The sequence below is a fragment of the Adiantum capillus-veneris genome, chromosome 4 (genome assembly GCF_014529385.1).
Source record: "Adiantum capillus-veneris isolate H3 chromosome 4, ASM1452938v2, whole genome shotgun sequence".
In the NCBI taxonomy this organism is placed as follows: domain Eukaryota; kingdom Viridiplantae; phylum Streptophyta; class Polypodiopsida; order Polypodiales; family Pteridaceae; genus Adiantum; species Adiantum capillus-veneris.
In genome coordinates, this window is record NC_140934.1 from 9,583,802 (window position 1) to 9,714,992 (window position 131,191).

Below are 131,191 nucleotides of genomic sequence, written 5' to 3' on the forward strand. Positions count from 1 at the left end.
AGCTTTCTCTCGATGCTGTCGTCTCCTTACGGTACGGCTCAACTTTGGTTTCTCTGTAGCCTCTAGTTGTGCAATATCAATGGGTTGTGGACTACACCACATAACGCTTTGAAGGTATTCACCCCAATTATCTACCAACTTCCGATGAGCATCACATGCCCCTATATAATTAATCCATTCCGCGATAGATTTCTTTTCATTTATTCTAGCACGCACATTTGCTCGATATCGTCGCCTCTTATATCTCTTACTCTTCTTGTCTTATTTTTTATTGCGGTTGATATCTAGTGAAGAGTCAGTAGATGAATCGTTACTTGTGTCTTCTGCTCTCCTAGATAGATTGTCATCTAGGGTACCACTGGGCCTTGAATGGTTTGTCCCCACATTTGCACTAAGATTTAACTGAGATTCTTCGCCCTCAGAGTCAATTTCAATTGATGATTCTGACTCCAAATCATGTGGGATATAGTCTTTTGAGACGCTACTGGTTCCAAATGTCAGTCAAGCCTTCATCCTGTAGGTCATCAGAAGCTATATGCATTGCTTCTATTATATTTAAGGCTACGAGTGGTGGCATTTCATCCCCCTCATGTGTTACCCAGGTCATTCCCCTATTGCCCCAAGTGTCTATGGCTGATGTTAAGTGGACCCAATCCACATTGTCAGACTCATTCATCCCAGGTAGAACATCCATACAACGAGAATCTTCCCCAACATCAATGTCCATTTTACATGTGTAACAATACTGCAATGGGGTTGAGTGAACTGTGGTGTCAGATCTATGATCAATTATAAATCTGTTTCCTAGAGGATGTGCTCGACCAGTTACAAGATCCACTCGAATGACAGAATCTTGGAACTGTAAGTAGACATGGTTTTTAGACCAGTCATGCACCATTTTTTCTTCCCTCATGGAAGGATGTCCTAAGATCATCTCAGATGACCTACTGTGCTTGGAGAAATCCATAACAATGAAGGTATTCCTTATTTTGTGTCCAACGACCTTGATCTTGAGATCTTCTAGCATCCCAATAGGTTTAACAATAGTACCATTGGCCATCTTTATTACTATGTTTGAGGTCCCAAGGTGAGGTCTTCCCATAGTTTCCCAGCAATTATTAGTCACAATGCTAATCCCAGAGCCACCATCAAGGATTCCCTTCACAGTTAATCCCTTGGTAGTGATTGGTATGGTCGCATTGGGTTCATCGCCCTCGAAGTATCGTCCCAACTTGTTAACATGTATTTCTACAATAGAGTTCTCATCTAGGTTGTGGATCTAAGTGTTCCTCCTCTATTGGAACCTCCCTAGATCCATTCATCTGTGCAAATTGGGGTAGCCCGACTTTCAATTCTCCATTTAGGAAAGTTTGAAGAGCTAAGAATAGCTCGGGGTCTCCATATAGTTTGGACATGGGTGGTGGTTCTAACTTCTGAAGCCATGAAATCCCTGAATTTGGCAATATTTAACGGCACCTTTTGGGCTTCAATCCTTGGATGTGGGGAAGATGGGATCTCCATTTCTTTGATAGGGTCATGTAGTCCCTATGTAAACATTCTCTCCAACGAGAAGTGAGTAAGTCCACTTTTCCATGACTTCTTCTTGGATGACACTAGGTATGGCTAGGGGTCTATGGACTTTGTGAGGTTGTTGTTGCATAGGAAACACTGTGTCTATAATCTGGATGTGCCTAGGTGCTGGCTCTAGATCCCTTTGGGTCTCTTCTACCAAACTCCTTAATTTCTTGACTCACTCAATCTCCTCTGTAGGGTTTGGGTAAGTTCTTATCTTCTTCTTGGGTCCTAGCCATTGTGGCTCATGACGATCTTCCTTGTTGGTTTCATTCCTAGTGGTCGTTTTGGTCTCCATGGTTTCACCTGATTCAGAATCCTCTTTAGTGTTGTTCATATATACGGGGTCGTCACCAGTCCCTATGTTGATCTTTGAACTGGGGTCTGACTTCGCTACTTTTTGCGATCTCTTTCTTCGTGTTTTGTTGTTCTTCTGAGATTGGGCAATTGATGTCGTGTCTCTTTCCTCAAGAATATAATTTTGCTTTTGGAGCATCAATCGTGTGAGTAAATTTACTGGTACCATAGGTGTACTTTTTGATGGCTCCTTGGTAACCTCAATCAATTTTAATGGCATGATCTTTGGTGCATTTGGAGTATTCAGACATTGTGCAATCAAATGATCTATGCCACATCGATCACACATGAGTATCAACATTCTAGACGTGCTCGCTTGATTGATTTGCATTAGTGTAGCATTATTTTGTGGCCTAATAGGACATTAGGCTACACAATGTGGACCCCCACACTCATAGAATTGAAGACGTGGTCTCTTGGCATTGTAATTGATATTTTGGCCTCTTGCCACAAGAGTAGCTACTTGATAGACAGGTTTGACTTGTCCCCAATGGTTCTCCATGTAGTATTGTGGACTTTCTTCAAGTGCATCAATCCCATAGACAAAATTAGGGTCTATATCTTCCTCACAGCCTTCTAAACAAGCACTAGATGACTCACAACCCACTTGATTCACACAAGTGATTCTCGTATGTGGTGGTTGCGGTCCTAGCACTGGAGGTGGTAAGGGTGTTGTTTGAACAACATTTTGGGCCCTAGGGATCATGTGTTGTGACCTTTGTTCAAGAGGTGTGGGCCAACATCAATGCAGGCACTCGAGGTGTGTCTGTACATGCTAAGGTTGGTCTAATGGCCATCACGCACTTAAATATTATGCAATCCTTAGCTTGATGACCATACCTCCCACAGACATTGCAATTTCCATTAAATTTTACTCTAAAAGTAGGGCATTCACTGGTACTATGCGGACCATAGCAAACTGAGCACCATTATTGCTCCCTTCTTGGATACATATGGTTGTTTTGTGGAGCACTATTGTCTCTAAGACTCTCTTGAATGGCCTTGGTGAGATCTGCTAAAAGTCATCTCATATATCTTTGGCTCTTTAGCAATAGGCTTTATGGTCATTGGCTCATGCCCCGATGCTTGCGAGCTAGTAGAGTTAGGCTCAACAAACACTCTTTTGTTGGAATTAGGGTTGCAGAGAAACACACACAGCTTGGAGAAGACGAAGGAAGCACAAAATAGAGTGTGTTACTTAGTGTGCAATGGAAAGATAGATAGCCCTAGAGTGATGGGTGTATATACAATGCACGGGGGGAAAAACCTCCTAAAGAGGGAAAAAATTCCCCGACGGTCCTAGTGTGTTCACACACATCACTACCACATGTATATGGTAACAAATCCCCCCTGGAGTGATGCGGTGAAAGAGAGCTGGCACATGAGTAAAGGGAAGTGCCATGCCCTGAGGACAGGATCAGTCCACAAAGGGGAGTAAGCCCAAAGCTTTGCGGAAAGCTTCAAGCTTCTCACGAGACAATGCCTTTGTGAAAAGATCTGCAAGGTTGTCCTGTGTTGGCACATAAGCCAAGCTGATCTCTCCTGCTGAGAGCCTCTCCCTGACATAGTGGTAATGCACCTCAATGTGCTTTGTGCGAGCATGAAAAACTGGGTTCCTCGCAACTGCCAATGCGCTCTAACTGTCAGTGTAGATAGTGTTGGCAGTGTCCTGTCCAACACCCAAATCAGCCATAAGGCGTCTGAGCCATACACACTCAACCGTAGCTGTGAAGACTGCCCTGTACTCAGCCTCACAACTCGAAGTGGCCACTGTAGGTTGCTTCTTGCTCAACCATGATATACATGAACTGCCAAGCACGAAACAAAAACCACTTGTGGACACTCGCGTGTCAAAACAAACAGCCCAATTTGAGTCCGGAAAAGCATGTAAGTTTGGCGGCAATGATCCCCCCTTGGGATAAAACAAGCCAAGATGTAAAGTGCCACTAAGGTAGCGAAAAATCCTCTTGACAGCCTACCAATGCTTAGACCTTGGGCTATGCATAAATCTGCTGACCTGTGAGACTGCAAACTGAATATCCAGCCTCGTGTTGCATACATAAATGAGGCAGCCAACAGCAGTTTGGTAAAGAGTGACATCAGCAAGATCGCCAGCATCATGTAGACTCAACTTCAAACCTGTTCCCATGGGAGTGGCAATAGGTTTGCAATCCTTAAGTCCAAACTTACATAGCAATGTCTCTATGTAACTTTTCTAACACAAGGCAATACCACCATCACACTGCTTAAATTGTATACCCAAGTAATGATGCAACAGCCCCAAATCTTTCATCTTGAAAGTAGCATTCAAATCAGCCTTAAATTCAGCAATATGTCTCTCATTTGGTCCAGTGATCAGCAAATCATCAACATAAAGAACCACAATGAGAAGTACATCACCCTCACACTTTACATACAATGTGCTTTCTGCTGGACTATTACGAAAGCCTCGTTTAACAAAATGAGTGTCAACTTTCTCATACCAAGAACAAGGAGATTGCTTCAACCCATACAAAGCCTTCTTACATCTGTACACTTTGTCCTCTTGTCCTTTTATGACAAAACTGCGAGGCTGCGTTACATAAACTTCCTCAAATATGTCACCATTCAAGAAACCACTAACAATGTCTGATTGATGTACATCCCAACCAAAATGAGCTGCCTATGCACATAGAAAACGTACAGTAGTCATACGACAAGTGGGAGCAAAAGTCTCTTCATAATCTATGTCTTTTTGTTGTGCATAACCTTTTGCAACAAGTCAAGCCTTAAGGTGATCGATCTCACCATCCGGCTTGTGTTTCAACTTGTAAACCCACTTTGTACCAATGGCCTTTTTTCCAAGAGGCAAATCACATAAAGTCCATGTGTCATTTTCTATAAGTGCATCATATTCTGACTGCATGGCAGCCATCCAATTTTCTAAATTCTGTGCTTCATCAAAAGACAAAGGCTCCTCAACATCATGTAAGCTAGACACGGCCAAAGCATAACAATCTGATGCATAAGATGCATGGCGAGAGCCTGAACGAGTACAACTAGACAAAGGTGCATCCAATTTACTGACACGCAAAGTGTGCACCAGCCATTTTGGCATACCTCTAGGCTGCTCATTTTCAGCCCTTTCCTCATCAAGTACATCATGTACATATGCATCATTAATAGGCTGATCTAAAACATTTTCAGAAACCCCCATAGGCTGTACATTTGCCTCATTGGAATTTACATTCGTATTTCCACCACTGACAAGAGGCAACAAAGTGTCATAAATGTCCTGTGAGCTTATATTATTGTCTCTAGTACATGACAGCAAGGGCTGAACAGAATCTTCCACAAACACTACATCCCGTGAAACCAGAATACGTTTTGTTTGTGGATGATACAACCTGTAACCTTTGCTTTCAGCACTATAACCAACAAAAATACATTTGACAGCCTTATCATCCAATTTTTGGCGCTGCACTTGTGGCACCAAAGCATATGCCAAACAGCCAAAAACACGCATGTGCTCAATAGAAGGCTTTCTATCATGCCAGGCTTCATATGGAGTAATAGACTGCAAAGATTTCGTAGGACACCTGTTAAGTACATAAGTGGCACACATGATGGCCTCAAGCCAAAATGAATGCGGCACAGCTTGACTTTTGACCATACATCGTGCCATTTCCGTCAGTGACCTATTTTTCCTCTCAGCAACACCATTTTGTTGAGGTGTATAAGGCATTGTACATTGGTGTTTTATCCCACGACTAGCCAGAAATGCATTAAATTCATGAGACATATACTCCCCCCCTCGATCTGAACGGAGGGTGCCCATAGTACATTTCGAGACATTTTCAGTCATAGCCAGAAATTGTTTGAAGCACATAAAAACTTTGGACTTCGCTTTAAGCGAAAATACCCATGCATGCCTAGAGTAATCATCAATGAAAGTCACGAAGTACAGGTAATTGGCCGAGGACGGAGTTTGCATGGGCCCACAAACATCATTGTGCACAAGCTGCAACCTGCATGTGGCCCGAACTCAACCATCCTTTGGAAACTTAGAACGTTGCATCTTACCCAAAATACAACCTTCACAAACATGTTTGACAAGTGCTTCAAGAGGCGGCAAAGAAGCAACCATGTCAGATTTTTGCAAACGCAGCAAACTGGCAAATTTGAGATGACCAAAACGTGCATGCCAAAGTTTTGCATCTGAAATAGCCCTTGAATCTGCAACAACAGCATTTGCAAAATTTTGTCCACACTTGTCATACAAAGTGAGCTTATACAGCCCACGGCACAAAAGGCCAGATGCAACAATTTCATCACCAAAACTGAGATCATGAACTGTACATCTGTCATCCACAAATTTGACTACAAGTCCAAGTCTAGCAAGTGCGAATACAAACAAGAGATTCTTCTTGATCCCAGGTACATAAAGTGCATCAACAAGTGTGAAGGAACTTCCATTAGCAGCAGTGAGCACAATCTTTCCAACTCCCTGAACTGGATAAGAGGCGTTGTTGGCACAAGTGACTGAATTCCCATGAGGGACAGACTCGAGAGAGGTAAACAATTAACGATGTGAGGTAATGTGCTTTGTAGAACCACTGTCGAAATACCACACATGTGAATCTGCAGGAACTGACAAGCATGCATCATGGACAGCTGGATTGTAAGTGCACTCTGCGCTAAAAGCCCATTCTGCATCAACATCAGCAACACAGTCTCCTTTCATAGAAGACTCAACAATGGCTGCATTTGTAGTGGAACGAGCATTTGCAGTGGAACCACCCTCTTTCTTCTTAGCGTCTTTGGCCTTCAACTTAGGACATGACTTGATCAAGTGATCATTGGCTTTACAATAATGGCAACGCATCTTCTTTTTGCCCTTATCACCAGAATTTCCAGACGAAGTGCTGCCAGCAGAAGCATTAGGAACAGAATTTTTGCCACTCGCAGCAAAACCATAAGAAGTGGCTGCATTACTGTTACCACCCTTTCTTTGAGAAGCAATAAAAGCCTGTTCAACTGCACGCTGCCTAGTCCTATTTTTTCTAGAAAGTGACTCTTGCAATAGCAATGTGCATAATGCATCAAACTTGACAACTTCAGGATTTCCTTGGGTCATCAGTCTCCAAGTACTAGCAAAAGTCTGGTAGGAATCTGGTAAGGCATCAAGAACAGTCTGCACAAGGGAACTTCCTGAAATGACTTCACCAGCAGAAATAAGTTGCTCATTGATATCCTTGACACTAGCAAGGAAAGTGTCCATATCATCTTCCTCATGCATAATCTTTGAGTCCAGCTCTTTACATAGCAAAGCAATTTTAGCCTCATTGAGGCTTGCATAAAGACCTGCTAGAATATCCCAAGCCTGCTTTGTAGATTTTGCTGAACGGATGTGAGGAACAATGGTGCGCTTCAAAGACAACGCAATCAATGCATGAGCCTACGCATCCTTAACATCCCAACAAGCTTGTTCTGCCATAGACAAAACAACTCTAACAGCAGCAATCCTTGCAGCAAGACCTGCAACATCCTCAACATCGCCTACATCCTCAGAACCAGGGCGTACATCAATGCCCTGCACAATGTTCCAGACGCCCTTTGACACAAGAACATGTTGCATTATATAAACCCACATAGGGTAGTTGTCCCCATCCAACCTGTCCTCAGCAGCAAACATCTTGAACACATCTGTGTTGTTGTTGTCAGCCATGGTAAATGTTGCACCTGATGTGAAAACTGCCCGAAAATAGGAGAAATGGAGCGAGAACAACCTGTGCTATATAGCACAAACCGTAGAAGACTATAAGGCACCTGTTATGCAGAAAACGACACTGACAGAAATTCTGCACAAAATGACGAAGTAGCCTGTGCAGTACTGCCTGTAGTGGTAACGGAGGCCGAAATGAGCCCAAATCAAAAATCTGAGCAGACCAGGCTCTACGAGTTCTCCCGAAGTATTTGTCGACCTGCAAACGCTCGCCAAAGCTCACTGAAATCAGGAAAAGTGAGCAGGCGTGTACTGGAGCAGCTGGCGACTAAGCCTGGGAGGATGTGACCTGCTCTGATACCAATTGTTGGAATTAGGGTTGCAGAGAAACACACACAGCTTGAAGAAGATGAAGGAAGCTCAAGGCACACAATAGAGAGTGTGTTACTTAGTGTGCAATGGAAAGATAGATAGCCCTAGAGTGATGGGCGTATATACAATGCACGAGGAAAAAACCTCCTAAAGAGGGAAAAAATGCCCCGGCGGTCCTAGTGTGTTCACACACATCACTACCACATGTATATGGTAACATCTTTCTCCTTGAATTTATTAAATTATCCTCCAACTCGATCGCATTGGTGGTGAATGCTTCCCAAGTGGTGATACCGCTAATGACTAGGCCATTGTAGATATCCTCATGTCGTAATCCCCAGATGAATCTATCAAGAAATTGGTTATTATTGAAACGCTCATTTGGATTACAACGATAATTCAAATGCTTCAAGCAACTAATAAAGTCTCTCAGTGACTCTCCTTTCTCTCATTGAGCTTTCTGGAGCTAAGACGCTACACCCCAAAGTACTCCCTCTCGTATATATTCTTTCAAGAACAGACTCCTCAGAGTAGGGTAAATCATTTTTTCTTCCACCCTTAGGGTTCTATACCAATCCCTAGCCTATCCACTTAAGGTTAGGCTTAAAGAATTACTCTTATGCAGGTCATTGTGTTCTCCTAGGGAATCGCATATTTGTTCAAGCACTTAGATATGCTTTCTCACATCTCCATCTCCACTAAATTTTTGTGTGAGCTTGGTTATTTGTACTGCCTTACTTCGAGGCTCTCTATCAGGTGTGTTATACATATTCTCAGCAATAGATCGACCAATAGCTTGAGCAAATGTTGCCAAGTCACCTAAGTGAGTAGGCACCGTGGGTGAAGGCGCTCCAGAGACTACATGTGGAGTAGGTATTGGCATTGGGCTTGGCACATAGGAAGCCCTTGGGTTCCAAGTTTGGTACGGTGTTGTGCCCTGTGGCGGGCCAAAGTTCATATGTGTGTCCCTAGGCATAGCAGATGTCGGATGTGACATGCTAATGCTAGCCGATATAGCCCGATTAAAATAAGAGCTTGGGTATTGTGGTTGTGGAGCATAAGTTGTTGAAACAATGGGAGGGGTAGGAGCTACATGAGTACGAGAACCCATAGGTGTATATGATTGGTACACACTTGTAGGTACTATCGCAAGCATTGAGCTACCATGTAGCGGTGCTTTACTAACAAATTTGGTCCATGGCGTGTTCCTTGGCATGCCCATCACTCGGGTAGGCATGGTAGCCGTGGTGTCATCAAGTAAAAGATGAGCTAGACTTGGAAAGGTAAAGCTATCACTTGTGGGCTCAGATTGCACTGAGACCCCTGGCGAAGCAACATATGGAGGATCCATCGGACTTACCGAGGGAGTCTCCATTTGCGATCAGGTTGGTTGTTTGGCCTTCCCTGTATCCAGAAATCTCATGAGACCCGTTGAAGGCATGTAGATCCCCTTGTTCTGTCTCTGTAGGTCAATAACCTTATGGATGACCTCACAAACTCTTTGTTGTTGATTCTCTACACTAGTAGCACCCATTGTGGATTGTAGGACATCTAATCAAATCATGTGATAGGTGTGACTGTGCGCGAAAATGGATAGTTGCCTGACTAATTAGGTCCACCCGTCCATGATTGACAACCTTAGTCAGTCCCCACTTACCACCCTGCACTCACACATGATCCTTTTGTTTCCTAATTACTACCACATGTGTTTTAACACTTAAAATAATGGATTCCTTTTTAACTTCTCATCACATTTATTCATTAAGACAAGTCATTGAAAATAGCGTTGAAAACAGTCTTTTAGAAAACAAACATCTTTAGACTTAAGACAAGGTACGGTCACTTATAATATATCTTGAAAAATCTAGACACGTACTCCACTTGTCTCAAGCACACCTATACATGGGTGAACAAACAACACCCTTCCTTATTTATAAACAAGGTGGAAATCCATCACCCAAAAGTTTGGAATGTCCATACGCCAATACAAGTTGCCCATACACCCGGGCGGTTCCCCTATGATAAAAACGGTATCCTAAGTAGTATCCACAAACATAACATGTAGGAGGTACAGTCTCCACGTACATGGGGGAAACCGACTCATCAGTGGATGACAGCCATCATTACTCATCACCTAAAGTGAAAATATTCTAAGGAATCAGAGGTGTCTTGAAAGAAGTTGTCTTAAGGATGACCAATCATTCTTTCCTAAGTCAACCAGCCTTATCCCAAACATTTCCTTTCTAATTTACAAACAAGTGCTCATGGGTTTCTTGGAAGATGTCTTCCGTTTCAATTGGTTTTACTTTTCCTAATTCCGTACTCCCTCTTTACGTATGCAATGTTAACAATTAAAGAAAATTGAATTAACTAAACTTAATTATAACGAAGACCCAATTTGGACTGATCGGGCATTGGTTGTAGCACCGGAGCCTATACACTCTCATCAATCGGCCTACTATTGGCCCGCCTTCGTTGTTGTACGACACTCTAGTTCTTTTTGGAGCTCCGGCCTCATCATCAGATGTAGGATTGGCTCGGGTCCTTTTAGGTGCCATAACTTCTTATCCTTAAAAAAGGATGTCTAATCATTAGGTAAATTATCCAAAAGTTAAACTTAACCTTTGTAATCAACCTTAACCCAATCAAGGTTAAATTTGTCGTCTTAATTTGTAAATTTTTGACCTATTAATTTCTTATTTACCTATATAGATATGATAACTTTTTTCAAGGCTTCCCTAAGGGTTTTCTAAGCTCTTCTAATTTTCTTATAATTTTCTATGTCTTTTTCCTAATTTCCCCATCAAATTTTAAGCTTGGAATATACTTATTTTGAGCTTAATATTTATTCTATTTATTTTCTCCTAAAGATTTCATTTCCTCAAATTTATATTATTGGTTTACACTTACTCTAATTTTCTTAAAAACTTTTGACTGCAAAGTCTATTTATTTTAATTAATCTTTAATTATAAATAAAGCTTTTGGTTAATTATAATTTCCTAAACTAGCTAATTAACTTTGGTATAATTTTCACAAGTAGATAATGATATTTATGGCCTTTGGTAATTATCTTGCAATCTTCCAGCTTGATTATCTAATTTCTTTCTTTAATTTTCAGCTAGAATTAGTTTAATTTGACTTAGATAAATAGATATAATGATTTTCTAACCTTTAAATAATTATCACCTCTTTTTTATCATGTAGATTAACTCTGATAAATAGCACCTAATTATCTCACACGATTTAATAATTTCTCCCTTCAATTTTTAGCTAAAATTAGTCTAATTTGACTTAGATAAATGGCTATATTAATTTTCTAACCTTAAGATAATTATCACTACTTTTCTATCATGTAAACTAACTCTCATAAATAGCACCTTATTATCTAACATGATTTACTAGTTTTCCCCTTTAATTTTTAGCTAGAATTAGTCTAATTTGACTTAGATAAATAGCTATATTAATTTTCTAACATGAAGATAATTATCACTAATTTACTATCATGTAAAATAACTTTGATAAATAGCACCTAATTATTTAAGATAATTTACTAATTTCTCCCTTTAATTTTTAGCTAAAAATACCTAATTTCAGCTTAATTAAATACTTAATAAATATCTATTAATGAGGAAATTACCTCATGTTTCTAACAGTGTTTTCTAGCTGTGATAATTAACTTAAGAATTTTTGAGCTAATTAAGTAGGTTTTCCATCAGTTTTTTGATTAAAAATAGTTAATTTTTGCCTAATTAATTACAAAAACTAATCAAAAAATTAAGATATAATTTTTCTAGCTTCTTTATAGTCTAATCCAGCTTTGATAATTATCTTATACTAATCTAAGTTTAATTAGTATAATTATTTTTAATTTAAGACCAAAATGACTAATTTCAGTCCTAATTTGATTTAATAAATAATTAGAATAATATCCTTAATCTTAGTCTAATTAATCAACAAAATATTAAGAATTAGAAATTAATTTATATTATAAATAAGTTTCATCCATTAATTAATTTTATTAATTAAGAAAATAGAGATAAATTAGCATAATTTTGCTAATTAAAAAGAGATTAGGCTAATTACGGTGGATAATAAGCTATAGTTTTTTCTCTCTAGTGATTTTTGAGTAGAGTTGTCTCTATGTGATAGAGAAATGGCTAGGACTTCGAGTCTGAAAGAAAATGTGAAGCAAGGGTCCTATTTATACTTTTTCTGGGCCTTCTAGACCTTCCCTGGCTGGAACAGGCAACTGCTTGCATCTCAAGCAGTCCCCAAGCTGAAAAATGTGCCATCTATTGCTATTCATGTCTGTGGCAGGTCCTGCAACCTCCTCCCACATCCTACCTGATTTAAAAATCAACCCTACAACCATCAAGTCTATGCTTAAATGATTACTGCAACCATCCAATTTTTCTTAACAGTTTAATTTACATTGAACCTTCCGGTGGAACTAGCAGGGTCAGTTTTTGTCTGATTTGAATTCCGAAAATTCCTAGCCCGGAGTTTAATGTGCTTAATATTCCAAAAATAACATTTTTTATTGCTTTTGAAATAGTGTTTTTACCTGATTGCCTGACCGATGCTTTCTCCTAAAGCTTGCGTTCATTCCTCGTTGCTAGAAAGGTGGAGACCTTACAATCACCCCGACTTAAGAATTTGAGATGCCCTCATCTCAAGCGAAATTGGGAAAGTCTTTGAGAAGAGAGGTTTCATCTTCCCAAGTGGCATCTTCAGTGGGATAATTCTTTCCATTTTACCAAATGTTCCCTAATTACTATATTTCTAAGAGTTCTTTCTCTAGTTTCCAGGATACAATCTAGCTGAAGCTCCAACACTCCTTGCTGATGCAGTATAATCTGTTCATCCTCCAATGCATGGTTGGGATTTGGGATGTAGGGTTTTAATAGGCTGACGTGAAATACATCCTGAACTTTGATTTGTTCTGGCAACTTTAATTTGTAGGCTTGATCACTGATGACCTTAATTATTTCATAAGGACCGCAATACCTGGGACTAAGCTTTTTGAATTTTTCGAGAGATAGGTTGCTTCTTTTTTGACGTACTCGAACCTTGTCTCCTTGTTTGAAGATCCGATCGGATCGCTTTTGGTCTGCATAATGCTTTTGACAATCCTTAGCCGCCTGAATATCTTGTCGTATGGCTTTGGTTTGGGTTTCCATTTCTTCCAACATTTTCTTTAAGGCTTCCACTCTTATAGTAGGGTCAGAAAAATTCAATGGTGATATGCATTCATGCCCAAATAGATCATTGAAAGGTGACATCCCAATGCTTTTATGAAAAGAGGAGTTATAGGAAAATTCTACCAAGGGAAGAAATTGAATTCACTTACAAGGTTCTTTGCTACAATAAGCTCGTAGGATATCTTCAATTACTTGGTTTACCCATTCTGTTTGTCCATCTTTCTGAGGATGATATGCCAAGTTGAAGCATAGTTGTGTTACTAAGGCTTCAAATAGAGCCTTCCAAAATTTGGAAGTGAACTTTGCATCCCTGTCCTGATAATTCCTTTGGAAGCCCATGTAGTCTGAAGATTTCCTTAACAAAGATCCTGCTTATATATGAGGCTGTATAAGTGGTTTTTACTGGTATTAGATGGGAGACTTTAGTAAGCATATCCACAACTACCATTAGGGAGTCATACCCTCCTTGAACTGTGGGGAGGCCTGTGATGAAATCCATGCTAATGAATTCCCACTTCATTTAAGGTATGTCTAAGGGTTGCAGCTTTCCTGGCATCATTATTCATTCAATCTTGATTCTCTGACAAGAGAGGCATTTTCTAATGTATCGAAGTACATCCCTCTTCATTCCTATCCAGAAGTAGCTTTTCCTCAAGGTATTAAGAGTTTTTGCATACCCCAGGTGTCCTGATACTGGAATATCATGACCTTCATGAAGAATTAACTGCTTTAGGGAGGTATCCTTAGAATGTAAAGTCGATGTCTGTAGTAAAGAAGGCCATCCTCCATAGAATGGTCCTTTACTAGGGCTTTTTCTTTTTCTGTTGCATCTTCCTGGTTGAGAATTTTAATGAGTTGAAGATAGGCTTTGTCTTTCCGCGAACATTCCCTCACCTTATCCAATATTGGGTTGTTGGCCATGGAGATGGCTCCAAGGAAGGCTTTTCTGCTAAGGGTATCGTCAACCACATTTTCCTTTTTGGGTCTGTATTTTATTTGGAAATAGTATTCCTAAAGAAGTTCTATCCAGTGTCTTTGTCTCATGTTAAGGGTTGGTTGGGAGAAAATCCATTTTAAACTCTGGTGATCAGTTAAGGGTATCGTCAACCACATTTTCCTTTCTGGGTCTGTATTTTATTTGGAAATCGTATTCCTAAAGAAGTTCTATCCAGCGTCTTTGTCTCATGTTAAGGGTTGGTTGGGAGAAAATCCTTTTTAAACTCTGGTGATCAGTAATTAGCTGAAATTGGCATCCCAATAGATAATTTCTTCATAACTTGAGGGCATGTATAACAGCTAATAATTCTAAGTCATGAGTTGGATAGTTTAATTCATGAAGCCTTAATTTTTTGGAAGTGTAGGCAACTGGTCGGCCTTCCTGTGTTAAGAATTCTCCTACCGTGAACTTGCATTTGTTACTACCTCAAAATCTTGAGTAAAATCGGGTAACTTGAGTACAAGAGCGGAGGTGAGGTATTGTTTCAGTTGCTAGAAACAATCTTCTTGTTCTTTCTCCCATGTGAGCTTAGAGGATTTCTTGAGTAGCTGAGTCAAGGGTGCAGCAATGAGTGCATAATATTTGACGAATATTCTATACCATCCTGTAATACCTAAAACCCCTCTAATTTCACTTATAGTTTTGGGTTGTGTCCATTTTATAATGTCCTTAACCTTTGCAAGGTCCACTGAGATTCCTTTAGGAGATATGATAAATCCAAGATAGCTAATTTTAGGAGTGCAAAAGACACATTTTCTCATCTTGGCATACAACTGATGTTGTCGAAGAATACTCAAGACCTTGCATACATGTTTCTCATGATCCTTAGCATCTTTAGAATAGACCAATATATCAGCGAAGAATACCGTAACAAAATTATCCAAGTATTCTCAAAATATATCTTGCATGAGCCGATTAAAAGTTGCTAGTGCATTTGTAAGACCAAAGGGCATGACTATGAACTCATAGTGCCCGTAGCGAGTGTTGAATGCAGTTTTGTATATGTCTACTTTTTTGATCCGGATTTGGTGATACCCTGATCTGAGATCAATTTTTGTGAACATTTAAACCCTGTGTAATCTATCTAGAAGTTCATCTATGCATGGGATAGGATACTTGTTCTTTATGGATACCTGATTAAGGCCTTGATAATCTATGCAAAGGCACAAGGATCCATCCTTCTTTTTCTGAAATAAAACAGGGCTCCCCATGGAGATATACTTTGGACGGATGAAACCTTGCTCGATTAGTTGTCGAAGTTGTTCTTTGAGCTCTATGGCTTCGAGTAGAGACATTTTGTAACGTCTTTTGGAAATAGGTTCACTACCTGGAAACGTTTCTATCTCATGGTCTATGTCCCTTGGGGGAGGTAAATTTGAGAGGTCCTCTGGAAACACATTTGAAATTTTCGTAAGCCACTTCGAAAGTTGTTTGGCCCCTAAATCTTTGGCTTTGTTTATTTTAACCATGAAGATTTGTTTTCCCTTATGTAGACCTTTAATAATTCTACTGGCCTTACCTAGATGGGATTTTGGCCTCCCATTACGTCCTTGAACTAAAATCTCCTCCCCTAGTTCATTCCTAAAGGATAGGCTACCTTCGGCGTAGTGAATGTGCGCTTGATTTTTTATTAGCCAATCCATTCCCAAGATACCATGGTAGATTCCAACAGGTAGGGTGCGAAAGTAAGATGAGGTAGAAACTACTCCTAATTCAAATTCTACTTTTCTGGTTGAATGTTGAGAAAGTACTTCTTTCCCATTTGCTAATTCCACTACCATTCTTTTGACTTGGTACTGATTCAACTTAAGCTTCCTTAAACATTTTGGGACAGAAAAGAATGGGTGCTACCACAATCTATAACATTTCACCTTGTCGGTTTGCCGTAGTTTGAATGACCGCATATTGTTGGCGTGCTCCAAGATTGTCAATTGCGACAAACAAGGTTGCTCTTTCATCTTCCTCATTCAATAGAGTAGGCTCCCCTACTGCTGCATAAGCTTGGGATCCTCTTTTACTTACTCTTCCTCTTCCACTACCACATCCTCCATCTCTTCCTCCTCTCTGAAAGCTACCCTGGTTGGCTTGAGGTTGGCGGTTAGGCCTAGTGGTAGCTCTCGGGTTTAATTCTTGGGGACAACTGCGCTTGTAGTGTCCCATCTGACCACATCCATAACATCTTATATCAAGGAAGGTTTGATTCAGAGTTGCTGCAATAGTTACTGTACTTCATTGACTTCCTTGGTTAAAATTTCCTCTTGCTCTTCTTGTATAATTGCTATAGTTGGGATAGTTTCTAGTGGGGTTGTTTCCTTCAGCTGCAAGAGGTTTGGCCCTAAAAAGGGCATCCTGAATTGATGTAGGCCTCATGGCTTCAAGACGTGTACTCAAGGGTTTATTGAGGCCTTGACAGAATCGGGCAATTTGTTGCTCCATGGTCATCTGAGGAGCATAGAGTCGTAAGGACACAAATTTTGTGTAGTACTCCTCCAGAGAGATTCCTAGTTGGCATAGTCCAAAGAGTTCGTTCATCTTGATAGCCTGATGTGTATGAGGGAGATAGCGTTCTTTAATTGCATGCTTCATTTTCTCCCAAGACGGTGGGGTCATCTCTACAGTGTTGCTTCCACCAAAGTTTTGGCATCTCCGTTGAGACGGAACATACCCAGCATTGTTTGGTTTTGCTTAGCAGTTCCTGCGGCTTTCAAAATAGTCATCCATAGCATCTAACCATGCTTCGGGATCTCGCTTAAAGACAGGGAGTTGGACCTGCTTTAGTAGTAGTTTCTTTTCTTGCGTAACAGTGTAGAGGCTATTTGTGCGAGGGTTACCCTGTGATTAACTTAGGGAGTTTAGTGTTTATTTAATTTCTCTATACTCTACTTATTACCAAAACATTTAGCACTTCATTCACATTGCAATGATAAAATAGTAAATCCACTAATCTTTATTCCAATAACAAGACATACAGTGTTCCAAAAAACTTATGGTATCTATAATGAATGATACAAGAAAACTAATGTATACAAGGACATCAACCCTCCTATAACAAAAGCCTATGCACCATGGGCGGTCGGATATAGGATCACAAAATACAACATCTCTAGGTCCTCTAAAGGTAGGACCTACCCTCATAGGACTAATTCTTCCTGGGTAGACTATGGTAGTTACTTGATCAAATACCCATTAGTTTTGTGACACTAAAACACCACCATGTATTGCTATCTTCTCATTTGGATCTTCTGTTCATGTGAATAGGTATACTTCAATTACTCGAAGCTCCTCTACCCATTTGAGTCTTTTGAGATTTAAACCAAATCCTTCCAGCTCCCCCGCATCTATGAGGAAAACTCCACCAAACCTTCCCCAGCTAATTCCCCAAGTGGGTGGGGAAAACATGTAATCCAATGGCTTCATTACACTCTTCCTTCTTGTGTATTTTTGGGATGTGCATGCTCCCATAAACATGATATTGAAGACCAAAAACTTGCGAAAGGCTTGATGGAATTATTCATGCACACATGGGGACAATGTTTCTCTTTTCTCTTTCTCTTTCTTATTTCAATCACACTCTTTTAATCACTTTTTATGAAAACCCAGTTTTTTTTCCTAGTACCTTAATGTTTTTTCTCTAAGTCCAAGACCTTAATTAACCTTGCTCTGATACCACTTGTGAGATCCCCGACCCATCAAGACCAAGATTGGGATGGGGTCCTTGACAGTTCTCTAGGCCTATTGAAAGTCAAAGTCTCTAAACAAGAAAAATTTAGGGAATAGACCTTTACCATTGACAATGGCTTGGGTCTATAGCCCTAGAAAAAAGACCTAGTCCTGTCTCACAACGGAAACAGGACAATATTTAAAAATCTAAGACTATTTCAGCTCTATAGCTTCAACAATTTGGCTAAGGTATCTTCAACGAACGTTTTTTTCCCCCTAACAAATGTGAGGGCACAGCCGTTGGTGAACTCCTCTTCCAATTGGAGAAGTTTACTAAATGTTTTTAGTGTGCGAGAATGGATAGTTACCTTACTAATCAGGTCCACTTGTCCATGATTGACAACCTTAGTCAATCCCCACTTACCACCCCACACTCATGCATGATCCTTTTGTTTCCTAATTACTACCACATGTGTTTTAACACTTAAAATAATGGATTCCTTTTTAACTTCTCATCACAATTATTCGTTAAGACAAGTCATTGGAATCAGCATTGAAAACAATCTTTTAGAAAACAACCATCTTTAGACTTAAGACAAGGTACGGTCACTTATAATATATATTGAAAATTCTAGACACGTACTCCACTTATCTCAAGCACACCTATACATGGGTGAACAAACAACACCCTTCCTTATTTATAAACAGGGTGGAAATACATCACCCAAAAGTTCGGGGCGCCCATACACCAGTACCAGTTGCCCATACAACCGAGCGGTTCCCCTAGGATAAAAACGCTATCCTAAGTAGTATCCGCAAACATACACATGTAGGAGTCTCCACATACATGGGGGAAACCGACTCATCAGTGGTGGCTGACCAGCCATAATTACTCATCACCTGAAGTGAAAATATTTCAAGGAATCAAAGGTGTCTTAAGACAAGTTGTCTTAAGGATGACCAATCATTCTTTCCTAAGTCAACCAGTCTTATCCCAAACATTTCCTTCCTAATGTACAAACAAGTGCTCGTGGGTTTCTTGGAAGATGTCTTCCATTTTGGTCCGTTTTACTTTTTCTAATTACGTACTCCCTCTTTACATATACAATGTTAACAATTAAAGAAAAACTTGAATTAACTAAACTTAATTATAACAAAGACCCACCTGGGACTAATCGGGCATCTGTTGTAGCACTGAGGCCTGTACACTCTCATCAGTTAGCCTACTACTAGGCCCAGCTTCCTCGTCGTACGACGCTCTAGTTCTTTTTGGAGCTCCGCCTCATCATCAGATGTAGGATTGGCTCGGGTCCTTTTAGGTGCCATAACTTCTTATCCTTTAAAAAGGACGTTTAATCATTAGGTAAATTATTCAAAAGCTGAACTTAACCTTTGTATTCAATCTTAATCCAATCAAGATTAAATTTGTCGTCTTAATTGATAAATTCTTAACCTATTAATTTCTTATTTGGCTATATAGGTATGATAACTTTTTTCAAGGGTTTTCTAAGCTCTTATAATTTTCTATATCTTTTTCCTAATTTCCTCATCGAATTTTAAGCTTGGAGTATATTTTGAGCTTAATATTTATTCTATTTATTTTTTCGTAAAGATTTCATCTCCTTAACTTTATATTACTATTTACACTTACTATAATTTTCCTAGAAACTTTTGACTACAAAGTCTATTTATTTATATTAATCTTTAACTGCAAATAGAGCTTTTGGTTAATTATAATTTTCACAAGTAGATTATGATATTATTTACCTCTGATAATTATCTTTCAATTTTTCAACTTAATTGTCTAATTTTATCTTTTAATTTTCAATTATAATTAGTTTAATTTGACTTAGATAAATAGATATATTAATTTTTTAACCTTAAGATAATTATCACATTTTTATTATCATGTAAACTAACTCTTGTAAATAGCACCTAATTATCTAACATGATTTACTAATTTCTTCCTTTAATTTTTAGCTAGAATTAGTTTAATTTGACTTAGATAAATAGATATATTAATTTTTTTATCTTAAGATAATTATCATGGTTTTTTTATCATGTAAACTAACTCTGATAAGTAGCACCTAATTATCTAGCATGGTTTACTAGTTTTTCCCTTTGATTTTTAGTTAAAATTAGTTTAATTTAACTTAGATATATAGTTATATTAATTTTCTAACATGAAGATAATTATCATGGATTTTTTACTTGTAAAATAACTCTAATAAATAGGACTTAATTATCTAACATGATTTACTAATTTCTCCCTTTATCTTTTAGCTAAAATTAGTTAATTTCACCCTAATTAAATACTTAGATTAATTATCTATTAATGAGGTAATTACTCCGTGTTGCTTACAGTATTTTATAACTATGATAATTAACTTAATAATTTTTGAGCTAATTAAGTAGGTTTCCCATCAGTTTTTTGATGACAAATAGCTAATTTCTATCTAATTAAATACAAAAACTAATCAAAAAATCAAGAGATATTTTTTCTAGCTTCTTGACAGTCTAATCAAACTTTGATAATTATCTTATACTAATCTAAGTTTAATTAGTGTAATTATCCTTAATTTGAGCCAAAAAGATTAATTTCAGTCCTAATCTGGCTTAATAAATAATTAAATTAATATCCCTAATCTTAATCTAAGTAATCAACAAAATATTAAGAACTAAGAGAGTAATTTAGATTATAATTATGTGTAATCTTCTTAATTAATTCGATTAATTAAGAAAATAGAGGTAAATTAGCATAATTTTTTCTAATTAAAAAGAGACTAAGCCAATTACCATGGATAATAAGCTAGAGTTTTTTCTCTCTAGTGATTTTTTAGTAGAGTTCTCTCTATGTGAGAGAGAAATGGCCAGACTCCGTGTCTGACAGAAAATGTGACGCAATGGGCCCTATTTATACTTTTTCTAGGCCTTTTGGACCTTCCCTGGTTGGAACAGGCAACTGTTTGCAGCTCAAGCAGTCCCCAACCTGAAAAATGTGCCATCTATTGCTATTCCTATCCCTGATAGGTCTTGCAACCTCCTCCCACAACCTGCCTGATTTAAAAATCAACCCTACTAAATTTTTATTATTTTTTTTCTGCTATTTTCATAAATATCTGGGAAGCCTTAATAAAAGTCTATGCTTAATGATTTCTATAACCATCAAGTCTATGATTGAATGATTATTGCAACCATCCAATTTTTCTTAACAGTTTAATTCACATTGAACCTTCCAGGGGAACTAGCGGGGTCAGTTTTTGTTTGATTTTATTTCTGAAAATTCCTAACCCCGGGTTTGTGGTGCTTAAGATTCCAAAAATACCATTTTTTATTGCTTTTGAGATAGTGTTTTTACCTGATTTCCTGACCGATGCTTTCTCCTAAAGCTTGAATTCATTCCTCGCTGCTAGAAAGGTGACCTCACACACACACACACACACACACACACACACACACACACACACATTTACATGCATAAATGAAGAAACAAAGAGAGAGAGAGAGAGAGAGAGAGAGAGAGAGAGAGAGAGAGAGAGAGACATACCTCATTTATTTGACGTAGATTGCTTAGTGACGTAGATGCAATCTTCTTGCGTGTTGTTGTAATATATAAGCTTTGTTTGCAAATGAATGTGCGTGGTAGATTTGTTAGGAGGTGGATTATGAGATAAAGAGGGAGAGAGATAATATATATATATATATATATATATATATATATATATATATATATAGAGAGAGAGAGAGAGAGAGAGAGAGAGAGAGAGAGAGAGAGAGAGAGAGAGAGAGTGAGAGAGGGGGGGGGGGGGAGAGAGAGATAGAGATAGATAGAAGGAGGGAAAGAGGGAGAGACATAGAGAGAGAGGGAAAGAGGGAGATAGATAGATAGAGAGGGAAAGAGGGAGAGAAAGAGAGGGAGGGAAAGATGGAGATAGATAGAGAGAGGGAAAGAGGGAGAGAGAGAGGTAGAAGGATAGATAGAGAGAGGAAGAGAGGTAGATAGAGAGAGAGGAAGAGAGATAGATAGAGGGAGGGAGATAGATAGAGAGAGAGGAAGAGATAGAGAGAGGGAAAGAGAAAGAGAGAGAGAGGGAAAGATAGGGAAAGTGAGAGAGAGGAAGATAAAGAGCAATGGTTGTAGGAGGAGCAATCATTTTGTGATGTGCGCAGTACGGGTATGCTTTCGCTTCTGTAGAGTGCTTTGAAAAAGACTTTCTTTCTATGAAGCCGATGGAATTCAAAAATTACTTTCTACTCTCTTCTTCTTACCTTCTCTATCTTTCTCTCTCTCTCTTCCTATCTCTTTCTCCCCACGAACGCGGCATTAGGTTGGACTGCTTTCAATAGTACCGTACCTTATAATGGAGGCAGGCATGCAATGTGCACATAAATCCCTTGAATAAGGAGTTGTTGTGAAGAGATGCTGCGCAAGAAGCATAATAAAGGAGCTCTTCTTCAAAGCACTCTACAGAAGCGCACAACACAAAAAGATGGCTACATTTACAACCATAGCTCTTTATCTCTACTCAAAACAATGGCTACATTTACATAATTGTATATATATTTGTGTGTACATATATATTTGTTTATGCATGTATGTAGGCACTAAGTACGGGAACATAGCACCCGAAGGTTAGACGCTTCTCTTGGACATAGTCCTTTTTTAATCGTGGCATTGCGATCATTGATCCACTCATGCATGGATTACCACAACGTACATTTGGTTTTACCACAATTGAAACTGTGATGATATCTAAAGAGGTACCACTTGATCGTTAGCGCTACTAGCCCCTACTTAGGTCTACTAGTATGTATATGTATCTACGTGCTTGTGTGCATATATACTTGTGTACGTATGTATAGATAAGTGAATGGGGGGGAAGCTAAATCTCATATTGCTCTTTGTAATGTAGATGTCAGACAAGAGAGCACCTGGTGGGGAGCAGTCATCTGGCTCTTCTTTTGGTTGGTTCACATCCAAGTGGGCTCCCACCCGGGGTGAACATCGCCTCCAGTGGACCCAAGTCTTGAGGCGGTGAGAATAAGCAAAGAAATAAAGATTATTTGTGGCTGATTAACCCTAAACCATGAGTATTATAGGTTTATTTTTTTAAATTGCAGCATGGCCATCTTACACCTACTCTACTCAAGTTCCTCCACCGATCGTAGATCCAGACCTACAGCGGGCTATCTCTTTATGAAACCAGTACCTTCGTTCGACAGAGGCATTGTTTGGTCGCTACACTCCGCAGCAGCTTGCCACTATAAGAGGAGTTTTCTATAACCGCCATCATTGCCGCGGAAAAATAAACGAAAAAGGAGAGAGAAAAACATGAATTTACTTTACCTTGACAATTTAATATGCAAAAAATTAACTATTTTAAAAAGTTATAATAAAAAGTAAATAGTTGTATATACATTGTGTCACATTGGGACTTTACAAAAGTTTGGACAAAATATTTTTATATCTAATCCTCCTCTATATCGTCGTCGTCCAAAGGCACGTATGTTTGATCACTTTGACTCTACATAAACCCAAACCCAATTAAGCAATTATCAACAGCTCAAAACAATTGATACAAAATTACTTGTTTAAACTTACCGCTTGTAGTGATGCAACCGCCACGCCGAATTGCTCGCGAGAAATGTGGTTGTTTTTGAACAACCATCGCCAAGGATCAAATTCTGTATGTCGCTCCCGATACTTGACCATCTCTCTGGTTGATCGAGTAAGAGTGATATTTTCCTAAGTGAGCAATAACAATACCAAATCATCAACTACAATCTTTATAATCATCGATCGACGTTATAATTTAATCAATCTTACATATTTGTCCTTCAAGCTCCCTTGCCTCCTGAGCCATAGTGCGTGGGAGTTTGTCTGGCGCAAGCCTCGCGTTGTTGTCTGTATGATGAGCCCGTCATCGCAGCTTAATCGCTCTTTTCTTGAATTTCCCACTCCCACTCCGCGTCTACCATGTTGCCACCGCAGTAGCTCTTGTCTGGATCTCTGACCTGGTTGGCTGTTGCGCACCGCACACTATACTACTTGTTTTCATAAATGTCTTTATGTAGCCCTCCAACCACTGTTGTGAAAAACATTGATCGGGGGCATTTGAAAATCTAGCTAACAGCGCGTCCTCAATGTACCGCGCATGATCGAACAGTTGGTCTCTAAACTTTATAAAACAGTTCTTATACGTTGAATGTATAAGAATTTGTAGATGACATCAAAATGCCCTACCCTGTGCTGTGTCGAAGTCCACCTCCCCGCCATATTTAACCCTGTAGTAGCGCCCATGCGTGTCTGGCATGGGTGCGTCAGTATCCTTGTCCTCTGCGTCAGGGGTGGCATGCTCTAAAAGTGGGGACTCCGTTCCCCTGCCACTACCAAAACAAGCGAAACCACAAGATCCACCGCCGCTCCGTCTCTCACGCCACTCGCTGCCCTGAGACGAGCATCGACGCACGCTGCTAGAGGAAGTTCGTCAACGGTGTTCTGGTGAAGCAGGAGTGGAATGGAGTGGTGTAGGACCCTGTGATGCGATAGGAGTGGGACCCTGCGATGGAAGGGGAGTAGGACGATAAGAAGGGGCTGTAGACCGAGGTGCCGTCGGTGCGAGGCTCTGTAGGTAAGGAGTCCCTCCCTGACTCCCCCATGGTGTAATTTGTGGAGAAAGACCGTAGCTCGCAAGTTGTTGTGGAGTGTAGCAACCAAAAAAATTCTCTGTCTCTCGAAGGTACTGGTCTCGTAAAGAGAGAGCCCGCTGTAGGTCTGGATCTACGACCAGTGGAGGAACCTGAGAAGGTTAGTTGTAGGATGGCCATGCCCGCAAATAACAAAAATAAACTTATGACACTCATGGTTTAGGGTTTAGCCAGAAACATTCTTTATTTCTTTGCTTGTTCTCACCGACTCGAGACTCGGGTCCACTAGAGGCGATGTCCAAACCCAGGTGGGAGCCCACCTGGATGTGAACCAACCAAAAGAAGAGCCAGCTGGCTGCTCCCTACCAGGTGGTCTCTCGTCTGACATCTACATTACAAAGAGCAATATAAGATTTTAGCTTTCCCCCCTACTCACTCATCTATAAATACGTACACAAGTATATTAGCACACAAACACGTAGATACATATACATAATAGTAGACCTAAGTAGAAGCTAATAGTGCCAAAGGTCAAGTGGCACCTCTTTAGATATCATCACAGTCTCAACCGTGGTAAAACCAAAGGTACGTTGCGGTAATCCATGCAGGAGTGGACCAATGACTGCAAGGCCACAATAAAAAAGGGACTATACTCAAGCGGAAGCGTCTAACCTTCGGGTGCTATGCTCCCATAGTGCATACATACATGCATAAATAAATAAATATGTACACACAAATATATATACAATTACATACTGTAGCCATCGTTTTGAGTATAGATAAATAGTTATGGTTGTAAATGTAGCCATCTTTTGATTATAGATAAATAATTATGGTTGTAAATGTAGCCATATTTTTGTGTTGTGTGCAGTGAAAGAGTGCTCTTGCTTCTGTAGAGTGCTATCTAGTTGCGTGGCGTTAGGGTCTCAACAAGATCTATCGCAATCAGTTTGAGATACGCCAGTCTTGAGATGGGTGACTAATCTCATGATTACGGCTCGTCCATCGCTCGCAGAGACGAGATCGAGCCTTGAGAGAGGGATAGTAGTTCATTCTATCTAGTCTTGTGAATCGTGATGCAGCAGCGCAGCTTGCCATTTTGTCAAAAATTAGTATGACCATTGGGACTGCCATCTGTCTTTGCATGTCTACACACTAAGAGCGCCTTCCCACTCATACTATCTATTTCTCTCCCTTTCTATCTATCTCTCTCCTTCCCTCTCTATTTCTCCCTCTCCCTCTCTCTCCCTCTCTCTCTCTCTCTCTCTCTTTCTCCCTCTTTCTATTCTCTCTCTCTCTCTCTCTCTCTCTCTCTCTCTCTCTCTCTCTCTCTCTCTCTCTCTCTCTCTATCATAACTTCTTCATTTGCACTCCGATTTAGGTGTTCAATAGCCTCAATCAAAGAGCACAAAGCCCTCTACGCGTTGATGTAAAGACATAATTTTTCTGAGCAATGGAAGGCTTTGTTGTAACAGCATCTCAAAATTGAAAAACTGTCAAAACATTGCATTTTTGTTGCCGACTTGAGGGCAATGTCGGACAAAACTCACAAGGGTGGAAAATCCACACCCTCCATGGAGAATGATGCAAAATCTCCAAGGAATTTGGATGCTAATCCAACCATATTGTCTACAACAACGGAAGCAATGATCATGGCTTACTTGATCTCATTACAAGAAACCGTCAACAAGCAAGGTGAAGAGCTGCGTGCACTTGCAATGGAGAATGGCACTTTAAGAGTTCTTGTTGTGGAGAATGAGCAACTCAAGAAGGTTCTTGAAATGCAAACAACACGCTTGATGCATCTTGAGAATGAAGTTCAAGAATGTAAGTTCTCTCTTGTTGACATGAATGTATTGAAAGAGCGCTTGAGCAAAGTTGAGAGTACTGATCATGTCTTGAAAGAGGAAACGATAGATACAATACGACACGATGTATGTGAGATAAGAAATGCATCCAAATCATGGACTGATATATGTAAGGATAATGTGTTTTCTACATCTCCTATCATGCAAGCCGTTGTCCAAGCAAAGAATGTAGAGAATGTGGACACTCAAGAATTGTAAGAACGGCAAAAACGCTCAAAGAACATCGTTATTCGTGAAATCAAGGAGGAAAGCATGGAAACACCTCAATCTCTTGCGGTTGCTATTGAAGAGTTTTTTGCTACATACTTTGGTATGTCTGGAATCATGGCTTATGGTGCACATCAAGTTGGAAAACAAGGAGTCCCTCGCTTGGGAGAAAGACTTATTGTATGTACCATGGCTGATGAGTTAAAGAGAAAGATCATCCTTGACAATAGTTGGATCTACCTCAAAGGAACGGGTTATAATGTATATGAGGATCGCACTCTTATGCAACAAAATGTACATCACAAAGCATATGAGGAAAGAACCAAGAAGGTCAAGGTGTCATCTCAAGAAGAAAAGTTACTCGAGGAGGATGCAAGTGCACCCAGCAAATAGGGACACATGATCTATGAGACCAACTCATGCTTTCGAATAAGTTTTTGGAATTGTAATGGCTATCCATGGAATGCGGGAATTGGAATTGATGAGCTTACCAATGACTCCGATGTGATACTTCTTGTCGAAACATGGGAGCATGATGCACAACGAATTCTTGGATTTGACAAATATGATGTGCATTCTTTGATGTGGGTGAAAAATGCAAAGCAACGTAGAGGCCAAGGAGATTTAGCATGTATGATCAAAAAGGTTTTGAAAGATGTTTCCATTGTCAAAGAAGATAAGTATAAACGCTACTTATGGTTGACAATCAGCCCACAAAATGGTCAAGTCACGTTTGTGGTTGGTTGCTACATTCCTCACTATGACTCCAACTTTTATGCTCGCTTGGATATGGATAGAGATCAGTCCTTTGTTGAACTAGAGGAAGACATTGCTTATTACAAGGACCGTGGTGAAGTCATTGTCTTCGGAGACATGAATGCTCACACAAATACGTTACAACACGACACACAACAAGTCGACATGCCACATGTCTCAAGAAGAATGGATGACTCATACATGTATAATTAAAGTTCTAATGATGTAAAAGAATTGCATCAGTATGGAAAGTCACTTCTACATATGTGTAATAGTACCAGAATGCTCATTGCAAATGGTGTACCTTTATGGCAAGGCACCAATGACTTTACATGTAGAAAGCACAATGGTGATAGCGTGATTGACTATTTGTTGTTTTCGGAAGCCACTCTAGAATGCATACAAAGCTTTACACTTGGTGAATGGGAGTTGGAATCGGATCATAGGATGCTATGTATCGATCTTAAGTGTGTTAAAAGACCCAAGCATGTAGCCTCCAAGCATAATGTGAATCATTTGTACCTACGTCTAGACTTCAAATGAGCACCTATATATGTTGCTATGGTGGACCAAATGTTAAGCATGATAGAGTATCAAGAGAGCCCAACATTAGAATGCAATTGGAAAGTTTTCAAACAAGTAATTTGCTCTTGTGCGAAGGAATGCTTTTCAGTGAAACATGTGTCTTGCAAAAGGTCTAAAAAGGGTAGCACCAAGAAGGAATGGTTTGACATGGAATGTATTCAAGCCCGAAAACACTTGCTAAGGTTGGATGCAAGCAAAGACAAGGAAGTTTACTGGGAATGTTCACACACATACAAAGCACTTGTTCAAAAAAAGAGGAGAAGGTGGGAAGTCAAAAAACAACTTCTTTTAGCGCAAGAGAAAGCACATGCATGTCGCAAGTTTTGGTAGAATCTAAAAGGCAAGCGTGTTGAGAGCTTTGGTGACTTGACTCTTGAGGATATGTATACGCATTACAAGAACCTCTATGAGCAACCCAATGTTGATATGATGGAGTGTTGTAGCTCCCTTCCGCTTATGCCTCCCTTCTTTACCATTGAAGATGTATGTTGCGCGCTTGAGAAACTTGCTACTCGCAAGGCAGGGGACCTTCAAGGTGTCAAAGCTGAAATGATTAAATGTACAAGCAAGAAAACACGATATTGGATACGCGATATGTTTAACCTCACACTTCAGCATGGCATGCCTCATGATTGGAGTGTAAATTGGATCAAACCTTTGCATAAAGGAGGAGATGTAAAAAATGTGAACAACTATCGCACTATAATGGTTGGTTCTTTGATGGCAAAGTTATTTGGATGTATCATGGAGATGAAGATAAGTGAATGGACTGAAAAAAATGGCAAACATGTGCTAGGCCAAGCAGGTTTTCGAAAGCATCATAGTACTATCAATCACCTTGTCACTCTTCGAGTTCTTATGGAAGCATCTCGATTGAAAGGAAAAAAGTTCTATTGTTGCTTTGTGGATTTCAAGAAATCTTTTGACATGGTACCGCGAGGAAATCTTTGGAGACGTATGCAAAGCCTTCAAGTGCCGAGAGAATTTATGCATACAGTCTTTCGCATCTACCAAAAAGTGATATGTCGACTATGTATGGGAGATGGAATTTCAGAATTTTTTGCAAGCACCATTGGTATCAAACAAGGATGCCCACTTTCCCCAACCCTCTTTGGGCTACTCATTGATGAATTGGAATACATGGTTCTTGATTTTATGCAACAAGAAGGCATAGAAGAGGTTAAGATCGAAAAGGCGGTGAGCATGCTTTTGCTTTATGCCAATGATGTAGTGCTCTTGGCACATACCTTAGAAGATGCACAAAAGCTTATGAGTGTCTTGGAACGCTTTTGCCTACATAACAAGTTGATCGTGAATGGATCCAAAACCAAGGTTATGCTTGTAAAGAACCTCAATGATGAAAATCCATGCATTGTATACAACAATGAGCAACTTGAAGTGGTAGATAGCTTCAAGAACCTTGGCCTTGAGGTTCCTTCCAATCATAAATGGAAGGATTGCGCAATGTGTCACTTGGAAGCCGGAAAGAGGTCTTATTATGCATTTGAGAATATGTGCAATGTTGGAGAGATCAAGTGTTGGGCTCTCAAAAAGTACCTCTTTGACACATTGGTGACACCGGTGCTTCTTTATGGAGTGGAGGTGTGGGGTGGTAGCATTGGGAAGTCTACTTGGAAGGAGTTTGAGAATGTCCAAGAGTGTTTTCTCACCAACTTTCTCCAAGTCAAGACACAAACACCCTACATGCTCTTACTTGTTGAGTCCAGATCGCTTCCCATTGAGGTATTGGGCATGCAAAGGGTTGTGGAGTATATGCTTAAGACATGACATAGCCCTTTGTATCGACTTCCTAGATCGCATATGAAGCAAGTCAAAAGGTCCAAAAGACATGCAAGGCAAAATACTAAGTTCGGGGTGGATGCTTGACATCAGGAAATGGTTTGGAAGATGGGATGCATGTCACTTGGTCAAGGATGCATCGATTGACTCCCCAAGTTAATGAGGCCTTCTTACAACGCCAATGTATCACGGCTTGGGAGAAATCCGGAGGTTCTCGCTTCAGCCATTACACCACACACATTGCCCCAAACTACAAATCTCTCTTCTTCTCCGAATGCGGTAACCGAACCCATCCCTACATCTTTGAGCCCATCCCATTGAGTGCGATCCACACCATTGCCTCCATTCGTCTTAGCTCTCATTCTCCATGCTGCGAAACAGGATGTTAGGGTAGTGGCGAGGAGTCTCATCGACTTTGAACCTTATGCCCTCATCAAGTGCGAGAGAGTGAGTACCACACACTACTTGAGTGCTCAGCTTTTGACCACATTAGGTCCTCTTTTCCCCATATATTCAGCCATGAGCTCTCCCTACATACCTTTCTCTCCCAACCACGATGTGGACTCTTTATTGCGATGCTCATTTCAGCCATTTTTGAGCATCGAGTCACTTATGACCTCCACTCACACCACGTGACATGTTCATTTGGTCCCATAGGTCATATTTGACCTCCGAGGACGATAATAGAACTATCTATTTACCTCTCTATTTCTCTCTTCCTCTCCCTCTCTATCTATGTCTCTTTCCTTCTCCCTCTCTCTCTCTATCTCTCTCTTTCCTTCTCCCTCTCTCTCTCTCTATCTATCCCTATTTCCCTCTCTCTCTCTCTCTCTAACTCTCTACCTCTCTCTCTCTCTCTCTCTCTCTCTCTCTCTCTCTCTCTTTCTCCCCTCACTCTCTCTCTCTCTCTCTCTCTCTCTCTCTCTCTCTTTCTCTCCCTCTTTCACTTTCTCTCCCTCTCTAACTCTCTACCTCTCTCTTTTTTTCTCTTTCTCCCTCCCTCCCTCTCTCTCTCTTCCTCTCTTTCTTTCTCTCTATCTCTCTTTCTCTCCCTCTCTCTCTATCTATCCCTCTTTCCCTCTCTCTCTCTCTCTCTCTCTCTCTCTCTCTATCTATCTATCTATCTATTTCCCTTCCCCTCTCCATTTATCTCTCTCTCTCTATTTATCCCTCTCCAAATCTCTCTCTCTCTCTCTCTCTCTCTCTCTCTCTCTCTATATATATATATATATATATATATCCCTCTCCATTTATCTCTCCCTCCCTTCTCTCTCTCTCTCTCTCTCTCTCTCTCTCTCTCTCTCTCTCCGTCTCTCCGTCCCTTCTCTCTCTCTCTCTCTATTCCTCTTTCTCTTTCTCTTTCCCTCTTTCTATCTATCTCTCTCTCTCTCTCTCTCTCTCTCTCTCTCTCTCTCTCTATTTCCCTTCCCCTCTCCATTTATCTCTCTCTCTCTCTCTCTCTCTCTCTCTATTTATATGTAACATTTCTATTTAACAAACTTAACACTTCTATCTAACATTCACTATCTCTATCTCTATTTAGCATTCACTATCTCTAACAAACCTTCTATTTTTAACATTTGCAAATCTAACAAGCTGAGCAACGCAACCATTTCCAAACAAGCGTTTCTTCTCTACCACGCACGAAGAGACATTTCAACAACGTAACCATTTCAGAAATGAATGAGGTATGTCATGATATCTCTACTTTTTTTATTTTTTTAAGGGTTTGTGTGTGTGTGTGTGTGTGTGTGTGTGTGTAGTAGTAGTAGTAGTAGAAAACAATAGGGAAAGAGGGGGGAGGAGGGTTATTTTGTGTTTACCTTTCGTTGTAGCACGGTTGCCAGCTAGGTTGAGCTTCCAATGAGCCTTTTGGGTTTTTTAATGAAGATTTTTAATTTTTTATAGATACTTTATTTTGTAGTATTTTTAAATGTTTATTAATTGCATTTTTAAAGTTCTTTTTTAGTTAAAAATAAATTTAGCATGTCATTTATTCTCTTTGAAATGATTTTATGTAATTTTTTAAATGGAATTAGGGCTTTTCTAATTATTTATTTTTTAGGACACATGACTAAATAAATAACATTTCACGTGTGCAAAATCGATTGGGATGATCGTGGTCCCCTTGGAGACCCTGAGCACGATCACTGGCTCAAGGAAAAACTCCCTTGCCATTGTGCCAAGTGCAAAAGGACAATCCCTAGCTTGAAGTGCATTGCCTTGGAGCACGTGAAGAACGAAGGGCTTTGGTATCCTCAAAAAAGCGTTCAGAGAGACGAGAGCGCGACTCACCCGTCGCTTGAGGAGGTGCCCCATTGGTCTGTGTTCAATGGTGGTGCATCAGCGCGCAAGGCCGAATGGTAGAGGCAAGAGCAACTGGGCGATTTGGGTGCACCGCATGGTGATCCTCTTATTGGCTCTACTTTGACAGCTCCTATGGTGTCTCCATCGCACTTTGAGACAGAGGATGAACACATGTTCGACATGTGTGATGAGTTACTAGCTCATGAGCGCGACGTGTGCGAGGAGGATTGTCAGTCCTGCACTAAACGGGTTGCCAAAACAGATGATAGATTGATGCGAGTGCCCGAACACCTCTTTACGATGGTGCACGATACTCGGTGCTCCGAGCATCGTTGGAAGTCTCAACTTGCAAGCAAAATTCAGTTGGAGTAATGCAAGTGTCGATGCACTACTTATGTACGTATGGAATGTGGATTTTATATACTTTCCACTCGCTTTTTGGTGCCGTCTTCTAGCAATTATACTAATACGCTTGTTTGTTGTAGTTTGATGAGCAAAACGTTGTCAGAAGATCACCACATGCCTCAAGATCATCGACGAGCTAGATCGTATGTCACTGCACTTGGAATGGAGTATGAGCGCATCCATGCGTGCGTCAAAGATTGCATGCTATACCGCAATGAGCACGCACATGCTACCTCATGTCCCATGTGCGGGGAGGCATGATACAAGACTGGAGTGAGCGGAGCGTCTCTACCTCGCAAGGTATTGAGATATTTTTCATTAATTCCTCGCATCCAACACATGTTTAAAAGCAGGTCTATCGTGGAGCTTCTCGTGTGGCATGCCAACCACCGCTCAAATGATGGAATGATGCGTGTCCTTGCCGATTCACCTGCATGGAGGCACATCGAAACTCAATGGCTAGAGTTTGGGCTGGAGCCTTGACACTTAAGGCTTGGGTTAGCAAGTGACGGTGTCAACCCCTTCGGCACTAAGTCTACTTCATGGAACACTTGTCCTGTGGTGATTGTCAACTACAATATTCCACCATTGGGAGACAACCAAGAAGAGAAATATACTTCTTTCCTTGCTTGTGCCAGGGAAGTACAAAGTGTCAAATATTGACTTCTACCTCGAGCCCCTCATTGAGGAGTTGGAGGAGTTATGGAGAGGCATTCCTGTTGTCGATGTCTCACTTGCAAAGGGGGGGAGAGAGGCCATTGTGAGGGGAATCTTTATGTGGACTATGCATGACTATCTTGGGCTTGGAGAGATTTCTAGTAAACCCCTTTCCTCTATCTTTCTCTCTATCTTTCCCTCTCTCCCTTTCGTTCTCTCTCTATCTAACGATATGATATGTATGCAGGGTTGTCCACATCGGGGCACAATGCATGTCCTACTTGCGGGCCATCATTGGTGACGGAGAGGCCCGATTCCTTGCGCAAGGTAATCTATCCAAACAATCATCGTTTCTTACTCCAAAGGCATAACAAGCACAAGGCTCCAACAAATGGGAAGACCCCTCTAAAGCTCATGATGGCATATTGGGCAACCATTTGGGAAGAACACCACAACAACAATCCGGCTCCGTGTCCTCCACCAAAAAGTATGTCGACGTATTCCATATTTTTAAGGCTTCCATATTGGAAGGACTTAAAAATACAACACCTCTGGGATCCCATGCACATATTCAAGAATGTAGCCCATACACTATGGGGCCACATTATTGGCAAGAAGGACTCTTTGGGTGCGAGGGAGGATTTGAGGCTTTAAAAATGTCTTTCCGCCTTTGCTACTCCACGTAGTGCCCCAAATGAAGATTGTGCTTCCTAAAGCATCATGGATGCTAGCCAAAGAAGAATTAGACAAGGTGAAGGGTACCATTGCCTCTATTGGCACACCAACAGGATACATGAGATCGTTAAAGGGAGCTTTCACAAAAGTGAAGAAGGGTGGAAGCGTTCAATTGTATGGGTTGAAGTCCCATGATTGGCACAATATGCTTCAGGTAATCTTCATACTCCCTATTCTATCTATAGTTTGTGTGTATGACTTTCACTCACTTTTCCTTCCCGTGATTTCTATTGTAGTTCATTCTACCGATGAGTATGTGTATATGTCAGGACAAGAAAGTCAGGGATGCTATTTTCAAACTAGGAGAGCTAGTAAGGTACACCACAAGACTCCACTCAACTCACCTTTTTTATGTACACAATAATTCCAACTAGCACTTAGTATATCCTTGTGTGTTTTCTTGCAGATTTGTGAGCTCCAAGGAAATCGAAATAGATGCTATCTCTGCTGCTTAAACACTTGCAATAGAAACTGTGTGTGCCATTGAAGATGCATTTCCTCAATCGGTCCTTCTTGGTCAAATTCATCTCTTGGTTCACGTGGTGGAGGAGATTGCTATATGTAGAGTAGTGCACGCACGATGGATGTTCTTCTTAGAGCGGTTTTTAAAGACTCAAAGATTTTGTGCGGCTAGGTCTCAACCAAAGGCATGTATGGCCGAAGGGTGGATCGTTCAAGAGGCATTTGTTTACATATCAGAGTATTTGGCACAAGTTGATCCTTCAATGCCTCGCATGTGGTCAGACGAGGAAGATGCAAGGATGACTTCACATTTGCCAAGTGGAAAGGGAAAACTACTTAACATGGATATGAATCTACCCCAAGTGGTCAATAACTTTTGTATTCTCAATGCAAAGATTATGACCAAGTGGGTGGACTTGTGGACAGTGGCAAAGGCAAGGCATTTGCAAGAGAGAGAAGCATGGAAACACGCACATGAAGGAAGGAGGAAACCCCTAGTGCCTAGACACCTTGCATGTTTCCCAGATCTCATTAGTAAAGAGTGGATTCATGAGAGAATGACCGAGGCAAAAGTGCACGGAGAAGACATCGCCAACAAAGAATGGGAGTATGCACGAGGCTGCGTACTAAAGGTAGAGTACTCATATACCTAAACCATATTGTAAAATTTTTTTTGAAATTATCTTTAATGTTGGTTGATAAAAGATATTTTTCTATTTTGTAGTGCCTTTTCTTTAACTCTATGTGGTCAAAGGGTCGTTACTTTCGTACGCACCACATTCACGAGCGTAGAACCACCATGGATTGTGCCATCATGGGCAACTTTGACACAGATGGTGATGAAGCCAGGTATTGCGAAACTATTGAAAGGATACTAAAGGTTAATTTTAGAACCTTTCATACCTTCATCTTTGAGTGCAAGTGGTTTGCAAATGTGTCTAGACGACATGAGAATGGCCTCTACATGGTGGACTCTAGTGTGTATCACAAAGGGGGGTATGACAATTTAGTTTTACCACGCAATTGTGAGCAGGTGAGTGACAGGTACCTTTTTTACTCTTATTTTCTTGTAGCATTAATTATACCAATGTTACTCACTGTGAGCTTCTCTTTTATAGGTCATCTATATCCCAGCAATCCACCAACCAAAACTTTGGTTTGTAATTCTCGTAACACTTCGGGGAAGAACCATTTTTTCCACTAATGAAGTGGAGACCATCTTTGACCCTCTTCCACCTCCGACTTTGGATGAGGTGGAAACAGAGGAGAGGGAGGTCGATGAATCAAGTCCGGCCGGCAGCAAGTCTTAGCGAGGATGATTGTCATGATGACAAAGATGATGAGATGGAGGATGACGAGCTCGAAGACGATGAAGCCAATGCATCCACAAACGACACTTCCGTTTCTCTCTTTATTGATTTAGGAGCCATGGGCTTAGAATTGGATGATGCCTCATGTAGAGATCTTTTCGAAGATGATTCATAAACATTTTGTAGTTATGAAGTTTTTTGATCGTGTAATCCATTCATCTCTCTCTCTCTCCCCCTCTTCCTCTCTCTAGATTTGAGAACATGCTCAATTATGTTAATCAATTGACAGTGATTATTTTAGTTGTAACCAAGTGTAATCTTATTATTCCCCCCCTCTTTCTTTTTTCCTCTCTCTCTCTCTCTCTCTCTCTCTCTCTCTCTCTCTCTCTCTCTCTCTCTCTTCTTTTTTAAATTCGAAAATTTTATACAATATTCTTTAATTTTTATTGAGAGGAGAGAAACAACAAAATCTGGAAGGGGGGGGAGGGCGATGTTTATTTTAAGCCAAAATTTGAAAGTTTATGCGCTAAATTTTGTAGTAAAAAATAAACACAATAATATACGTGGTAATAACTACAGTAATAAACACGATAATAAACGTGAAAACTGTCGCGGTAATATTTTAAACATTTAAAAAAAAACTCCACCCTCCTTTCTCTTCTTTCTCTACCTGAGTTTACACCTCTCTCTATAAAACGCGGTAAACACTTGAAAATTTTCATAGTGTGCGACCTACTATCTTTCTTCGCAGTCCACATAATGGGGGAGTCATGGATCGAGACCTTACATCTAGAGCCTCGCACCGACGACACCTCAATCTCTACGGCCCCTTCTTATCGTCCTACTCCCCTTCCATCGGTCCCACTCCCATGACATTGGAGGGTCACACTCCCATGGCATCACAAGGTCCCACGCCACTCCATTCCACTCCTGCTTCGCCAGAACACCATCAACACAGTTCTTCTAGCGGCACGTGTCGACGCTCGTCTCAAGACAGCGAGCGCCACACCGCCGAGAGAGACGAAGCGACGGGGGATCTTGTGGCTTCGCTTGTTTTGGTAGTGGTAGGGGAATAGAATACTCTATCTCAGAGCATGCCACCTTTGACACAGAGGACGAGGATACTGACGCACCCGTGCCAAATACGCATGGATGCTACTATAGAATAAAATATGGCGAGAGGTGGACTTCAATACAACACAAGGAAGGATGTTTCGATGCCATCAGCTATAGATTCTTTTACATTTGACATATAAGAATTGTTTTGTAAAGTTTAGAGACCAACTGTCCAATCATGCACGCTACATTGAGCACGCATTGTATGCTAGATTTCCAAATGCCCCCGGTCAACGTTTTTCACAATAGTGGTTGGAGAGCTACATATAAACATTTTTGAAAAATAAGCAATCCATTGTACGGCACGCAACAGCCAACCAGGTTAGAGATCCAGACAAGAGCTATTGCGGTGGTAACATGGCAAATGCGGAGTGGGAGTGGACAATGCAAGAAAAGAGCGATCAGGCTGCAAATGGGCTCATCCTACAGACAACAACGTGAAGCTCGTGCCAAACAAACTCCCATAGACTATGGCTCAGGAGGCAAAGCAACATGGAAGGACAAATATGTAAGATTGATTAAATTACAATCTAAATCAATGACTATAAAGATTATCATAGTTGATGATTTGTTATTTTTATTGCTAACTTAGGAAAAAATCACTCTTAGTCGACCAACCAGAGAGACGGTCAAATATCGGGAGTGACATACAGAATTTGATACTTGGTGATGGTTGTTCAAGAACAACTATATCTCTCGCAAGAAATTCGATGCAACGGTTGGATCACTACAAGTGGTAAGTTTAAACAAATAATTTTGTATTAATTGTTTTGAGTTGTTGATATTTGTTTAATTTGGTTTGGGTTTATGTAGAGTCAAGGTGATCAAACATACGTGTCTCTGGACGAGGAGGAGGAGGAGGAGGATTAGATAGAAAAATATTTGTCCAAACTTTCATAAAGACCCAATGTGGCACAGTGTATGTACAACAATTTTCATTTTATTTGTAACTTTTTTTAAAAGTTGATCTTCTGCACATGAAATTGTCAAGGTAAAGTAAATTGAATTTCAATTTTTTGTTTTTTTTTATACTCTTTCAAAAAAAAAAAGATGTTTCATTGTTTTATGCAGGTAAAAAATAAAGGTGCTTATTTGGGCCACCCAATTTTGGGTGGCCCAAATAAACACCTTTAGTTTTGAATAGGCGTTTAGAGCTAATTAGAGCGGTAATATGAGCGACAATTGACGTGATAATAACTGCGGGTATATTTAGCCGCGGTTATTGTTGCGTAGTAATATTTTCTCTTTCTATTTTTCTTTGTTTTTTTGCGGCAATGCTAACGGTTATAGATTACTTTTGTTATAGTGTACAGGAGGGTGGAGAGTATGGGCATTCTCAGTTTTGGGCATCCTCATCTCAAAAAATTAAAGAACTAATTTTTTGGATGAACTAAGCGCTTGACATTGCATGTCCAATCGAAACTCTAGTAAAAAATTGTCCTTCTATGGGAGGGTGGGGAGTATGAGCATTTGGGATTGCCCTATTGTGATTGCCCTATTGTGATTGTTGGAGGTCTTAAGTTTCAACCATTTCAATGATCCTCTTTGTACAATGTAGTTGAGATTTGCTAAAAATGGTGTCATAAAATATAATATCTAACTTTACCAAATGATTTTCTCATATTAAACTAATTATTTAAAGTGGGAGAATAAACGGGAACAAGAGTTACAATAGAGACATGTGCTTCTACACCTATCTCAACACGGGACCAAAAAGAGAGATGGTTGCATTTCAATAGGGGTTTAAAAGGAGATGGTCTATCAAAGAGCAATGTGCAATAAGTGCTTTTAGACTTACCTCAGTAGGGGATCAAGAGGAGAGATGGTTACATCTCAATAGGGGTCCAAAAGGAGATAGTCTATCAAAGAGCAATGTGCATCTAATAGAGCTTAAAAGACCTTAGGGTTAGCTTCATTAAAGACCTCCAATGGTTAGTGTTAAAAGTCCTTTGACCTTAAGCAAGCTAGGGCTGAGCTTGAGGTGGGAGCCCGCCGACCTAAACTTGTCTTTGACCTTACGTAAGCTAGGGCTGTGCTTGAGGTGGGAACCCGACTTAAACTTGCCTTTAACCTTAGGCAAGCTAGGGCTGAGCTTGAGGTGGGAACTCTACCTAAGGTGCTTGTCATGCTTGATGACTAAGGTACTTGAGGTACTTGTCATACTTAATGAGGAAGTTGCTCGAGAAACTTCCTATGCATGGGGGTAAGATGCTTGAGTCAAAAAGAGACCCTACACACTTAATGATGAGAAAGTTTCTTGAGAAGCTTCCTATGCATGGGGGGTAAGATGCTTGAGTCAAAAAGAGACCCTACACACTTAATGAGGAAGTTGCTTGAGAAGCTTCCTATGCATGGGGGGTAAGATGCTTGAGTAAAAAAGAGACCCTACACACTTAATGAGGAAGTTGTTTGAGAAGCTTCCTATGCATAAAAGCTTCAAAGTTAGGGAAATCTTTGACCTAACCTTCCACTCACCCAAGGGGCACCCCTTTTCTAAAAGGGCACATGGGACACATGTCAGACTCTCACTAAGCTTAACCACATGGTGTGCTTGAATGCTATTGGTTGGGCTAAAGAAGGGTCTAATGAGCTTCTAGTTCCATCCAACAAATATTTAGATATTTTCAAGCTCTCTCTCTCTCTAAGGGGTACGGAGGACACTTGTCAAAAGACTACCCATATACTTGACTGCATGCTGCATGTGATTGGCTAGGGGGAGAGGGGTCCAATGAGCTTGCAGCATGTGGAAAATTTGCAACTCGCCCCAAGCAAGCAAGGGGGGTGCTAGGGGGATATACACCACACATACACTCATTTTGTGGATGCATTTCTTACTTGGTGAAAGTTGAGGAACTCCACTTCCTTCTCCAAGCTTGTGAGAAGTAAGAGCCTACACCAACACTCTTGGCTATGGAATGCAAATCCAAGCAAGAGCCATGCTTCAATGCTTAAGCTTGCCATCTTCTCCATCTTCATTACTATGCTATTATGTATGCTAGCAAGAAGAGTGATGATAAGTGAGGAACTATTTTTTTCTCCTATGGAATGTTTCTTCTTCCTCTTCCCTGCCCTCATTCCCCGCTAGCTCTCTCCACCTTCGAAGGTGTTTGAGGCCTTCGGACTGAGGCTTGGGATAGTTAATGCTTTCTACAAAGTTTATGTTATGCTTGTGATGCATGAAGCTTTCCATCTTCATTGCATCACGTAAGTCACAAGGAACACAAAGATTGTATTGTACCAAGTCTCTCTTGATGGGAGAAACTATAATACAAATGCCTATAGGAGGGGTCCATATGAATCGGGTTCTCAACTATTGTTATGTTCTCTAAACTCTCTCTCTCTTGCAAAAGTATTGTTCATGCCAAGTTAACTAAGTACCATGTTTATGTTGCTACCATCAATTAAGTTCACCCGCTATGCTCACAAAATAATCTCACAAAAGTGCTTTAATTAATTTTCTAATTCCGTTACTCTCAAAGTTCATAGGCCATTTCCATTACAAATGACAACTTCTTGGCTCTTTCGCGACAATCTTAAGTTGGCGTCCCAATATTTTGTCTATCTACGAAACGTTGCCCCAAGAGCCAACTTTGCTAATTTGGGTTGAGTTAGCTCTAACTCAGCCCACTCTCTCTCACCATTCAAATGCAAGGACGCATTTGCTTGCGCCAACTGCTTCATGCGAAACCTCCCTAATAAGTTGGCATAGCCATAATCCTTTCTAGTTCTATTGTATAGGATAGAGGGGCCAGTAAAAAGCACGGGTCTGTTAAGGGACAAGTTGCCCCCAATAAAAGACGTATAGTGTTTACCAAAAGCGAGACCGTTAAGCATGAGTAACCGGCACTTTATTGGTTACATGGCTACTTCTTATTCGCCATGGGATGGGTTCGAACCTTGTTGTTGCATGTTGCTTTTTTCTCCCCCCACTACGGCTTCTGAGTGGTGCCCTTTTTTAGTACACACGATTTTGAAGATCGCTATCGCACTTCGTCGTCAGGTCATCGATTGTGTGCCCGTCTTTTGCCATCAACAATCCATGCCGAGAGCTTTCACTTGCACCACTGAGCGCCGAAAAAAGTGAACCACACTGGATGCTTGGTGTACACGAATTTAGCTTGCTCTATAGTGGCCTACATGAAATATTCAATCGCCTTTGCTTGTGAGTTGCACGGTTGCAAATGCAAGGATTTGGTAAGGACAAGGTTAGGGGTGTCCGCTTATTATAAGGTCTCGTACTTGGTCACTTGACATTGCTGTTGGCAAGGACGACTGACACAAGAAAATTTAGAAATTTTCTCATGTAGGAAAAGGGAGCCTTTTTCGATGTTTTTCATACAATACATAACCTCATGAGCTTCTGTGCGGGAGGCACCGCATATCTAGCTAGGTACGATTAGGGACAGGGGACCGCCGCCTCCCCTCCCCCACCGAGCCGGCGGCCCCCTGCCCCCTGCCCCCAATCGTACCTAGCTAGGTCTGCTGTGCCTCCCTCATAGAAGCTCATGATGTTGAGGTAAGTCATAATTGGGAATTATTGTGAGAATCTATCCAAAACTTCTTGTGCACGAGGTGAATTGTGTTGAACATGGAGAGAGAGAGAGAGAGAGAGAGAGAGACGGGGGCAGTTAGGCCTCAACACTATAAGTGCGAGGGGCCAGGGGGCACCCGGCACACTCTTGTGGGAGGAGGCCCCAAGGCGAGGGATAAGAGCATTGTCGCTAAGAGCGTTGTCGCTTCTGGAACAGGTGGGCACGCCAAACGGGGTCCACACTGTACCCCACATTAAAGTTGCCCCGTTTGAGTACTGCCCTGAAGGCTGAGCCCCTCCGTATAAACACATGCGAGGACCACAGCGTCAACTTTTTCTGCTCTCCTCTCTCTTCAGCCACAGAACTTAGAAGTTAGAACTTACAAGCTTGTAGACAGTCCTTTTCTGAGTGGAGTATCTCCAGCCGTGCGTGTAGGCGCATATAGACGTAGCCAGCCAAGTTGTTTTGCGCGCTCATGTTCGACTGCGTGCTTCTGTCGGTGCTCCAAGTCAGCTGCCCCTCTGATAGCAGTTTGCTGCAGGTCTCTCTCTCTCTCTCTCTCTCTCTCTCTCTCTCTCTCTGTGTGTAAGATGATCGTTCCGTGTACTATCACGCCTCTCTCTCTCTCTCTCTGTGCCAGCGTCATCGCTGACGAATTGAGGATAACCATTTTGCAGCGGCGAGGTACTCGATGGTGAGGCGCAAGATCAAAATCAAGCGGATCGAGAATGCGACGACGCGGCAGGTGACATTCTCGAAGCGGAGGGGCGGGCTGCTGAAGAAGGCGCACGATCTGTCGGTGTTGTGCGATGCGGAGGTGGGCGTCATCGTCTTCTCCAGCAAGGGCAAGCTCTTCCAGTTTGCCAACACCAGGTCAGACTCCTTTCACACTTGAAATGGGCATGCGGTACTGCCGTAGGCGTTCATAGGAGCCTATGTACTCATGCAATCTTGAGGAACAGAAAAGCATGCAGTCAAATTATAAAACTTGAATATAGCGGTGCAGATCTTCACTGAAATTGAATGATGCAAGAGAATCCAAAAATATGTAAAAATTAGTTAAAAAAACGTGTGGACTTTCCCAACATGTATACAGTTGTATGTAAAAAAACCAGCCTTGCTTGATAGCTAGACCTTCATGCAGTACTCTTGTCGAGCCGCCTTTGTCGGTCTTGGAGCGGCGTCCTTCTTTGTGTAAGAGCGGGCTGCGGCTCCCCTCACGGTTAGCGCACTTGGTCCTCACGAGAGAGAGAGAGAGAGAGAGAGAGAGAGAGAGAGAGAGAGAGAGAGAGATGGCCCTCCAGCCGGTTGCTCTTGCTAGCTCACATGTGAAAGAGAAGCCACTTTCAATGGCGGCAGCGCATCAGATATATAGGCCAGGGCGCTTTCTTTGAGCTAGATCACCTCCCCCTCCGAGTGTGCTAGCCTTGCTTCCCACGCTCGTCTTCCTCAGCTACACTTCACCTCAACACTTCCACTGTTGCAGGGGTGTGCATGTCCCTTTCCCCACGACCTCTCTCCCCTCCCTCGAGTCTCAACTACCAATGTGCGGACGGGGAAGAATTGCACTCTGCCCAACCTCGCTTACATAGTCTCCTAGCTATCATAAGCCCCTTGCCCAGACTTTACCTAGGACTCTTGTCCTCATCGTTGAATATCACACAAGTTTCCTCCATACAAACCTAAAAGTGCTATGTAGGTTTCGCTTTGGAAAAATGCATATCCACAATGGTTGACCATGCCACAATGACGCTTCTTAATGTTCGACAAAGTAACATTTTCTCTTTATTCCTACTCTTGACGATTGTCCTTATCAACGTCTTGAGGATGGAAATGAGTAAATGGCTCTTAAGTTGTATTGTTGTCTCTTTGGTAGTAGTATATAACTCAATAAACGGTGTTTCCATGCTTCTTCTTACTAAGCTAGTTTGATGAGGAAGTCTCACGGGATTGTTTCACCCTTTAGGTCTCTAGGACCAAGCTTGGCTTCAAGAAAAGCATCAATGTGCAGGCTCTTTAAACTTTCCTATCCTTAATCACCATCTTGTTTCTTGTCTTGATGGGATGCTCGACAAGTCATGGAAATGTAAATAGTTTTGAACGAATTCATACGTCATGAATATTCTAGAGTAATTTTTGATGTGGGTTGCTCCGTGATTATAGGATATCTTAAGCATGGCATATTTTCTAATGAGTTTATTAATGCAAGTTGACACAAGGGAAGACCGAAGATTTGGATGCCTCAATAGTTGTTTTGATAATTACTAGCTTTTGTGAAGACCAAGGAGTCGGATGCCCATATAATTGTTTTCATAACTACTAGCTTTTGTGTCTCTTGAAAACTATGGTTTGGATTGCATTTTATTTAGCTTAGTGGCAATCAAGCAATCATTGGCTCACATTCATACATGAGAATCAATTAGAAAAATAAAATGTACCCAAAATCTTAGTACCATTATAAGTGGCCTAAATCTTCAAGAGATGACGATTCTAGTGTGGTTAACAACAAGAGGCATATGCTCATAGGCTTTAATCTACCTTCATAGCTGGATTGGCATAGCCAATTTGTCCATTAAAATTAGATTAAGTTTCAAATCACAGTTTAACATGCATAAATGGGTCTCCAATGATAAGAAGATCCTTTTGCAAGAAGTAAGCCATGCATTTAGATAGAGATTACCATATAACTTATTCATATGATCAAAGTGACAAAAAAATGGAGAATAGGTTTGAATCAAAGAAATCCTAAACTAAGCATTTGGTATGAAAACCAACATTGTTTTGAAGCTAATAAACATGTCTTATTTTCAAGGCTCTTTCAAATTCTATAACCGACCTTGGATTTGTATTAAAGCTCAACAAAATTTTAGTTGATGGTAATGTGACGTAATGATATTTGATATTAAGTTGTAAAACTGTAAGTTTTCTCTGGGTTATACTATTTGGAAGATTATTTGGATGGTGATATTTTAAGTTTCTTAGCTTCATATGAAATGTGATTAGTATATCACACGATGCTAAAAGGGCATGTGTTCTTCATTTCTACATAGATAGCTTTGCATGTATGTGTCAATGCTAATAAATTTGTAAAAATGACATTAGTTAGGTACGTATGTCTTTGTTTGTATAAACTATATATCTATGAGCCAAATGTTTATAAAATGAAATTTGATTGCTTAGATGTTAGAGACGTTGGCATTCCCTAGGATTGTATTCTTTCAAAAAATAATCATCAAGAAACTTAAGCATTTTACCAAACTCTTTGTTACTTTGAAGAGTTGAGGAGAATATTGTTGGGTTAAAGGCCTAAATAACCCCTTTGTTTAGGACACATTTTTATACTTTGTTTAGGACACATTTTTATACTTTGTTTACGACACATTTTTTAAAGGTCACTTATAATAAAAGTGGGAAAATCCAAAACTCACTTATTGAGTTTTTTCCAAAAACGTGAGCCCTCTCTTTCTCCCTCTTCGTTCTGCTAGCGCTTCCTCTCCTGCTGGCTTTCGCCACCCCTCTCTGCACACACACTGCACTTCCTCGCATGCTCTTTCACTTGCATACACCGCCGTGCGCTCAACAACTGGTATCAGAGCCAGATTAGGGTTTCAGAAGCTTTGCGCAGGTGGTTGGACAGCAGGCAAAAGGCTTCTCTCGCGTCAAATTTCCGCTTTCATCGCGAAGCCCCTTGCTTCCGGTGTCACCTAGGGTGATTAGGGTTCCCAAAACAGCCTAAAACAGGTTGAAATTAGGTCAAAACAGGCAAAAACTACAAAATTACAGGTCAAAACAGCAAAATGCAGGTGTACTAAATCGATTCCCGTGAATGTCCCTTGCTTTTCTCACTCAAAATAGGTCCATTTGATACAAATTGATGCGCCAAAACAGTAAATTTGCAGAAAATTCTGAATTGGACTGTTTTTATGTACACAAATTGAGGTTTATGTACGCTTTTTGTGGGTTTATGCAAGTACGCATTGGGGATACTTGTTAATTGCTGAAATTTTCAGCACATTGTATACAACGTGCAGTACATTGTGATCACTGAAAATTTTCAGATTTTGTGTAGACACTTTCTGCTGCATTTTTATCCGTGCAAATGGCCTCTACTTCCTCGTCGTCTGATGCCAAGAGCTTGATGGAAATCAAGCGATTTGACGGTACAGGTTTCGACCTATGGTGGCAGGACAGGATGAGGGGATTTTGTTCCTCAAGGATTGTGAGGACGCCCTTTTGACTGTAAAGCTTGAGGATATGCCGGATGAGGATTGGGCAAGCTCAACAAGAGGGCAAAGACCTACATCAAAATGGCTGTGACCGATGACATTCTGGTGGACATAAAGGGCTTGGACAGTGCACATGCAATTTGGCATAAGTTGAAGGCCACTTATGAGAATGTCACCCCTGTGAATCAGGTGCATTTGATGCGCAAATTGGTGAACATGATGCTTATCTCACGTAGAGATGTCATTGATGCATTGCTAAGTGCAAATGATGGCCTTACACAGTCTTGGATAGTAGACTCGGGTGCCTCATTTCATGTGACTCCATCTGTGGAGTGTTTTGCTTCTTATCATGCAGGCAAGTATGGCAAGGTTTACCTTGGGGATAACCATGCTTGTGACATTGAAGGAATGGGCATTGTGCGCTTGGCATTAAACAATGGCCAAGAGTTTATGCTTAAAGATGTAAGGTATGTACCAGGCATCAAGAAGAGTCTATTGTCTGTTGGCCAGATGGATGCACAGGGTTATACAACCATGTTTGCTGGGGGTTCATGGAAGTTACTTAAGGGATCAATGCTCATTGTCAAGGGATGCAAGAGTGGTACATTGTACTATTTACATGGCAAAGCTTTGCCTGACAAGTTTTTTGCAGTGGCCGAAGTTGCTTCTCATTTGGAGTTGTGGCACAAAAGACTTGGCCATATGAGCGAGAAGGGACTTGATGTGCTCTCCTCTTTGAAGAGGGTTGATGTAAAGGGCACCAAGTTAGATTTTTGTAATGACTGTTTGTATGGTAAACAAAAGAAGTCTTCTTATTATTTTGGTGTCTCGCGCAAAGCTAATGCTCTTGATTTAATTCACTCCGATGTATGTTCAATGCCTGTTAAGTCTTTTGGTGGTGCATTATACTTTGTTACATTCATTATGATTGCACTAGGAAAGGCTGTGCATATTTGTTAAAGAATAAGAGTGAGACATTTAATGCATTTAAGAGGTTTCATGCTTTTGTGACCACACAAAAGGGTAGTAAGCTTAAATGTTTGAGATCTGACAATTGGGGGGAGTACACGTCTGCTGAATTTCAGCGTTATTGCGAAGAATATGGGATTAAAAGGGAGTTGATAGCCCCTTATAATCCATCTTCTAATGGTGTGGCTGAGAGGTATAACCGTACTTTATGTGAGAGAGTGCGTTGCATGTTGTCCACGGCTAATCTCCCTTATGGATTTTGGGGAGAGGCTTTGAAAACTGCAGTTCATGTATGCAATCGCTCTCCTAACAGTACGCTGAAAAATGACATTCCAGAGGAGGTTTGGTCTGGCAAACATGCCTCTTATGATCATTTGAGAGTGTTTGGCTGCGAGGCTTTTGTCCATGTTCGTAATGACTTGAGGACAAAGCTAGATGCCAAGTCCATCCAAAGACTCTTCCTAGGTTATGGGGAAGAGGGTGAAATGGGCTACATGATATGGTTGCCTCAGTTTAAGAGGGTAGTACGCAGCCGAGATGTAGTGTTCAATGAGGCTAAATTGTTGAAATATGCTACATCTTCTAAAATTGACAAGAAATCGGTCAAATTTCAGCCTCTCTTGCCATATTGATGTTGAAAAAGAGCCTCAGGATGCATTACCGCAAGCTGAAATTGATAATCAGCCGGTTAACCTTGAGTCAGAAGAGGTAGGACATGATTTAGATGCTCCAAATGAGGATGGACAGCCACCTGTCATGGCTGAAAATGATTTTCAGCAGCATGAGCATGTTGAAAATGAGTTGCCTCCTGATGTAGAACCTGTGCCTGAGAATGTAGATCATTGGGTACGCAGGTCTACTCGTGTCAGAAGGTTGATACAGCGCTTTCAGCCCTCTTTGCATCATGTTATGTTGACAGATGAGGGAGAGCCTCTTACGTATAACAAGGCAAAGACATGTGAGTCAAGCGGTAAGTGGGAGCTTGCAATGCAAGAGGAAATGAAATCCTTGTATGCAAATGATACTTGGGATCTTGTACCATTGCCTCAAGGGAGAAAGGCAAATGGGTATACAAGATTAAGATTGTGGATGAAAAACCGAAGTACAAGGCAAGATTGGTTGCAAAAGGATATGCACAGAAAGAAGGAATTGATTTTCAAGAAATCTTTTCTTCCGTTGTAAAGCTTACAACTTTACGTGTCCTTTTTGCTCTCGTTGCGGTGCTTGATTTGGAATTGAATCAAATGGATGTAAAGACAACGTTTTTACACGGTGACATTGAAGAGGACATATACATGAAACAACCTGAAGGTTTTGTAGTTTCTACACGTGAGGAACTTGTATGCAAACTGAAAAGGGCTTTGTATGGTTTGAGGCAATCATCACGGCAGTGGTATAAGAAGTTTGACACTTTTATGCTGTCTCAAGGCTTTAAACGCAGCCATGCAGATCATTGTTTGTATACGAAAAGGGATGAAGATGGTAGTCTCATCATACTTGTTCTCTATGTTGATGACATGCTGCTTGCCAAGAAACATAAGACTAGTCTTGATGCTCTGAAACGTAAGCTAAATTCAACATTTGCTATGAAGGATTTGGGTGATGCAGAGCATATTTTGGGCATGCGTATTAAAAGAGATAGAAAGCTGAAATTGCTGTTTTTATCTCAAGAAAGGTACATTGCAAAAGTACTTGATAGGTTTAATATGGCTGATGCTAAGCCTCTTGGAGTACCTTTACTTCCATACACTAAGCTTAGCAAAGCAGATTGCCCAAAGGATGAGGTAACATTGAAAGCAATGAAGGGAATCCCTTATGCATCAGCTTGTGGTTCTCTTATGTATGCTATGGTTGCCACTCGTCCCGACATTGCTTATGTAGTGGGAGTTGTTAGTCGATACATGTCGAATCCTGGCAAAGCACATTGGGAAGCTGTCAAATGCATTCTGAGATATTTGAAAGGTACACAATCAAAGTGTATCTGTTATGGCAAAAGTGACTTGAAGTTGCAGGGCTATTGTGATGCAGATATGGCAGGTGACTTGGATACCAGGAAGTCCACTAGTGGCTATGTGTTTGCTATTGCTGGTGGTGCTGTCTCTTGGTGTTCACGACTGCAGAAAATTGTGGCATTGAGTACTACTGAGGCTGAATATATTTCAGCCACTGAGGCTTCTAAAGAGGCCATATGGTTGGGCAGACTTGTCAAAGAGCTTGGTATGCTTGCTAGTACTCCCGTCTTGGGATGTGATAGCCAAAGTGCTGTCTATTTGGCCAAGAACGCCATGTTTCATGCACGTACCAAACACATAGATGTGCGGTTCCACTTCATACGACAGGTATTGGAGGATGGTCTACTAAGCTTGACTAAGATCCATACACAGGATAACTCTGCAGATGTTCTCACCAAGAGTCTTGCTAAGGCTCAACATGAGCATTGCATACAGCTGGTGGGAGTTGGTTAACTTAAAGGCGTCATTTATGCCTTTAAGTGGGAGGTTGTTGGGTTAAAGGCCTAAATAACCCCTTTTTGTACATTTTTATACTTTGTCCAGGTTCAATTTTAAAGGTCACTTATAATAAAAGTGGGAAAACCCAAAACTCACTTATTGAGTTTTCCCCAAAAACGTGAGCCCTCTCTCTCTCCCTCTTCATTCTGCTAGCGCTTCCTCTCCTGCTGGCTTTTGCCACCCCTCTCTGCACACACTGCACTTCCTCGCGTGCTCTTTCACTTGCACACACACCGCCACGCGCTCAACAAATATTTGCTCGTTCCTTGGTTGTTTCAAGCATCTTTCGAGAGATTTATCCATATTTTACAAGAATACGTGTAGATTTGAGATTTATTTCCCAACCCATCTACACTTCTTTTTGTGTATCTTGATACTCAATTTAAGACACTCTCTTTCTCTCTCTTGAGGTCTCTTGGGATTTCCCTACGAAGCTCAAATTTCTCCTCTTCTCTAATTGTAAAATAGGTCGACATATTTTTTGGATAATTTTCTTAAATAGGAGCTCAGTTTCCTTGAAAAGGAACAAAAATTGCAAGAAATGGTCGTAAATGAGATCAGAACAGAAAAGTGAAAGTGGTCAAAATTTCTTATAAAGCATGGTACCATGTTGGTAAGATCTAGATTGTGCTTTGGCAATACAAAAGGCAGGAAACTCTATCTACATAGCTATGCATGTTATTGGAGGTGATGTTCTCATTCATTAATGTGAAATTTATCTTGCTTATTTTTAAGTTAAGTGAAGCTAAGTGGCATCCTATTTCAAATGGAGGTTCAAAGATTTGAAAGGAGTCTACTTTGAGGGTGAGGATCGTGGGTGAGAATTTTTTTTTGGTTGATGTGTCACGTTTGATTGGTATGTGCCATAATTTCTAGGTCTTGTAAGCTAGTAAGTCGTTCTAGGTCTTGTTTGACTTGTTCTAGGTCTTGAGCTTCTCTACTATGTTCGACTTGTTCTAGGTCTTGAGCTTCTCTACTATGTTCGACTGTCATTGCTTGTAATCTCAAAGAGATGTTGTTTGAAAATAAGGCAAAAAGATCATTGTAAGTGTTTTTCCATGGTGAGTAAGAGCACTCTGAAATGGAAGCAAAGCTTAGTTAACGAAAAAGCTACGTGAAGTTTTTGTTGTCAATCTTGGTAGATTCTCTTGTTATTTGCATGAAGACAAAACATGCATCAAGAATCTCCAAGGTGTCACCTTGGAATATCTCTATGTGTCTCTATCTCCTCTATCATACTAAAAGAGGGTGTAAGAGTTTTCCTCTTGTATTGTGTAATAGTATGTGTGTGCTGAGAGTAGAAGCCCACCCTTCCTAGCAATACATCCCTCTGTAGCAACACAAATTCCATAAAAGATGTGGAGAGATAAACCAAAGAAACTAGGAGAAAGAAAAAAAAAAGAGAGAAATATAGACACTACACTTTCTAAACAAGGAAATCATTACACACAATTCTCCCTCCTTACCATCTTCATACACAACTACTCACACATCAAAAATAAATGCAAAAGAAAAAGTTCATTGGAAAAAAAAGCAAATACAAAGAAGTAACGTGAAAGAGGACTAAAAATTCGGCAAGAAATAGTAAAGAAAAAAATAAGAAAAGCTGCATCGAATAAAAGCGAGGAGAGGGGGAGAATGGGGAGGGGGAGACACCTTTAAAGACCACGTGATGGTACACATTCTCCCAGTAATATATTCATGTCAAACTCCTCTTCAATTATCAATGCCTTCTACAAACAATTCTTACATTTGAGAATCTAAACTTTTTACTAGCGTAGAGAATGTTGAACCTCAAGCATACTTTGACTCTTTCACATCACCTCTAAACGCATTCAACCTTTGCATTGGTATCATGTTCAGTGTGCTCCCATATTGTGTTGCATTTAGTATTGACCGAGTGGCTTACAAGATCCTTGTTTACCTTGTTCACTATCAACTTGAGCTTCTCTCCTATCTACCCTTCTCTCAACTTGATGATTCACAACCTATTCATATTCGCTCAAGCATTGATGATTGTGCCCTTTTGCGCACTTGGGAAATGGTAATTGCACCATGAAGAAAACAAGTCTCTTGAGCCCAAATCTTGATGTTATACATTTAAGATTGACTATGAAACAATCTTCTTCTAGCAAGCCAGAGGAGACTTATCTTTAAGAGCCTTGTACTACCTACTGCATAAGCAAGTAGACCAAATCATCACTAGTTTGATTGTCCTTTTGTAGAGCATTAGAATGACGTGCAAACCATGATCCAAGATGCATGCTTCATCAAGTTTTAGTCAAGCACAATCGATGAACCTTGTGCTTAAATTTTGATTGCAAGTCCTTGTAATTATGTTCTTGCTACTTCTTGGAGTCTAAACCACAACATAAATCTTGTATGTCAAACCAAAATATGACCTTCATGTCTTCCATTAATGAGATGCACCATCAATTAGTGTAAGAGAAGAAAATTTAGAACATCTCACACAAGAATGGTCTAAAACCGTAGCTTTTAAGGTGCACGGCATACACTTGCCCCTTGAGTATTTGATGATTTATTTATAAGTATCTTGTGTCAAAATTTAGGCATTGCAAAGCATTGCATGTCCATTCATAACCACACACTCTTATTAGATGTGGTTCACATTTGCGTCCCTCTAGGCTTAGTTTATTGCCTAGACTAAGGTATTTACAAAGAAATAATTGCAAAGCCATTAACTTGCAACGTCACAATGAAACATTCTAGCTTTAAGATGTTTCATTCCGATACACAAAATTTGACATGAAATGTTTCAGCTAGTAGGAAGCAAAATATGAAACGTCACCCAAAATGTCTATATATCAAAGTCAAGGGAAGGTTAAAAGCTAGACTTTAGTGAAAGAACAAGCAAATCCTTGAAATTTTGAAACTTGACAAGTTGACGCTTCGTAGTTTGTATTGGACATGTGAGACATAGTTACCCGGAATGGGAAATTTGAACAGGGAACGGCAGCATGCATGAAATACCATTCCCTGTTTCACATACTCACGTTTGAAACATAGAACGGGGATCCGGAACGGGAGATTGGGATGGGAACAGGTAACGGGACCTGAAAATGGCCATTCCATGTAACTATGATGTGAGGGCTTGCACAAAGATACTCCTATTGTGTATATGCATGCATGCTAAGTTACTTAATCCTTATCTTGATCTGTATATGAGCTAAGTGTGTATGAACGCACCCTAAGGTGCTTGAACCTTCTCTTGATATGTGTATGAGCTAAGTGTCTGTGTGTGTATGTAACCTCCAGGTCATAGTAGCCATGGAATTTAGAAACGAGAAGTTTTTAAATGGGTTTCAGAAGGCTCAAGTAATTTGGGTTTGTGCTTGAAAAAAAATTTCTCCAAGTTTTGTAATTTTTTTTTGAGATAATTGTTGACATATAGAAATAGATCACTTCAGTGAGAATAGGCAGGAGGAACACTAGCAAAAATTTTGGTTTTCAAAGAAACGAGAGTTTCGAAAAGGTCAGGTTTTGAAACATTTCTCCAAGAGCTTTTGTCAATGAAATGGGTTTCTTGGCAACTATGGCTCGTGTGAGAGATAAAGAGAGAGCATATGTGAAAGAAAGGGAAAGAAAAAATTCCTTTTTTTAGACCCACATTTCAGTTGAGGCATTTCATCACCTCCTGCAACATTTCAGGGTTATGGCGTTTCCGTTCTATCGAAACGGGTTTCACAATAATGCTACCATTAAGGCATAAAAAAAACACCAAAACATGTGTGCACCACAAGCATCCATCCTTTCTTCACATGTCAGCTTTAGCTAGTTAAACCACAAACATGAAACAACAATCAAGTAAAAATTGTTTGCAAGTTCAACTATCTTATCTTCATATGCCTGGCCGTTACACCGCGATCCAAAACATAGTGACTATCCAAGCATGAGCATGGGTCACTAAGGACGGACTATTTCTTAACTTTCTTCTATCAAAGTCAATGATGCGGAAGCGTAGAGCAATGGGGAGAATACATGAGAGAGAGAGAGAGAGAGAGAGAGAGAGAGAGAGAGAGAGAGAGAGAGAGAGAGAGAGAGAGTGCTTAACCAACCAACTAAGCAATGCGTTAGTGAGTATACAATGGGAGCAAGGTGGTGCTTATATACTAGCTTTGGGAGCCTTAAGTACCCCCCTTAGTACATTATGAGAGAGAGAGAGAGAGAGAGAGAGAGAGATTAACCAACCAACTAGGCAATGAATTAGTGAGTATACAATGGGAGCAAGGTGGTGCTTATATACTAGCTTGGGGGTACTTCATTAGTAAATTGCCCTACCTAAGACATAGATTACTTATCCCTTTTTGTTGACCATAATGGAAAAATTCCATTATCATGAAGCAAGTGACAGATCTTGAGAGAAATTTATTTATTGCCATGGTGAAAGATGTTGGGGGGATCCTTGTTGACCTTCCACGAATTGCGATTGGCGAAGAGAGGACTATGTGATGACACACATTCGATGCGTAAGTTGATGGCTTGTCCACTTAGTGTCCAAGTCCGAAGGTAGTCGAGATAATGGATCTACCACACTTGTTGCACTTGTTTTATGACATTGACTATCGAGGATAAATTATCCTTGTTTGATATCTATGCCCAAAACTTATGTAGCCTCATGGATATAAGTGCCATCCCATTGATAAGGTATTTGAGTTCAAATCATGCTCTGGAAATGTGCTAAAAGCTTATGAATCTCTGTAAATTTTCAATAAAACTAGTGAAAATATAACAATTTCAATTTGATTTACCCTCTTGCCAAATCTAGTCGGCTTCTTCCTAAGTCCTTCGAGTGTTTGTGTGTCCGTGTGTGGGACGGTAGCCTTAAGGTTTTGTGACCCTTTTGGGGCTCACTTTTGGGACCATCAAGGAGCAGGAAACGCAACGAAGGAAACGTGAGAGGAAGTTAGGTGCGCATTGGCCTAAAGTGAGGTTTCGAAGTCGTATTGCAGAAGGGGCTTAGGCAACCTATTTAGTAGAAATTGGAAGCAATTTTGATAAGATCGTGTGCTGGTGCAGGTTTCTGCTGCGTGAGAAGTCGAGAGCTTCTTTAGTCGGAATCCTCTCGAGTTGAACATATTGAGCCCATTGAGTTGAAGGGTTTGAGTCTGAGACAACTGTCTTGATTCAGGTGTTAGAGGCCTCTCTTGCCGATCTTTCCAAAAATTCTAGCATCAATCAGTTCTTCCCGAATGAACTCAAAGAGCTTCAAGCTTGTCGAGTCTTCTTCTTCAAACGTTCCTTAAAGGAAATTAGCGAGTATGGCAAATAAAATTTCTATTCTCGATTTTGATTATTAATGATCATAGTTGAAGAAAAATTTACCGGATGTAGATTTGCTGATTGGTGCGATTTTACTTACCAATTATATCCTCATCTTTAAGAATTGAAAACACTTGTTACCGATTTGCTTCGACCAAAGTTCTAACACCGCTATTGAAATTAAGGGTGGGCTTCCACCCTTTGCCATGAAATTAAACATACCTTGCCATGATGGAGAAGGGAAAACAAAGGGGTAAAAGGGGAAGTGTCGGATAAGTTGTGGCTCCATATGCAAAACTGGTCCATGAAAGGGCTCCATCTACAAACGGATAGTCACTCTATTGGAAAGAGTTGTAAATATCTTGTTCTCTCCTATGTCATGAGATTGACAACCACTATATATATTTACTGGTTTCTTTCCCTTGATTTTTTATTTAATTTTTGGGACTCTCTTGTTAAAATCACAAATGGTCGGATATTGCATGGCTAGTGTGAAATGGTTGTTGGTTGACACTTTCACCCGTAGTCAAGAAGGGCAGGTCGCCACGAGATGGTCGGGCTAGTCGGCACTGTAATCCGAGAAGTAAAAGGTTGGCTAGGCTCAATTCAAAGTCATTTAGGCCCCTCGGCAGGACTTTTAAGTTGGTGGATAGTAGGAGATTAAACCAAAGGGAGTCAAATGGACACTTGGCAATAGGGGAAGTGCATGCAAGCCAACACACACTTTCCAGAAGCTCGTCCAAGAGGGGGCACCCATTTTTGGACTTCATAAGTGTGCTACACAGTGTTTGGGTGAGAGTGGGTACAGGTTTCACAGCTTTAATGGAAAGCTTGCCTTCTCCCTTGCTCTATATAGCGCGACGATTTGCTCTCGCGCATCTCTCTCCCCTTTTGCACATATGGTAATGCCCCACTAGTTGGGCTTCTCTGAGGATCATGTATAGATGGGGGGGTTTTATGTGTGTTTGCCAAGGCAAGAGCTTTCTGTACAGGAACCAGATTAGCTAATTGCTAATCCCCTACAGGTACGCTCAGTTCCATCGCGAAGAAATGCGATGAGAGTTGATAGGATTGAAGTACTTGATTTATGGAGCATAGTGATCTTTTTAAGTCTACTGAAAGTGATCAAGTTATGAGCTAGGAAATTTTTATCGAGGACAAGATCTCCACCGGTTTGAAATGCTCTTCCATCGGGTCTAGACTACTTGTCAAACAAAGCTATAAAAATCAAGATATGGCAACTTAAAAGGAAAGATGCTTTGCAAATCCCCATCGAGGTGGATGAGTGCAACTATGCATTGAAGTGGATGAGAGTTGATAGGATTGAAGTGCTTGATTTATGGAGCATGGTGATCTTTCTTGGTGGTTTTACCTCAAAATATGTAAGTGTAGCATGTGAGTTCACTCGGAGGGGTTTTATATACACCAAAGAGTTATAGAATTACATGTACAAGAGGGGTTTAAAACCGGAGAGTTTCTTGCGCGAAAACTCGTCTGATTTACTAGGGACTGCCCCATTGCGTGCGGGAGCTCTCGACATATGCGTAGACGTGTTTGCTCCGCTCAAAATGATGCGAAACAAAAAATTACAGTAGTGGTTTAGGGTTTCACACCTAAATTGCAAGGTAATGCCAAGGGAGCCTTATGAAAGCCTTAGGTGCTTCTACATGACAATTTAGAGAGATTTTCCATGACGAATCTCGTCTAATTCAAGGGGTAAGTGACCCTACAGGTGCGAGAGCTCGAGGGCTACCCACAAGAGTGATCGGCATGCGAATTGGAGCGCAAAACAAAAAATTACAGCATTCTGTAATTTTTTTGCAGCTTAAGGATTTTGCCAATTTTGATGCCTACAAGTCCCAGGAGCTTCAAGGAAGCTAGGGAATCATTGAACACGTGTTTTGGTGCAAATTGGAGGCCAAAAACAGAGACTTCAGTGTGCTATAATTTCTCGCCAAGTTTTATAAAGTGCTCCAAAGTGCGTGGAAAGCCATTGTTCACTTGGGATCCTTGGAGACTTCTGCTGTGGTTATGTTGTTGAAATCGGGTTAGAGTAGGGGAATTTCAGCCCGATAAAAGTGGGACAGCTTGTAGAAGTTTACAGGTTTCTCTCAAGTGTAATAAGAATAAAGAAATTTCGAAAGGGGCGCCAGTCTTTGGGGCCAACTGGGTGCCACTATTTGCTTGGAAGCGCTCTAGCTACCGGGCCATGTTTTGTTTGAAGTGTAATTCCAATCACATGGATATTTGTGAAGTTTCTTTGTGTCGTAAAGTTTAACAGTTTAAAGTAATGATCGGGTGAAAGCTAAACTCTACCATCCTACGGGTCGGTTTCACTTAATATATTCCTCCTCAACTTATGGTAAAAAGGGAAAGAATGTCGATACACAAAGAAAGAGATGGAGATGTTGACATGCACATACATATTGGTACACAAGATGAGGAGACAACCTCTTACACCCTCTTATAGCATGATAGAGGAGGTAGAGATACTTCATAGCCTAAGACTTAGTATAAGAGAACAGAAAAGGGAGAAATTTAGAATATCTCACACAAGAAAAGCTTAAAATCATAGCCCTCAATGTACATGGCACACTCTTCTTCCATGAATATTTGATGCTTTATTTCTAAGTATCGTGTGTCAAAATTGTGAGATCTTTGCTTAGTAAGTTGTTTGGTCAAGTATAGGGCTCTCGTGTAGGGTGTGCTTCAATTTAAAAGGGGTGTTTCTTCTCTGGCACTTTTTCAATGGCCACCGTTAGGAAGTTGGTTAGTCAAATATAGGGCTCTCATGTAGGGTGTGCTTCAATTTAGAGACTCTCTTTGTTGGAGTCCTTTTTCATCCTTTGTAGAGTTTATTTATTCTTGTTGGTTCCTTATGTAACATTTCTTCTTGTTCTTTCATTAACGCTATCAACTTTGTTGAGGTCTTCTTTAGAAATAATGGATTTCTCAATTGCCTCTTTGCACTAATCCTCTTTGTTGGTTTAGTCCATTTCTCCATTGTCTTGGGTGACTATTTGATGTTTACTTGAGAATCTCCGTCCACAGTGTGGGTGGCTGCTACCTGTGACATCTTTGACGATTTCTAATTCACCATGGCTTTCCTTCTTGTTCCCATCTTTGAAGATTTTGTTCAAAGAATTCAAGGACATGACCTTTCATAGGATGCAAAAACTTCTCTCACCCTTTGTAGGATGTCAATGCACTTTTTAATCTCTTCAGGGAGAGGTTCTTTTCTTGTAGCGTTGTTTTTTAGCTTATATCTTCAAGGATTCAACTTGTATTATATCATTCTCTTGTTCATTTGGCTTGGTCCCATCAATCTATTGCACTTCAGTCTCTAGGCTGCTCATTTCATACAATGTTGTGCTACTAGGGCGAGGGCCTATTTCAACATCCATAGGGATTTCCAATAATAGAGTTTCAATCTTGTTCGTAAGCATGCACATATGTGAGAGAGAGAGAGAGAGAGAGAGAGAGAGAGAGAGAGAGAGAGAGAGAGAGAGAGAGTAAGTATGTTTGGGAAAGGCCATGTTTGCTGAATAGTGAGACTAGATATATTGATGTCCATGTCCACATTGTATCTTGCATATGTAAAAAGGAAAATTAGTAGATGATAGAATTGAAGAAAATTGGACGATGGGCATGTAGAACTTTGGTGTGTCGAGCTAAAATTGTGTACAAGGGCTCCCAAAATTCATCACCCTAGCATGCTATAATTGTACAATATGCTCTTTTAGAAAAAAACTACTCCCATAATGAGGATATGCTAGGGTTTGAAGTAAAGTACATGGAAAATGGGGAGATGGCCTCTAGGAATAGAACGAGAAAGGGGTCCAAATAATTGATGCGTCTTCTTTCATTGTGCGATGTATTTGGTATAAATTCTATTGCACATTAGAGAGTCCAATGTTATTGTGGACCATACTGGAAGTGATTAATGGTGAATGCTTAGTATGAGTGCTCAGTGCATACTCAAGGTTCCTGTTACTTCAATAAAGTGGTGTGCACTAGACTAGAGAGAGAAGAGATGCTATGAGTGACGGTTCTGTGAGAGAGAGAGAGAGAGAGAGAGAGAGAGAGAGAGAGAGAGAGAGAGAGAGAGAGAGAGAGAGAGGACTAACACCAAGAAATAACACCAAATGGGGTCTCAAACCCCCTCCATGGGCACCCCTCTATCTTGATACAAATATTGATACAATGAATCTGGATGTTGATGGGATCTTGTGGTTCATGCGTGGATCTACGAGGCTAAGGGCTGAAAACTAAAAATGCTTATGATGAACACTTGGATCTGTGATTGATAGGGATGTTGGAGATGATGATGGTAAAAACGTTGGCTGGATTGCCACTAAGGTTGGCAATGGGTTGATGGTTGAAAAATGTTGAAGGTGGAGATGGGAAAATGCTAGGCTGTACTTGTGTTTTTGGGTACTAGTATTATAGGTATTGGAATTAGTGTAACAGGGAACAGGCAGAACGCAGCCCAAACATTCCGGAATGACGTTCCAGACGAGTCCCGTTTCCGAAACAGAGTCGGGAATGAAATGCCGTTTCGGAACGGGATGTAACCAAAACGGTGTTTCGGAACGGGCGGGAACGAGAGGCGGAATGGCGGAACGGGCAAAAGTAGGCATTTGGGGGCAAATTTGGGGGACATATTTGGGGCATCTTGAGGGCAGGTTTGGGGTTGTTTGGGAGTTGATTTAGGACTTAAGTTGAATGGAGGTAGCTCAAGCCTTACTTTAGTCGACTGTTCCAGTCAACTGTACTGACCTCGTTCCCATTCCGGCCCCCTTGTCTCCTCCCCGTTCCCATCTTGTTCCGGACCCTCCCGTTCCAGTTCCCCGTTCCCGTTCTGGGTTACTATGATTCGAATGCAGAGAGAGGTGACCCTAGGGTTACCTATATAGGCCAAAGAAGTTGGGCCTAGCAGTATCAGCTAGAGTGCCACGATTTATAAAAAGGGATGCTAGATGTCAGTTGTTAATAAGTTATTAAATCTATCAATAAGCATGCAATTATTACCTAATCTTGGTACTGATGATTCTATATAGAAACACTCCAGAGTGCCTACATCTAGGAGACATTGGTTGTGTTCATGTGGAATCAGAGGGTATGCATCTAAAGTACTTGGACATGCACATCATGTGTATAGGCTGACAAGGGGGCTAAAACACTTCTTAGGCTATTCTAAACCTTAGAAATAGGAATTAGCCTGTCCGCATCTACAGAGGGTTAGATGTGCATATGACATCCCTCCCTTTTCAAGGTAAGGTACTGTTATCAAGTACTTGGACATGCACATCATGCGTATAGGCTGACAAGGGTGCTAGAACACTTTTTAGGCTATTCTAAACCTTAGAAATAGGAGTTAACTTGTCCGGATCTACATAGGGTAAGATGTGCATATGATATCCCTCCCTTTTCAAGGTAAGGTACTAGTATCAATCTGCATGGCTTCCTTGTAGTCTGCCAGTAGCTCAGGCTAATCTGTGAAGAAATCTTCGTCGACCCACACCGCCTCGTAGGTTTCGTGGTCCTTTGGGAACTTCAAAAAGTATTGTCGTGCTTGTTTCTTGAACCATGGTGAAAACAATGTAACAAAATTTGCTCCGGTTCCATGACTTCAGCTTTGTCTATATTCTCAGGCTTGTCCTCTTCAGTAAACTCCTTTAGGCGATCTCCCTAAAACAACTTTAACCAAGAAACGTGGAAAATGTTGTGCATTGACCATGAGTTAGGCAACTACAATTTCATAGATACATCATTTATCTTTTTAATGATTGGAAATTTTCCATACATCCTGATTATTTCCTACTTGCTTAAGACATTGCTTCATGATAATAACTACACCCAATCCCCTTCCTTGGTAGTAACATCTTGAATCTTGATGATGCTTGTTATCTTGCCATGAATAAGATTCCTAAGCCTTGCTTAGCCGAAGCTTCACACTCTCAGTAATCTTGTCCAAGGACTAACCTTGAGCATTGGCATTAGATAATTGACTCACCAATCTAGTCAACAAAGATTAGAACGGACGGCCAAATGTGGTCTCATATTGAGTTCTAGCAACATCACTGGAATAGGAGTCATTCAAAATTGCTTGTAGCAATGGGAGATAATACTCCCAATGAGATTGTTGATCATGTACATATGACATCGAAGGCTAATTGATTGCAAATCTCAGTTTGACCATCGGGATGTGATTGATGGAAAATTGAACTTAGTGCCATAATTTTCAAAGCGTGCTCGCCAAAAATGTGATGTAAACTTGACATCTCCATCCAACACAATCGACTTTGGCAAACCTCAAAGGGCATAACAGTGCTTAGAGAAAAAAATGTGCGACATCTTATGTTATGATTGTGGCCTTACAAGAAATTAGTATGCAAAAATTTGCTAAAATGATCAACAATTGCTATTAAACATTGTGTATTTCTTGAATGCAAAGTAGGTGAAAGACTAGTCATAAAATCCATGGAAATGTCATGAAGTGGGCCTTCGAGAATAGGCAGTGGCATCAAAACTCCTTGTTGTTTATCCTTGGAGGCGTTAACTTTTTGACAAATGGATATAGATACATTGTGTGGCATAGTTAAACAGATCTTTTTGCATTCTCTTCCATGATGCAAAAAACGAGAATGTCATCAAGGGAAGTAAACACACATATGTCGATCATGTCACCAAAATGACCTACCACGAGACATGGACAATTGTCTATCAATCCAAAAGGCATAACAACACACTCTTCCATTGCCCTCGCTCGGTTCGAAAGGAAATCTTGTACATGTTGGCCTTGAATACCCTAAACTGATGGTACCCAATCTCGAGATTGATTTCCTAAAAACCTTGGCCCTATTATTAAGCCTATTGAGGATATACTCAATTCGAGGCATATCATTAGTGCAAGTCCCATCTATGATCATAGACATTAATTTTACAAATACTTCTTCACAATGTAGCCATTCACATGTGCTTTATGTGGGTTACTATCTAATTTAGAAAGCTAATAAGTACCGCTTGGAATCGTACAAGACTAAGGAAGGGACTTTGCCATTCAATTTGAAATTTCTATCAACCTTTCTATAGCTTTTGCATTTTCCTTTTCTTGATTTGTCTTCGATATATGCTCGTAATATGTACGAGAAAACCAGCCAATTATAGGCATTGTGAAAACAAAAGCCTTCTTTGTGATACATTGTGGCTCTCTTCTTCAAGATTTAACATCAATTATGACACATATTTCCATTTCTATACAAAGCAAAGCCTCTTTTCCAAAAACCAATTGAAAGGGAGATAAATTAGTACCTTACCTGATGCCATCATGTAGGCATGTAGTGCACAAGGTAACTCTAAATCCTTTTCTTTGAGCCATCTTTGTTAGCATCCTTATGAGTTCCCCTTGAACCCCCCCCCCCCCCCCCCCCCCCCCCCCCCTCCTTCTCTTTCTCTCTCCATTGCGTAAGGGATAGTAAGGAGCAATATAATTAGTCAGCAACATTGAGTTTGCCTCTTGTTCGTACAAGAAATGGACCTCTTGTATCAATAGCCCCATTTTCAAAGGGATCAAAAGCCAAAATGGTATCTTTCCATACCTTGACATTGCTTACATGGTTTGCATCAATGATGGACATCATGTTGAAAGTTTCACCAAAAATAAACCTCTTCACGATTGGTGCAAAGTGATTTTGAAGCAAAGACACCACCATAAGAACCCTCTCGGTTCTCCTCTTAAATCTTGCAAATATAATTTTCCAAGACATAAAGTTTATGCAAAGTGATTTTTAAAGCAAAATGATCATTGCAAGAACCCTCATGGTTCTCTAAAATGTTGTTAGTTTCTTCTTCTTTTCATCACATGACGAGTTCATAAAACACAATGTTTTAGTCTTTCTTATACGAACCCATAAAAAACATAAGTAGGCATTGTTTGCGCTTCGATTTTCTATGTGTTGCTTCTATATTACATCCTCCGTAAGGAGAAGAGATCTCTCATGGTAACTGGGAAAACCCTTTCTTCTTTCCCGAGTAAGAAAGATAAAACGGAATTGCTATAACTCTAACAATTCACTTCATAAGTCTCTTTGATATTGTAGAGTTATATATTCACCAAAAAAGTTATATATTGTAGAGTTATATATTCACCAAAAAAGAGTGTAGCCAGCGAGAACGTAAATGGTTTAGGAAGAAGATAGTGCCTTAACCTTCTACAAGCATAAAGAATACTCACCATAATGAGATCCATGTATGTATAACTTCTTACTACTTTTACCTTGACCTTGCCGGCACAATTAGAAGGGCATCATGTAATGAGAGTTGTTACCTTGTTGTAGAAGCATAGCTTTGGTAGCATCTTTACCTCACCCATTGATGGATTCAAATAAAACGCTTTATTTCAAGTACGAGCTTGCCTAGTTGGTAGAGAAACAAGAACTTTCTTTGATGCCTTGAAATATTTCCTCGTATTTAGTTATCCCAAAAGGTGTGTGTGTGTGTGTGTGTTGGGGGGCAGCGGGTAGGGTTGTTCATGAATGAGTGAGTTGTGAGGGGGTGTGAGTGTGCAAGAGGGAGTGTATTCACAAGAGGAAGAGTAAGTGAGAAGGAAAGGGGGAGAGGGAGGGGAAGGGGGTTGTTCATGAACGAGTGCTTTGTGAGGGTGTGAGTGTGCAAGAGGAGTGTATTCACAAGAGGCAATTTTTTTTTGGGGTCACATCCTTATCACAAACTTGATCTACAGAATTTTGTGTCCTTGACAAAAAATGCAGCCATATTGATCAATTCATCAGTGATCACATAGTACGCATTTGTTATAGGTATTCTTGACAGGTGGACCCCCTAGGACCACTATTGGAGACTTTCATAGAATTTATTTGAGAGCGATAAGCTTTGAGCTTTGAAAATAAACCTTTCCTCATCTTCAAGAATGTTACGGTTTCGATATTAAAGCCTAACATAGGGTATTCAAGGTTTCTCACATGTTTTTGGTTCATTTCTTCAAAGTTTTTGGAGTTTCTCAATGAATGAGTCTAGATTCATGTGGCCTAACTCAAGAAGATCATTCTACATTGTTGTATGCTTGCAAACATTTATGGAGACTTGTGAGGACATAGTCTTATGAACATGCTTTAAACGTGATTTTTAAAATCAATTTCACTTGGATACTTAGTTGTGGTTGGTTGAGGATAGTATAGAAAACCATGCAAGAAATCCAAGGGGAAAAAATTCCTAAGAGTCACCCATCTTAGTTTGGTCACTACACATGCATGCATAACTTTAAGATTTCTCAAATTGGGCTAGCCATCTAGTCCCAAAAACGTTGAACTGATGGGAACCTTTGGTCTATCCAATTTGAATCCTCTTACATGTTGGCACATTTACCCCCTTGGTGCCAACTTGTCTAGGATTATTAGAAAGGACATAATGTATGAGGCCACTTCATTGGCCAATGAGTCTCAGAACTCACAAATGCCAACCTCTTTGTCTTTTAAATGCAAAGCACAAAGCGCCACTTTGATACCATTTGTTGGAAATATGGTAGCAAGTATGTATGCAAAGATGGAGAAGATGAAGTAGAAGCTTAACAAGACACAACATAGTGATTAGTATTACTAAGCATGCAATTACAAAGATAAGTCTTGCCCGAGAATGATGAAATGAATCTTTGAATCATATCAAGGACGTGGAGCTTGCTTTAATCCATATAAAGCCTTCTTAAGTCTGACCACCTTGTTTTCCTACCCTTTTTCGAGCAAAGCCACGAGTCTATGATACTTACACTTCCCTACCCAAATCACAATTCGAAATTGTAGTTTTTATATCCAAATGATGTACCTTCCAACCATGATGAGTTACCAATGTACAAATGCTTCGAATGGTAGTCATACGACGTGGGAGCAAAAGTCTCATCAAAATCAATGCTCTTCCCATGAGCATAAACTTTTGCCATAAGTCTAGCAAAATAGCGATCAACACTATCATAAGGCTTATGTTTTAACTTGAAAACCCGCTCAGTACCAATGGCTTCTTTTCTAGGAGACAATTCACACAAAGACCACGTGTAATTCTTCAAAATAATATTATCCTCGGATTGCATTGCAGTCAACGAGTTTTTTGAATTTTATACGTCATCAATTGACAAAGATTCTTCATCATATATACTAGACACCAAACCGTAACAGTCTGATGCATAGGAGGGATGGTGAGAATGTGAACAAGAACGACTATCATACAAGATTTTTACCTGTCATCTTGGCATACCTCTAGCCTACTCATGTTCAACCTTATCTTCATCAATTATATCCTGTAAATCTACGTGTGAAATGGTTGATTTATGACATTATTTGAAAACCTGCATAGGATACACGTGTCTCATTTGGACTTACATTTTTACTCCCACCATTAGATAAGGGGCAATATCATATACATTCTATGAGCTCATATATGTCTCCTTGGTACATGCTATCAATAATTGAATTGCATCTTCCAAAAAAATGATATCTCGACTAATCAAGATATGCTTTGTTTGGGATGATACAACCTATAATTGTTGGTTTTAGATTATAATCAATAGAAGTACATTTCACAATCTTATCATCCAATTTTTTTGCATTTTTTCTTTGGTGCCAAGGAACCAAAGGTTGCATTCCAAACTCGTATTGATCACTCTTTTTATACAATACAATAAATTTGTGTATTGATACTAGTACTATGTGAATGCATGCATGTATATTAGGTTGTAAACATATATATGTATATATGTATGTGGGTGTGTATTCATGCATATTTACATGTATGCAACCATGCCTAAGTAGGTTTGCACGTTTATTTGTAATCAATACTTAATATATTTTTGAACTAATAGTGCTTACCCATATTGTACATCGTTTTTGTTGTTTTTTTAATACTGTATTTATCGTATCTATCTACCTTGATGCAACCAAACACATGCAAGTGACCATTGGATGGCTTCTTGCCATGCCAAGCCTCATATGGAGTGATAAGACTCCAATACACCTGTGTAGTACATACGCAGTAGCCATGACAACTTCAAGCCAAAACACAGGTTGAAAGCTTGGCTTTTGACCATTCATCATGCTATCTTTGTAAGTGCCATGTTTTTCCTCTCAATCACCATTTTGTTGAGAGGTATACGACACTATACATTGGTAGTTTATTCCACCACTCGTAAAGAATGCATTTGATTTCTTAATTATATATTACCCTCAATCAGAATAGAGGCTGGCCACAATACAACGAGATACATTTTTAGCCAAAATAAAAAGCTGCTTGAAGCATATAAACACTTTAAAATCGGATTTAAGCGGATATACATTTATGCATGCTTGGTAAAAGTCAGGAAGTCAGAAGTACAAACGATATTAAATGATGGAGTATACATTGGACCACAAATGTCACTATGGACAACTAGAATTTGCGAGTGGCTTGCATAGAACCATCCTTAGCAAACTTGAAATATTGCATTTTGCCCAAAATATAGCCTTTAGACACATGTTTCAATGGTGCCAAGAGGAGACAACAAAGCAACAATATTAGATTTCTCCAAAATTTAGCAAACTAGCAAGATTTATATGACCAATGCATGCATGCTAAAGTTTTGCATGCGAAACAACCTTGAATAAAAAATTACGTTTGTTGAATCTTCCACACATCTCTTGTAAGCAATGAGCCTATACAGCCTACAAAAAAAAGTACCACATGTCACAATAGTATCACCAAAGCTAAGATCATGCACATTACATCTGTCATCCACAAACTTGACTACAAGGCAAAGTTTTGCAAGCATTGATCCAACAAAAGCTTCTTCTTGATCTCGGGTACATAAAAAGCATCCAAAAGTGTGGAAGAGCTACCATCTTCAGTAATGAGCAGAATCTTTCCAACACCCTTGACTGGATAAGAGGCATTGTTGGCTCACATAACAGTATTCTAGTTATGTACAGTCTCAGGACAAATGAAAAGATTATGATGAGACATAATGTTCTTAGTTACACCCCTGTCAAAGTACCTCAAATGATCCACACAGTTTGCAGTACATGCATCTCAAACAAAGTTACTTGGAACGGGAATCGGGGGCTCCGAAACGGTACCGGAACGGGAACACTGGAACGGTCCACAAAAAAACATTGAAATTAGCCTCAAAACAGTCTATAAGTTAGTAAACAACTATAAGCCAAGCTTCTGACATCTAGTTGGACAATTAGAATCATGTTCAAGCATGTTTCAACATGTCGCTTGTGCGCGTTAGTGGTTGCGGACGTAAATTCAATTTAACCGGGGTTGTAGACACTTCATAACATACTAAGCGCATCACAAATAACATTATCTAGAACTGCAAAGATTAAAGAGCTCAACCAGCCAAGGTGCTACAAAAAGGTAAGCACTGAGAACTCAAAGAAAAGATAAGAGCCGATGCTCAAGAGTCAAGACTAGCCACTAGGGACTCAAGAGCTCAATACATAGATGCCAAAATGGAAACATGTCAAGGGCCGAGGCTCAAGGACCAGAAGAGCCACTAGCCTGCTAGTCTGTAGTGATGGCGTGGAGATCATGGATGTCATCCCAATCCTCATCCCCAACAAGCTCGTCCGCATCATCCACTTCATGCAAAACTTCTATAGATCCACCCTTCCCAAGTATCTCCGCCTCTGCCTCCATCTCCTATTGTAGAAAGGGATATGATACTTTGGATGTTGACTTGCAAAGCATATGCAAGTTTGCACTCACAAATACAAGATAATTTGCTTTCTCCATGGCAAGTCGGTTTCTCTTCCTGGATGCAACGTGGCTATAAACACTCCACATTGCTCCAAGCAAGAGGAGCTAACCGCTTGATTGAGGATGCGGATAGCGAGTCACTTAAGCTCTGGCCCATCTGAGCCATAGTCCTGCCACCACAAAACTGAGGAGATCTTGGTGCGATCAACTTGGGCATCGGCAAGCCCAAATGATCCTCGCATATCCCTATACATAGCAAGCTGATCCTTGATTTTGGTAGCGTTCTTCTCGATCAGGGTGAAACATGTTCAAGATCTTGTTCCATTTCTTGGTCACCTTCCCATCATGCTCTTGATCTGCACCTTGAAACTCTAGATCCAGCACAAAAGCCGCACCATGAAAAGGGGAAGCATAGGAATTATCTGCTCTGACAAAGCTGGCTAATCTCCTCAAACTTGTTTGCATCTGGCACAAGTGTTTGGAGGGCCTCCACCATGCGATCCATGGCCTCATAAACCTTCAATGCAAGATTGCATGCCATCAACTACTCGAAGCAAGTGGAGTACAGGTTGCACCATTTGGTCTATAGTCTTCACCCCCAAAATTGGGGATCCTCTGACTTGCCTGCATATAAGATCCCTGTAGTTGAACCTACGGTAAGATGAGGAAATGTACTCCATACTGATGAGGGTATGCCGCACTGCACTCTGACATTCGCATAGGCGATGAACCATTAAGTAGTTGTAGGCGAAGCGGGTCTCATAATACTTCAAAAGAACCTTGCCCCCTGACCGCTTCAAGAATGTAGCATGAAGGAGATTGTGATTGTTGATGAAGGACACTAGCTTGGACTCATTTGTAATGAGTGGCTCAATCCAAGATAGGCGCTCTATATCCTTTAAAAGGTTGTTAAGGCAATGTGCCATACAAATTGACACTTTGACACGGGGATACATGCCCTCCAAAATGGCACCGACTGCCCTGTTTGATGCCTCTCCATCCGTGACAAGCTGCAACACCACCTCTAGGCCAATGATCTCTACGGCAGACGCCCACTCTCCTGCAAGCACATCGGCCGATTTTCCTGTTTCTATGGCATCATGTGAGTGGGCAACGTACATCTTTTCCTTGGAATGAGCCACAAGCCCATGAATGGATCTCCTCTTGGTGTCGCTCCATCCATTTGCAATGAGTGTCACTCCATACTTGGCCCATTGTCGCTTCATGTTTACGGCTGCCATCTCCATAACGGCCTTCTCTCTATCAAGAAGAGTAGTACGGAGGGCCTCTGAAGTGGGTGACATGTAGCGTGGCCTGTAATCCCCAATCCTTGTGCACATGGCCTTGAAGTAGTCCGACCTATACAATGTACATGTCACAAAGGTCAAAAGTCAAGACAATGTTGAATGGACAATGGATATACTAGTGATAGTCATAATAATGATAATATGTATGAGCATTGAGAACTTGGAACTTACCGAGCCTTTATGAAAGGGATATGGTCGAGATAAAAAAAGCGGGCAACGGAGGCATCCACATCCTCCTTTTTTGGATCCCATGACACATCTAGAGCTCGTTGACAATGGGTGGAAAGAGAGGGTGAAATCGATTGAACTGATATTTGAGCCGCCGCACTACTATCTCCAACAGAAGCTTGCGAATGAGTATTAGAAGAAGGAAAAACCAAGTGAGTCAATGGCTTGCCGCTTGGGTCGATCATTTGCTTTGGCTCTCATAATGGCATCCTTGATCTCGAGCTCCTTCTTCTTCTCGACCGTCACATTCTTGCAATGCTTCACTTGTTCCCCCACTACGTGAACGAGGTGTGCTCAAACCTTGCTTGTCCCAGATTTGCAGTGGAAGCCACATAGTTTGCACGCCCATGATCTTACACCACCGTCTTTGCCCAAGACTTCGGAATGCACCTCATTCCACCATGAAGGCTCATCCTTCTTTCCTCTCTTAACAACCGAGGGACCTTCATGCGATGCGGAAGCTTGTGCGATATTGATGGCGCTTGAGGCTTGAGCCTTGAGACTTGAAACTCTAGAGAGGGAAGGAGGGATGGAGCTTGAAAGTTGAGAGAGGAATGGAGCCTGAGAGAGGGATGCGATGGAGGAATGGAGCTTGCGAGAGGGATGAAGCTTGAGAGCTTGTGGCTTCAAGCTTGAGAGAGAGGGTGAGAGTGAGACTGAAGAGTGGCTTGCCGCTCGGCGCTTCACGCTTGAGAGGGAGGGTGATACTCGAGAGAGTGGCTTCAAGGCGCTTTAAGCTTGAGAGTGAGGGCTATGAAAGTGTGAGGGTGAGGGTGAGCTTTAATAGAAAATAAGACCCCCCCACCCCCCACCTTAGAGTCTTGCAAGCTCTAGTATGAACCACCCCCAAAGTTCAAACGGACTAGCGTCCCCGTCTGTTTTCAAAAATTGAAGTTGCCGCCGTTTCTCAAGTTTCAAATTCTGTCGCCCGCCATTTCTGTTACTGTGACCTCAAAGCATCAAAAAGTATTTGCACAAGAGTAGTGTCAGGAATGACTTCACCAATGGTAATAAAGTGCTCATTGCAATCTTTAATATCCGCTATATACAAAGAAGGTCTACCCCATGCATGTTTTGTTGTTTGTGTTAAGCAAATGTGTGGAGTAATGGAGCGCTTAACAGAAAGTGCAATCAATGCATGAGTATGCACTGTTAAATATATGATATCTCGTGAATAGCCCAATGTGATCCCAATATTTATTTTGGTTTTAGTACGTGTTTATTTTACTTATTTTTCAAACTGTGGATAGGGCTATTTGCTAAGGCTAGTATATAAGCACCACCTTGCCCCCATTGTATAATCACGAAGTCATTGCCTAGTTGGTTGGTTCAACAAACTCTGTGTGTGTGTGTGTGTGTGTGTGTGTGTGGTGTATTCTCTCCTGCTCATTGTACGCTTCTGCATCGTTAACTTTGGCATGGTATTAGAGCTTTGTGCTCTTTGAACGTGGGAGAAGAGTAAAAGAAGAGAAGAGTGCATCTTAGAGAAGAGTAAAAAAAGAAGACGATAGACGGTTTTTGGTATCCTTTTCAATTGGCACTCCTTTTTGGTGGCATTCGCTTTGTTAGCGTTTTTTACTGCAATTCAACAGCGTTTTGACTTGCATCGACTATCTAGGCAGTACTCACAATCTCCTGCGACGATGTTTTAAAATGCAAGACCCGCAGCGATGCAAATAAGTGGGCGTTGTGGCGACCTATGTTTTGAAATGCAAGCATGACAAAGGCTACTCGACACGTGCAATTTTTTGGCTCTTTTGTGCTTGCTTGCTTGTGTCTTGAGATGCAAGTGAAAGTAACAACTTTTAACGACCAACGATAGGGAGGGCAATGTTATTAAGCTCTGTGAAGCGCAGCGTTTCGAAATGAAAATGGAAATACCTTCAAGGGATGATGTATTCTCCTTTCAGTTTGAACATTTTGAAAAACAAAGGCTCAAAGACAGCATTTTTTCTTGCTTACTGAAGAGGTAGCACAAAGGTACGAGCTCGACATCAACAATGGAAAAGGTGAACCAAAATCAACTCAAGGTTATGGAAAGGGATTCGACTAGTACCCAGTAGTAGCCTATGCACATGCGAAGTTGTAAGAAAGCCGTCAATTTGTTTGGCTCAAGATTCTGAAGCCAAAAGCAATTGCACGAGTTTGCTAGAGGCAAAGACAAGCTTGACGAGGACTGTAAGGCTAGTACTCAGTTAGCGACCTTGGCACAATGAAAGTTCTCAAGGCATTTGGCAAACCATTTGCCTCAGAATTGTAATGCACAAGGCAAGGTTCAAATCTCGCAAAAGAACAAAGTCCAAGTCACAATTGATGAGGGCGATAGGACAAGTGCTGAGTTAGCTACCTGGGTACTCACGAGGTCCGAGAACCGTTGTTATAAATGCGAGAAGACACTTTGTTTTGCTCGAGAATGTGAAGCCAAAGGCAAAAGCAGGAACTCACAAGAAGACAAAGGCAAAGGCAAGCTGGATAGAGAACGGTGATAAGATTTGACAAAGGACATCGGCATGGCTCACATGGTGTGATTTGGACCCATGTGATGGAGTTCAAGGTATCAGTGTTTGAACCCATCGATCGGAGTTCAAGGCACATGCATCTGGCACGGAACCAATGGGATGTATAAAAACACTATGGATGTATGCATCGATCCATTTTTGGTGGTTGGATTATGGATAGGATGTGTTTCAAAGTTCATTGTCTTGGAACGTTTAGACTTGATGTGTTCGCAGTTCACGAATGGGGACTCTTGGAGGTAGTGTGGTCTGTAGTTCAATTTTCTATGAGGCAACTAGTGCTCAAGATGGAATTCTCCTAAGGTAAAAAGTTGGTGGTAGCATAACTAAGGTCAATATCCCGGACGGTGTTGGGGTGTCTATGGTAGCTTCTACGTCAACTTGGTCTTCCTACATAATAAGCTGCAGAGAGGGTGTCAAAAGTTATGGCATCTCAAGTAAATAGCCCAATGTGATCCCAATATTTATTTTGGCTATAGGTATTTTTTAAACTTATTTGTCAAACTCTGGGTAGGGCGATTTGCCAAGGCTAGTATATAAGCACCACCTTGCCCCCATTGTATAATCACAAATTCATTGCCGAGTTGGTTGGTCCAATACACTCTCTCTCTCTCTCTCTCTCTCTCTCTCTCTCTCTCTCTCTCTCTCTCTCTCTCTCTCTCTCTCGTATTCTCTCGCGATCAGTGTACGCTTTTGCATCGTCGACATTGACATGCACATCTTTAGCATGTCACGCGTTTGCTCAATAATAGGCGATCACCTGCACCCAACATAATAGTGAAACGTGTTTCAGCCAACCGGGTTGAAAGGGTGCGCACATGGAGCTCATCTCGAACCGCAGCGGCAAGAAAGAACGACGTGCCATCCCGCTGTGGCAAACCAGTCAAAGTAGGGATTGGGACGTAGTAGGCCGTTGCGGCCCACCAATCTCGCGAAAAGCAAAGGCGGGAGAGTGTGTTCGATGGAGATGGGGTAGATTGTGTGAGGGCAGTGTGCTAAATTTTAGGCACACAGAATTCCTTGCTGGTAAATCGTCATGTGTGCACCCTTTGAAAAGCGAAACGCTCGAAATGCGTGGAATGTTGCACCCATGGCCTGAAATTCCCTAGCTAAAACCTCTAATTTTTTTTGGGGCTTTTTTGTTTTTGCCCTTAGTGTGGCCTTTGGTGTTATGCAAGGCCTTATTACTGCCGCGCGAGGGTCTGTAGACCCAAATTGAGTGATGATTTAAAAGTTGCCAATTTCCTATGGATTGAGTGCTCAAGCCTTAGGTTGGGCAAGTCTACGGCATATGCTCTCTCTCTCTCTCTCTCTCTCTCTCTCTCTCTCTCTCACACACACACACACACACACACACACACACACACACACACACACACAACATACAATATGGACAATTTTAATATCAATGGAACAAAAGGAATCGACAACTAAACACGCTTTTGAAGCATGCACGAAATCTAATTATTGTACAAAAATCTAGGAATTAGACGAGTGGTGTGCTTAATGTCTCTTGCACTAATAGGCATGCTTGCACACCAATCTTATAGCCATGGCAAAACAGGGTCAAGCTCTAAATATATGGCAAGGATATGGCAAGCCCTTGTATAGAGCTCATGATGCACCAAGTGCCACGGCAGCAAAATTGTTCTCTCTCTCTCTCTCTCTAGTATTGGAAACATTGCGTTGAGTTAGGGATTATCTTACATGTTATAAATGACATTGTACCCTATGGAACGTGTGGGGGCTTTTCTCGTTAATATGTAGGTAGAAACAACTATAGACAAAGGTCTCATTATGTGTAGATATGCATGGGGCAGCCTTTGTCTAAAGATATGCATAGTGAGTTCTCGATTGATATGGATAGAGTGGGGCTTTGAGGTGGATTATGGTTTTTTTGCTTTAAGTTGGACTCATGATATTAGTATTATGTTTTAATCTCTCTTATAGAAACATGGATGAGGACTTTTGATCTAGCATCCGTGAAGAAGTACTATGCAAAGTGTATTTGCTAAATGGTCTTTTAGGATGAGAGGCTATGCTTTCATTGCTTTAAAATCTTGCATTTTTCTCCTTTTCGGCCATCAAGCAATATGGTTGGACATGCCCATTGTCTTAAATTAGGAGGATGGGTTCTAAAAGCTTTCCCCAAATATGCACTCCATATAGCATGACTCTAACCTCTTTTCTCCACTTGTTAAGTGCTTGATTGTGTGATGATGCATCAATATGAGAAAGTAGAGGGGGAGGGATAGAATGTAAATTGAGGAGAGCCATATTAAAATGGTGGTATGTTCTTGTCAAGATTCTAGCTTGTGTAAAGGTAGAAATCATTCATTATGCATGCATCTCAAAACTTATGATAGAAACTCAGGAGGCAAATCTTTGTATTGATGTATGCTCATGTGTGTGTGTGTGTGTGTGTGGTGTGGATGTGAGGGAGCATATGTAATTACTTCTACACCTACTATTGGGCAGTAACAACATTAGTGGGGATGTTCTAGTGTTTAGTCAATACTATGCATGACAGAGCTAATGGTTATACTGACTTGTTGATGACTACCATGAGTGTATACCTTGCAATTTACTTTATGACGTAGTTGTGCTATCATCTCTAGTCATGTCTCAAAATTGATTAGACTAGAGGCAAGTTCCAACGCTTTTATTGGAATATCTTTCTCGTTCTCCAAATTATTCTAAAATCAACTAAAGTTTCTGAGAGTAAAGGGTTAAGGACAGCCATAACTTTAGGTCAAAACTATCTCCATATATTAAACATATAGAGACGAGAGACATCACAAAATAATGACATGTTCTTGTTAAGATTTTATATTATTGGGGTGGACTTAACAACTTTACGTACTGAAGAGTGTGATTATATCTAAGGTCATCTCAAGATTGGATGGTTTAGGGCGAGCTGGTAGACAAGGGCTCTTTAGATTTGGAAAATCCATCTCTAAATCACAGTAAAGTTTCTATGTTTTCCAAGAGTTGTGGGTTGTAAATAAAGCAAAAGTAAACACATGCATCATGTAATGTATGACAATGTAGTAGTAACAATTACTCACCCCCTTTAAACAAATTGTCACCTGAAGAAAAAAATTGTTCAAAAGCTTTGAAGAATAGCTGTGTGCATATGTAGATGGCCATGTTTTTCTTTCAAAAAATGTTGTAATATATTCTTAACATCAATGTTTTTTATAGAATAAGGTATATAAAAACGATCATGTTTTTTTGTAAAAAAATATTTCATCATATTCTCATCGTCAATGTTCTTTTATGAATAAGGTAGATTTTTTGAAATTGGTCAAGGTACACTTTGTGAATATTAAGGTAAGTGATTGCAATATATTTTTTTGTATGTATACCAACGTTGCCTCTAAAGCATTCAATATAATAATGACTAATACTACCGCACAATTCATTGCATGGAGAGAAGTATTATCTCCTAGAGAGTTGTACATCACAAAGTTCGATGGATAGAGAGAAACATTGGAGGCCTTTATGTGCATTTTAATGGCATGAATCAATATCAACAAGATCATTCTCTCACTCTAGATATCTTAATGAATGGATTACATGGTTTTTTATGTGGATTGTTGGGGAATGATGGTGAAACTATGCTTTTTGTTGAATTTTTGTAGACAATGTATATGGCAATAATGTCAAGTATGTAGAGATTGGCGCGCGCGGGGGGGGGGGGGGGGGGGGGGGGGGGGGGGGGGGGGGGGGGGAGAACAATCATGGAATTGACGTAAGTGACACTACAATACACAATGTCAATAGAGTAGATTATAGACACAAAACTAGATTGACTAATTGAACTAACTAAAAGTGTGTACAAAAGGCTCATTATATAAAGCTAGCCAAGACATCTCATCTGGCATCATGTATGATATCACATAGAGGCCCCAAATCATCCCACAACCAACTTGCAAACTCGTGTGTGACCTATTTAGGCACTCTAGGAACCACTTAACTTAGGCTTATGGTGGATTCATGTAGGTATATCCTCTAGTAATGACCCCCATGGGTACCCACATCCCTTAGGTGCCTTTTCCACATGCTATCACATGGTCTATGCCATCTATGCATCCTAGTAGACAAGAGGTGTTACACACAAGCATAGGATAAAGCCCAAAACCCTTCATGTCAAGTATAATAACATCAACACCAAATAATTGCATAATTAGCCTGGGCCATTTGAAAATAGTATTGATTTTGAAAAGAATTCCATATAATGGTGTTAGCTATAGGAATGGCGAGGCAGAGAACCATAGCTAGCTTCTCGAGAACGGTGAAACGAGCTCAAGAAAGTTTTTTATGAAATGCACATCTAGTGAGGTAATCGAGAGAAAGAAAGTGTGCATGATCATGTGTATCTACTTTGAGCAATTTGTTAAGATGTGAACTATCTTAAATTGACATTTTATGCAAATAATATGGCAATTTGTTCTTGTTTTGCTCACCTTCAGAAAGTTAGTGGCCACACAAACCACATAGCCAAGAAAACAATGGAAAGTATTGCTTGTCAATTAATGATGGTGAAACTATGCTTTTTGTTGAATTTTTGTAGACAATGTATATGGCAATAATGTCAAGTATGTAGAGATTGGCGCGCGGGGGGGGGGGGGGGGGGGAGAACAATCATGGAATTGACGTAAGTGACACTACAATACACAATGTCAATAGAGTAGATTATAGACACAAAACTAGATTGACTAATTGAACTAACTACAAGTGTGTACAAAAGGCTCATTATATAAAGCTAGCCAAGACATCTCATCTGGCATCATGTATGATATCACATAGAGGCCCCAAATCATCCCACAACCAACTTGCAAACTCGTGTGTGACCTATTTAGGCACTCTAGGAACCACTTAACTTAGGCTTATGGTGGATTCATGTAGGTATATCCTCTAGTAATGACCCCCATGGGTACCCACATCCCTTAGGTGCCTTTTCCACATGCTATCACATGGTCTATGCCATCTATGCATCCTAGTAGACAAGAGGTGTTACACACAAGCATAGGATAAAGCCCAAAACCCTTCATGTCAAGTATAATAACATCAACACCAAATAATTGCATAATTAGCCTGGGCCATTTAAAAATAGTATTGATTTTGAAAAGACATCCATATAATGGTGTTAGCTATAGGAATGGTGAGGCAGAGAACCATAGCTAGCTATCGAGAGAAAGAAAGTGTGCATGATCATGTGTATCTACTTTGAGCAATTTGTTAAGATGTGAACTATCTTAAATTGATATTTTATGCAAATAATATGGCAATTTGTTCTTGTTTTGCTCACCTTCAGAAAGTTAATGGCCACACAAACCACATAGCCAAGAAAACAATGGAAAGTATTGCTTGTCAATTAATCTCACAAAAAGAGAATTCTCTATCTATAAAGAATCTCTTGGTTGGGCCTTTCACGTCTTGTCACAACATGGAAATCTTGGTAAAGGATTGAAGGTCAATTTCTACAAGTACATGTAAGTTTTCCATTACTCATATCTTACAAAAGCCAACCTTGTACATCAATCATGTACATGTTGATGAGTTTATTGGTAATTTTTTGAGAGCATGTGTAAACTTTTATTGAATATCTCCACAGAAAACACTACTATTTAATTGTAGAAAGATTTTTATAAACACAAGTCTCTTTTTGCAAGATCGTAAAATTTTTGATGCTTTCAGTTATCGCTTTTAAGCGGTTGTAGATGCATCATCATGTTTAAGGGTGAAAAGAGGTTGAGTAGGATAGGTGAGAGAGTCATGATTGCTAAATTTTCAATGATGAAGAATTAGAGGAAGAGTTGAGATTAGAGGCCCTTGTTGTGATCCCCTCTCATGGAAATAAGGTTCTCCTCTAAGCGTTGTACCTCATTCCCCATTTCAACCTCCTGAGATGCATCCGTTGTTACTACGATTACAAATCATTTGGGAAGTCCTTGTCAAAAAGTTCCATCTTTAAGATTGTCACTCGCCTCATGAAGAGAGAGTCCTTATTGTGTGAAAGCTTGAGACATCGGACCAATTGGATAAGTCCTTGCAAGGATCCCTTTGTGAAGGCAAGGTACGGACCTCTCTTGAGTTGGCAAAGGTCTTGTTGTTACAATGAGATTGCCTAGTAATCTCCTAAAGCGAGATATGGAGAAATGTTGCCATATTTATGATTAAGGGTGAGGTGCCAAATGGAGGGTTTGGCCACTTCTTTATCCCTCTTTTGCGAAAATCCTTCTTGCTTCATCATAAAGTTAAATTTCCTAGGAATTTAATAAAGTTATAAAGAAGAAAAAATTGTATTAAAGTCTTTTAGAGGCCAAAATATTAGACCTAGAGGACAGGTCAATGCTTCCTTTGTTGTACATTCCACTTTGAGAAGAAAAGCTGAAAGACTCCTCCACAATGCGACTCGTGAAATTACAAACGTAAACCTATAATAGGGTACAACAAACAGCAAAAGGGGGGAGGGAGGGTATCTTCAATTTTAGGGGGACGTATTGATGAAAAATCTTCATTCTTTGGGAGGTGTGGTGATGAAATATTTGATGATTACTCTCCTTCTCTACAGATTAACCACTTGTTTTTTCCCTAGCCTTTCTGGCTATCATTCAGTTGAAGTTGTAATACACGCTCAAGTTCTCTTTGATGATCTGGTCTATCTCATGTCTCTAAGAAACAATTTTTAGTAGATCATAAAGAGGCGTCTCATTAAAAAGTAGGACAAGAGGGACTCAGAAGCATTAATGGTCTTGTGCTCACGCCTTAATATGCACTTCTATTGACGGAGCCGTTTATTTTAGTAAATCGAGCTTCAACGTAGGCAAGTAAGGATTGAGTGTAGAGGGCCGCAATGGTACACGCCTTTCCTTTGTTTTATTTCATAAATGGAGCATTCTTAGTGTATGTGGATGCCCAACAACACAATTTCTAGATTCATTAAAAGTTAAAAATATAAAATAAAATTGCCCAATAATCAAGGAAATGATATGATTTGGCTAGTGATAAATTAGAATGAAGCTGGAGCCTCTAAACAAGGACCACATGCTAATTTTATTTGTTGATTGCAAGAAGCTTACTACCCGCAATTGTGTAAGCTCAATTACAAGCTAATAATTTGCACTTAGTCTTGAGGCCCTGGATAATCTCTGTTTTCACAAGAGGGGATGATCTACCTAGAATGGAAGTCGTTGTCTCTTCCTTCCGAGCGTGCTAAGTGCCTTGCTGTCGATAATGGTGTTCCAGTATGCAAACTGTGCTGGAAAGATATGTAAAGGCCAACCGGGATGCAGACTCACCTGACAACAACAGCTCGACAGATGTAACTCGTCCTCTTTTCTTGGATAATAGCTTACACAGTCAATGGGCTGGCAGGAGCTTGAACAGCCTTATGTTGTTTTCTTTTTTGCAGAATGTAGAGGCTGATCGGCTGGCTCAGTTCACAGAGAATTTGAAGAGTTTGCAGAGGTATTGACTGTCGCTTTCCTATCTTTTGTTCCTTTGGGACTCGTGCCTATTGCCCCATGCTGTTTTCTCAGTACTGTGATTGGCAACGATTTGGAGCGTCTTTCCTTAAGGGATCTCATCCATTTAGAACAACAAATTCATGAGAGCTTAGGACGCATTAGAGCCAAAAAGGTATGTTCTCTCTCTTTAAGTTTAGTTTGCTTTCATGCTGACAGGATTTTTGTGTATTGAGAATAGTGTCCTTATTGTTTAACAGGAAGAACTCATTGTAGATCAACTTGAGGATTTCAAGCAAAAGGTTTGGAAATTTTTCTTGCTATTGCCCAGAGAGAGAGAGAGAGAGAGAGAGAGAGAGAGAGAGAGAGAGAGAGAGAGAGAGAGAGAGAGAGAGAGAGAGAGAGAGATTCATTATCGTCCTCGGAGGTCACATATGATACATAGGACCAAAAAGACGAGTACAATAGACCTTGTACAAAGGAGGGGGAAAATGGTTGATGCAACTAGCGAGGGGACTTGAAGGTCTACAAAATTGGGTGATACATGGAGACTTAGCACGACAACCTTAGGGAAGACACAAACAAAGGGTGGTGGAGGGAGATCTAGGGAGGGTGGGCGGTTTCCGGTGTGGTGCTTGTAGGCTTAGGTGTACGAAACTCTTGGATAACAGCCTGTTCGTCGCGGTAGACTGTCCACTTACCCTTCACACGAGCCTCAGTCACCCTCTTGAGTTCCACTCCTTTGTTTCCGAGTGTGAGGGTGAGCTCTTTTGCAATCCAAACCTTAGTGTCCTTGAGAAGACGGGATTGTTGGAGTAGTTAGAGGCGATCTTCACCATACTTGAAATGGAGAATGGGATGTGTTTCGTTGTGTAGATGGTTGGTGTCGATGATGACGCTTGCCACGGTATTGACATTGTGGGGATTAGTGGTGCTAATCCTAGAATTAAGACAAAAATTTTATACTTAAGATTAAATTGAGACTCAAGAGACGAGAACACTTGTCGAATTGATTTGATTGATTGAATGAATGATCGATATTCAGTAGAATAGGCTTCTTATATAGGAGGTGAAAAGACATTGTCACGTGCACATGGCTCTGTGTGCCACGTGGATATGCTTCATCGACTACAGAGACAGTTTTTCCCTTCTTCCTAGATAAAAGTGTCTAGATTCCTTAGAGGATTAGTACTGGCAATTTTGTGAGCCTGTTCATAGGAGGTGCATGCCCGGACGAGTCGATTAGTTTAGGTTTTTCAGTTTTGGAACCCTCTTGCATAAATGGTTTGTACACGCGTTTTGATAGATGTTATTACACTATGGTGGGCATCTAGCATGACGTGCATGTAGTTTTAGGTTAGAGGAATCCAACAAGCATTTTCCCGCGTTGATGGGATTCCCGGGTGGGCAGATGTGCGACAATTTCACCTAGAAGCCACCACCACCGGGGCACCCCCCTCCCTGGGCCAAATTTATTAATAAAGCATTTCTATGATTTATTTTGTTGGGTCTAGTGTACAACTTGCCCTACCTAAGCCTTAGTTAATTCATAAGCCCAATTCTTAGCCTATAAAGGGAGCAATTGGCCTAGCATTGGAGATCAGATTTCCCTAGCGCTTAAGAAGAGCAGGCAGCTTAGCGTTTTGCTCAAGATCAGCCTTGTGTTTTCAGAAGCTGATTTCAGCCCTAGCATTTTTGCTTTATAGCGCCAGATCAGCCCTAGTGCTTGCAGTTCTCAATGGTACAGCCATCGTTTGCAAAGAACAAACCGAGTATGGAAAAGAAGGAAGATGTTTTCAGTGTCACACTAAAGGTCACATGAAAAGAGAACCTACAAAACCCACATCTTCTGTTAGTGTCATCAATGAGAAAACTAATGTGCTCCAAGTTTTTAACGATAATCTAGATGAGTCTCTCATGAAGTGTTATGGTCATGTGCATGGTCAATGTATTGTGATCTTGTTTGATTTTGGCAGTATGCATAATGTGATTAATGATTCTCTTGTGAAGAGAGCACGGCTAGAGGCTATTCCAATGGATCTCATTGTGATCCTTGTATTTGCTATTGGGGATTTACTCTTGGCGTGTACTCCTCACTTACGCTGTCACAAAGTGATGACGTGGCGGACAGCAGAAACCCTAATTTTTGCCAGAAACCCTAAAATTTCTTGAAAACCCTAATTTTTACCAGAAACCCTAATTTCCGGAAATCGCGGAGGCGAATTATTATTATTATTATTTTTTTTTGGGAAAATGATGAGCGACGCAAATTTCGCTTTTTCTCTACTTAAATGAGAAAGAGAGAGAGAATGCTTTTGCTTTCATGTTTTGACTCTCTGAGAGAGAGAGAGAGCAATTGCTTTTGATTTGAAGCTTTTGGGGCTCTGCTTTTGGGCATCCCTTGTAACCTTTAAATTAGTGGTGAGGGCCTCACTTCTCAGGGCATCTGGACGCAGAGTCTGAGAGTGAAACCCTAACCGCTCTTTTGTACTTTGATGATTGATTAATATAAAAAGAAATACCGAAAGGGGCGCCAGTCTTTGGGGCCAATATCTCTAGGCACGGAACTGCGCCGGGCCAGTGCAAATCTATTGTGATGTGTGAATTGTTTTGAAGTGATTATTTGGTGCTGTCGCGGTTGATTCTTGACTTGGAGTGTCCAAGTTTGTTATAGACATTGTACGAAGAAAGGTAAAGTCCGAAGGCGGGTTCTTGGTTAAGTGCAAGAACTTTCCTGCATTTGATGCGAAGTGGATGGAGGAGGAGGACCTAGCAGATACTCCTCGGATTGTGAAACTTTACCTCGATGTTTTGGTTTAGCATAGTCTACTCCAAACGGAACCCCGAAACTCAGCTTGGCCGAAGATCTAGTGCAGTGGGATGCACAAGAGGGGAGTTACTCCGCTCCTTTGTCAACAGATGCCTCGATTTTGATACTAAAGTCACTGATGTCTCTTTGAGCTTCAGGGATACTGAGAGCTGACAGTATTCTGCTGGATGACTTTATCAATTGGAATTCCTGATTATGATACTGATTTGTTCTTGACTTCTTGTGAGTGCAGGAACTGATAGCCGAAATGACTGCAGCATTTTGGTCTGATTGATCTCGAATAGACATGGTTGCAATAGGGGTTAGTCAATCGGACATCGATGAGGTCCCGATTGGACCTAGATGTGATTGCTAGCTACATTACCGATAAATCATGGTTTAAGATCTGAATGAATGTTGAATGTCATGTGATGTCATGTGATGTCTGGTGATGTCCTGTGATGTTGATGTGACTGTCGATTTTGTACATGTGCTAGATGTGTGTTCCTAGTACGTAGGTACTAACAGTCAGTGTCTGCTAAGACGGTTTATGGCTTTTGTCGGTTTTGCAGGCGTAATCGCGGTCGATTACAATGCTTTCAAGAGGGGGGTATGTCACAAAGTGATGACGCGGCGGACAGCAGAAACCCTAATTTCTGCCAGAAACCCTAATTTTCGGAAATCGCGGAGGCGAATTATTATTATTAAAAAAAAAAAATGGAAAATGATGAGCGACGTAAATTTCGCTTTTTCTCTACTTAAATGAGAAAGAGAGAGAGAATGCTTTTGCTTTCATGTTTTGACTCTCTGAGAGAGAGAGAGAGCAATTGCTTTTGATTTGAAGCTTTTGGGGCTCTGCTTTTGGGCATCCCTTGTAACCTTTAAATTAGTGGTGAGGGCCTCACTTCTCAGGGCATCTGGACGCAGAGTCTGAGAGTGAAACCCTAACCGCTCTTTTGTACTTTGATGATTGATTAATATAAAAAGAAATACCGAAAGGGGCGCCAGTCTTTGGGGCCAATATTTGTAGGCACGGAACTCCGCCGGGCCAGTGCAAATCTATTGTGATCTGTGAATTGTTTTGAAGTGGTTATTTGGTGCTGTCGCGGTTGATTCTTGACTTGGAGTGTCCAAGTCTGTTACATACGGATGAATGTCATAATGTGACAGTCTCAATTCAAAACATAGGGTTTCGTCTTAAGTTTGTCGTTTCTCCTTTGTTTGGATGTGATATGATTTTTGACATGAAGTGGTTTTGCACCATTGTCGATCATGTCAATACCTTTTGCATGCTCATTCCTTGGCAATACATAGTCACCGCAAAAGCATTAGCATGATTGTTCGTCAGGCATTGGTATTTCTTTTATGCTTATATGTTTTGCCAAAGTCGATAGTATCAGATAGGGATGCCAAGTTTACATCACATTTTTGGCAAGCATTCTTTGAAAATTTTGACACTAAGTTGAATTTTTCATCTGCAGTTCGGTGGTCAATCTGAGATCTACAATCAGTGAGCCTTTGATGTTTTGAAGTCATATGTGCATGATCAATAGTCTCATTGAGAGCACTATCTCCCACTAGTTCAAGCAATTTTGAATGACTCCTATTCCAGTGCCATTTGTAGAACTCCGTATGAGGCAGCATCTGGCTATCTGTTCTAGTTCTTGTTGACTAGATCGGTTACTCAGTTGCCTGATGTTAATGCTGAGAGCCAGATCTTGCATGAAATTACTGATAGAGTGAAGCTTCGGCTAAGCAAGGCTCAAGAATTTTATTCACGGCAGGCTAACAAGCATCGTCAGGATGTTACTATCAAGGAAGGGGATTAGGTCTATCTTAGAATCATGAAGCATTGTCTTAAGCAAGTAGGGAAGAAGTGTCCAGAGTTGTCTTTTAGAATGTATGGTCCATTTCCAGTCATTAAAAAGATTAATGATGTGGCTATGAAATTGCGATTGCCTAACTCATGGTCAATGCACATTGTTTTCCATGTTTCTTGGTTGAAGTTGTTTCAGGGAGATCTGCATTAGGAGATTTCTAACGAGGACGAACCCGAGATCATAGATGAAGATGAAATCATGGAGTTGGAGTAGATTTTGTTGCATTGTTTTCGCCATGGCTTATAGAAACAAGCACGACAATACTTTTTGAAATTCAAGGATTGAGGCACCCTCGAGGCAGTGTGAGTCGATGAAGATTTCTTCACAGATTATCTTGAGCTTGTAGTAGACTACAAGGAAGCCATGTAGCTCAGTACCAATACCTCACCTTGAAAAGGGGGGGATGTCTCGTGCACATGTAACCCTATGTGTATATGGACAAACTATAACCATAGTTATAGGGAATGGCTATTTTCAGGTCCCTGTTCCCCGTTCCCATCCCAATTTCCCTTACTGGATCCCCGTTCCGTGTTTCAAACGTGAGTATCCGAAACAGAGAATGACATTTCATGTATGTCGCCGTTCCCCGTTTCACCGTTCCGGGTAACTATGGCTATAACTCCTACTCCTAGGGTTTAGGTTAGCCTTGGGAGTGTTTTGACACCCTTATAAGCTTGCATGTCTAGGTACTCTAGAGTAGCTACATACCTTCTGATTTCACATCCCGTATGGCACCATTAGTACCAAGCCTAGGCAATTTACCTCTTATTAAAGGGTCACTAATTTATTAATAAGTGACATCTAGTATTATTTCATCAGGGTCGTGGGAACACACATCTCTATGATTTCATCTTCGTCCCCACTTCCGAAGAGATGGGTGTGGTCACGTCCTTGACTTGTGTACCGATCTTTGTCTCTACCTCTTGGGCGTTTACAGCTGCAGATTTTGGCATAGTCTTGAGCTTGGCCTCCAATGCACTAACACGTAGCTTCAGTGCCCGATTTTCCTCTATCACCTGGTCGAGTGTCGCTTGAAGTTTTTTTATTCAGTCTTGTTTACTTAGAGTCGTGAGGATGGGGCAAGAGAGGGACGGCTTGTGGAGGTACAAGGGGGGTGGAGACGGGCCTTTCCCTTCATCTTTGTATCCTCGATAGGAAAAAATCAAAGCATTCGACTTTGATGGTTTTGCTCTGTGAATCAAAGAAATGGAGCCAAGGGGGGTTGTGTGAGACCTAACCCTTACCAAACTTTATGAAGGAATTGAGGCTTCACTTATTGTGGTGAGCCTTACCGCCAAGCCGAGCACAGAGAACCTGTCACAAACTGGTGATGTGGTTGGCCCACGGACACACTCTCATACACATTGCCCGGATATTGCACCAACAGGTTGACATGTGGCATTGTACGGACGTCGCAGTTTTCGCTGACTGCTCTGCAAAACGAGTTGGGCTGTTGACGTAGCAGAATATACGGAAACTGGCTGCTTTATGCTAGCAGGTTTTTGGAGCCAAGCTTTTGGGGATAATTGCTTTTGAGTTAGTAAGCTTTTGAGATGAGATTTTTGGGGCTCTGCTTTTCGGCATCCCTTGTACCAATAAATAAGTGGGCTAGGGCTCATTACTCATTGCATCTGGAGGCAGAGTCTGAGAGTGAGCACCCGCCGATGCTCTCTTGAACTTTGAACACAGATTAATATAAAAAGAAATAAAAGGGGCGCCAATCTATGGGGCCAATACCTTTTGGCACACACACACACACGTATATATATATATATATATATATATATATATATATATATATATATATATATATATATATTATATATATATATATATATATATATATATATATATATATATATATATATATATATATATATATATGTGTGTGTGTGTGTGTGTGTGTGTGTGTGTGTGTGTGTGTGTGACGTCCAAAACGGAGAAAGACCATCGCATACTTTTCCACACCATACTTCAAAGAGGGATGACAAAAAGCAAGAGAAGAAAAAGGCGAGAAAGAGGACACCCTCTTCTCCATCTTCTTCATCCTCTTCCTCTTATGAAAGTGATGGTGAAGACAAAGATCAAGGAAAGAAAAAGGCGAGAAATAGGTCACCCTCTTCCTCAAATTTTCATCTTCTGAAGAAAGTGATGGTGCAATCTTTGAATCATCAAAAAGAAGAGGCCATAGGAAATCCTATGCCGCATGGAAGAGGTCGTCCAAGCTCAAGAAGTTCAAAGAGGGAGGGAAGAGCATCAAAAAGAAGAGGCCATAGGAAATCCTATGCCGCATGGAAGAGGTCGTCCAAGCTCAAGAAGTTCAAAGAGGGAGGGAAGAGCATCTCTTTCCTTACCTATGATGGCACCTTTGGTGCTACGGACAAAGTCTTGGTCTTTATCCAACAATTCGATGCGGCGTTTGGAGATGAGGGCTTTACGGAGTCCTCTAAGCTACGCCATGTTGCTATGCACTTTCAAAAGTCCGCCAGGCAATGGTGGTCTAGCCTACGGGCCAACGGTGAAGCTCCACGAACATGGAAAGCTTTAAGAGCTTCCATTATAAAGCAGTTTTTGGCCACCGATGCCAAAGACATAGTACTCACCGAATGGCGAAGCTTGAAGCTCTCTCCCTACGAATCCATTCACAAATATGTAGAAAAGTTGTGGGACTTACAACTCAAAGCCATTGTCTTCAAGAAGTTGGATTTTGGAGAGCAAAAGCAACAATTTTGTGCGGGCTTAATTGAAGAAATGGCGGAGTATGTCAACTCCCAAAGGCCACGCACCATATCGGTGGTTATACACTATACTATGATGGCTTCTCAAATCAATTTTCAAACGGGGGCTAAAAGAAATTCTAAGCCCACGGAAAACAAGGGCTCCAATGAGCCTAAGGGGAAGGACAATGTCCAAAAGTCTCCTAAGGGCAACTCCAACAAAGCTAAAGAGAAGGGAGTTTACAAAGGAAAAAATAAACTCTCTCTTGAAGAGCTTGAGCTTTATCGCAAGGATAACCACTGTTTCAAGTGCGGCGAGCAAGGGCATGCGTACCACGCTTGTCTCCAAAAGAACACCCGCCATGAACCTCCTAGAGCTACCTTGGTCGAAATCCAAGAGGAGGAAATTCACCACAAAGGATCTCCTCTATGCCATGCTTGGGGAAAGGTAAGAGAACATGATGCTTTTATTCTCTTTGATCCTGGTTCTACTCACAATTTTATATCTATAGAGTTGGCCACCAAGCTAGGCATACAAGCATAGTTACATGGGACGGCGGGTCGGGGTCGGGAAAGGGGTCGGGACGGCAAAAGTCAAGAAACGGGGACGGGTTCCGGAACGGCAAAAAAAAAAAGAGAGTTTTTTTGGCATTTTTTGACCTACACACATGCCCCACACATAGAGCATCACTTTGATCATAAATTTACACTAAATAGACCAAAGAACACGAGTCATATAGGCTGAAATGTGCTAATAAAACATCGATGATCGATGGATACAAAATGAGAAGTGCATGCCACAAGGGCTCAAGAGTCAAAAAGCCTAAAGGACTTAGGACAAGCCTGAGGCCTCAAGGATAACAAAAAGTACAAAGGGCTATGTAGTAGGTAGAGTCGTAGACTCAAGAGTCTAGACTCGAGAGTCGAGTGATCAATGATCATCAAACTCAAGAAGTGCTCGCCTGCTGAATCTCCACATTGTCGTCGTAGTCGAGATCGTCAGCGACGTATGAGGGCTCGGGAGGCTCGCATTGAGGCTCGAAATCCTCCTCTAGCTCTTCCAAAAGAGTATCGGCCATAGATGGATTCTCTTGTGCCATCTCCCACTCAGTGAAAGGATCTGCCTTGTGTGTGACGCTCTTGGCAAGCATGCGCAAGTTAGCGCTCACAAACACCGAATCATTGGCCCTCTGAACCCCAAGGCGATTCCTCTTCTTAGAGGCAATGTGGTTGTATACACTCCATAGTTGCTCCAAGCAACTAGTGGTACATGCTTGGCTAAGGACACGAACAGCCAAGCGCTGCAAATGTGGGCCATCTCCTCCATAGTCCTCCCACCACAAAACAGAGCCAATCTTGTTGCAATCAAGCTGTGCATCTATACATCCATAGGAGCCCTTCTTTTACCTGTAGTTGAGTAGCTCGTCTCTAATCTTGCGCCTAATTTCACTGCTAGGCTTAAGGCGCTCCAATGCAAGCCGCCATCCTTTGCTCACCTCCTTGTTGGTCTCTTGACGCCTTCCTTGAAACTCAGGGTCAAGCACATAAGCTGCCGCATGAAGTGGAGAGTAGTATCCATTCCACCTCGACTCACACAAGCCATGAATCTCCGCATACTGAACAGGGTCATCTAAAGCTTCTCAAGTGCCTCTATCATCCGATCCATGGCTTCATAGACTTTGCCAATGCATGGCTGCAAGCCATCCACCACTAGAAGTAGGTGTAGAATAGGCTTGACCATGGCATCAAGAGTCTTCACCTCCTCCCACCAAGCGGCGTCATCGGCCCATTCTCGGCATTTCAATCCTACTGCTGATGTAGACTCCGGCATGGCCTGGAACTCATCACTGAGAAAGAGGCCCCTTAAGGCTCCGCCACATGTAGACAAGCGGCCTAGCATAAGCCAATTAAATGCAAATCTTGTCTCTGAATATTTTAGCAAGGACAAGTGGCTCCTCTTTGAGAATTCATGGCGCACTTTTTGATGGTTGAGCACAAAGGAGACAATTCGAGAGGCGTCACCAATGGTGGGTGAAATCCATGACAAGTTCCCTATGTCCTTGAGGAGGTTATTGAGGCAATGCGCCATGCAAAATGTGACATGGATGCTGGGATACATGCCCTCAATGATAGCTCCGGCTGCCCTATTTGATGCCTCTCCATCTGCAACCATACAAAGGACATTCTCCGGGCCGGTGATCTCTATGGTGCTTGTCCACTCCGCAGCAAGCATCTCGGCGGCCTTGCCACTATCGGATGCATCATGTGACTCCACAAAGTATATCTCCCCCCGAGAGTAGGCCACCATCCCGTGGATGGACCACTTGCGGGTGTCGCTCCATCCATCTACAAGAAGAGAGACGCCATTGGTCTCCCACAAATCCTTTGTTGGTTGGGCCGCTTGCTCCACGGCAAGCTTCTCTTTGTCAAGGAGGGTGGTGCGAAGCCTCTCCGATGAAGGTGGCACATAAGAGGAGCCATATTTCCCTATTTTCGTAACCATGGTTCGAAAGTATGGAGACCTATCCACACAAAATAGAGCATGTTGTGTTAGTTTGGAGAGTCGAGAGTCGAAAAGTTATAACCCATTATGAATACAAAATGGAAGATTGCAATGTGCGTATGCCAAGGGAAACTCACCGCGAAGCATGGAAGGCAATGTGGTCGTGGAAGAAGAATCGGGCAACCGACCTATCCACCTCTTCTTTCAATTTAGGATTCCAATTTTCGTTGAGAGTGGTTTGGCGATGCGGAACGGAAGAGGACGGTGTAGATCCATGGCTCTTGAAGGTTCGAGCGATGTCGTCAAGGTTGGCTTCCCTTTGCTCTCGCGGTGTCGCCGTGGCGGAGGGATCAACAGCAACAAAACGGCCCCTCTTGGCCGCTTCCGCAACCTCATACACCGTGAGCTTCTCAAGAAGATCCAACCTCGTCTCGGGAGCTACATGAGGGCAAAACTTCACCTCGTGACCGGGTTCATGAAGAAGATGGGCTCACACTTTGTTTGAACCACCCGATCTTTTGTATGGACATAGCTTGCACGTCCATGGTCTTGCACGGCCACCTTTGCCACGCGAGCTAAAGTCGACTTCATCCCACCACGACAACGTTTGCACGGCGGGCCTCCTTCGAGAAGAAGCGGCTTGAGAAGTGGAGTTGGCTTGAGATGACATGATGGTTAGAGACTCGAGAGAGTAGAGCTTAGAAGTTAGAAGAGTTAGAGGAGAGCTTGTGTGGAGAGAGTAGAGGAGAGCTTCAAAGTGGGTAGAAGAGGGAGATGAGAGCTTTAAAGTTCAAACTTGAGCCTTGAGCTTGAGGGAAATGGAATGAGCATTGAGCATTGAGACTATGAGTATTAAGAGGCCCAAGGGAGCCTTTTATAGCCTCCCAAGGGCCAAGGCTCCAAAAATATGGCAATTGGGGCTGCACAGAGCCGTTGCAAACGGTAAAAAACGGGCATATTTTTTAATCTGTTCCGGTCGATCCCGTTCGGTCTGTCCGACCCCGGTCCGTTCCCCCTGCGACCCGCCCGTCCGGCCTGTTTTCCGTCCGTTCCTCGGCGTTCCCAGCCGTTTCCGGCCCGGTTACGGCCGTCCCCCGGGCCTAGGGCCCGTCCCCCCCATCCCCTGTAACTATGCATACAAGGCTACGAGATGGGAGATATCGTACCGACAGACGGTGCTTTCAAGGGGCAAGAAGCTTCAGTGACTCCTTTAATCGGGAAATTGAGGCTCCATGTCCAAAGCTATGTGGACAAAGAGGACTTCTTTATCTCTCCTCTCAAGCATGAGGATGTAATCCTAATGTTATAAGACACAACAAACAACGTCCTGAGCACTCCCTCGAGACAAATGGTCTGCGGTATGAAGCTACTCAACGACTACCTTGTCATGAGCTCAGAGGATTGTACAACCAAACGCTCCCTAGACCGTAGTCTGCGTCGCTTGGGGGTTCAAGCATAGAACCAAACGCTCCCCACGCATCGGTCTGCGTCGTTCCGTGGTTTTCTAGCATACAATAGAACGTTCCCTAGGAATCCGCCTGTGTCGTTCTGAGGTTCAAACAATGCCAAAACAATATTTCTGACTTCTCCACCCAGGAGTAAAATCACCAATCATTGAAACCAGTAATTAAAACCAGAGTCGAGCAATTTAAATCGGCACCAAGAGAGGTTTAAAGCAGATAGCATCCATTTCAAACAAATTTCAACCAATACTTTCTCAAACAATGTTCAATAGTATCTAACTAGAAAACAACTAGAGAGGTCACTCCGGGTTTTGTTCAGACAACCGACGTTTGAGGACAACTGGCTTGCTCCTCTACATCACGGTAATGGTTCGGTTCCGGACCTAAAGAGTTGCATCATTCTTATCGTGCCAAGGCATGCCCAAGAGAACGCCGCAATTGCCCAACTTCATAATGTGGAAATCGGCTTTTTCATGATAATTTTGTATAGTCACTGGAAGTGCACCAATGAGCGGTACCACTTTCTTAGTTTGCCTCGTGGCTAGCTCAGCTTCAAATTCTCCACCCTCTGCATCATAATCAAAGTGCATCTGCTTCAAGAGTTCTGGATGGATGAAGTTCTCCATAGCTCTGGGGTCAAAGAAAATAAGGGCTTTCAAGCCGTTTGACTTTTCCATAAGCTCTGCATAATTCATTAAAACTCTCGAGGTGTATACCATAAATATCGGGTACTAGTCCAATAGCAGGTCTAGCTTTCTTGGCCGGAGGTGGCCCCGAGGATTTGTCTGACGTGGGAGCAAAAGGTTGCACTGAAGACGTCGAGGCTTGCTTAGGACATGTATTGAATGTATGCCCGGAAACATTCAAAGCATCGGCCTTCTTGTAACAAGGCGTCTCGTTGAGGTTGTGTCAGACGAGGCCGTTGAGGTTGGTTTTCAGGGGATTCTTGAGAATTTGTTCGTTGTTGCTGGGAGTTCTGGTTAGTGACGAGAGGTTCTCTGTGGTAAACTCCAACTTCATGAGCTTGTAGCCGACCGTGGCATGGTCCATAAGCTCTTGCATGGTAGAGACTTGCGTGGAGAGACAATATTCGTCCAATGGTGTAGCACTTGCACTGTTTCTCCAAGGAAATGAACTTAAAGGACACCGGAAGGTATACGTCAAGAAACCTTTGGTTATATTCGTCTATGGTTTCGGTGGCAAGCATTTTCAAGTTGCCCTACTCTGCCAAAATCCGGACTTCAAAGATCAAAGTCATGTAACTACGTGTAAAAACTGTCTTGAAAGCTTGCCAGGTCCTTGGAGCATGCGGTTATGTCGCGATTGAACTCCACCATTGCATAGCATTATCTTTAAGAAATCCCGTTGCTCGAGAAATCTTGGATTCTTCTGTATAGTTCTCCAAAGCATAGATGTTGTTGAATTGTTGTAGGAACTGCTTCTTGCGATCTTTCACCCCGGAAAAAGTGAAAAATTTGATTGTCGTACCATCATCTTTGAAATCTTTGGGTTGGTTAGGCACATTTCCCGGGTATGGATCATAAGGGTATCCATATGGGCTCCAACCATTGTAGCCTGGTGGCGGCAGTGGTGGAGGTGGGGGCAATGGCGGTTGCACTGGATCAGGGTCAGATGGCTGCACCATATTCCTGAGGACTCCCCCAATCGGAATAGACGGTTGAGAAGGTTGCCGGTTGGAAGCTCTCGTACTTTCTGATACCGGAGGAGGAGGTACCACCTGGGGCATCAAAGGGGGTAACATGTAGTTCAAAAATTGTTGAAAACTTTGCAGCATCGGATGATTCTGTTGAGGATGCCACGAAAGAATGTCATGAAGCTCGTTGAGCAGAAATTGCAAATATTCTACTGAATCCATGAATTCTATGTCTTGGGTTATTTATGGCTTATGCCCTGTAAGACAGAGCGATGAAGTAAGGGTGGGAGTGCCTAATAAGCCCGGGATCGGGACTCGAAGATACTTCAAGTAAAAATGCCAATAGTTGTGTCTGCTCTTTTGTAGGACCGGTGTGCTTTCGGAAAAGCACACGTCTGATGCTTTGATACCACTGTCACAAGATGGGCACCACGTGCCAATAGAAAAGAACAGACTGAACAACTTTAAGTACTTCAAATAACAACTGAACTGAAAGAGAGAGACCACACGCGACACGGCGTGGCGGAATTCCACGCATTGGCCCCAAACCTTGGTGCCCCTTTTGCTATTTCTTTATATTGCATCAACACAGTACAAGCCATAACTTCAGACTCTGCACCTTCTCCAGGAAGCATGCCAAAGAATGAGCCCTAACCTCATATTTAAAGGCCCTTGGCTTGAAAAGCAGTTACAGTGAAAAGCCTTCAAAACTCAAAAGCTTCTGGTCCAAAAGCAATGCTAAAAATCTACCAGTGCGTTTTGCGGAATGCCATACAGTTGTCACGTCATCAGTTTTTGTGTGTGTGCGTGTGTGGGTTCTGCTTTATTTTACTTTGTCATTGGGGCTCCATCGGACTGGGTCCCCATAAGTTGGTAGGACTTCTTCTTCTGTTACTTGTTCTTCTTAGGTTTTAGGCCCCTCGGCCAGGATCTGCAAGTTGGCTCCATTCTTCAGGGCATCCACTATTGGGCACTGACGTCGTGGGATTTAGTCAATACTATGCATGATGGAGCTGATGGTTATATTGTCTTGTGTCACAAACAAGAGCGCATAACAATATAGAATATACTCGGATAAAGAGAATTTATCACTTAATACTGAAGCCAAAGGATATAGAGAGAAATAAATAGAGAGAGAGAGAGAGAGTGAGAAGATCGACACAGTACTGGGGACCAGAAGATGGGCTGGTCCCCCCCCTTAAAGAGAATCCTTTATTAGGGAGAATCTTTTTACAAGCACAAGAACCGGAGAAAACCACTCCGTTCTAATTCTCTGACTCGATGGTCGTTCCTTCCCGTAAGGGAAATCTGAGAGACGAGCTCTCAATCCTTTTTCCGTCTGTACTCGGAGTCGAGACTTTGCAGACAATTTCCGAATTTCGTTCCTGGAATTCTCGAGCGTAGGCCGAAGCCTTCTCGCTTCTCCTTTGCGATGAAGCACCTGCAAAGACACACAAACACGCGACAACAATTCGTATCGCGAATCCACCATAGATACATGTCGCTCAATAAAACCTTATAAGTTTAAAACAATTCTTTTCACAACACTTCCCAGGCGTCCTTGGATGCAACCACATGCACGAATGCAATGCAAACTTAGATTCCTCGCGGGAAAGCGTCTGCTCTTCTCGGAAAACTCGTTAAAATATTCCGCTTTTTAAGAAAAGCTTCTCAGAACCCATCTTTATTCTTGTGCTTGCGTCTTTACGCGTATTCCTCTTTCCAGTTCGGATTTCCTCTCGACTATGGATATCCCCTTTTCGATGCACCCGTTACCCACCTTATGACGCATCAGGAATACCCATCACCTAGTCCTTTCTTACCGAACTTACGTTACAATCCCCTTCACGATGCTCTATGTCACCCATCCTATGACGCATTAGAGATGTCCGTTCCCAGATGGTCGGATACTTCTTCCCGATGCTCCCTGTCACCCATCCGATGTGACGCATCAGAAGTACCCGTTCTTGGTGGCCTTACAGATATTCCCGCTCTCAGTGCTCCCGTCATTACTTTGAATGACGCACTAGGAATACTCTTGACTCGGATGTCTCCAGTGAGAAAAACCCTCACTTAAAATTCCAATAATTCATTTAGAATTATTTTTCCTTGGTGTTCCAAGCGAGAAAACCCTCTAACTTATAAATCCAATAATTCATTTAGAATTATTTTTTTTGTAAGATAAAGCCAATTTAGCAACATCTTGTGGGCGACTACCATGGGTCTATACCTTGCACTTTCCTTTATGGGTGAATCTGGGCTTATCCTGGATTCATCTAGGTACTCTTAGAATTTGAGTACAATAGGCACTATGTTCCTTGTAGCTATTGTCAGTGAAAGAAACTCATCAAAAGATATTTTTAAAAAGTCTGGTCAAGAAAATGCAGAAAGCAACGTCGGTAGGGAAGATCCACAAATGGATCTGCAATTGGGATTCATGACTTGCAACTGCACAGCCCTGCCATGTCCTTGGATAGTGTCCGTGAAACCGGTGTGTTCAATCCAAAAAGGGCGGTAGACTTTACTTCAAACCTTGATTTAGCTTTCACCCATTATTAGTCGTCTATTATACCTGCGCTATAGTGACACAAGAGAGGGGAATGGGATACAGATGCTAGAATGCACCTGTATGAGAAGACTGACACCAGATTGGCCCCTAACTTAGGCGCCCCTTTCGGTATTTCTTTATTGTTCAGAAGAGGGAATAAATGCTGTGGATCCCTACAAGCTGCCCCGCACAAACTTGGCTGAATTTCAACTGTTCCGGCCTGATTTCGGCAGCATAATTGTACTAGGACCCTTCACAGTCAGTATTCCCACACATTGACTGACTTTCCCGACGCATACGGGCACTTTGCAAAACCTGGCGAGAATCTGCAGCACGCTGAATTCTCTGTTTTCAGCCCTGAAAATGCGCCAGATCACCTGTACAGCGGTCCCCTTGTGTCCCCGAACCTCCTAGGGGTATTAGGGTCCGTTTAGGGCCAAAACCCTAAACCTGCAAAAATACACAGCAGGCTGTAATTTACTGTTTCGGGCTCCGTTTCGCGTGCCGGTCGCATCCGTAGCAAGTCCTCGAGCTCCCGCACCTGTAGGGCTACTTGCCCTTTGAATCGGACGAGATTTCTGGCGTGAAACCTCTCCGAATTCACCTGTACCTGCGGGGGATTAGCCGCTAGCTAATCCAGTACCTGTGCAAGAGGCTCTTGCCTCGGCAATCGCGCATGAACCCACACAACTGTACATTGGTCAAATGAAGAGCCCACTAGAGGGGCATAACATACTGCCAAAGGGGAGAGAGAGGGCAGTGCGTAGCGTGCAGGGCATCACTCCTGGCACCGCACTGTGCATAAGAGGGAAAGCAAGCACTCCATAGCTCTTAACCTGTGACAAAAGCTGCAAATGAGCCTCTCCCAGCTTAAAATTCAGCGCCAACTCTCTCTTGCATTAGAAACTGCACCAGAATGTGCCACTTGGCACATTTATAAGCATTTTCCCGTTTCGGGGTTGCCGTCTAAAAATATCCCAACCGGTTGCCTAGTTGACTTCACGGCAGAGTAAGAAAATGTTCCCTTTGTCATTCCGGAGGTAATGACGTCAACACATTTTTAGGTCCCAAAATAGCAGTTCCCTAAATTTTAGGAGATGCTGCCATTGTATCTTTCTAGGTCATCCGACCCTCTTTGTACACTGTGGCCACACCCAGAATTGAAATGTAGCCTCTGTAGCAAAGGATTCCACTTTGGCTAGTCAATGACCCCACTTTGGCTAACCATAGTCTTTGTCCAACCTTAGTGCTCTCTTGCCCTCAGGCCTGGACTCCCTCTGGACAGTTCCACACTAGCTATGCAATGCAGGGCAGTTAGATTTCTCGAGGGGTGTTTCCAAAAAGTGAAAGTAAATAGATAATAAGAAAGAAATCAACAAAAAGGATAGATAGTAGTCACACGTTGGTGACATACCCCCCTCTTGAAATCTCAAACGTCCTCATTTGCATCTATGTCGTACATGCTCACTGTCAACATTGATGTATTCAACACCTGTCGACACATATACGACACATACATGCTCATTGTCAACCCTGGTGTATTCAACACCTCGTCGACTCATGTATTGCCTGCGTGTGAACCCTGTCCCAATGACATAGTGGTAGCTTCGCGCACTGCCATTTCTTTGAGTCACTAACTTTCCAATGACAAAATGGTAGCTGCACATTTTGCCACTGTCTTATAGTACACGTTGGATCCCGTAACACTTTCGAGCATACCCAAACCGACAGTTTAAGAATGCAGTTACACATGTACTCTTTAATAGAAGCAATCACTGTATCCTTGACAAACTGACAAGAAATACTCACTTCTATAGCACTAACCAAACTTTTGGACATTCCATAAAAGCAATTGCCAAACTGACAATCTGTACAGCTCTAACATTCATGTAACAGGTATTTGATTTGAGCTCACTTTAAATACCATGTACATCATTTGTTTCAGAAGCCATTGTCACACTGACAATTCATGTAGCTGTGAAACTCAAGGGGTCAAGGTAGGTTGTAAATCGAAGGCTTCCAGGTAAAGTGATAACACAGTTGGTGACTCTGCAAGTTCACCTTCTTCCATCCACTTAGCATCCATTGGTGGATAGTTTCTGAACTTTACCAAGTAACGCCTAGCAACCTTGCCTTTCACTTTCCTTTCTTTGTGTGCCAAAATCTGTTCAGGGACCAAGATCTCCTCAAGTTCCTCGACTTCCGGCTGATCTTCAGCTGGCATATCTTCTGGCACATCACGCACATAGGGTCTGAGAAGACTCACATAAAACGCATTGTGAATCTTCCAACTGTCAGGCAATTTCAGCCTATATGCAACATCACTGATTATGTCGCATACTTGAAAAGGCCCATAGTAACGCATGCTTAGCTTTGGAAACAGTCTTTCCTTGCCCTTCATCTTCTTTAATCTTGCCTTTTCAAAGCGTAAAAGCACCCAATCACCAAGTGAATATACCACTTCACGACGGTGACGATCAACTGCTTTCTTTTGCTTTGCTTGAGTCCTTTCTAAGGCCACTTTGACCTTCTTGTACATTTCATCCATGTCCTGAACATACTTATCTGCTTCAAATATCTTGTCCTTTGTATGCAGTATGGGAGGAACTTTCTTGCCACCTTCAACTATCTCAAAGGGTGCTTTGCCAGTTGATGAATGCACTGTATTATTGTATGCATACTCCACCAATGGCAAATACTACTCCCACTTTCCTTTATGCTCTGACACATAGCACTTCAGCAGATCTAGGACAGTAGAATTTGCCTCTTCTGACTGCCCATCTGTTTGAGGATGAAATGACGAAGAGAATTTGAGCGTGGTGCCCATATTCTCAAACAAACCTCTCCAGAACAAACTTGTCATGCGTGGATCACGGTCGCTAACAATCGATTGTGGCATGCCATGATACTTGAAAATATTGCTCATAAACAAGCGTGCCATCTGATGTGGCTTTATCTTCTTCCTGACAAGAATAAAATGAGCCTGTTTGCTGAATCTGCAAATAATGGTCCAAATACCATCGTTTCCTATCTGCGTTCTCGGAAGATCAAAGATAAAATCCATAGCAATACTTTTCCATGGTTTATCTGGAATAGGTAGTGGTTGCAATAACCCTGGTGCCTTTTGCCTGTCAAACTTGACCTTTTGGCCTATTAGGCATTCTCGCACAAAGGCATCCACATCCCTTCTCAATGTAGGCCAATAGAAGAATGTCTCAACCGCTTTAACTGTAGCATCGATACCACGATGCCGTGCATACGGTGGGACATGACTTTCTTCCATAACTTTACGTCGCAATGGCTTTGTGACACACAATCTGCCATGCATCATCATGAACCCGTCTTTAAGAAGATAGTGTTCATGACGTTGTCCATCCATTAGTTGCTCGAAGACCCTTGCAAAATCTTCATCATTTGCATATTGTTCTCTCATATCATCAAGTTCATGATGATAAGGAATCGACACAGCTGAAATTTGTGGCTTCCTTGACAAGGCATCGGCCACAACATTCTTCTTGCCTTCCACATGCACAATCTGAAAATGGAACATGGACAAGATATTTGCCCATCGCATATGCTTCTCAGATAACTTTGTTTGTGTCAAGAAGTATCGCAAGGTCTGATGATCTGTTTGGACATCGAAATCTGCACCTAGCAGGTAGTGTTTCCAACTTAAGAGCGCATGAATCACAGCCAATAACTCTTTCTCATAGACCTGCATGGTCATCTCTGGCCCTTGCAAAATTCTGCTCTCATAGGCTACTACCCTGCCATCTTGCATTAGCACTGCACCAATGCTACTACCACAGGCGTCACACTGGACCACAAATGACTTCCTAAGATCTGGCAACACAATGACTGGATCCGAAGTCATCTTTTCCTTTAAGAGATTAAAAGCTGAAATCTCTTTTTGTGTCCTTCTAAAGGTGACTGCCTTCTTTTGAAGAGCATGTAAAGGTGAAGCAATCTCAGCGAAATTTCGGATAAACCTTCTGTAATAGGAGCATAGTCCCAAAAAGCTTCTGACATCATGCACCGTCTTCATATTTGGCCATGACTTGATCGCTTCAACTTTTGCAGGATCCATTCTGACACCATCCTTTGAGACAATGTGTCCCAAAAAGTGAATCTCTTCCAGAAAAAACTCACTTTTCTTTGCATTGATCAGCAACCTATGACTGCGTAGCTCTTTGAACACAATGGCCAAGTGATGCCTATGCTCCTCTTCATTCTTTGAGTAGACTATCATGTCATCAAAGAATGTATCAACAAACTGCTGGAGTGGACGGAAAATTCTGTCCATCATCCTATTGAACGTAGCAGGAGCATTTGTGAGAGCAAAGGGCATCACTAAAGATTCGTAAAGGCCAAACGTCGTTCTAAAAGCAGTCTTGTGCACATCCTCTGATCTAATGCGGATCTGATGGTACCCACTCTTTAGATCTATCCTGCTAAACATAGCTGCTCCTTCTAATTTGTCCATAATATCATCAATTCTAGGTATAGGGAACCTATTCTTGATGGTATTCTTGTTCAGTGCACGGTAGTCGATGCACATACGCCATGAGCCATCCTTTTTCTGCACCAACAACACTGGAGAACAGAATGGAGATGAACTGGGCATGATGTAAAATTCTTCAGCATCTACATAGGACTGGATATGTAGACGCAACTCTCCAATGATGGGTGTCACAGCCTCTGTATGGCCAGGACATGCCAAACCTGCCTCTGCTGTATACCCCATCTCTTCAGGTCTGACTCCCAACTTTGAAGCCAATTCTGGGGAAATAAAGTTGGCTTTGGCACCTGGATCAAAGAAGATAAGCACTGTTTGATCCTTGACCTTTCCCCATGCTCTGCAAAGCTCACTTGCATCTGAATTTGGCTTGTCGCTCACCATATCTGGCACTAGACCAGCCATGGGCTTCTTTCCTTTCTTGTCTTCCTTGTCATCAGAATCAGCTGGCCTTTTCTTTGTAGGACAATTGTAAGCAATGTGGCCAGGCTGCTCACATATAAAGCATTTGTTCTCTGTCCTCAGGACCTTCTTTTGCTCTTCTGACTTGCGAGGAAAACGTCTTTTCCATTTCTTTGCTGGTCCTTTTTCTGATTCAGCTGTAGCTTTATCTTTCCCTGCGTTGGCTGACTCCTGAGTCCCTTTAGGAGCCTCATTGGGAACGTGCTTCTTGGCTGAATTTTTCTTGCATGATCTTGCCTTGACGCCAGTGTTAAATTCACAATCTTCTCCCTTGAGCAAACCATTGCCAGTGTTTGCTACCTCGATGAGCTGCGTCAAAGTAGTGACTTTTGTCTTCGTGCAGTATTTTCTCAATCCTTTGGGTAGGCCACAATAGTATTTTTCAATCTGTTCTGTCAATGGCACAAACCTATAGGAAGTTACTGGAAGTAGAGCTCTGTGGTGGTCTTGAGGACTCACCCACTTCATGTGTCTGTTGATCCTTTGAAGAGGAAACCTCTTCAGTCACATCATCTGGTCTGTCAGCCATAATTGCAATTCCCTATGTTTGGTCTATGATCCCCTGTGTCTTCAAGCCAAAAACTGACCAAGGCTCACTTCTATGGGAAAAAGTTATTTAATCCCGTCGATGGAACCACGAAACCGGCCTGTTCAATCCAAAAAGGGCGGTAGACTTTACTTCAAACCTTGATTTAGCTTTCACCCATTATTAGTAGTCTATTATACCTGCGCTATAGTGACACAAGAGAGGGGAATGGGATACAGATGCTAGAATGCACCTGTATGAGAAGACCGACACCAGATTGGCCCCTAACTTAGGCGCCCCTTTCGGTATTTCTTTATTGTTCAGAAGAGGGAATAAATGTTGTGGATCCTTACAAGGTGCCCCGCACAAACTTGGCTGAATTTCAACTGTTCCGGCCTGATTTCGGCAGCATAACTGTACTAGGACCCTTCACAGTCAGTATTCCCACGCATTGACTGACTTTCCCGATGCATACGGGCACTTTGCAAAACCTGGCGAGAATCTGCAGCACGCTGAATTCTCTGTTTTCAGCCCTGAAAATGCGCCAGATCACCTGTACAGCGGTCCCCTTGCGTCCCCGAACCTCCTGGGGGTGTATTAGGGTCCGTTTAGGGCCAAAACCCTAAACCTGCAAAAATACACAGCAGGCTGTAATTTACTGTTTCGGGCTCCGTTTCGCGTGCCGGTCGCATCCGTAGCAAGTCCTCGAGCTCCCGCATCTGTAGGGCTACTTGCCCTTTGAATCGGACGAGATTTCTGGCGTGAAACCTCTCCGAATTCACCTGTACCTGCGGGGGATTAGCCGCTAGCTAATCCAGTACCTGTGCAAGAGGCTCTTGCCTCGGCAATCGCGCATGAACCCACACAACTGTACATTGGTCAAATGAAGAGCCCACTAGAGGGGCATAACATACTGCCAAAGGGGAGAGAGAGGGCAGTGCGTAGCGTGCAGGGCATCACTCCTGGCACCGCACTGTGCATAAGAGGGAAAGCAAGCACTCCATAGCTCTTAACCTGTGAAAAAAGCTGCAAATGAGCCTCTCCCAGCTTAAAATTCAGTGCCAACTCTCTCTTGCATTAGAAACTGCACCAGAATGTGCCACTTGGCACATTTATAAGCATTTTTCCGTTTCGGGGTTGCCGTCTAAAAATATCCCAACCGGTTGCCCAGTTGACTTCACGGCAGAGTAAGAAAATGTTCCCTTTGTCATTCCGGAGGTAATGACGTCAACACATTTTTAGGTCCCAAAATAGCAGTTCCCTAAATTTTAGGAGATGTTGCCATTGTATCTTTCTAGGTCATCCGACCCTCTTTGTACACTGTGGCCACACCCAGAATTGAAATGATTCCACTTTGGCTAGTCAATGACCCCACTTTGGCTAACCATAGTCTTTGTCCAACCTTAGTGCTCTCTTGCCCTCAGGCCTGGACTCCCTCTGGACAGTTCCACACTAGCTATGCAATGCAAGGCAGTTAGATTTCCCGAGGGGTGTTTCCAAAAAGTGAAAGTAAATAGATAATAAGAAAGAAATCAACAAAAAGGATAGATAGTAGTCACACGCTGGTGATCGTCCGTATGTCCGTACAGTAGCGCCATGTCATTAGCCAGCATCCGTTCAGTCTCAGTGGCTTGTTCATGTTAGCAAACATCAGCTGTTGGTTACTATGTTTCTCGAACAGAGCAACCTTGAGTCTTCTGATAGCATATCCATGAATCTGTAATCGTTTTGTAGAGGTGGGGAATTTCAAAATACTCTTATAGGTGGAAAATGCCCAAAATCCGTAGGAGACACTTCACAGCAGGGGCTTGACACTGAAGCCAGAACATCGCTGTTCTTGCCAGAGACTGTCCGAGATTGATTCTATTTATTTTAGCTTCCTTATTATCAATTGAGGTTTTGTCATGCCCTCAATACTGTTGCTCTCCTTTCTTTTAAGGTAGATGTTTGGATGTTTGAATGTGACATGCATCCATTGCACATGGAATAGTGGCAATTTTATTGTGTTTATTTTGTATCCATCTTTAGTAGGACGTTAGAGTTCCCTTTGCTGTGTTTAGGTATCTGTTTCAGGAAGGGGCTTGCTTGTTGTGGGAGTGCTATGTAATGTTGCTATTTGTCTTACTAGGTGGCAGAACAGCGAAGGATAACAAATGCAAACTCCAGCATTTTGGACAAGCTAGTGGATTTTTGTTCCTCTGATGTAACTGGCTCTCGAAACTCTAGGGGGCAGGTGGACAGCGAACATGGTCACGCATCAGAGTCTCTTCAGATTGATGCATCACCAGCCAGGTGGTGAGCCATCTTTTTCTTGGTTCTCAGGACTTTATTTTTGTTGTTGACTGAGACACTTTATAAAGGGGGTCTTTGGGTAAGTGTTGCTGAATAATTGGCGGGGCCACATCCAGAGAAGACTACTGAGTTGCTATGGGGCAACATTACATGCATGTTGTTACACACTGCCCATATATTGCTCGGAGTTGAGGGAGCATTACATGTGAGCATATGTTTGCATTTTCTTATCGTCTTGCTTTACCTACATGTAGCCTGGAAACAAAGTATGTGTGGCTACTGCACAGTAGCTCTTTACTAATTTATTCTTCTCTGTTGTAGGGTTGATACAAGTGAGCAGAGCAATTCTATTCCTGGTTGTCTACCTGCAGCAAAGCGGCTTGGAATAACTGAGGACCTCAATCAATCGCCTGCGTGCGATGAGTAATGAAGAGGGAGTGAAAGAGCTCAGATTTTTTATTTAGAAATGATGAATCAAGGATTGCTTCTATCTGGGCATATGTCAACAATACCAATTTACACTTTTTTGAAGTAAATTAGCAGTCACTACGCCTTTGCACCACAAGATGATATGTTTTTTGACTAGACAGACATATGCAGCTCAGTGTTTGGGAAACTTGTCCCTCAGCTCTGCCCTTGTGTACTTTGGATTTAAATGCTGTTTGAGAGCATGAGGAACGGAGACAATCTGCGTAAAATTAAAGAGAGTCAATGTGAAAACGTGAATTTAAGTTCACTTCTTGTCTCTTCTTAGACATGTAAGATAAGCACATAAGGAACTGTGTATGGCGAGAAAATTGAACGCAACATATGCTAGACTTCAGTCTTTAGTGTATTTTTAAAGGACAAAATTTGAAAATTCGAGGCTAGTTTGGAGGGTCACTTTGATGAAATCAGCTAAATTTGTAACATTTTAGTGTGAAAACCTTTTGAGAACCCTAAATTTTTCACTAAAAACCTGGAGATTTCCAACGCTCTCCTTTCTTCCATTGGTTGCTAAAAAAGTTGTTGGTTGTGCACTCATGAGATCACTCGTTTGGGACTTTGTTGTAGTGAATGGCAACATGTGAATTTGAGGCCCACTAGGGTGGAGGTGCCAATAATGGGACACACTCCACCCATACGTCACAGGGGCAAGCATTAGGAAGTGGATAGCACAAATTGACATGGCCCATTTGATTGGCAGGTTTCGAGCTCAATACTAATTTACCATCTGTTTTTGCATTGAATTTTGTCAAAATTCATTCATCTCTTGTGTGTCATAGTAGTGAAGTTGGCAACTTTTGGTGGAAGATCTCATTGCCGTGCATTTTCTCAACCCCAAGATGCTCAAATCTATGAACACAGCTCGTCGCAACTTATTGTTCGCAAGTTGGGGGGTTTTCCTTATGGCTTCGATAAAATTAAAAGGCTATACCTAATTCGAAGATTTCTTCATTAATGAAAATGATAAGCTAGTCTATATCACCCAGCAACAAGCAATGATGAAGCATGTAGATTTGCAAGAGTATTAGCTAAATGTGAGAAGGACGAATACAACATTGAGAGAGAGAGAGAGAGAGTAAGTATACAGACATTTTAAAGAGAAAAAAATACCAAACACAAAATAGAAGAGAAGAGAAACACAAATATACCAATGTGAAGTCAACCACCTCTTCATATGGAAACAAAAGGTCTTTTCACTATGTCTTGACTTTTCACTTTCACCTGTCTTTTGATTTCACCCACACTTAATATGTTTTGAAAGATCTTTTATTTTTTTGAGATTGGGAAGACCCAATGACACGTCTCGCAATCTTTTAATCAGCTATCCACGATGAAGCTAGTAGATATATAGGTTAGTAAATTTTAAAAATGTCACTAACGTGGCCTTTTCAAAAGCCTCCTCTCATGCAAACACACCCCACCTATCTCCTACTGTTCGTGACGAGGGTGCAACGACAACAGCATACGGCTGAGAGAGAGAGAGAGAGAGAGAGAGAGAGCTTGTTGTGTTGGCTTGCTGCAAGTGCAGTACAATGGTGTGTGTGTGTGTGTGGGTGTATGTGTGTGTGTGTGTGTGTGTGTGTGTGTGTGTGTGAGAGAGAGAGAGAGAGAGAGAGAGAGAGAGAGAGAGAGATGCGCGATAGAAACTTTCTAGGACAGTTGTGTGTGTGTGTGTGTGCGTGTGTGTGTGTGTGTGAGAGAGAGAGAGAGAGAGAGAGAGAGATGCGCGATAGAAACTTTCTAGTTTAATAAATTTCACCTTCAAATTTAAAACCAAAGGATCTTGGCAGATTTCTACTAAAACAAATAACATAAGATATGGGTGCCCTATTTGCAACATGATGATTTATTTTTTGAAGTTTTCATGTGGGAAGACTTTGACAATTAAATTGGTTGTAATATATGTAGAACCCATTGGAAAATATATAGTAGAAAGTCGATTGGCACTAGTTGTTTGTAGTGTTAGTTGTTCATTGACAAGTCCATTTTCTTTGCAATGTTTAGCTTTGTCTTTAATGCAGTTTGCTTGCCTTATTGTTGGCCACATTCAACGAGAGCTAATTCTTCCATGCCTCCTTGTGGGAATTGACATTGTGTATATGTCCAATCATGGTATTCTCAATACTTGCAAACAACCAATGAGTTAACAGACAATTATGATATTCTTCACATTGACAAAAACCAACACATGATCTTATCCTTTGTACCTACTTCCAATCTTTGAAGGCTTTGACTTGTTGAGGAGTTGATTTCTCTTCAGCAACAATGGTGCATCTTCTTTTCACCTTCAATGTACTCTTAATAACCCTTACCATTTGTGAAATTTGGCATTTTGAACTTCCGAGTATAGATGTTGTTTTTGTCCAACTTCTCACTAACAATAGCATTTATTTCATCATTGTTGGACATGTTTGTAAAAAATATGAAATCTGCAAAAAACTTGTAGTGGAAATAGCTTATATCTATCACCATGTATGACCACAATGTGTGCATACACTTGAAACATCATCATTGTGTAGTAGCAGCGGTGAAAGCTATGGAATCAATGGAGCTTTTTGCAAGACCAAAATGGGAGATTTGTATAATCTCGAATCTCTACGTTCATGTATGTTATGCGCTCTAGCTTCACTATGGAGGTTGAAATGCGTCTAATATCGAAATTTGGGAAGGCTATAACTTCTACTAATCAACTCCAAATTTTTCAGAGTTTTTGGATTTAAAACTTACTTTGTGAGATCTTTCCAATGAAATATCAGTTGATGAGATTTTAATGAAGCCTTCATGGACTTCATCAGGTTGTCCACTTTGCACAAGAGAGAAAGGATCAACCATCCTTATAGAACTGCTTTGAGAGTCGAAACTTTCCCTAATTGGTGTGTATATTACCATTTGGCAAATTTTTCATCCCATGCGCATTCGATGAGGCACGGATTCTATTTTGGGAAATAGATTTGGTAGTGGACATAGTTTGCACAATGTAGTACATGGTTGGTGTGCTTGAAATAGGCTTCTGCGTTTCCATGAGCAATAATTTTTGGGCGTAATTTGCAATCTTTGCGGACCTCTCGAGTTCCTTGAGCCATCTCACTGCATCATGCCAATTCTGTTTGCTCCACATTTGCACCACTTGCTTCGTTTGTTTGTATTCATTTACTCTCTTTTCCGTCGAAGAAACCACTGCTTGCACACACCCATGTAACCCTCGCTTTGCACGCGCATGCGTACGCACACTCTCCACTCATTACCTCTCATACCTCCTCCCCCTTGTCCCTTTCACCCCTCTTGTACACACTCATCCACTTGCACAATTACATTTACTTCCATATACTTTGTCACTTGAAATTTGGAAAAAAAATTGTGTGTTCTTTCATTTGTGGAAAAATAAATAAATAATGGGAAAATTACCAAATACCCCTCTACTTTGTGGAAATTCCCAAATACCTTTGTATTTTTTTTGGTTGGACTGTTCAAGAGTTTCTAATCTTTACTCCTTTTTGGCAATTGAGATCCGTTTTTTAGTGCTTAGCGTGTAATTTGTCACAAAAAATAATGAAGCAATTCTATTTTAAGCATCTTGTATGATAGACAATCAGTCTTCTTATGAAAATATGGAAAAATTTATTTTTGGAGAAATTTACTCTCACAACCAAGGATATTTTGGGAATTTTGGAAAATTTGAAGGGCATTTTGGGAATTTACGACAAAGTACTAGGGGTATTATGGGAATTTCCACAAATTAGAGGGGTATTTTGGTAATTTTCCACAAAGGAGGAGGAGAGGGGAGGCGATGAGGGAGGGAGGGATCGGAGAGAGGAGGGGGGAGGAAGGACGAGGAGAGGGAGGAGAGAGAGAGAGAGAGAGATGACAAATAGAAAACAATTCTAGTTAATAAATTTCACTTTCAAATTAAAAACCAAAGGATCTTGGCAGATTCGCGCTAAAACAAATAACATAAGATGTTCGCAACATGCTTGATGATTTATTTTTTGAATTTTTCATGTGGGAAGACTTTGACAATTAAATTGGTTGTAAATTTATGTAGAACCCAGTGGAAAATATATAGTAGAAAGTCGATTGGCACTAGTTGTTTGCAGTGTAAGTTGTTCATTGACAAGTCCATTTTCTTTGCAATGTTTAGCTTTGTCTTTAATACAGTTTGCCACATCCAACGAGAGCTAATTCTTCCATGCCTCCTTGTGAGAATCAACATTGTGTATATGTCCAATCATGGTATTCTCAATACTTGGAGACAACCAATAAATTAACAAACAATTATGATATTCTTCACATTGACAGAAACAGACACATGATCTTTTCCTTTGTACCTACTTCCAATCTTTGAAGGCTTTGACTTGTTGAGGGTTTCTCTTCGGCGACAATGGTGCATCTTCTTGTTCACCTTCAATGTACTCTTAATAACCCTTACCAATTGTGAAATTTGGCATTTTAAAATTCCGATATAGATGTTGTTTTTGTCCAACTTCTCACTAACAATAGCATTCATTTCATCATTATTGGACATGTTTGTAAAAAATATGAAATCTGCCCAAAACTTGTAGTGGAATAAAAATAGCTTAGATCTATCACCATGTATGACCACAATGTGTGCATACTCTTGAAACATCATTATTGTGTAGGAGCGGTGAAAGCTATGGAATCAATGGAGCTTTTTGCAAGACTGAAATGGGAGATTTGTATAATCTCGAATCTCTACGTTCATGTATGTTATGCGTTCTAGCTTCTCTAGGGAGGTTGAAATGCGTCTAATACTAAAATTTGGCATAACTGAGCTGCACGATCCCACATAAATTGTTGCAATCGGAGATTATTATGGACATCTTTCAAGAATTGTGGGGTTGAGTGTAGTACCACCGCATGAGAAAGTAGAAGTATGGAAGGCGTCTAAAACTTCCTGTTATAAATAATCTTTACCATGTAATTTTTGCAAATGCAGTGTTGTATGTTTTAGTTTGGTCTCATCATGAGTTGCAAATTGTATGAGCATCACAATTAGCAAGCTTACATGATTAATTGTGATTATTGTGCTCACTAATTTTGGGTGCTTAAATATTGCTTATGCAACCCTAAGTACAAAACTCATTTTGTAAGATATGAGTAAGATATGAGGTCATTTTGTGAAGAAGAAATAAACTTGGAGCTTTGCTATGATGCCCATCTCTTTCTTCTTCACCACTAATCTAATTTTTACTCACTAACTATGCTAAAGTGAGTGTTGCTTGTATTTTTTTGAGTGTGTGCATGTTTCTACTCACATTCTATGCTTGAGCATTCTTACTTTCTCTTGTTATGCATCCCGTAGTCACTTTTTTCAAGCACGTGTGTGAGAGCAAGTAGAAGTGTATGCATTGTAAAACTAAGGCTTTGCATGCTTTTTAGTTAGCTCCATGTGTCTATGCTTGTTGAAAGAGGTGTGTGGGAGGAATGGTAGGAGAATGCATATCCATATATCTTTATGTGTGTGTGTGTGTTTTTTTTTTTTTTTTTTGGGGGGGGGGGGGGAGGGAGATAAGAGGCATAGAGGAAAAGAGGCAAGAGATTGGCTCTTCCATGACTTCTCTCTTTGAACTTTTAATCTTTTCCCTCACATTTCAACGTGGTGGGAAGGCTATAACGTCTACTAATCAACTCCAAATTTTTCAGAGTTTTTGGATTTAAAACTTACTTTGTGAGATCTTTCCAATGAAATGTCACTTTATGGGATTTTAATGAAGTCTTCATGGAATTTATTGGGTTGTCCACTTTGCACAAGAGAGAAATGATCAACCATCCTTATAGAACTGCTTTGAGAGTTAATTGGTGTGTCTATTACCATTTTGGTAAATTTTTCATCCCATGGGCATTCGGTGACACACGGATTCTATTTTGGGAAAAAGATTTGGTAGTGGACATAGTTTGCACATTTAGTACATGGTTGTTGTGCTTTAAATAGGCTTTTGGATTTCCATGAGCAATAATTTTTGGGTGTAATTTGCAATCTTTGCGGAGCTCCCGGGTTGCTTGAGGCATCCCATTGCATCATGCCGATCCAGTTCGGTCCACATTTGCACCACTTGCTTCGTTTGTTTGCATTCATTTACTCTCATTTTCGTTGAAGAAACCACTATTTGCACACACCCATGTAACCCTCCCTTTGCACGCGCATGCATACGTACACTCTCCACTCATTACCTCTCATACCTCCTCCCCCTTGTCCCTTTCACCCCTCTTGCACACACTCATCCACTTGCACACTTACATTTACTTTGATATACTTCGTTACTTGAAATTTGGAAAAAATTGTGTGTTCTTTCATTTGTGGAAAAATAAATAAATAATGGAAAAATTACCAAAATACCCCTCTACTTTGTGGAAATTCCCAGGATACCCTTGTATTTATTTTGGTTGGATTGTTCAAGAGTTTCTAATCTTCGCTCTTTTTTGGCAATTGAGATCCGTTTTTGTGTGCTTAGCATGTAATTTGTCACAAAAAATAATGAAGCAATTCATCCCCAAAGCCTACATAACTAGCTTGAATTCTATTTTTAGCATCTTGTATGATAGACAATCAATCTTCTTATGAAAATATGAAAAAATTTATTTTGGAGAAATTTACTCTCACAACTAGGGATATTTTGGAATTTTGGAAAATCTAAAGAGCATTTTGGAAATTTACGACAAAATACTAAGGTTATTTTGGGAATTTCCACAAATTAGAGGGGTATTTTGGTAATTTCCCCATAAATTATTATAGTTGTATGTCTTTTCAGAGTGTGTAAGAGATGATGGGTTATGCTTTTAGAAGAAAGGCTTTCAAATATTAAAATAAAGATCGCTTTTTTGGACTGTTGAAACGGTAAATGCCTTTCAATTCGAGGAGCTAAAAAATAGTGGAGTAAACCCGTCTTCCAAATGGAAGACAAGAAGAGAATAAAGAGAGAGAGAGAGAGAGAGAGAGAGAGAGAGAGAGAGAGAGAGAGAGAGAGGCGGGGGGGGGGGGGGGGGGGGGGGGGGGGGGGGGGGCCTTACAGATGCAAGTTATGGGCTTCTTTGCTGCAATTTGTTTGAAGGATGGAGGAAAGGTAAGTAGAACATTAGTTGGATACCTATTTACAGTATCCTATAGTCAATGCAGTTCTATATACTACACTTCGGCCAGTAGGTTGATGAATTTTTTTCATGACTTGTGTAATAAAGAAAATTTACCATACATGTAGCTCTGCAATTTTTTTTTTCCAATAGCCCCTAACTAAAAACGTGAACATGAATTTGCTTGCCTATTTTCTTTGATAGCCCCTAACTAAAAACCTAAACATGAACTTGATTGCCTATATCAATAGGTTATATCAGCATGTTGCATAATGCTATCATGTGTCTCATGGTCTTGTTAGGCATATGGAATATCCAACAATCAATGCATGAAACCTCGATTCCAACCCTCTCTTCGCATTTGTTGATAACGGTCCATTGCTTCTTGGACAAACCCTTGCTCCACATTTGCTAAAAATACGCCATTGCTTCTTATCCCTTTCCCTCTTATTGATCATATCTTGCAAGTAATGCATTCCAAGACTACATCCCAAACAAGAAGCACATAAACCGGCTTGTGCTTTCAATAGGAAACCATGTTTAACATATATACATGCCAACTAGAGCTCAAGAAAACAGAATGTCTCTTTACAAGTGTCCATGACCAAAAATTTCAGTCTTTTCTTCAAGATTCAAGCATAGGTTTGCATCTAATAAAGAGAAGCCGTCCCTTCAGCAGCTTTCTCTTGTTGAATGTATCCCCCAGTCAATGTATTCCAAGACCTCATATCCCAACAACTAGGAAGCTCATAAAAAACTTTCTATGCTTTCATCTAGAGTCAAACCCTCGATTCACCTTCACTGAAAATAGCTCATTGTTCTTGGTCCATCCTTGATAGGCATATCTTGCAGTAGATGACTTCCAAGAGATCACATCCCAAATAGAAAGATCATTAAACAATTTTTGTTCTTTCCAAACCAAACCAAATTTGACATGTATGCCACCCAAGGGTTTGAATTCAAAACATCTCATGTATGAACTTGTTGCCTCACATCACAAATTTGTTTGCCGATGTCAACATCTTATAAATACCGCATGCATTGTTTGCAGCTTGAGAGAAGCCCTTGCTCCATTTTTTATGAAACAGTCTATCACTTTTCCACCTTATCCTTGTTTTGAATAGGGAGCTCGTCATGAATTCAAGAACATCTTCAAAAAGCAAGTTAATTGAGCTGCACTTTGTGTGTGTGTGTGTGTGTGTGTGTGTGTGTGTGTGTGTGTGTGTGAGAGAGAGAGAGAGAGTGTTAATCGACGGGCCAGTGAAGAACCTTTGTTATAGAGAGAGCAAGAGAGCCATAGTGTAGTTGGATACCTGGTGGAGGAAGCCTCTCTTTGTCCTCTCGAAGAGCCACTTGCCTTTGAAGTAACGTTTGTTTCTCTAGTGATGCTTGCTTGGAGTTCTTCTAGTGGACACTTTTCTCGGTGCATGTAAAAGCCACTCTTCCCTCGATGGTCTTCCAAAAATGGTTTTGGGCTTTTGGAATTCTCCCGCCTTCCCCTTAAAGGGTTTTGCGATTTTCTTCATGATCCTTTTCCATTTTCAAGCTTTCCCTTAGGCAATCTTTACGTTTTGCCCTGGAAGTTGGTGATATCACCTTAGAGATACATCAGTTCTCCTATGATTACTTTTAGGCCTCTTTCTCATTCAAACACTTTTGTGTTCTTTCTTGTGTATATGATCTCTTCCTTATCTTGAGGTTTCCACTTGTAAATTAATCCCAAAGATTTACAAAAAGAAAGTGTGGGTGTGTGCGCGCACTTGTGTGTGTGTGTGTCTCTCTCTCTCCAATTGCCATATTACTTTCACAAAGATCCATTTATTTGGGCCATCTTTTCTTTCACTTACATCTATATAAACACAAGATGGAGCCTTGCCACGTGTCAACATCGTTCATACGTAGGTGATTGCAATGCTCTCTTTGTATCCCAATCAACAATCAAAGTTTCGTCACCCTTTTCTTCCTAGACACATAGAAAATTAGACAAACCCTAAACCCTAAAAGATAGAGATAATGCAACAAAGTTTGAATGTCACATTGAATATTAGCTTCTTCCTAGTCAGCTTTGGTGCATGCTTGGTCGTTGTGTACCTCAGGCTTGGCTAGGGGTGCCATAGGATATTTGATTTGACTTTGCAATAATTACTAACTCATTTGCGAACAAAACTAGCATCAATGCGAACTCGAATTGCTGCCTTTCTGCAGTTACTACTCGTACTATACAAATGTAATTTTCTATGTTTCCCATGGCACACCTCTTAGGATCCTCAATCAATTGCCCCTCACCATCATCGTGATATTTACAAAGAAAATCCAACCAAGCACCATGCACTAAGAGAGAAAAAATTGTTAAGGCTCATGATAAATTAGAGGTATCTAAGTTAAGTTGAGATATATATGTGGGGTGCAATAGGTGAAACTACCGTACACAACATCGGAGCTTGCACAAAACTGCACTCTATAATTTTTGTTGTAGTTACACGTAGGAGGATGGCTATGGCAACTTCCACTCGAAGGAAACTCTTCACCCTTGGGATTATTTTGTTTCACCTAGCTCATCACATTGCCCTAAGGTATAAGATATGCACAACGATACATGTGGTGGCAAGCTAGGAGATCGCCGCAGAGGGCCGGCTGGTGGAGGAGGAGGGGCTTGAGGAGGTCACGATCAATCTGGTGGTGGCCATTGTTGGGGTAAAGGCGTTGTGTCTTTGCTCGGCGTCTGATGTCCAGAGTCCGCCCGGCCACCCACTGCGCACTGACTACTTACCCTTATTCTTGTATATATACATCAATATGGAGCTCCCCACTTCTTGGAAGTTGCTCCATCCACACTACAGTGAACTTTTGTTCTTCACTTCCTTGCACCGCACCACGCACTATTTCAACTGGTATGAGAGCCACGACGATTGGCAACGATGGTCCCTCGGCGGTGACGGAACTTGGTGCTTGGTGGCGTCAGATCGGAGGTGGTTCGGCATGGATCTGGCAAGGATCAGTGGCATCGGGAGGAGATCTGGCGGATCTTGGAGCTCTACTTCCCCACCTGCATGTATAGCCCTCTCAAAAGAAGCATGGAATCTTGAGAGGCGTCGAAGGATCTTTGTAGGGAACCGAGCAAGGCAACTGTGAGCTTGCAAGGTTTTGAGAAGCGGTGCTTGACTTCTCCACCCGCATGTATAGCCCTCCCAAGAGAAGCTTGGAATCTTGAGAGGCATCAAAGGATCTCGGTAGCTACTCTGGAGTTTCGAGATGGCAGGTTGAGAGGAAATATCTACAAAATTAGAGAATTGGGTAAGTACTAGAGAGAAAGCTACCAGGGGAAAATCGAGCAGATTTGCAAGGCTTGGAAGAGACGAGGAATCAAGGGGCATCTTGCAAGGTAGAGCAACGAGGGCATCGTTAAATCGAATAGCCTGAAGCTTGCAGAGCTTGGGGAAAATCGAGCAGTAGAGGTTGGAAGTTATGCAACCAAGCATTGGGGAGTACCATGTAGTCAATCGAAGGCAGCCATCACGTTGTGCATCGAGCAAGAGCTTGAATCGAGTTGCAGAGCTGACGGCAGCAACTGACAGTAGTAGAGTTTGTGAGCAAGAAATCGGCCACAACAGAGAATTACAAGCAGTAAAAGGCTTGAAGGCAAAGCATTCTGTAGCGCTGTTCAACAAGCGGGTGTGCAAGCAACACGAGCAGCACCTTTTTTTTTTGCTTGAAAATGAGCAGGGAAATTGGGCAGCCCTGCAGCGTTGAAAATTCAGAAAATTGGAAGCTAGCAGCGCTCATGAAAGACAAAGGCAAAGCAAAACTTGAGAGTGACCACATGCACACACACACACACGCGCGCGTTGCTTTTATTTTTTGAAAGTGGGTCTGCAATTTGAAAACAAGCCAGCAGAGAATCGAACAAAGCAAATGATCAAAATAGAAGTGTGTGTAAGGGTGTGTCCCCAACACAATTCTGGCTACATAGACAGCAGAGAGCTTGGAAGCTCTCTTGATCATGGTGTTTTTCAGCTAGCACACGGGCAAGTAAGCCCCGGTATCACCCGACATTTTCTTGACGTCCTCGTCAACGATGCTTCCTACCGGCTTTTATAGCGACTTGGCGGCTAAGGCTTCAATGACCTCGACGTGATCTTCTCAGCATCATTCCGGCTCGGCATTGGCTTCGACACCGACTTGGCAATTTGGCTAGCAACTTCCATTCGGCGGAAGAAGGCGGCATCGACATGTACTTCTCGGCCTCGAGCGAGAGCGTGAGAGAGTGGTTTGGCTCTCCTCCAGTGTAGCCTCGCCATCGGCTACCCTCCCACGCTCATCCTCAGTGGGTTTGCTCTGACGTCTTTTCCCAGGCATCTTAGCTTTTATTTAGCGATTTTGGCTTCGATAGCTCCCTTTTCCCTCCTTCGGCCACACATACCGACACATACAGCTCTGAGACGGACCATTTTGAAGTGGATTATTCTCAAGCGCGCTCGGCTCTTGAATGACGTTTATGACCATAAGCAGCTCGATGTACTTTGTGTCTAGTTTTCGGTCAACAAGCTTTCCGACCGATGAGTTAGTGTGTGCCAAATTTCATGCATTTTTTGCGCGTTCTTCCTAGTGCAGACTATGTGCACAGTTAGTGCTCATATATGACTATGTGGGTCATTACATAGTGCTTTCTAGCACAACTTTGTGCAATTTATACTATGTATGCATATGCAGATACAATGTGAGTTATATATAACTTGCAGGTGGCAGATTCATAGGTTTACGGGTATTTTTGGAGCGGTCGTCCATAGAGTCATTCGTTCAGGAGTGAGCTAGTTTGCCTGGTTTTTGGCAAGTTATGTATACTATATGTAGATTTGTTTACTAAGACAATAAGTGTCTACTCATGCTTTATGCGGTTTTGGTGAGATTTTTGAGTTCTATTTCAGGGAAAACTCAATTAGATTTTTTCCAAATTCTCATCATATTTTGCGTGTATCTGCAATTTACTCTCTGATGGTTTAGTAGTTGAGTATGACTCCCACTTTGATAGGTTTTGTCAGCTTGGACACAGTTTAATGTTCTTGTATCCACTCTCGCAGGAGTGAGAGGCAGTCACAACCATTACATGTTTTTTGCAAATCTTTGTAGGCAGTTTTCTTGTGGGATGCGTTTTGAGTGTGTTTGCTCACTACTTCCATATATGGTTATGCGCTTTATGCTCAGTCGAGCTGTTTGTCCCAAATTGGTCCACTTGGTTTAGTGATGTTGTTTGTGCCTGCAGATTGTAAAGCTATTTTATGCATATGTGAGCATCGGTCTTGATGGGATTGATCATGATTTTCATGATTGTGTAGTGGTTGAGTGATTTCTTACTTTGTTGGCAGTTTGGCATGGTTTATGGTTGTTGAGTTTTTACTTAGTTTACACAGGAGACTCTGCCATATTTCTCCAAGGATGTCTCACCATAGCTTTTGGCAGACATGTGTGATAATTCAAAGTTGACAATGATGATTTGTGAGAGACGACGGTCTTGTAGTTGTCGATATTTGCAATGTTGGCATTGTGGTTACACATGGTACATTAGGCACCGCTATTTCAGATATATGAGGTAGCAGCAGAGATGTATATGTGATGCAAACGAGTTTTTGCCACATGCTAGAGCGGTGGCTTCATACTCCAATGAAGATAATGGCATGTTTACCTTTAGTATTCCTCCTACTTACATGTCTTTGAGAGGTGGCACTTCTCCCCATTTGTTGCTAGATGAGGATGCATTTTTTCACATCACACCACATCGTAAGTGGTTTAGCAATTTCTCTAGTGGGAGCTTTGGTTGTGTACTCTTGTCCGATGGTTCGGCGTTTGACATTGCAGGTACAGGAGATGTTTGCTTGTCGTTTCCTAGTGGTGCATCCTATACGCTATGAAATATGCACTATGTTCCTCAGCTGAGATAGAATTTGATCTCAATGAGACAATTAGCAGACTATGGGTGTCACCAAGGGAGCCCACAATGGCTTGGTCTACCCTATGCATGCATTAGAGGTACGAGAAGACACGGTCTTGGTTTTGTTACTAGCATGTGTTGAGCAAGAGATGATACGTGTCTCCTTTGCGAGTGAGCTCCACCATGCTCATGAGACAAAGCATTTACATGTGCAAGACATTCCAATAGACTTTGCAGAGGTAGAGCTGAAGCGGGATTACTCTAGTGAGACAAATCAGGTGTTGTCAGAGTTTGTGCAAACAAAGGTAAAGCGGGTTTGCTCTCTAGAGACACAAGAAAAGGATGACACCTATGGAGTTCTTTGATATGCTTATATTAGAGGCTGATGAGTTGATGCCAAGACACACAATTCCACCTATGGATGAGAGGACGTAGCTATTCTAGTGTCAACAATGAGACATATATGTGATGAGGAGTCATGATGATGTAGTGTATGTAGATATCAATGAGGAGGCTAGTACATCCAAGTTTGTGCACATTTTATCAATGTTCAGGCATCTCATGTGTCATAATAATCAATATCTAATTCTCCTAAATGATTTTCTCATATTAAACTGATCATTTAACTGTGGGGAAGTGCCAGGGGAGAAAAGGCTAGAATATTGGTTAAGCTAGCAGACCGGCCACATTAGGGATCCAATGGAGGGAAAATAGAGATCCAAAGAGGGGGCCATCTGCAAAAGAGCCATGTGCAAAAATGGGCTAAAAAGACCCTAAGGTTCAGCCCATTAAGACTTCCAAAATGCTAAGGTTCCAAAATTCAAAGGTTGTGTCCAAAGGGTTAAAGCTTAGGGGGGGATTGGATGCTTTGTGTGCTCTCCAAAGTCAACACACATCCCTACACATGAGGGGGCGAGCCCTAAAGGTAGGGTATGAGAGAGAAAGCCACACACACACACACACACACACACACAAGTCCCCTTTACACAAAGGGAATGAGGGACACATGTCAGCTCCCTAGGCCAGATGCCCACTAGGTATGTCCAATTTCTATTGGATGGCCCTTGAAGTGGACCAATGAGAATTAGGCTAGAGTAAATTTAGCCTAATTAATTTTAAAACACATAATAAAAAGAACCAATGAAAATTAAGTCTCCTGGATGATTATTGGACAGCCTGAAAAGGGGTCCAATAGGAATTGAGCAGCCCAATGGGCTACTTAATTCCTATTGGTCAGAATGGGGAAAGGTCCAATGGGGATTTAATTCATTTAAATCAATTAAGTTTAATTGATTAAGCTCTCACAAAAGGGGAAAGGGAGACACATGTCAGAAGGCTATCACTTATGCTGCTTAATAGCCATTGGCTGAGCTTGGCATTGTCCAATAGGGAGCCTGCAAGAGCAAATAGCAAGGGGCCTCGCCCAAGAGAGAGAGGGGGACTGATTTTTGCAAGGATTATCACACACACACTCACACAATCTCATGTGTGAAGAAAGAGAAGACTATCTCTTCCCAAGCTTTAATGGAGAACTCATCACCTACTCCAAGCTTGTGAGATAGAAGCCTACATTAGCACACTCTTGGCATGTGGATGCAAATCCAACCAAGAGCCAAGTTTCAATGCATGCTCATCACCTCTACCAAGCTAATTACTAAGCTAAGCTATGCTAATATGAGTGATTATGTGAGGAGATGTACATCTTTCTCGTAAGATACTCCTTCTTCCTCTCAATCTACTCTCATACCCTGCTAGCTCTCACCATCTTCGAAGGTGTGTGAGGTCTTGGGTCTGAGAACGTGGATAATTCAAGTTGTGTTTGCTAAGTGTTTTGCTTAGTGCATGAAGCTTTCATCTTCATTGCACTAGGTAGTCTTGAAGGAACACAAAGAATTGTATTGTACAATGTCTCTCTTGATGGGAGAAACCATAATACAAAGCCTTTTGGAGGGGGGACCGGCTCCATGCAAATCCGGTCCTCAACTGTTGTCATTAGCTTAATTTCTCTCTCTTTTGAAAGTATTGTTGATGCTATCTAACTAGGTGTTATGCTTTTTGTTGCTCTCTCCACCCAAGCACTCTTGTAATTCTCATTAGGAATCTATTCTAATGAAATGCCCACTATGTTCATGCTCATTTCCGCTACACACAAGTTATAAGGCCATTAAATGTTACATCATGTATGATCTACTAGTGTCAAGGTTCACGACCTAGCAGTTGCAGTGGGAGCATTTGCAGCAAGGATTGTTAGTCGTACGGTGACTAACACTAACATGATGTATTGTGGAGTTATGCAGACCATACAAAATTGTTTGCAAGATTTGAATGTAGGCTCTAGACTAGATACGCATGCTCGCCTATCACTAGAGCCAATACGGCTACATGTAGACCGACATAGCAAGCTAGTGGGCATAGGTTGAGAGAGTCTCTCACATGTTTTCCCATAGAGACACAAGTTAGGAGATTTTTTTCAAAGTCCAAGTCATCAGCAGCATATTCTCAATCACCAAAAAGGCAAGATAGACCTTTACATACCTGCATCCACAATAAAGACAAACAACCACTCGGTTAGTGCCTGAACAACATTGCAGGTGAATGGGCCTACCAATTGTTATCCATGTACATTTCACAATAAAAGAAGATAGAACTATTGAAAGTAAAAAACATAATTTTTGCAGAAATTTTATAGTCTGACACGAAGTCCCATCTTATGCTATGTTAGCCGAAACCATTCAGAAGTTAGTAGAGGTTTTTTCAGGCTAAATTCTTAGTAGCAATAGTATAATGTATCTGCAACCCACGTATTATGATGAAATCCTAAATCTTCTAAGATTAGGTTATGTACTGTAATTGTGAGAGCATTATGCTAGTGCCTATTTCTGCCGATAGAAACCAGCATACTTTAATTTTTTTTAAATCTGAATGAGCACACTTGTACCCCGTACCAAAGGTAAAGGCATGTATTGGCCAGTCATGCCCGACAATTTCCCTCGTGATTCGCCACAACCCAGCATACTTACCTTCTGAGAATATTCCATGCCAACCTTTGTGATAACTTATCGACAAGCCATCACCCAAAGATCATCTATAACAGTAAAGTATGGTTTCTAGAGCAAATCAATACCTCTATGCAGGCTGCCCATGTTCAAACCACTATGAAAATTGCATGCTGTAAATGCACCAAAAACAAGGTATGTTTCTCATCCTATGAATGTTAAGAACCAACTGTTCATAGCCATTCATCACATGAAGTCCCAAAGCATTAGTAAAACCAAATTTTTTGAGCAACTCAGTATCACTACGCTTACTACTAGTATTTAAATCATCATGATGCTACAAGTTCCCAGCTCGTATTCATGCCGATGCATACTACAAAAAAAATTCCCCAATATATCATGCAAACATATACATGCCAGTGCACGAGTTTAAAAACTCGACCATATACATAGTGCCTCCAAATCTAGGTATCATCACTTCCATACTGGTAACAATGTACTCATACCTGGAGTAATATTACAGAAGCAAAGCCATCAGATAGTGCATAGTGATATGGGATAATATCCCTGCAGCTTTTTTATGTCCATTCGGGTCCTTCACAAAGCAGCCCACTAACTACCATTACAGCTATTAGACCAACAATCAATAGTTTTCATAAGTGTTACACTGTCAACAGGGCATATCAGTATTGCTACCCAACGTAGTACACGATTACACAGCACAATAGATCTTAACAGTTTAAAAATCAAAAAACTTTAATAGACACCAACCTCAACAAATCCGAACTCGACAATTGCATTGCTCTTTTCCATAATGCAAAGTGCTACGCTACTCTAACTCAACATCAAGTGCTCTCTCTCACAATAACTCTAGACACTAAGTGAGTACTTTCACAAGTACTCACCTCCTCCTTAAGTAGTGGGCGTTGGGTGGCATGTGTGTACAGCTTGCATTGCAGTTTGTTGCATTCCGGGTCCTACACGCCATTCGGCGACATTCAATCCAGAGCTATAATTGTTCGTCTACGAAGTCTGCACCATGAAGGTTAGGTGAATGAGCATCGTGTTATGCTAAAAGTGGTATTAGGGTCAAGATTGCAATATTAAAATGAACCTCTAGGGTGGATACCCACGCCGACCACAAAAAACAAAGAGGAATACCAATTGTGCCCTAGCCAGATAATAATTCTTGGTAAATCCCACCTTCGAGTAACAAATCTCCATATTTTGGTTGAGTCGGTCATTAGAGAACCCTGGGTTTATCTATTTTCGGGATTTTTGATCATGTGAATGCAATTTTTTACACTAAGTCCAATTAGTCGGTGGAGAAACTCCCCCTGTTGAGGAAGGCAATCAACACTTTTTTTATAAAAAAAACCAATGTAGTAAAAAGGATATGTAAGTAAATGTGTGTGTGTGTGTGTGTGTACACACACACACACACACACACACACACGCACATATATATATATATACACGCACACACACACACATATATCAATCTTTCTCTATTTTTGTCTCTTTATGCCTATCCTTTCTCTTTGTGATGCAAAATAGAGGGCATTTACCAATCACATTTCTCTCTCCCATTGTATTACCCTCCCCCCATTGTATTACCCTACCCCACCCCCATAGATGTCGGCAATGCTAAAACTTTAGGTCAAAATTTGATGCATTTGCCGGTTGTTACACTAAAACTTGTGGAGCCCAAAGATAAAAAGGGCCCAATTATAATTAAAAGGATCCAAAATAATCTGACATGTACAGGTCTTCTTGATTTTAATTGCCTTAACAAAACAAAACTTAGTGTCCTCTTGCTAAAATTCTAAAGTCCCATAAATTAAAGCAATATCCATGTAATTCTTTAAAAGATTACCAAAATATGCAAGATTTGTGAAAATTCCCAACATACCCTCGAAATTTCGAGCTTTCATAATATGTATATTTTTATATGGTCATAAATATTCTATAAATTACATGTATGGTTCAAAAAGTGAATTTTCTTGATGTGAGATTGTGAATATTTGAAACTAGGCTACGTCAGCTGCATGCCCATTTCTCAAGATTGATGCTAGCAATCCCACTTTCCGAGATGCTCTCACTATAAGGACTACCCACCATGGCAAAGGTGTCCCAGTATGGCACTGTTCTCCCTTTGTGACTTAACGTTCAAAAGCTACCTACTTAATATATGGACTTTAGCCTACTTATGAATGAATCCAAATTACACAATTAGAGTATTTGGGAAAAACCATTTTCTCAACCATAAACAGTTCCTTCTATGATGGCTCCAAGAAGAAAATTTGAAAAATAGATCTTTTTTCAACCATTTTTATATTAAATTTCTATAAATCCAGGTGGGATTTTTTCTTTTGCTCTTGGTTCAAATTTCCATTTTTGAATTTTAAAGTCGCGCGACTATAAGTTGAGAGACACTTTTCTCAAACATTTAGGTCTCCCCAAACTCAAGAAAATAAAAATTCTTTCAAAACATATCAAGTGCATAAGTGAAGGGTGAGTTTAGGGAATGAAAAGAAAGGTGAAGGTGAAAAGTCAAAAGACAAATGAAGGTGGTAAATAGGTGTTTTTTCTTCTCTTTCATTTTTCCTTAAGCGTTTTCTTCGCTTCTCTCTCTCTCTCTCTCTCTCTCTCTCTCAATGTTGCATCCGTCTTTTATAGGTAGCATTGATCAGATATACATGTTTCGTCATTTCTCATGGCTACGTGTTATAGACTAGCGCATCATTTTTGTTGTTATTGTCTCTAGAGAATCTTTGAATTAGGAATACCTTTTATTTTTTTTTAAATGTAACAATTTTGGTTTTCTCACCTTCAAATTTAAAATTTACAAAGAAATCTCAAAACCTTGTAGGTGGAATTACACTAAACCTAGGTTTCTTTCAAGCAATGATTGATTCTCAAGGCTAAGTGGCAGCAAGGGGGCAAACCTTTCTGAACGCTATCTTAGGTATTTGCAAGACTCCCACATTATGTTTTGGGGATTTTCGTAGGAAGATTGGTACTCCCTTGCTAGAAGATGTTTAGAACGAGGGCTTGCCAAAACATTTTTCTTAACCAAAGGAAATAAGGGCGTAGTTAAAACTCTTTGAGCTTGTTGGAATTAGGGTTGCAGCAAAACACACACAACTTGGAAAATACGAAGGAAGCTCAAGGCACACAATAGAGAGTGTATTACTTAGTGTGCTATGGAAAGATAGATAGCCCTAGAATGAATGGCCGTATATACAATACACGAGGGAAAAACCTCCTATTGAGGGAAAAAATTCCCCAATGGTCCTAAGTGTGTTCACACACATCACTACCACATTTATATGGTAATAAATCCCCCCTGGAGTGATGCGGTGAACAAGAGCTGGCACATGAGTAAAGGGAAGTGCCATGCACTGAGGGGAGTAAGCCCAAAGCTTTGAACTTCTCACGAGACAATGCCTTTGTGAAAAGATCTGCAAGGTTGTCATGTGTTGGCACATAAGCCAAGTTGATCTCTCATACTAAGAGCCTCTCCTTGACATAGTGGTAATGCACCTCAATGTGCTTTGTGCGAGCATGAAAAATTGGATTCATCGCAATTGCCAATGCGCTCGTGTAGATAGTGTTGGTAGTGTCCTATCCAACACCCAAATCATCCATAAGGCCTCTTAGCCATACACACTCAATCGTAGCTGTGAAGACTGCACTGTACTCAGCCTCACAACTAGAAGTGGCCACAGTAGGTTGCTTCTTGCTCAACCATGATATACGGGAACTACTAAGCATGAAACAAAAACCACTTGTGGACACTCGTGTGTCAAAACAATCAGCTCAATCTGAGTCCAAAAAAGCATGTAAGTCTAGCGGCAATGACCCCCCCTTGGGATAAAACAAGCCAAGATGTAAAGTGCCACTCAAGTAGCAAAAAATACTCTTGACAGCCTGCCAATGCTTAGACCCTAGGCTATGCATGAATTTGCTGACCTACAAGAATGCAAACTGAATATCTGCCCTCGTGTTGTATACATAAATGAGGCATCCAACAACAGTTTGGTAAAGAGTGACATCTGCAGGATCACCAGCATCATGAAGACTCAATTTCAAACCTGTTTTTATGGAAGTAGCAATAGGTTTGCAATCCTCAAGTTCAAACTTACATAGAAATGTCTCTATGTAACTTTTCGGACACAAGGCAATACCACCATCACTCTACTTAAATTGTTTACCCAAGTAATGATGCAACAACCCCAAATCTTTCATCTTGAAAGTAGCATTCAAATCAGCCTTAAATTCAGCAATATGTCTCTCATTTGGTCCAGTGATCAGCAAATCATCTACACAAAGAACCACAATGAGAAGTACATCATTCTCACGCTTTACATACAATGCGCTTTCTATTGGACTGCTACGGGAAAGCCTCGTTTGACCAAATGAGTGCTAGCCTTCTCATATCAAGCACGAGGAGATTGCTTCAACCCATACAAAGCTTTGTTACATTTGCACACCTCTTGTCCTTTCTTGACAAAATCGCGAGGCTACGTTACATAAACTTCCTCAAATATGACACCATTCAAGAAATCAGTAACCATGTCTGACTGATGTACATCCCAACAAAAAAGAGTTGCCAATGCACATAGAAAACGTACAATATTCATACGACATATGGGAGCAAAAGTCTCTTCATAATCTATGCCTTTTTGTTGTGCATAATCCTTTGCAACAAGTCGATCCTTACAGCAATCAATCTCACCATCCGCCTTGCATTTCAACTTGTAAACCCAGTTACCAATTGCCTTTTTGGCAGGAGGCAAATCACATAAAGTCCATGTGTCATTTTCTATAGGTGCATGATATTCTGATTGCATGGCAGCCATCCAATTTTTTGAATTTTGTGCTTCATCAAAAGACAGAGGTTCCTCGACATCATGTAAGCTAGACACAGCCAAAGCATAACAATCTGACGCATAAGATGCATGGTGAGAGCATGAACGAGTGCGACTAGACAAAGGTGCATCCAATTTACTATCACGCAATGTATGCACCAGCCATTTTGGCATATCTCTAGACTGCTCATTTTAGGTCCTTTCCTCATCAAGTACATCATGTACATGTGCATCAGTAATAGGCGGATTTGTATTATTTTTAGAAACCCCCATAGGCTGTACATTTTCCTCATTGGAATTTAGATTTGAACTTCTCACTGAAAAGAGGCAACAAAGTGTCATATATGTCCTGTGAGCTGACATTGTTGTCTCTACTACATGACAGCAAGGGCTGAACAGAATCTTCCACAAACACAACATCCCGTGAGACCAAGATACGCTTTGTTTGTCGATGATACAACTTGTAACCTTTGCTTTCAGCACTATAACCAACTAAAATACATTTGATAGCCTTATCGTCCAATTTTTTGCGCTGTGTTTGTGGCACCAAAGCATATGCCAAACAACCAAAAACATGCATGTGCTCAATAGAAGGTTTTTTATCATGCCATGCTTTGTATGGAGTAATAGACTGCAAAGCTTTTGTAGGACACATGTTTAGTGCATAAGTGGCACACATGATGGCCTCAAGCCAAAAAGAATGCGGGAAAGCTTGACTTTTGACCATACATCGTGCCATTTCTCCTCTCAGCAACACCATTTTGTTGAGGCGTATAAGTCATTGTACGTTGGTGTTTTATCCCACGACTAGCCAAAAATGCATTAAATTCATGAGACATATACTCCCCTTCTCGATCAGAACGGAGGGTGCCCATAGTAAATTTCGAGACATTTTCAGCCATAGCCAAAAATTGTTTGAAGCACATAAATACTTCGGACTTCACTTTAAGCGGAAATACCCATGCATGCCTGGAGTAATCATCAATGAAAGTCACGAAGTAAAGGTAATTGCCCAAGGATCGATAGAGTTTGCATGGGCCTGATGTGAAAACAACCAAAAAGAGGAGAAACAAAGCGGGAACAACACGTGCTATATAGCACAAACCTTAGAAGATTGTAAGGGACTTGTTATGCATAAAACAACACTGACAAAAAAATTGCACAAAATGAAGAAATAGCATGTACAATACTGCCTGTAGTGGAAACGAAGGCCGAAATGAGCCCAAGTCAGAAATCTGAGCAGACTGAGCTCTTTGAGCACACTTGGAAATTTTGTTGACCTGCGAATGCTTTCCAAATCTCACAAAAATCGAAGAAAATGAACATGCAGGTGCTAGAGCTGCTGGCGGTTAAGCTCAGGAGGACGTAGCCTGCTCTAAAACCAATTGTTGGAATTAGGGTTGCAGGAAAATACACACATCTTGGAGAAGACAAAGGAAGCTCAAGGCACACAACGGAGAGTGTATCACTTAGTGTGCTATGGAAAGAGGACGGTTGAGATCTCTCGTCTCTCTCTCTCTCTCTCTCTCTCTCTCTCTCTCTCTCTCTCTCTCTCTCTCTCTCTCTCTCTCTCTTAATGCAATCGTTTTTGACCTAGTAGACAACAGTTCACTCTTTTGATCATAACTTCTTCATCCAAACTCCAATTTGGTTGTTGTATAGACTCAATCAAAGAGCACAAGACCCTCTACGCATTGATGTAAAGAACAAAAATTTTAGAGTTATGGAAGGCTTTTTTGTAGTAGATTTTTTGAAGTGAACAGGTTCAAGAAAGTTGACCCTCATCTCTTATTTTACATACAATGTCTTCCGGCACTCGCAAGGGTTCTTCCTCTTCAACAAGGTCCACAAACATTGCAAAAAATGATCCAAAATCTCCTAATTGTGGAGATAGCAGCACAACCACTCCACCAACGACATCGAAAATCATGATAATGGCATACTTGGTATTGTTGCAAGAGACCGTAATAAACAAGGTGAAGACTTATAGGCACTTGCAATGGAGAATGGCATGCTAAGGATTCTCGTGGTTAAGAATGACAATCTCAAGAGGATACTTGAGATGCAAACAACACGTTTGATGCAACATGAAGAGTAAGTCAAGGAACGTAAATGCTCTCTTGTGGACTTGAATGCTTTGAAGGAGTGCATGAGCAAAGTAGAGCATGACCATGTATTGAAAGAGAATAAATTTGACACCATGATCCAGGATGTATGCGACATGAAAAATGTATACACAAACAATTATTGGGCTGATGTATGCGGTAGCAATGTGGTTCCTAATTCCTCCCTCATGCAAGCTATGGCTCAAACAAAGAATGTTGAGAATGTGGATGTGGAGGAGTTGAAGGAACGAGAGCAACATTCCCAAAGAGAACATTGTTATTCGTGGAATTCCCAAAGAGAAGTTAGAGACGCCTCCTTCTCTTGCCATTGTTATTGAAGATTTCTTCAAAACCCACTTTGGCATGTCCCGAGTTATGGTCTATGGAGCACATAGAGTGGGTAAGCAAGGAGCCCTTCGCTCGGGATAATGGCCAATTGTATGCACCATGCCGGATGAGACCAAACAAATGATTAACCTTGATAATAATTGGATCTATTTGAGGGATACAAAATATTTTGTGTATGAAGATCGCACTATTAAGCAACAAAATATGCGTCGCAGGGCATATGAGGAGAGGAATAAGAAAAACAAGGAGATCACTCACGAAGAAAATGTGCCCAAGGAGGAGGCAAGTCCCTCGAGCAAATAGGAATGTGCAACCTATGAGGCCAAGTTACAATTGAAAATATGCTTTTGGAGTTGCAATAGATACCCATGGAAAGCGAGGGTTGGCATTGATGAACTAACAAGCAAAGCTGACGTTGTACTTCTTGTTGAAACTTGGGAGAATGACACACAAAGTACTAATGGCTTGGAGGATTACAATGTTCAAGATAGCCCTAGAATGAATGGGCATATATACAATGCACGGGGGAAAAAAACTCCTAGTGAGGGGAAAAATGCCCCGACGGTCCTAAGTGTGTTCACACACATCACTACCACATGTATATGGTAACAGAGCTTTAGGTTTAAATGTGAAGCTTTTCCATAAAGATTTGCTAGTTTTGTTCAAGGCAAGCTCTAAATCTAGCCAATATTTTGCGGCTAAAAAACATCAAGAGCCCTCCCCCATTGGCGTAATTCACTCAAAACAAACACAAAGGTTTTTTGGAAGTTTTCAAAGTTTTAGGGTTATTTTGTAAATTGCAACAAAATCCAAGGGTATTTTAGTAAATGTTTTCTCAAATGGCTAATAGCTAAAATTGGTTCTTGGAAGTTAGGTTGAAGGTAGTGCTCAAATATAATATTTTTTCAAAAAGTTGGCAAACCTAAGTATGAAATTTTTAAAAGGTAAATTGACTAAAATTAAGGTTTTTACACTAAGTTACTCAAAATTTTACAAGTTTTCTCACCTTCAAATTTAAAATTAAAGGTAGATCTCAAATTTTGGTTGGTTGAACGGGCCATATCCGAGAAGACGCTGAACTTGTCGCATGAACTCACGCTCTAGGCCTAGAAGAATGAGAGAGAGAGAGAGAGAGAGAGAGAGAGAGAGAGAGAGAGAGAGTACTTTCAGGTCTAGAGCGTGAGTCTGTGCGACACCTCAAGAGCTTACAGTGACTCATAGAGAGAGAGAGAGAGCATACACAACCAAAATCGCGCTTTGAGATAGCTTCAGAGCATTTTGTCTTGCGTGTGCTACCCTTGCTTACCCTACCAAGACTATGGACATTCTACTCCCTGCCCTGCGCGAGGACCCACTTGTGTGTGTGTGTGTGGGTAGTCGGCTTGCATGCAATTTGTGCAGATGGTTGATGAGTAGAAGATCTACACTCTTACACATGGCTTCGAGCACAATCACCCCAAGGATTGCTAGCTCAAGGGGGGGGGGGGGGGGGGGGGGGGGGGGGGGAGAGAGAGAGAGAGAGAGAGAGAGAGAGAGAGAGAGAGAGAGAGAGAGAGAGAGAGAGAGAGAGAGATTTTTATCGTCCTCGGAGGTCAAAATATGACCTATGGGACCAAAGTTACATGTGATGTAGTATTTGTGTGGCTGATGAGTGACTCAATGCTCCAAATTTTGTGGTGATGAGAGTCGCAATGGAGAGGCCACATTGTGATTGGGAGAGGAAAGTGTGTAGGTCTAAGTCAGGGCTAAAAATGTGAGGGAAGCAAGTTCAAATGTGACCAAAAGCTGAGCACTCTAGTAGTGTGTGGTACTCAAAATCTTGAACTTGTAGTGAGCTCAATGTGCACAGTCGATTTGACTCTTCTCCATTGCCCCAATGCCTTGTCTCGCATCGAAGGAAATGGGAGCTAAGCCGAATGGCTGCAATAGTGCGTATCGCCGACAAGGGGATAGGCTCAAGCATGTAAGTGTGAGTACCTTTTCCTCTTTCAGCAAAGAACATGGTTTTGTAGTTGGAGGCAATTTGGGTGGTGTAATGTATGAAGCGTGACCCACCGGATTTCTCCCAAGCCGTAATACATTGGCGTTGTAGAAAAGCTTCATTCACTTGGGAGTCAATTGAAGCATCATATAGCAAGTGTAATGCATCCCATCTCCCAAACCACTTCTTTATGTCTTGCATCCATCCCGTGCTCAAGATCTTGCTTTTATGTATCTTTTGAATTTTTTTGCTTGCTTGCCATGCAATTGTAGGAAGTTGACGTGAGGGGTTTTGAGGCATCTTTATCGTGTACTCACAATCCTTTCCATGCCCATAACCTCAATTGGAAGAGATCCAAACTCAAGAAGTAGGAGCATATATGGTGTTTGTGTCTTAACTTGGAGAAAGCTTGTAAGAAAATGCTTTTGGACATTCTCAAACTCTTTCCAAGTAGACTTTGAGATGCTCCCACCCCACACTTCAACTCCATAAAGGAGAAACGGTGTCACCAATGTGTCAAAAAGGTACTTCTTGAGAACCCAACACTTGATGTCTCTCGCATTACACATGTTCTCAAATGCATAGTATGCTCTCTTTCCCGCTTCCAGATGATGCATAGCACATTCATGCCACTTGTGATTGGCCGGAACCTCAAGGCCAAGGTACTTAAAGCTCTGAACAACTTCAAGTGTCTCATTGTTGTACACAATGCATGGCTTCTCCTAAAGGTTGGTTTTCACAAGCATAACCTTTGTTTTGGGTTCATTCACAATCAGTCCATTATGCAAGAGAAAGTTCTCAAGGACAACCATAAGCTTTTGTGCATATTCTAAACTGTGTGTTAGAAGTATTACACCATCTGCATACAACAAAAGAATGATTATCGCATTACAAATAGTGATCTATTCAACGCCTTCTTCTTGCATAAAGTCAAGTACCATTTGTTCCAATTGATCGATGCATAGACCAAAGAAAGATGTTGACAACGGACATCCGTGTTTAACTCCAATAGTGCTTGCAAATTTTTTTGAAATTCCTCTTCCCATGTGCAAGTGACACATCACCTTCTCATAGATTCGAGAAACCACAAGCATAAACTCACTTGGCACTTGGAGTTCTTTCATCCTTCTCCACAAATTGTTACGTGGAATCATATCAAAGGCTTTCTTAAAGACCGCAAAACAACAATACAATTGCTTGCCTTTCAACTGACTTTCCTCCATGAGAACATGAAGAGTGACAAGATGATCAATGATGCTATGGCGTCGACAAAAACCCGCTTGTCCTTTCACGCATTTGTCATTCTTTTCAATACAATCACTCAATTTCATTTCCATTATGCACCCAAAAAACTTTTCCTTCAAAGACCCAATCATTATAGTCCGGTAGTTGTTTACAATCTTTACATCCCCTCCTTTATGCAAAGGCTTGACCCAATTAGTACTCCAATCATAAAGCATATCATGTTGAAGTGCAAGGTTGAACATATCAGACATCCACTCATGTGTAAAATCTATTGTCCATTTAATCATCTCCGGCTTGATACCTTGAAGATCTCCCGCTTTGTGAGTGGCCAACTTTTCAAGCCCAACGTATACATCCCTAATAGTAAAAAAAAAGAGGGCATACATGGTAGTGAACCATAAAATGGTATTTTTTTTAGCATTTGGTTGCTCATATAGTTTCCTACAATGTGTGTACATATCCACAAGACTCAAGTTACCAAAATTCTCAACGTGCTTGCCCCTCAAGTTTCTCCAAAATCTTCCACATGCACGTGCCTTTTCATGGACTTGAAAAAATTCTTGCTTTACTTCCCATCTTCTTCTCTTCCTTTGAATCAATGCCTTGTATGTATGCAAATGACTTTGATAGTTGTCTTTGTCTATAGTTGCATCAAGCTTTATCAAGGACTTTCGGGCCTCGTAGCATTCTTTTATCAAACCACCTTTTACGTGATCTATCTTTGTTGATACCATGGATATGCTTTATGGCAAAGCATTCTTCGGCACAAGAACAAATAACTACTTTAAAAGCTTCCCATTTAATTTCCAATGGTGCGTCATATTGAAGCTTGTCATCCATAACTTTTGCTCAACCATTTCAATGTACATTGGTGCCAGTTTGAAATCCATACATAGTGATAACTTCTCTTCCCTTTGTTTGAGATTATCATGCTTAGTTGCTTCTTGACATGCAAGGTCAATACATAAGGTCTGATGGTTTAATTTTGTGGTCCATTGGCCAAACATAAAACTCTTTATGCGATACATGATGGCCTCGGAGAGTAGCATATAGTCAATCACACTATCCCCATTATGTTTTCTACATGTAAATCCATTAGTTCCACTCCACAAAGATAAACCATTAGCAATGAGCATACCCGTGCTATTACACATGTGTAAAAGTAACTTTTCCTACTGATCCGACTCTTTCTCATCCATTGAAGTACGATCATACAAGTGAACTTCCTCCAACGCCCTTGAAATGTATGCCATATCAAATTGTTGAGTATCATGTTGCAATGTTTTTGTGCGAGCATTCATATCCCCAAAGACAATAACATCACCTTCACCTTTGAAATAAGCACTATCCTCTTTAAAATCGAAAAATGGATGATCTCTATCCATGCAATCATAAAAGGGAGAATGACGAGAAATGTAGCAACCTGCTAAAAAAACGGTGCTCTTTTTGGTGTCATAATTTTCAGCTATACATAACGTTTGTACTTGCCGTCTTTCACAATTGATTCAAAATCTTCCAATCCTTTCTTAACCATACATGCTACCCGTACTTGCCCTCTTTGTTGCTTGAGATTCTTTGACCACATCAATGAATATGTGGTGTGAGTGTGTGTGGGGGGAGAGAGAGAGAGAGAGAGAGAGAGAGAGAGAGAGAGAGAGAGAGAGAGAGAGAGAGAGAGAGAGAGAGAGACTGGCTCCACACAACTTAGAAGGGTGGCCGCAATGTTTGTAGCCAAGAGGGAACTGCGCGCATTGCATCACATCTCCATTTGAAACAATTCACCTCATCTCAAAAATCCAGCATGCCTCTAACTTGCCTCCATACTAACCCTAATGGACAAGACATGGGCTACAAGTTGTTTATCTTTGGAGAAATTTTATTTTGCAAGTAGGGGTATTTTAGGAATTTTGAAAAATTTGACGTGCATTTTGGGAATTTATGATAAAATGGGAATTTTTGAAATTTGAGGGGTATTTTGGAAATTTCCACAAATTAGAGGAGTATTTTGGTATTATTCACTTTATAGATAGTAGAAAAAATTGTTACAGATGGCAGCTTTCTCGGGCGATGATAGCAGTCGACTGTTATGTTACGATATATCAAAGAAGGAGATTAAGGTCTGTATAAAGGGATCCAATTTTCCAACGGGCTTGCTCTCAGCAAGGATATGACCATCGTTAGGTTATTATGATAATGGTTAAAATATCAAAAAGCTACGACATTGGAGACCTTTGTATGTCTTTCGGGGCCTCCGTACAATGTCCGAGCGAATG

General features: G+C 41.2%; 1 protein-coding gene and 1 pseudogene across 2 annotated transcripts; both read left to right on the forward strand.

Annotated features, from left to right (window-relative positions):
• The first annotated feature begins 41,633 nt into the window (after positions 1-41,633).
• On the forward strand, positions 41,634-102,607 carry LOC147458679 (MADS-box transcription factor 23-like). Of its 2 annotated transcripts, none has more exons than XM_086510123.1 (8): positions 41,634-41,793; positions 41,930-42,125; positions 78,284-78,359; positions 78,450-78,505; positions 78,577-78,676; positions 78,762-78,803; positions 101,708-101,874; positions 102,193-102,607. In XM_086510123.1, the coding sequence occupies exons 2-8, from the start codon at positions 41,944-41,946 to the stop codon at positions 102,296-102,298; spliced, it is 729 nt and encodes a 242-aa protein (XP_086366249.1). In that variant the 5' UTR covers positions 41,634-41,793; positions 41,930-41,943; the 3' UTR covers positions 102,299-102,607. The 2 variants fall into 2 exon arrangements, with proteins under 2 accessions (XP_086366249.1, XP_086366250.1); XM_086510124.1 differs by having other exon boundaries at positions 101,708-101,871.
• Positions 102,608-130,966: 28,359 nt separating this feature from the next.
• LOC147458680 (protein STRICTOSIDINE SYNTHASE-LIKE 3 pseudogene) overlaps positions 130,967-131,191 on the forward strand; it is a 534-nt pseudogene continuing 309 nt past the window's right edge.

What these genes read in the sequence shown, in the direction of transcription:
- LOC147458679 (XM_086510123.1), top strand. Translation starts at nt 41,944, where the DNA reads ATGGTGAGGCGCAAGATCAAAATCAAGCGGATCGAGAATGCGACGACG. An exon ending in AATTTGAAGAGTTTGCAGAG is followed by an intron (nt 78,506 to 78,576) that starts GTATTGACTGTC and finishes CTGTTTTCTCAG; the next exon opens with TACTGTGATTGGCAACGATT. An exon ending in GATGCATCACCAGCCAGGTG is followed by an intron (nt 101,875 to 102,192) that starts GTGAGCCATCTT and finishes TCTCTGTTGTAG; the next exon opens with GGTTGATACAAGTGAGCAGA.